The sequence below is a fragment of the Sebastes umbrosus genome, chromosome 1 (assembly GCF_015220745.1).
Source record: "Sebastes umbrosus isolate fSebUmb1 chromosome 1, fSebUmb1.pri, whole genome shotgun sequence".
In the NCBI taxonomy this organism is placed as follows: domain Eukaryota; kingdom Metazoa; phylum Chordata; class Actinopteri; order Perciformes; family Sebastidae; genus Sebastes; species Sebastes umbrosus.
In genome coordinates, this window is record NC_051269.1 from 31,633,076 (window position 1) to 31,765,986 (window position 132,911).

The following is a 132,911-nucleotide window of genomic DNA, read 5'->3' on the forward strand; positions in this document are numbered from 1 at the left end:
AGGTGTATTGGGCTCATTCAGTCTTATGAAGGGCTCATTGCATGGCTGGAAAAAAGTACAAAATGCAAGTCTCCCTCAAAAATAATCCAAGGCACACTGTAGTGTTTGAACAAAATTAAAATGCCTTTATTTTACATGGCAATAATTGTTTAAAATTACCAATGCGTTGCGACCAACATAGGTCTTCATCAGGGTCACTGTGAGCATTCAGCATTACTTTTGTCAGTAATTCGATTTTTTTTTTTATTCTGTGTTGGGTTTTTGCATTGTATCATTAGTTTATTAATGGCAGTGATGGAAAGAGTATTGTGATATTTTACTTAAGTAACAATATCCCACTATTAAAAGTCCTGTACTCATAATTTTACTTCAGTGGAAGAACAAGTGTATAATATAATATATAAGCACACACTGTATTAAAAGTATCAGAAGGAGAAGTACTTGTTAGGTGGCAGAATATATTATATTACTGGATTATTAGTACAGATGCACAAGCAGCATTTTATTGTTCAATCGTGATTAACTGCATGATGGTCCATTGCGATTAATTGCAAATTAATTGCTGTTCAAAATGTACCTCAAAGGGAGATTTGTCAAGTATTTTGTACTCTTATCATCATGGGAGTGGACAAATATGCTGCTTTATGCAAATGTATGTATGTATTTATTATTGGAAATCATTTAACACAAAACAATGACAAATATTGTCCAGAAACCCTCACAGGTACTGAATTTTGCATAAAAAACATGCTCAAATCATAACATGGCAAACTGCAGCCCAACAGTCAACAACAGCTGTCAGTGTGTCAGTGTGCTGACTTGACTATGACTTGCCCCCAACTGCAAGTGATTATCATAAAGTGGGCATGTCTGTAAAGAGGAGACTCGTGGGTATCCATAGAACCATCTTTCATTCACATATCTTGAGGTCAGAGGTCAAGGGACCCCTTTGAACATGGACATGACAGTTTTTCCTCGCCAAAATTTAGCGCAAGTTTGGAGCGTTATTTATCCTCCTACGCGACAAGCTAGTATGACATGGTTGGTACCAATCTAGCTTTAAAACTGAGCCTGCTACAATTGTAAAATCACATTTTGTGTTAAAGAAATTAGTGGCATTAAAACAAATTTGCATTATTATCTCGTTAACTTTGACAGTATTATTTACTTTAAAAGCTATTGGGTAGTTTAAAATAGAACAATGCATCATATTTTATAGGTTGATCATGTATTTTGTATATAAAATGTTGATCTTCAAAGTAACCAACAACTATATTTGTCTATAGTGGAGTAAAACATTTTAATACTTCCCTCTGAGATGCGGTGGGGTGGAGGTATAAATTAGCATAAAAATGGAAGTACGAGTAAAGTACAAGTACCTCAAAATTGTACTTGAGTAAAAGTACTTAGTTACTTTCCACCAGTGATAGAGGGTGAACGGGGATTCACAGCTGATGTCTGTGATGCGTGCAGGCTCACAACAACATTGTGAAATTATGAACATTGGTATTAATGATACCAAAAAAATGAAGCATTTGATCTAAAAAAAGAAGCGTCAGGAGGAAAAACGCTAAATGAAAAGCAAACATCTTGAATTGGTCGAGAACCAGATGGCCTCTTTGACATTAAGAAGCCGCTTTGGCATTTTAAGAAGGCAGTCCCAGGATGATTTCCGAGGAACTTCCGCAAAAACGAGGTACAAAGCCCACAGATATTTAAGCAATATCCATAGCAATTTACTGTTTTATTTACAAACTGAAACATATGTTTCTAGACCTCTGCAGCCCCCCTCTCCCTCCCGTCCCTCCTTATTACCACACTGATTTACTGCTGCAGCATTTCTCCCACACTATCTGCTTTCTCCTCTCCTCTGTTTGTCTCGGTATTATCTTTATCATATTCTCTCATCACTCATTCAAACTCTCCCTGCAGACCTGCGCGCTAACAGCACATGCCCTACCCTCTACACTCAGCTATTGTCTTTTCTTCTTGTGTTTTCTGTGCTGCAATGCTGCCTGTGCCTCTGGGACCACTGCGAGCTCGCATCTGAAACATTTTAGAGAGACACATATTTGCTGTTTTAGAGCACAAAGGGATATGCCATGGCAGAGGCCGTTTGAAGTGGCTTCACAGGGGGAACCAGAACCAGAGCGAGGGATTTGAGAAACCATAAAGAAACGTTAGCGCAATGTAACTTTTGCTGAATTTAATCTAATGGAAGTGGGGATTGATTCAATGTGAAGGCGCACCCCCTTTGAAGCTGGCCCTGTTGATGTTTCTAATGCAATAGCTCTGTTGTAGAAACGCAGCATTCCTCCCTACCTTACAGACAGTGCTTCACTGCGAGTTTGACAGGAGTGGGTGCGTGATAGTGCCTAATCCAGGAGATCCCAGGTTGACACCGCTTCCAGTAACCACTATTTGAAGTGTGAGATTGGAGACGGCAGCGGTTGACTCCCTGACGGGCTCCTTATCTGAAGACATAATGTTTCAAGACTGATTTGTGGGGTGCGTTTCTTGGTTTTTGAACAAGGAGCCGTGTTTGTAGAGAGTCCAAAAGGTGGTTCGCAGTATAAAGATATTCAGATTTACTGCAGCTGAGGATGGAGAAGAGAGAACATCGTACCCTAATGTCAAAACAAGAGAGGATCTGATCCACATTTACCTGATGGTTGTGGTTTTAATTTCCTTCTCTATCCGTGGCCTTCTTTTGCATTGGTGTGAATATACGGGTTTAACACATAGACTAAAAGTGGACGTAGTCACCGTGACGTCACCCATTGCTTTGTGGACTGCCGTTTAGAAGCCTTGAGTTCCACATTTTGGCCGTCACCATCTTGTTTTTTTTGCAACCAGAAGTGACATGAGAGGGTGGAGCTAAGTAAAACTGAACGCTGAATAAGAATAAGACTTTACGCTCGTTCGAGATGAACTGCGCCTCGCCTGAAGAGTAGATGAGATCAGGCGACAGCAGAGGAGGGTGATGACAGAAAGCTGCGGTCAAGACGGACAGTTTCCAGCCGTCTTCAAAGAATTTACAGGAAGTTTGAGAAAGTAGTTATACTGTTAGATCCGATCTATAGGCTACTTGTAGTTTGCAGACCACGTTGAGATTTATTTATATTTGTCTATAAATATATGTGGAAATGTGCGTGTATCTGGCGTTGGATTCTATCCTTTATTCTTTTTATGTCCGCCTTGTAAAGCACTTTGTAATGAGCACTCGTTTTAATAAGTGCTTTATAAATAACCTTCATTATTATTATTATTATTATTATTATTATCAACCACACAAGAGATATGTTTGTTAACAGATGAAACCTTCATTGCACAACATGAGACTAATAGTCTACAATTTAGCGTTAAATATTACAATTACACAGAAAGTTTTGATTTTCTACAACATGTGGTGTTTGTTGTCAAAACTAAGAGCCAATCAGCTCTTTGATCAGGCGACAGCCAGGCGTTTCCCATCATGCCCTGGGTCTTGCAGTCGGTGGAGAGCAACTGTGGAGCCTGACTCTAAAAGCCGCCTCGACCTCGTGAGGTTATCGTTGACGCATGACGTCCGAGCAAGTCGGGATCAAGTCTGACCGGCATGCATTGCGCGGCGACCGCCGGTGATCGATTTTACACAGGCCTGGCTCATCTTGAACGAGCCTATTTTCAGGCAACCAAATAAGTTATAATTAATTTTCATGAACTGAAAACACACTGTGAAAGGGTTAAAGTTGTAAGACGAAAACAGGACAACTCCTAGACGGCCTGTCAATCACAAGGAAGCATGGTTTTATACTGTGATTGGGTCTCATCACGTTACCTCTATATTGCTGTCAGCGTTCAGGTGCACACGTTTTACAAGAAGTTCTCCTGTATTAGCAGCAGTCTTGTGGTTTGATAACCTCATTTCTGAAGTTCCCGCTGAAACAGGATTTTCCAACCTGAGCGGCAACATGGTCAGCTCTGATCTGCTGACTCGCCGAGACACTTATTAGTGTTTACAAAGAAACTGCACCTATTATGTTGAATTTTGAATAGCTGACTCAGTCGTGTAAATGACTTTCATGTGATGGTTTGCTATATATAGTAGTGCGCAATCACGTCAGCGTCTCTCTGCACAGCTGATGAGAGTCAGCATTATTTAATTAAATACGTTTTTTTTTCTCAGTTTGTCATGTACGGTGATGATTTTAATAGAAATACAAAGACTGATTCCTTTTCATCCACATAGAAGTGACTGTCCAGCTGTTTTTTTTTTCTTTCTGTGTTGCCCCTGTGTCACATTATCACATGCACATGGAGATCATATGACCTGCTGCTTGCACATATGGACATGATGTGACGCAACATTCAAGCAAGCTTTCCCACATGCACACACACACACACACATCTAGCCTCACATCTTAAAAACATTTCATTTGATATCTACCACTTGTTTGTATGTTTGGACAAACTTCATGAACAAACTTGGATACCACTTTTTTTAACTTAGGCATCCTGTTTTCAAGGCTTTATATGTTGAAATTAATGACTTTATCAACAGTTAAATAACTTACTAATGCCTCATAGAAATGTTTTTGGGTTGCCAGGTTGTGACTGATTGGACCATATGATCACTTATGTTCTGAAAAGGGGCTTTTATTAATGATTACCTACATTTAAAACCACATTATTACCAAAGGGAAAGGTTTCTCACAACCTGGCAACCCCAAACTTGTTCTTATTAAAGCTGCAGTTGGTAACTTTGAGCAAATATGAGAATAAATGTTTATAAAACGGTCACTATATCCTGACAGTGCATGAGACAGAATCTGTGAAAAAAAGTGCTCCTAATGGCATTTGCTGTCTCTAAGGCAGCTTTCAATCACTGCTCGCAAAACGCGCAAACTCCGATCGAACCCGGTCAAACTAGGCATCGCTGATCAAATATGAATCAATATTCTGTTACTGTAATGCCTATTTCTCGCCTCAAATGTTTTCAGAAACATCTTGTAGTGTGCTGTTTAGCTGTAAAATCAGAAAGTTTGTGATCCAATACCGAGCACCGCCCACCGGCCGGAGCAAACTTTCTATCTCATGCACTTCTGTCAGGATATAGTGACAATTTTATAACAATAACTTTAAAATTTGCTCAAAGTTACCGAATTCACCTTAAATGGATTATAACTTTGTAACCTTTATAAAGAGTGCCTTGTTAGAAATGTTGATACTGAAATGTTTCTCAACTACACACAGTGGAGGTCTGCTCTTGCCCATCATGCACTGCTTTTTTCTCTGGATATCCCACACGAGGCTTCATCCAGCCCAACCTGCTGCTCGGCGTACACCAGCCCAGCATGCCGTATCTACAGCTCAGCTGGGAGCTCCACTGGGACTGTTTGCAATGTGCCATGGACGAAACCCCGGCACTTAAACACTGTAATCAGAGCCAGAGCAGGATATTGGCTAAATTACACATGAAAGCAGGGACATTTGAAGGAAGCTAGAGCACTAAATATTATGATAAATTACTCTCTAATACGAGAAGATAAGTCACAGCTAAACAAGAATAATACAGGCTTGCACGCAGCGCAGGAGGGAAGTGTTTTTAATGCACGATTGCACTTTTATACTTGAAAAACCACATATGTTAAAGGTATCTATTTAAACATCTGACATAACACCTCAAGGTCCATTTAGTTGCTGTTCTGGTGCTTTCAATCGTATCACATGATCATCAGCAGATGGAGGTTACCATTTTTTCTGAGCACTTTAAAGCCCCTTGAAACTTTATACAACTTTTACGTATTCCTCTATAACTTTAAATATTCATGAGTGAATAAGCAACAATCAACTAAACAAACTATTTAATTAAGAGTTCTGGGCTCATATGGAAAAAATGATAATACATCTGAGCACCATTCAAAGTATTTGACTCAAAATGTGACAGATGTGGGGCTGTTTGCTCGTGTTGCAAGGCCTGTCAATCAAATCTGATCAAACACAACCACATAGTCCTGATGAAGCTGTTTTGCATGCACGGACAAAAACAGTGCAGACAATAATAAATGTCTGATGTGAAATAACCAAAAAACTGCTCCAACTTTGTTAGAAAATTTAATTTCATACATAGTCAGAAGCTGATTTAGAAAATTGGTTTTCAGGGCCTTTAAGGACGTCTTGTCCATGGTAGCTTATATAAATTAGAATAGAGTGCTGCGGCGATGACGTATTTTTGTTTGCCAACCAGGAAGTTAGCATCGCCCTGGTTCCCTCGATTATTGCAGAAAATAAGCTCTGTGGCAAACACATGTTTATGATACACATTTTGTTCAGCAAGACAATCTTCACAAATGATTTTTTTTTTAAGCGTGAATGCAATCGCCAGAAGTAAAATGCTAAAGTTAGGCTCTAAACGATCTACACCACAGTTGCATGAGCGCAAGTATACACAACGAAACTATAAAGGCATGTAAGGTGTGAAGATGTTTAGTAGTCTCATTTAGCCACTTGTTAGCAACCGCCTTTTTTAAGACACAAAGGCTTCAAAATTCACGAGTGGGGTATTTATTGATGCATTTTATATTGTAGAACAAAACATTAAAATCTCTTAAGCTTGTGTTAATCACAGACCTTATTTCAGGCATCCAACTAAAAACCCATTGACTTCCAGACGAGGGAACCGGAAGTGCTAAAATACTACCTTATTTCCGGGTTTTAGGACTCATTCCTGCAGCTCTCATATAACTAATATGCTATAATCTCTATAAACAGGTTTCTGTGCCTTTGTGTGTACACAGTTTTACCAACTCAGCTTTGTAGCCTATATAATCTTTGTTAGGAGGTTCAGTATGGAAATGGACATTGCAACAAAATGCAAAAGCCAGGAATTATCATTCTGAACAGTTCATTATTTTTCTTCAAAATTCAGGTAGTTGCATTAATTAATATAAAGGGGCACAAGACACACATGGGTTGATATCTGAAAAAAAAAACAAATACAAGAGAACACAATAAATTAAACCAGCACATCTTTAAGAAATAATGCTAGACAAAGTTCTCAGTTAAACATGGATATAGGAAAGAACTGAAGAGTAAGCTAAAGAAGAAACTCCTACCCATGTCAAGGTTAGATGAGTGAGTGAAAGGGAGTGCAGTCTTTAAATAAGGAGTGAGCAGGTGAACTTAATCTGGTTAACGAGGGGGTGACAAAGGGTGGAAACAAGAGCCAATCAGCGATGAGGAAAGGAGAGGAAGGGAAGTGAGGTAGACGAGGACAGGAAGTGGGAAAAAAATAAAATAAAATAGGGATCTTTCCTGCAATAACCTTGCACATGTTGAATTTGCACATCAGTTTACAACCTCATTTAATTTCTAATTTAAAAACAAAACATTGTGACTTGCACACTTTGCTAATAGTATGTTATTCTATGTTTATATTTTATATTTGTTATGCTAGTTGTAGTAGTCTGGTATATTTATAGTGTACTCTAATGTGTGTACTCTAATATTTTCTTTATATTGTGTATTCTATTTCTCTAGTGTTGATTATGTACATTTTATTTACTGTTCCTGTGGATTACCCAATTTGGGATCTATCTATCTATCTATCTTGACTTTCTTGCCAGGAGTTAGATGAGAAGATTGATGCCTACCCACCTACCTACACAATTGGTCTTTTTTACACTTTTTGTGAGGATTAAACAAACGAGTTAACATGTGTTAATGAGCTTTAGAGGTTCTGGTAGGCTGATTCTGTACATTAGGACAGAGCCAGGCTAGCAGTTTCCCCCGTTTACAGTCTTTATGCTAAGTTAAGCTAACCAGCTGCTGACTCCAGCTTCATATTTAACGCACAGACATGCGAGTGATATCAATCTTCTCATCTAACTCTTGTCAAAAAAAAAAAAAAGTGCCCAGTCCCATCACCACCACCACCATCCCCCACATACCATGCACCTTCACCCCTTCATCCCCCCACCCCACTCCGCTCCTCCCGAACCCCTCTAAGTGGATACCCCACAGGAAGGGCTTCTCCAGGGGGGAAATGGGTCCCAGATGTCTGCCTTTGTGCCACTATAGGCTCCTCGGGAGGGATGGAGCCGTGGACGGGTGGGTTATGGGGTGGAGGAGGGTGTAGAGTGTGCGCTGTGTGCAAACATCAATAACGGCAGCCAGGAGGGTGAAGAAACTCCCGGGGTGAAGGTGAGGAGGAATTTAATGATTAGTTCCTTTTGTCGAGCCAGCGTGGATTTCCAAACACATCATTTATGATTGGTCACACTGCTGCGCTCCTACCAGCTGAGCACGTCACCGCGGCGCTTCGACCTTTTTTTTTTACTGTATGACGGTAATTGAATTGACTGCATTATAAAGAATCTGTTTTCCTTTTTTTTTCATTTTGTCCTGGAGAACTTCAAAAAAGTTTCAACATGGCCGCTCCTCAGTGCAGTATTTCAGTCAGGACCGAACCATATGTTGTAGAGGCAGAAACAGACAATACATCGGCATACTTCTTTGATATCCAAGCCTCTCCCTGTGCGTGTAAGCCAATATATACTGATATATATTGATATGCGTATGATCTATTTTCAGCTCCAGAAAGGGTTAATCACGCCCCCCGTGGAAATAAAACAAAGACAAGAGCGGGGCCTGAGTGTTTAGTGAAACATTATGTCAAGACTCTGACAAGGAAATGAAATGTGCAACATCAATCAGCCTATGAGGACAGAGATCAAACGAGCCTCCACACTCCTGCATCTGGTTCTGTTTGGACAGCCTCACTTTTTTCCCCCTTCTCCCTCTCCTTTCTTCTCCTTTTCTTTTTCCCCTTTTCTTATTCTTCTCCCATTCTCTCTCCCTCTCTTTTTCTTCTGTTCTTCTATGTGCCACGACATTCCTGTAGGCCTACTCGCTTCGTTAGCTCATTTTTTCCATCATGGTGGCACGGAGCCACGCTTTCGCTAAAAGGTAAGCGGCAGCTCCCGAGATTAGCCTCGGCAACAATGACTTTCCTGTCCCTCCACTGTCTCCACCAGAGCTCCCAATAAGCCCCAATTCTAATACCAGTTAATCCTGGAGTTGACTTGGCCTGTTATGTAAATACAACCTCATATAATTCACTGTCTCTGTCCATGGCCTCGCTTTGATGGCCAGATGAGCTTTTTTTTTTTTTTTTCTTCCGAGTTGATTGAACCCAACTGGGATCGAGCTACTTTCCGTTCGACGTCTCTCTCTCTGAATGAAATGTAAACCAGCGCAATCACGAGGCTCATCAAAAATCTTCTGAACTGCTCTCTGCACACACGGCCCTTCAAACGCCGCGGCAATCACACCCAAATTGTCGGGTAGGAGCCGTCAAGCGGCGTGTCAAGAATGAAATGAGGTTTAGATGCAACCCGGGAAACTTCTGTTAGTAAATAACACAAGTTTCTGAATGTCTTGTCCCGTGCATCTTCATGTAACATCTCAGGACAGTGACTAAATCAGTTTTGGAAACTCTTGTAAAAAGAGAACCTTTGGAGGTGTTGAAATGTTAAGGCTGCCATTAAGTATGCTGTCATCAAAAAGTACCAAATTTCTGCAGCTTAGAGCAGCGGAAAACTCCCCACAAGATTTCTCTGCAGTGATCCACTCATGAGTCACTCAAGTCGTGACGCATGAAAAGGTATAAACGGACACGATGTTGGGAAACCGAATTCGGAGGTAGGTTTGCGCAAGATAAGTAATTTGTCCAAATTACGGGTTGTACTACAAAAAACATGAGCAGTCATTTTCTCAAGAAGACCTGTCTGCTGTGTCACGACTGCCAACGTGTAGAGAACGTCTCTAAGTGGCTGCAGACCCAGATGGGTTGGCGGTGAGGAGGTGGAACATGTGTCGGCTCGGCCTCGAGGCCATGGATGGCACAATTAGGTGCTCTCTCACCTCTGCAGACTGAGGTCACTGGGCCACTGAGGTCAGGGTTTATTCAGGGTCCTTCGAAACCGAACATAGATGACTGGGAGCAGCTGACGTCACTGCTCTAAACCAAGCACTGGTTATGTGTTAGATAACGGACGTCTTGAGAGTTTTTTTAGCAGTTCAGTGTTCATCAGTGTCTACTTAACTTTTAATATTTATTTTTTACCCCCTAACCCCTTCCCTCAAGATGCTTTGCCTTTTGCAAGGCCGCCTTTGTAAATAAGAATTCTTAATTAATTTGCCTGGTTAAATAAAGGTAAAAATAAATATAAAATAAATCTACAGAGACAATTATAAGCTCTTCTCATGAAATTTTTTCCAGGATGCATTGCGTGCTTGCACAACCTCACATTTTCTCCCACAAACAGATTTCTGCAAAATCCTTTTTGTTGGGGGTTTGCATGACTTTACGGTCTGTCATGGTAAAATTTATAATGTGTACCATTTTATAAACATAAAGTCCACATCATAACGTGCATTGTTTAACCTATAAATCCAACCTTCAGTCTTTTCATCTGCAGTATTTTCTTTGATTCGGCCCGCGTTGTGACCCGTGGATTTAACGGATTTGTTTTTATAGCGCCTGGTTATCAGCGTGATAAAAACCATGTTAGTGTGAACTCTCACTCATTTTAAAGAAAAAAAATGAAGAACTTTTACATCAGTGCACATGATTTATGTCTTTTATGTTGTAGAAAAAAAAGCTTTTGAGAATGTGTGTTCATAATATAATAATATCACACTGATGACTGTAAGAAATAAAACATTTATTTCTGTCCTAATAATGAGTTGACGAACGAGAATGCAGACACGAGGGTGCATGCGGACTGATGCTCCAGCCCAAAATCTGGAACCCATAAAGCTTCAGACATCCCTGCAACATTAGACACAGCGCTTCTTATTGGCTGAGAGGTCCACTTACCCCCTTCCTCCACCGCCCGCCCCGCTAACGCACAACTTCCTGCTTCTCTGCCTGGATCTTGCCGGACCACGCCCTCTGGAAGTCCGCTCAGCCAAAGAGAACTGCCCGCAGGCCCCGAGTTAGTGTTTGGGTATAAAAGAGGCGGAGGTGGACCTGCCTGTCAGATGGTTTGTTGTTGTTCTGTCTGCCAGGTTGAGAGGGGGAATGTGAAAGTGAGAAATTTAACAAGGTGACCAGGAAACAGGAGAGCCAGAGCGACGTGCAACCCGATGGAGCTTCAGAAGCCGTGACTTTCTTTTAACGAGAGAGAAGACTTTTGTTGCACGAGCTTGTCAGAAAAGGAGCATCGCAGCACGTCTTTGCAGTGGAGGCTGAAAGGTTGTTTGTGGACAGTACAATGAGAGAAGAGGTGTCCTGCACCAACTCCCCCGAAGGAGGTCTGGGGGCCAGCGAAGAGGAACTGGAGAGAGGATCGAAGAAGAACCTCCAAGGAGGAAACCGAAAGCGTTCCCCTTTCCCTAAGAAGGATAGCCTCGGCCAGGCGGAGGAGAGCAGCACGGGCAGCCCCAACAGCCTGCTGCCGACCGGGCCGAAGAAGGTGAAGAAGAGCCCCACGACGGTGGTGTCGTTGGCCCCGACGTCGCTGGGACCCCGGCTGGACCAGCCCTTCGAGGACCTCCACTCTCAGCGGGTCATCGCCAACGTGCGGGAGCGTCAACGCACTCAGTCCCTGAACGACGCCTTCTCCTCTCTACGCAAAATCATCCCCACGCTACCTTCAGACAAGCTGAGCAAGATCCAGATCCTGAAGCTGGCCTCGCGTTACATCGACTTCCTCTACCAGGTGCTGCAGAGCGACGAGATGGACGCCAAGCTGGCCAGCTGCAACTACCTGGCCCATGAAAGACTGAGCTACGCCTTCTCCGTGTGGAGGATGGAGGGGGCCTGGGCCATGTCCGCCAGCCACTAGGACCCCATTCTCTCCTAAAACCCTCTCGTGTCCACATCTCCACCCCACCGCCTGTGTCTGTGTTTGCACCCGTTTCCTGACCTCTGACCCTCTGAATTCTTCCCCCTCTGGTCTGATCTTAACCTCTTCATCTCAAACCTTTGCATACATTCCTGCTCCATACTGGTTTCCCTCCATCTCTACACCAGTATTAACATCCAGAGTTGGATCTTTGCATGTCCCCCTTCCAATGTCTCCACTGCTCTCCCTTGTCTGTCCCTCAGTTTAGTCCAGTGCAACAAGACGCTCCACTGCAGCCCCTTCAGGTATGGACAAAATATACAAACACACACTTACACAGTCAGCATGCAGAAAACATACAACATGCACATGTGTACACTCCTCTCCACACTTCAGTATTCACCATGTCATCAGCACACATGTCCTGGTGATTCTGTCCATGTTCAAAATGAGTGTTTTAGGACATTATTTGCAGCTCAACAAATAAATACCGCAAATGCATGTCACAAACAAAATACACGTCCAGGAATAAAAAATCTGTGCTTAAAATATCCTGTTCAAATAAATGCAAAGATAAAACTTTGAATTTTATAAATAATTGTGAGACATGCAGCATATTGTGAAAAGGCTCGATCACAAATATCTTCAGACTAAACAGCTTAAAGCAAAGTTGTTCTTTAAAGCACATTTATAACTGTGCATAAACTGACGTATTTATAAATTAATATAAAATCTCAATAGAATCATAAACTGTGCAAATGACTAAATTACAACACATCAACATGAGCTGAGTGGGCCTCTGTTTAGGCCTATACTTATTAGATTATTAGTTTGTTTAACTTTGCATTCAGGTTTATAAATAGGAAATAAACTTTGTTTATTTTTTAATTCTTTTAATACAAAGATACAAAAATTGTTCTCCAAGGTTTAACAATAACATTTTGGAAAAACATGTCAGTTATATTATGATACAAATTATGGTATTTAATTCTGATGTTTTAATGTTTAGTTCAAACTTTAACTGCATCCATAATCATCAGTTTTTACAAAAAAAGATCACTGATCCCTAAAACTGCTAAACTTATTTTATTCTTGTTATGTTTTGTTTTGTTTTACGTTTTTTGTAAAGAGTAATAGGCTGTTAATTATTGGCTGACATTTAGATGTTTGTCGTAACATAAAACTGATTTCGTTAATAAATGTTACGTAGCTCAGATAACATAAAGTAAGTCATCAAAGTGTTTGTTCTGTGCAAATTATTTTTGCCATTTTGGGTGCAACTCTTGCATAAAAGATGTCAATGTCAAGAAATATTTCCTGTTATAAAAGTAATTTAAAAAAAATATAGCAAAAACAAACACAGATCTAATTTACATGTAATAAATTGCTTGTACTGAATCTTTGATGTAAGATTGCAATACAATATGCTTCACGTGAAATTATAAAAAAATAAACAAATTATAAACAAATGCATATAATCATTTTAAAATCAGATAAAGTATCAAAATGCTCAGGAAAAGAATTTAAATAAATGTCTATAAATGCTGTCCAAACACATCCAGTGTATGAACAAACCTCTCTTGAAGTCCACAACAGATAACATTAAAAATAACACAATAATTTAGGTAAAACATATCCAAGATTTTGAAGCACTTTGGTTGTTTTTACTTTATTGACTAGAGTGAACGAACAGCACGTTATCATCACCGTAATCTAAACTCTCCTGTGTTTGACAGACCTCTGATGTATTTAAGACAAATGTTTTCCTCCAGAATCTGTCGGATCGACTTCACACAGGGTCTGCTTTTTTTCAACCGGTTTAACAGACACCAGATTCCTGCACAGGTACAGCATGAAAGGAGGGAAAGAAAGAAAGAAAGAGAGCAAGAAAGAAAGAAAGGGAGAGTGGGGAGAAATAAGTGGAGGCACATCTCTCTCTCTCTCTCTCTCTCTCTCTCTCTCTCTTTCTCTCTCTCTCTCTCTCCCCTGCAGCCTTGCCCTCTCTCCTCAGGATCTTGTATCGTGCAATCAGGCCCCGCCGGGGCCCAGACAAGCAGGAACCTTTAGATTGGAAACAGTTGTGAGGTATTAGGAAGGTGTGTGTAGCAGGGTTAGGGTCAGGCACACGGGCCTGTGTGTGTGTGTGTGTGTGTCAGCGCATGTACATGTGTGTGTGTTTGTAGTGAGCTTTAATTACCTGTGCAGTGTGTGTGTGTGTGTGTGTGTGTGTGTGTGTGTGTGTGTGTGTGTGTTTATGTGAACACATCTGCAGATTAGTAAACAGGAATACACTTGCAGATGTTGTTTCGGTGATTTTATCTCACAACCTTTTAGTTTTATGAGACTTACAGTTTCATTTCTGGGAAAAAAAAAGGCAGCCAGGAAGTCCTTCAAAATAAAATGACAACATAGAAGATAAGCACTAAATGGGGGCAGAAATGTGACGAGATGCAGATGACAACAGCTAGATGACAGTTTTTCAAACACACTCACACAGTTACACACTGTGCAGGAATCAGTCCTGCAGGTACCACTACACAGGCTACATACAACACATTACACTGTCCAGACACACACACACACACATGCAGCCGCCGGCCATGTGCACACTGCAGGTGTTCCACTCAGCGTTATTATTAAACCTCCAGTGGCCTCAGCAGCAGCAGCAGCAGACGTCGAGGGCTGCACTCAGTGGAATGCCAAGGCCCCTTTCACGTGGTAGCGGAGCGTCCTTGAACGCAGCGCGGTAGTTATGATGACCCACCACTTTGCCTGCTCTGCCTGTTATCATCAGCTCTGCAGGGGCCGCCGCAAAAAGTGCTGGAGATTCAAGGCCTGAATGTCTAAGTTTAGGAAAGATGAGGAGGTTTAGGAAGAGAAACAACAGAGACAGAGTTTGCATGCATGCATCTGTGTGTGTGTGTCATTTAAAACAGTGTGTATACATGCATTAAATGACATGTGTTTCATTCTTATATGTGAATATCCACAGAACGTCAAAAATATCAAGAATGTCATCAAAATATTAAAGTTTAAGCCTCTTTTTTAAGTTTTTCTGAAAGTTTAAAAAGTCATCTCCTCTATGGTAGATGATATGTAAGGGGTGGACAAAATAATTGGGACACATAATGTTGCATGGGAAGTGATTTGAAGCTGTGATTCATGTCGATGCATTGGATTGCAGATAATTATAAAAGTTGTTTCCTGTATATTTTGTCCACTCAACATAGTTTTTTTACTAAGAAAATAACCAGATCATTGGTTTAACCAGGGTTTACACCATCTGTATACTTCACGAAAAAGTATTAGGGCTGTCAAAGTTAAAGTAATAATAACTTGTTAACGCAAATTTGTTTTTACACTACTAATTTCTTTAATGCATTAATGCATGTTTTAGGTTGTAAAGGGCTCAGTTTTGAAGCTAGAGTGAAGATACTGGCATCATATGAAACTAGAAAACATAAGAAATCTATTGGTACAAACCATGTTATACTAGCTTGTGGAACGAGGTTAAATACAACAACTGGCATGGACATTCTCAAAGGGGTCCCTTGACCTCTGACCTCAAGATATGTGAATGAAAATGGGTTCTATGGGTACCCATGAGTCTCCCCTTTACAGTCATGCCCACTTTATGATAATCACATGCAGTTTGGGGCAAGTCATAGTCAAGTCAGCACACTGACACACTGACAGCTGTTGGGCTTGAGGTTGCCATGTTATGATTTGAGCATATTGTTTTATGCTAAATGCAGTACCTGTGAGGGTTTCTGGACAATATTTGTCATTGTTTTGTGTTGTTAATTAATTTTCAATAATAGATATATACATACATTTGCATAAAGCAGCATATTTGCCTACTCCCATGTTGATAAAAGTATCAGATACTTGAAAATCTCCCTTTAAGGTACATTTTGAACAGATAAAAAAAATGTGCGATTCATTTGCTACATACAGCAAACACATACACGAACACGAACATGAACGCACAGCATTTTGTACAGTTTTGTACAGTTTTGTACATTTTGATGAGCATGATTTTAGGACGTGTGGGTGTCTGGCTCACGATGAGACTCTCAGAATGAGAGTATTGTTCTGTTTGAGTTGGAAAAAAAAACAATACTTCTGTTTATACTATAATCAAAACGCCTGTCACTGCTCTTTCCTCTACCGGAACCCCTGGCTCTGCTGCGTCCATGTGTGTGTGTGTGTGTGTGTGTGTTTTAGAGTTTGGACTGACCAGCTGTTGGATGCTCTGCTGTGCATATTAAATCTCTGGCTTTCACTCCGGACTGATCTGAGACCAGATGTAAAGTCCTTTGCGGCTCATCTGCGTTTTAAAAGTCTCATCCAGAAGTTGCGGCTTCTGATAGTCATTTTTATTTTTAGAGACCCAAACTGTGAGCCGAGCGCAGGTGGGAGGGTTGTGTGTGTGTTTTAGTGTGTGTGCATTTGACTGCTACATGCATATGTGCTTGTGCATTTGTATGCGCCTTGCTCAGACAGCTGCAGGGGTAGATGGAGGAATGACTTCTGGTTTGACACGTAGGCAACATTACGCCACATAACTGGGGTCCAAAATGCATCAGGATCTGTCAAACAATTACACGCATAATTCACAGAAACAGAATGCGTTATGTGCGATTTAAAATAAAAGTGTCAATAAATACAAAAAGAAATAAAAATGCTCCCCAAAACCACCTTTAAATGTGTTTTCTTTAACAAGTGTTTCCTGTGAATCTCTCGTGTCTAAATCCAGTGCAAAGGTGGCGGACTCCGCCACTAACACTAAAAACTACAATATAGAGAGGTGATAAATAAATGTACATTAATTGAATGGCAACTGCAAAAAAAAAATGACGACCACGATTAGCATCAAACGTGGAATCTGATTTCATGAAAATCATAAGGATTGCAACTTTAAATATTGTCAGTAGTATCTCTTTGTAAAACCAGACGGATAAATGTGAGCTTCAAAAGCAAACAGCAGATTAGAGGTCGCCCTGCACTTTGTCACATTACATGACAAAGAAAAGCTTTCAATTTACACATTCACGCTTTTATGGCGTAATGAGAGTCATGTGACGCCCACAAAAATACGTCTAACTCTTACTGACTTCTTCTTCTTCTTCTTCTTCTTCTTCTCTCTGTGTGTGTCTTTCTTGAAGCATGGAAAGCAACACTGTAATTAGGGTGAGCTGAGAGCGCTCCAGATGAAATGTTTGCTTGTTAAAACAAGAGAGGAGAAGTTAAAGGAGCTGTAGGGATTTTTCCACTTTCCACTAAACAGAAGTGTTTGTTTGTTTGTACACACGATTTATAACCTCAACGCAAAAGACTTTCAGTGGAGCTCCATTTTTTTGTTTTTGCACAAATATGTCACACGAGTAATGAAATGTCTTCTTATCTTTAAAAAGTGTTTTTTAACGTTGACTCGTCTCTGTGTTTTTTTCTCTGCAGAAAACCGACAAATGGAAAATTCACTCAAAGAAGAAAATGTGTTCCTGCCTCACCAGAAAATCCCCCATTTTTTTTAATCTTTCTTTTTCTCTTTTTCTGGACTCGACTCATGACACTGAGATGTATTCCTGCAGCTCGACTCTGACTGCGTTTCTGAAACGCTGCTTGAGAGTCGAGCGCTGAACATTTTGAATGAAGAAAACAAGGAAAAAAACAAACAAACAGCTGGCCTGCGTTGACAATGAAACAAAATGGCTGCTGGTTCGAGTGCCTTTGGGTAACACCGTGATAACCATCATCCAGCCGACTCTTCGCATCGGATGACTCACTGCCAGACAGACATTAAGATGACTAATGATAATGGCACAGTGATGGTTAGAGGGCGGTCACAGCCAATGAATGTTTACAGCTAAAATGCTAATAAGCTAATCGCTCTGGCTCTCGAAGCCCCGTCTTGTGGGAAAAAGAGGAGCACGAGGAATCTGATGCAGATCTTCTACTCTTGTGTTGTGCTGTAGGAACTGGATAGCTTTCTGTGTATTTTATATCTGTTTGTGAATTTGGTGTGTGCACACTGTATGACTTTAACTCTGCTCATGCATTATTACACTTAATGAAAAATGCCCATGGGAAAAATGTCTTAAACCACTGATCAGAGTTCAGCCACTTCTGTTGATTTCCACTTCAGCTTTTCTGTTATTAGTGAGCGTCGCAGAAAGTTGTATTTTTTTAAAAATGCAAGACAATCTGCGTGTCTTTTTTCCTGCCGCTTTACTGTAAGAAATATCTTTGCAAACCTGCTGCGAGCGTTTTCACTGAATAATAAAGTCAAAGCAGAAGGTTTCTTGTAAAAAAAAAAAAAAAAGCGCCCAAAGTGATGAAGAAGTGATTCCAGCCATAAAGTAGAGGATTCATTTGATAGTCTAATTACTGTTTGTTTCTTTTGTATTGTTTTGCATTTTGCTTTTGATATCTTTATTGTGTCAGCTCCTGTGGACAATAAAAGTTTTCTTGATGCTGTATACAAGTGTAATATTTTGGTAATCAAAAGGAATAGCGCATTACGTGTCGGACATTTATTCAGATATGAGAGGAAGAAGTGAATTTGCTAAAATAAAATGATGCAATATTTAAGTTAAAATGAGCATGCCATTAGAAATAAACAATCTTATTCAAATGTATATAATTTACCTTTATTAAGGATTTTTTTTTCTGGAAACAAAAATAGTAGAAAAGACAAAGGCAGACAAAAAAACAACACAAAGTCAATATGTACACTGTACAGAAACTAGTCAGAGAGTCAGTTAAGAGAAAACTGGACTTTGCCTGCAGTTTTCATTAAGATCCAGTTAGTTAAGGCTACCTTCACACAGGTCGGTCAGCATTCAAGGCACACAGGCTGACAATTTGGTCTCTAAGTACACACAGGGTTCATTTTTGAGATCAAATACAAAAATAAGTCATTTGCATAAGACAAAAGATAAGACATTAGATATGTCAGGTCACTGTCGTGAATGTTCTCGTAAACACTCGGACTGTCCTACATGATAAGGAGCTTGTTTTCACATTTTCATTACATTAAAGATTCGATTTCATTTTGAGTTGCGTACACAACGTAAAGAAAGAAAGAAAGAAAAAGGCAAACTTAAAAAAGAATAATCCATAGCACCGTCATAATTGTGTTAGACATGCAAAGAGCACTTCAAAGACACGGAATCTGAATGTATAAATAGTTTTTTTTCTTTGGAGAAATTTGTTTATATATCCGTCCTGTGCTTTTGGTGCTGTTCGACTGTTTGGATAAAAAAAAAAAAAAAAAGAAACATTCACAAACTCTTCAAAGTCTTTGAAGTTCTTTAAGCCATGCCAGTCCAGCGACGGCACATTGTTCTCATAAACTTTGGTTTCGCTTAACCTGTGTCCAATTGCACTGTGTGGATATTCAACTATCTCAGTATTATTGCTGCTAAAACGTCGCTGTTTGGTCCGGGGAGCCAAACGTCCCCGCGGCAGAGAGTAAACAGAACGCTGCTACGTCAATGACGAACGAAGGTCAGTTTGTCCTTATTATGAAAGAGTTTGCAATGAATTTACAAAGTACAGCAGGAATGTACGTCCACAGGTAGAAACACTGGTCCGAGCTCAGATTTTAAGTCGTTCTGATCTTCTCGTCCTGAGGGCAACGTAAGTGCACTTTAATCGTGGGATTGTCATTAAGTCTCACCCAAAATGTGATCTGCATCGTCACATATACAATCATTTCTGAGTGGTCAAGCTGCACTGAGGCATCATGGGCGATTTGTGTCTTTGCTGACGTGTAAAGAATCTCTTCCTCCCCTGATATTGATGCTCCAACGACTGGAGGTATTAGCTCTTCATTGTGACTAATGCCACCGATGCAAACTACAGCATGTCGACACTTTTAAGACGCACTTCATCAAAGGCTGCGGTGTCTTCTTTTATCTGCCGGGGAGCCATAACAATAACTGCAGACTCTCGCCGCATATGCTCGCCCGACAGGCTATGAAAGAAAAAACGATTTAAGAAAATATGTGGACATACAAAACAATATGAAACACATGCATCTGTAGCTTCACTCTTACTGGATTCTTAAAAAAACTCCTGCTCACATTCACAAAAATGTGTGCCAAAGGTCAAATGAATGAATATTCAAATAAACTAAAAAAACATGAACAAACAAGATGTTTGATTGTCAACATGGCCGCGTCTTCCTCCATCTTGTCCAGTTCACATTACGGAGCGGTGCAGTGCAAAACGATCAGAAGCTCCTGATCTTTTTTCCTTCATTGGATCTTTGTCACCTTCAGACAAATGACATCATCATCGTGGGACGCGGAGGATGTGTCTGCTCTCCTTCACCGGCACGTCCTGCGGGGACGACTCCTTCCCCGCTTGGAGTGATTGGCTTCAGTGAGCCCAGGGTGACCTTTGACCCCGCCTTCAAGGTTACAACGGTCTCTCTCGCAGCTCTTGTGGGAGTCGTTTACAAGGTGAATTTAAAGTCGCGGAGAGCTGTGCTTCGTCAAGTGTGTGTTCCTGCTACGTTATGTTGCTACAAGAGAGTGAAGATCCTTCATTAATTCGCCTCTGGTTGTCTTTCTTTTCAACTTTTTTCTCCGTTCAGAGGCCGATGTCCCCTTCAGGAGAAGCCTGTAGAGGCGTCATGAGAGCATTGAATGTTGCCCAGGTGAATGTTCAGTGTGTGTTTGAATCATCAGAGTGGTCAGACTGGAGCCAGTAGTTACGCAGGTGGAGGAGTGAATACAGTGGTCGAACTGAGGAGGACATCTGCTTCCAGTGATGGTCCAAATGCATAGCTCTCTGTGTGTGTGTGTGTGTGCGTGTGTGTGTGTGTGTGTGTGTTTCCATAGAGACTTGGTCAAAGGCAGCTGTCAGGAGACTCTTTCCTCAGAGGGAATCATCTTTCTCTGTCAGTTTTTCTGGCTGTTCACTGAATGAACGAGAGAGAAAGATTTTTATAATACATGAAAGTTCCGTATTGTAATGGTGCTAAAGCAGAAGATGTTAAAGGGAGAGTTCGGGTGTTTTAATGTGCGGTTGTATGAGGTACTTATCCATAGTCAGTGTTTTACCTACAGTAGATGATAGTTGGCATGACCCCAGTTTGGAGAAGCAGACAGGAGTTACCGCACGGGAGCAAAGTAACGTACTGCTGTGGACGGGGGCGGCAGAAAAACTTATTTTAGCCACCTAAAATAAAGGCACACCTGTTTATAGTGTACGCAACATTTAGAATATTTTCACCACTTCATCTATGCTCTAATACTCTAAATGTAGCGTACACTAAACTAATATTGTTTCTTTTGGTGATCCATCCTTTTAGGTGGCGAAAATATATTTTGCCGCTGCCCCCGTCCAGAACAGTACATTGCTTTGCCCCCGTGCCGACCATTACGCTTTGCTCGCCGGCATCTACTGTAGGTAATACACTGACTATGGATAAGTACCTCATGTAACCCCACTTCAAAACATCCAAACTATCCCTTTAAATATGACGTCGTCCCTACTTGTCAGAAGCGACAGCTCCCATCGACAGCGAGGCGATGGCGATGACGGCCTCGCTGTCCGAGTCTCGTCTCAGCCGCCGTCTCTGCGCCTGCAGGTAGGACAGATCCACGGTGGCGGCCGAATCCTTTACGCTCTGCCAGTACTCACCTGCAGGATGCAAGAAGATGAAAAAGAGGGAGAGGAGGGGGAAGAGAGGACGATTAATGACCTCAGTATTCCACTGTTGTTTTCATTCATGGTTCCTTGAGGGAAAGTGCCTGCACTGCATTATTAAAAAGCAGTACTTGGTGTTTGATCCACCAGTTGTAGCTGTTTGATCTGAATGTAAGCACTGACTGTCGTATAAACAGCCCCCGGTCTAAATATCCATGTTGATAATTTCACAAATATAAACTCAAACTCAATCTGTTCTCTCAGGGTCTCCAGGTTTCGAGTCCTGTGACACACAGTGGAAGTAAAATCAATCAGTGTTTGCAAATGTGTTCGTCTATGAGAGCGTGTGTGTGTTCTGGCCGCGCATGCAACTCACATATATTTCACCCCGGGCCTAAATTATGGGCTTAACATTCTTGTGGCTTTGCAAATATTTTTAATTAATCTAATTTGGTTGGGATAACATTTGTGTGCAATCAGGAGGGGATGTTGCGAAGGTCGTGTGCCAGAGAAGTGTTTGAAGATAATTGGAGCCAGGGCGGCCGTGTGTGTGTGTGTGTGTGTGTCTGTCTGTGTGTGGGACGGCTGGAGGGAGGGATGGGAGACAGGGATGTAAAGGAGGAGAGGTGGTCAGAGAGCAGGAGGGATGAGGAGACGGAGGGAGGAGAGTGCTAAGTGGAGAAATATAGAGACCGAAGTTATAGAGCATGGAAATAAAAAAAAAAGATGCTGAACGGTGGATTGAGAATTTAAAAATGTTCCTCTAAATTGACAGAATTAATTATAATTTTTCATCAAACTGAAAATGTTAAAATAAAATGATAGAAGCAGTAGCAAAGTTGCAAAGCAGACGTTTTCATTTCCAAGACAAAATTTTAAAAGTTTCTTTGGACGACCCTGAAATGTTGCCTGCTAAATCCTGGTAATTGTAATCGTACCAGACCTCCTCTGTTGCTCTTCTTGAGCTCTGTGTCATTTCGTGATATATTGATAAAAATTGACTCGACTTGAAATCCTCCCATGTACATAAGGCGGTGAACATGGTGGTATGACTATTATCAGGTGCAACAGTAGCAGGTGTATTTCTTTGATCTCATCTTCAAATAAAAGTATGTACTTCAGCCAACACCTAGGAAAATAAAATCAGTTGATAGTAATGTATTTACATTTACACCTCACATTTATTGTGACTTTCTAATAAAAGTATGTGACATTAACCAAAGCAGCTTATGACTGATCTTGGAGAGAGTCAGTGAGAAAGTAAAGGCAACTGAGACAGATGATGGAGGTGAGAGTGAAGGAGAAAGGTTAAACAAAGAAAGATGGCAACAACTTTAAAGGGAGAATTGAAACAGCAGATGAAGATTAAACACACTTGTTTTGTAAGTGCTTCCAACACTTGCAAACAACTAGTAGAACTACTAAAAGAATAAAGGATCAGCACCGATGTGCGAAATACTAGAAATCACTGAGCCCCTAATTAACACCACGGACGGCCAAAGACATCAAAATAAAATGTTTCCATTCATCTAGATTGTGAAAATTATTTTCTTATTTAAGAATTGAAAGGTGAGGAGCAACACAGAAAATGTGACTGACAGTGAAAACGCAGCTGGTGTTGCTGCAGTAATTCTGCAAACTGTACGGTTCATATCGGCAAAATAATACATTCTGAACGCGGTTCTGCTCCTCCTCTCCATATTATCTAGAAAAACTACTTTATGCCTCTGTGTCCGTAAAAGAACAGTTTGTAGCATTTCGAAGGATCTATTGGCAGAAAAGGAATATACTATTAATTAGTGTATAATCACCTGAAACTAAGAATTGTTGTGTTTTCGTTAGCTTATAATGAGTCCTTTATATCTACATAGGGAGCGGGTCCTCTTCACGGAGTCCGCCATGTTGCTCCGCCATGTTTCTACAGTAGCCCAGAATGGACAAACCAAACAGTGGCACTAGAGAGAGCCTTTCGTGTTTTCACGTTACCTGAAGGCCAATGTAGTTCTCTGACACGCTTGTGAAACTGCGGAAACGTGACCCGCGGAGTGTAAAACCGTGGTACCGCCAGCCGCCGTCTGATTTCCGTTGCTCCTAAGGTAGGGTTATTATGGTAATGATGGCCTCTGAGCGAGGTGAACAACGTTACCACGGTTTTGCACTCGTTGGCTCACGTTACCGAAGTCTTAGAAGGGAGGATTGAGCGGAGGGGTACTCAGTTGGTTGCAATCTAAATCCTACACACCTACACACCTTTAAACAGTCCTTAAATTTCGAGACAAAATAATAAAACACTGGGTTTGGAGATTTGATAGTCTGCTGCTATTCTACAAATAACACCAACATACAAAAACTGTGAATATTTCACAACAGCTCACCACACACAAAGTCCATTAAAAATTAAATCCCAGTGTCCTGCCGGAAGATTAAAATAATTAATGAAGGTGTCCACGCTGTGCCAGCTGTGTCTAACATTACGCCTGGTTTTGGTTTTGGGGCGGTATCAGTGTGTAACTGTGCCATCGAGTTGGTCCGCTCAGGTGGAAACACAAGTGAAAATAATTTACGGAAAACGTGGAGGGCGTTTCTGCCTGCATGCACAATCTGCAGGTGTAACATGTTTTATCATTTATTTATTATTATTTATTTAGTTCCTTGTTATGCACTCTACAGTTTTATCATATACTGCCCAGCAGCCAGCTCAGAGCATATTTAATAAGCCTACTGGTCAGGCTATGAGTCTTACACAGTATTAAGGTTTCAGGCCGGCTCAGGTCTGGAACTGATTTAGTGATAATTTGCGGGTAGCGGGTCGGTAACAACGCTGAGCTTTGCAGGTGAGCGGCAGGCTTTCAAAACTGGAAACATGTAGGACAAATTAGTTCAAATGTTTTAGTACATTTCTTATTTTTTTGCGCCATTGGCCTCCAGGATAAAAAAAGTGTGTGTCAACATGTGGCTGATTTCTTTGTTGATGCACCCAAGACTCATCACAACAGAAAAAACTCTGAAATGTGTATGTAATGTAATGTATATATTTTCCAAAGTGCTGTAAACCCTCTGAATGACGTGCTGCTGAGGGCTCCGGATGCTACAGGTTGTGTTGAGGTGTTAGTTCTCACCCTGGACCTGGATGACTCTCTGCAGTGACTTGACAGCATTTTCACAAGGTTTCTGGTCCAACACGGACTGGGACAGAGGCTCCACCTGGGACACAACAGAGCGAGTGGTTAGAGGATGGAACGTACTGTATATCTCTACAGAAACACACACATGTACTGTACTCACCTCCATGCCCAGCAAGGCGCTGACGCAGGCTTCAGAGGCGTCGCAGATGGCCTTGAGGTCATGTCCCCCCTCCAGAGCCAGGACAACCCGACCCCCGGCCAGTGACATCAGCTGACGGGTCAGGAAGCCAAAACCTGGAAGAGAGGTTGAGTTAGATAATGACGGGTCAGGGATTTGTCCCTGTGCTCATCATTTACGGATCTACATTTTATCTAAAAATAAAAAGTAGTTCCCGAAAACAAAGATTTTCTCGAATCAGTGCACAAACAAACTTTCACTTCTCTCCGAAATTGCACTTCCAAAACAGGAAGTTTTGGATTGTTTTGATCATGTGCATTACACAGTGCTTCTCACCTGATGCTAATGTCTCACATCAACACTTCTAGACCTCTAAAACTCTAAACCGGGGCTGCCCAAAGCGGGGCCTGCAGAGATACGAGTGAAGATACTGGTATCATATGAAACTAGAAAACCCTAAGGAATCCATTGGTACCAACTATGTCAGGTCGGGAGGGGGGCTAAATAACGCTCCAAATTTAGGCTAAATTTTGGCGAGGAAAAAGTGGCACGGCCATTTTCAAAGAGGTCCCTTGACCTCTGACCTCAAGATATGTGAATGTAAATGGGTTCTATGGGTACCCACGAGTCTCCCCTTTACAGACATGCCCACTTTATGATAATCACATGCAGTTTGGGGCAAAAACATGCAGTTTTTTTAATGCAGTACAAATGTGTTATTTTCGCTTACTCTAAAAATGTAGTATTTCTGCATACTGAGGTCCCTAAACAGTCTTGGAATTGCATAAATTGGGTATGACTGGAAATGAGCCCACTCGTATTCAGCAGGTGGATTTTAAGGGGTTAACTATGTAAAAGCTAAACGAATATTCAATTAGGGGAACTTGGAATCCGAGTACTATTTTGCATCTTAAAAATACAATACAATAGGTGTTTGCTTTTGGCCCGTTGCCCACCATTAAGTTCCAGTTTTGGCCCTCCAAGGTAAAAAGTTTGGGCACCCCTGCTCTAAACAGAGGTAAGAATAAAAAGAAAACAAAAGCAGGTTCATATGAGGTAGAGGTCAATGACTCACCTTCACCAACACCAGATAAATCATTATAGAAATACAGTATATAACTAAGTAAGATGGATTTCAGACTGCACTCTGTGTGATGTTAACACTGATTCATATCCATGTCTGTGAGTAAGAGCATGTTAATGTGACTGTGTGCTGTATGTGAATGAGGAGCTGATTGAGGCTTACACTTGGCTGTGACCTTGTAGCCTCCCAGCGATGACAAATGTCCTTCGACAGCATCAAAGCCAGCGGACACCAGCACCACATCAGGGGAAAACTCGTGGGCGATGGGCATCACCACGGCTCTGTAGAGGAAGAGAAGAAACAACATGCTGTGAACAAAAATTCTGCATCTTATGTTACATTCATTCAAGCCCTGTGGCCTCGCTGAAATTAGATAGCACATTTAAGAAATCATGTTTTCAACAGGTGTTCTTAGTTTGTGAAAAAATGAGAACTTGGAACGGTGTATAAAATATAATAATGTGGGAGAGGAAGTCACTGAGGGATTTAACATCAGAATAGACTGATTCAGATTAGTTATTTTAATAAATTGAATTTTAAGTTGCCTGTAAAGTTTAAAAAAAACCCATCAAAGTCAAATCACTGCATAGTTTCGGTGATTGATTTGCGACTGGAACACTTTTTTCCTGGATTGTTAACTGCAAACATTTACTTCATTGTAAACTCCGTCCATTTGAAAATGGTGAAAGATAAATTATCGGAGGCCATGTTCCAAGCGCTTGATCTCTGTTCTCGATCCGCTCCTGGTAAGTGGCCAACACTAGAAGGTGGGGTAGCTCCCAGCCAGGTGTGAATGTGTGCAACTGTTTAAATGTGAAGCAGAGCACCGCTGGAAAAAAAGGAGCATGAGCGCTCTGCAAACCTTTCCCGGATATATAAAGTTTTTTTTATTTTAAACAAAAAAAAAGCAAATTTGGGCAGGTGGCAAACACTTAAAAGATTCTGTTTTTGCAAGTGACACAAGTAGATAAAAATGAGACCCTTGACATATCTGGACTGAGACGCCCACATACTGTATGCTCCACTCAGGGGAGACCACTTTCCTCGCCTCTATGCTCTCCTCCTCACTTCCTCTCGTCTCCCGCTGCCAGTTATTTAGCAAGAGCGCACGGCCCATGCCGCGTTTGATTCTCTCTCTCTCATTCTCTCTCTCTCGCTCTCTCTCAGCGGCAGTTCAAAGGCGTTTGTGTGCGTCTGGTTCCTATTAGGAGCTCGTCCCTCTTCTCACGTCACTGACAGCCAGCCATCTGGGATCCATTGGGCCTAATTACGCCGCCTTTGGATTCCCTAACAATGCACCCCCCACTTCTTCTCCTCTCTTCTGCTCTCCTCTCTTTCATAGTTTGTCATTCGTCAGTAGCCACCTAGAAATGCACATGAAAAATATGTGCACGCACACATACATGCAATGCACGGGCCAAAATATATATGCTTTACCTTTGAAACAGGACGTTATGTGTGCGGTGCTACCGGTGATTACGCTGACCTTAAATTCTGACCACCTTAGTAATCCTCCACACATACACACACACTATGTCATGACACTTAATCTCAACGCAGCTGAGCTTTCTCTTGATTGTACTGGAGTCCCACCGCCACTCTCGACCACAATATTTCCCCTGTCACTAGCACACACGCCCAAAAACAGAGACACACATCATCAACAACCGCTAGTTTTTCTGTTCCATCCCTAAGTGAAACACACAGAGTCTGGAACATCCCGTCGTCTAAATCATGTATTCAAATTGAATTACAGAACTGGCACCGGACTAGATACTTAATTGCATAAACATGAATTCATGATGCGTTAAATTTTGTCTGCATAGCGTGTTATGCATTTATTTGCACCAGTTAGTCCAGAGAAAGGTGGTGGCAAACAAAATCCACTGTTTTTTCTTTTTACAGAAATCCCTCCTGTGCTGTTTCATACATTTTTGTCTTGCTACAGTTTTCCAAGTCCAATGACATTTTACTTTTATTGAGGAATTTGTTGCCTTAATTAGAGAGTTGACACAAGCAGTAAAACATGGGGTTGTTCCCTATCATGACAAAGGTCTTAAGCCCGGATATGCACCCCGGACATCACAGCTATATGGTATGTGCCTCAAACCACCGGACCACCAGGACGCTCCTTCTCCACAGAGCGTTGATACAGGGTAAAGTTTCTAATGCACAATAGGGTACAGTACTACATTGTGGTTAACTGAGGAAGTTTTACACATGAAAACACTTGCCATTTCCCAAACTGGATGAAAAATACCAAAACCAGACGCCTGCTCAGGAAAAGAGCAGTTGTTTCTTAATTAGCATGTAGAGCTCCAGTAAACACTGGACTTAGTGTTTCCGAGCCTGCCTATTGGCTCTATGGATTTTTACCAGTATGGGTTAGCTCATTAGCATCTTTCCTTTGACGAGGGGCCCACCCACTGAGTCTGCAGCATGCAGAACTGTGTGGAGCTCACATAATGTTTAATCATCTGGTGGCAAGCCAGTGTTGCTGACAGAGTTTGTTACAGTGTAGAGCAGAACCAAAGTATATTCATTCAGGAAAATATAGCTTGAATGAAATGAAAACTGCGGTGAGAGCAAAGGTTAGTTTCACCGACACATCCGTGTATGGTTTTGTTTCCAGCTCAATAATAAACGGAAAGTTGTGGCTTATATCACTGCAAAAACCGTAAACGTTGATTACTGCAGACCATTTTTCAGAGGAAATCAGGACTCAGATATGAAATCTGCTTGAGATACCAGAGGTAATCCATCTGCGGTGAACGAGATCCAACATTACAGTATAATTGCATAATAATACACTCAAAAGTATGTCTCACAGGTGTTGCATTCCTGTGATCTTCAACCAGGAGAACAATGATGGCTTGTTGTTTGTCCTCCTGCTGCACACACTTGTCATTCTAATTGGCAAAAAAAAACACACTTTCCTGTTCCTCTTGAATATGTTTTCTGCCTTTTCTTGACCTGGCTGTTTTCTATCATTGTGTATCTGGTGTTTTTATTAACTAAACTAGCCTACCAACATCACAGTACTTCACTGACGGCATACCTGAGGTGATGTGAATAACGACCTTGACAATTATGGAACTGACAGCAGTGTCACAAACTGAAACTCAGAACAGCCTAGAAGGTGGGGAAACATACTCACCAAAATGAAAACCATGTTATGCTTTTGTAAATGGTCAACAGACCGTAATGTATGCAAGCATATCTAATTTGTAGGAAATGGGCTTGAACATGCAGAAACACCAGTATGGACCTTTAAAGGAGCATTTCTAATGCCTCCGCACGGCTCTCAACATGGCGACGGCTGAGCCAGCGGCTCGTAGCTAAAGGTGCTAACAGCGCTAAGAGTGAAAACTATGGCAAAAGTGCTGACAGAGCTAACAGTGTTAACCGGGGGGGGGGGACCGTAGGATGGACGCTACGCTTCCGCAACGGCGTCGCTGGTCGGTTCCAATCCTCCAGGAAGAGCGCTGGGATTTGAAGCAAATTTTCGTAGTGGCCAAATGGTGGAATTACAACTTTCGTGTCCATCATGTGATGCCATTGGGCCCGAAAATACTTTTTCCCATAGACTTACATTGGGAGAGAGAGACGTCTGTAAATCAGCATATAACTCTTTTTGAGGTAAATCAACTTCCCAGTTCGAACACTTGAATATCCCTTATTTAAACCATTTGGTCCTAAAAGTTGTAAAATGTACTAACAGCCGGATCCAGAGTCATTTTCCTTCCTCCATGAATGAGCCCCAAACTGAGGCTGGATGTGGAGTTAAAGGAAACGCTATTACGCCAGCTCTATGGGCCCAATGGATGCGGAAGATCACCGGAAGATCCGGGCACTTTATCACTCGGCAGTCGAGCCATTTTGTCTTCATGCGCCACTGAGCAACTTTCATAGGAATGAAAGTGAGCCCGCCTCCAACGCTGTATCCAGTTAATACATCCATGGTCGGGATGGCGTTATCAGCTGTAACTGCTGTATGAGAGCAGTGCAGGCAGTGAGTTAGCCAGTGGGGCACGCTCATATGCACGAACATGCACTAAAAGCACGCGCAGCCGGCCCGGCGATATCAATCAAGCAGATAAAAGCTTGGATTACAACACACACAGAGGGAGACGATTTTTCTCTGCTCAGGTATAAATGCTCTGAATATCAAATAGAGTACCTTTAAGTTTAGATTATAAATTGCAGAGTACTACAGTATGAAAAGAAGTATGCTGTGGCTAATAGGGACAGGTTGAGGTCATTCTTTACCTGAATGCAGCCAGGTACTCGGCGTCACCCATGGGAGGGTTCAAACCCCCTGTCCATCCTACGTTCACATTGAAGCCCTCGCCTGCACCTGCACCCACCTGGATGGAGGGAAAAAAAGAGAGAGCGAGAGAGAGAGGGTGAGACTAAGAGTGAGAAAGAGTCTCCGTGAATGTCATGAAAGTTAATGAGTCCCAGGGAAAGTTGAGAAACTGCGTGACGATGACAGATTTGTGTCAAATGTTCAGAAAATAAGCACGGCTGTTGCAAAACCTTGCATTGCACCACACGAGGAAAAAGCGACTGAGATCCTTCAAGGCAACACCAGGGAGTGATTATGATTCCTAAATGAAGGACGGATGGCTATTAATTCAACACCTCTGTCCCTCCATTTTGATTTTGATACAATTTGTCAAATGGCCTTATAAATCACTCTGAGCCACAACACAGCTACACCCGTTTATGATTCCCAAGCTTTACGTTATAGCTATACTGGGAAATATTTCACATTTGGAAAATTGCTGCCTGATCTCGTAAAAATGTTGTATTAATATATTGAAAATATATCACATGTATGTAACTGGAATGACTGTATACTATGTGTTCTGTATATAGACATTTAGTGGGTTTAGTATATATGACAAGTCAAATAAAACACAGTGAACTACTCAACACTACTCATTTACGTTTTATGACATACTGTAAATGATTTTTTGGGGTTTTTATTAGCTGTATTGAGATTGACGTGTACTCCCAAAATGCCAGCCAGAGTCGACGGAGGTTCTCTTAGTTTGACCTCACATATTTGGGGCAGAGAGTGAACTGAGGCGCGGGTCTTGGAAAGAAGGTTTAAAGATTCCTGCCTTTCTCTTTGTAGTTCTGCTAGCAGCCATTTAGCTGCTCTCAAAGCCCTTCACCATCAGTCAATGTGTCAGTTTGAGGGCAGGATGAGGAGGTTGATTGACATACTCTTGGCAGCAAGGCGTGGTAATTTCCTTTGTGTGTGTGTGTATAAATGTGTGTGTATGGGTGTGAGAGGATGTTTGAAAGAATGCTGATGAGCATCGCAGAGCGTCTGTCTCCATTCTTCTCTCAGTGGACGGGATGTTCACAGGGCAAACTAAAAACACATGAGGCCTCCTGTCCTTTGCCAACTGGTAATGTACCCGCATGCATGCGCATGTGCACACGGAAACACACACAGAGTCGCAAACACACACACAGACACAATTCCTGCTATTGTGCCAAGTCTCTTGCACTCCTCTGTCCTCTTTCTCTCTTTCATGTTTCAAGAGTTGCTGGACTGGATTAGGCCGTCGCTGGTTTCTGTGTGGTACTCGGCACTCTGTGTTATGGCTATGACATCACACCCCTACCCCATGGTGGGTTATATACCTACACGGGGGACAGCGAGACTCCAGAGGTTTACCACACAGCTCAACAGAGGTTGAGGGGCCACTTAAGGCAAAGCCACATCCAAGCCAGCAGAGCGTTTTATGTACCGTCCCTCATCGGGGGATTTTATGGGAAAACATTGACTATTTTATCCTCATTATTGTGGGGGAGGATGGGAGAGTAAGAGGAGGGGATGTGGGGGATTGAATGGGTTGCGAATGCCACCGTGGGTTGGGGTCAATTCATCTGACTGCGGATAGTCATCACACTTGGTTTCTGGTGAGACCGCAGGCAGAATTCATAGGCATCTCAATTTCCTGTATGCAAACATAGGCATGCAATTTGACTGTACACATCCTGTTGTGAAGCTCTTACATCCAAAGCCCTGAAGTTTCATAGATAAACTAGAGCTAGGGAAAGAAACCTACGGCAGATACACAAGTGTGATATGGCGAGTTCACTGGATAAACACATTTGCAGCATTTGGAAATTCCATGTTGAATAAGTCTAAACGTTACAAGAATGACAGCGGACATATTTACGTTAAGCTGGAAAAACACTAAAACTACAACATACATTCTAAATGACGTTGAAAAGACATTTTCAGACTAAACTCGAAGACAAGCACTTTGTGTTCAGATTTATCTTGTAAGCAGCTAAAATTAGGATCATATTGCTTAGTGGTATAAGTAAAATATGTTTGATGTAACCGTGACAGCTCTGAAACCCAATCGTAGGAAAGATCTTTTAACCCTAAACCCCTGTACACTGAAAGATAACATATCCATTCTAACCTGTCCCATTTTTTCCCTGTGTAGTGCAGACTCTGATCCGTCATCATGACCAAATTGACGTTATAATTGGGTCTTTAAATCATGTAGATTATTCCGGGATTTATTGTTACAATCATTCTTCCCGTTTTGACAAGTATATGCTCAACACAAGGCTCTTGAGCTCCCTAATGTCCCACTGGAATCACATAATTACAAATATGTATATGCCAACATATCTATCTTCACATGGGTCGTATTATTATGGATTATGTATTCTCTGCTCAGATCATCTACTATACATGGAGAACCTGCGTTGTAACGTAGAAATGTTTCTCATGTGTTGTTTCTGTTGTGTTCAGAAGAATCTAGGTACACGCAAACACACACAAACAACCAGCTGACACCATGACAACGCAAACAAAGCAGAAAAACACAACACTGCTGAGGAAGCCGACCGACCTCACTGGGATGTCCACTACCGGGAAAGAAGTTGCCATCGTCATAGCGATGCAGGGAGATGTACAGCACGCTCGGGTCGTTATAGAAGGCTTCCTGGGTGCCGTTGCCATGGTGAACATCCTGGACAATGATTGGATGACAGGTTAGGAAGTTGCAGAGGACCGAAGCAGGTATTTCACACATAATTAAAACCTTGATGGATTTTTTTCAAAACAATTTAAACGATCACAAATCACAAAAGAGAACTTCTATCGTCTGAAATAAACATAAAACATATGACCCAAAATGCAGAGCAGGGTCTGTAAAAGCTGCAAGGCATTTCCCTGTCAATGGCAAATGTGTTTCAATCTTTGAAGCTTTTTGATGAAGCAGGTAGTAATTCATGTTTGATGCAGTAATTAGTCAGAGAGCACAGTGTGCAAAAGACATGGTACAGGCTCATATACAGTACACACACATGGTGAACAGAGACGACCACCTGGCTGTGTATCAATATCTGCACATGTGTGTGTGGTTGTGTGTTGATATGACTCTGTGTCTACTCTAAGCATACAGTACGTGACAGTTCAGATCTCACATGGAGACCAGAGATGACAGTGCCTTAATTAAATAAATGATAAATACAAGCGCTACTGTAGAGGGCTGCTCTGCTTCTGGGACCTTGTTTGTGCCCACGATACATTTGTGTGCCAGTGCATGTGTGTGGACCAGTGATGATGGTCAATGCGGTGGGTCCTCCTCACCCAGTCCACGATGAGGATCTTGCTGACGTTGAGTTTGTGTTGGAGCTGCTTGGCGGCGATGGCCACAGAGTTGAAGAAACAGAAGCCCCTGTGGACGAACAGACAGGAAGAGAGGCGGCCACATGTTTTTATTAGGACATCTTCAGCAAATTAATATCACAGAATCACCATATGGACCTTAGGAGCCTCGTCTAAAAGACATGTCTCCAGTTATGTGGCGTCATGTGGTGGCTATTCAGTCCAGGTTGGGACAATCACAGCACTGACTAATGTGCAAGTCGTAGAGGGAAGCTCCTGCCAGGCAAACATTAACTGCAAATATTGGAGAAATGAGGATGTTTCATTTCAAGTTGTTTTGTATTTCATCTTCCCCGTGCTGACAAACTAAAAAATGGCTTTTCACATTAGAACATTGTGCTGAGTCTAAAATCTCCCGAGAAATGCAGAACCCACACATTTTGCGACAAACAGAAAACCCCAGCTTATCGTAAAATTCACTCCACATTCCAAATGATAACAGAGTGAATTGCTGGCGGGACGTGTGAAATGATTTCAGAGAAAATGAACTCACAACTTGGCGCAGCAGTTCCCCCAACACTCGCTGTCTACAGTAAAGGTATGCGAAAAAAAAAGTGTTGATGTATGAAAAACAATGGAGGAATGTTGGAAGTGGCTGCGTCAGCACGGGTCGTAAACTGTGAGTGCTGTTGTGTGTGTGTGTGTGTGTGGACGGTATATCATATATGCTATCTAAATCTGCTCATCAAGAAAAGTCATTATCATCCCATAAATAACCAGTGACAAGCACTGCTGAGCACACACGCACAGTCCCAGCTGAATGTGGTTACTCGGCTAATGCCTCCTATCAAAGACTGACACAAATCCATGCACACGAATACACACACACACACACACACACACACACACACACACACACACACACACACGCACAGTTTCTTTTGAGGTGCTGTGCTCTGTGTCTTGAAAGTTTAAAAGAAACTGAGCGGAGGAGGTAGATTGCCTCGGGCATCAGTCAGGTAGCACACATCACACAAACACACACACACACACACACACACACACACACGCACACACACACACACACACATTAAGACAGAGAGACATAGGCTCTCTCTCTCTCTCTCTCTCTTGCTCTAGTGTAGCTGATCTGTAATAAATCCTTTGAAACACTTTGTAGAGACCTCCTGGCTCCTGGTATGTGTGTGTGTGAGCGTGTGTGTGTATGTGTGTGTATGTGTGTTGCTGTACTTACAGCGGGGAGGAGTGGTTTGCATGGTGTCCCGGAGGCCTCACCACTGCAAAGCCATTCTGTGAGAGGAAAGCAAAAATCTTTAACACCTTTCAGCTCTCAGGGGTCAACCACCACAGTTCACATCTCTAAGCTCTGTTCATCGCAGACATCAGCGATCTACAGCAGGGGAGTTACTAAAGCTACACTGTCATGTATATAATGGTTGTTTACTCCACAGCCTGTTACAAGGCAGCTCTGAAATTCCTGAGAAAACACACAGTATTTGCTGATATGGTATTTTGCAACAAAGACACACCTTCAGCTCCCCTTGTGCCACCTTCAGTGCCAGGTCTGTGACACATCCTGCAGCAATACGGGAGGCTACTGATGTGTGAAGTTCATTCCAGACTGTATCGATGTCCACCTGTCGGTACAAAAGTGATGAGATGCGTCAAGTCAGTTCAAAAGTCAGCCACAGATGTTAATAGAAGACATAATTAAAAAAAGACTTCTTTTTATTTATTTATTTTTACAATTAAGTTTCAGACTCATCAAAACTGGACTCAGACTCGACTGATTCAACAAGATTTACTGAAATCCAGTCAGACCAGTTTGCAGAATTTTACCTGACAGTCCCACTGGAAATCACCAGTCAGCAAGTTTACCACATTTCCTTTAGTCCAGCTGCTGTCGGCCAATAAATAGTTGATTATTGAAGTTGAATTTTGACTGCACTTCCTTTATTTTGAAATAATAAATGACATCTTATAGTGCTGTGTATTCTTGTAGTGTATTACATATTTTTGTTTTTAAACGAGCGACGGTGGGCCTTTAACTTCTGTGATACTAACAATTGCTGAGAGACTTCTTTTTTTCCCAACATCCACTTTCTCTTTGTTGCATCTCTTCTCTCTGTAAACCCCGTCTTGTGTTTCAACATTACTCCATGTTTCAAAACGCACATTGGTGGTGTGCCGCGGTGGAACAATGAAATCAGAGGAATTTCTTTTATCGCAGACGTTGCCATCTTGTTCCAATCACCCCTCTTCACCAGAGCAGCCAAGGTCCGGAAATCCAGGCAGATCAGTCGTCTTATCAACTAACACCCAGCCCCCTTCTTCTTCTCCTACCTCCTCTCCTCTCCTTCTCTCTTATCTGCCTCCTCTCTTCTCATTGTGCTTCACAACAATTTCTCATGTGCATTTTTATCTGTTTCGCCACATCAGATAACAAAAAACGTCTTTAGGTTCTTTCATATCCTCTTCATTGTTCCTTCTCTCATAGGCAACTGTTATGTTCTACTACCTTCACAATGTATTCTTCTGTACTCCCTGTTTGCCATTACCCATTCCCTCTAAATAAAATCCAGTTTCATTGGCACGCACCCCTCCAGTCTCAATGTGTACCCTCTTTCTTCCCTTCTTCTTCTCTCTCTCTCTTCCACATCTCACCTTTGTACAGCCTCTGATTTCTGATTGGGTTTCAAAAGTATCTTAGCCAAAAACAATAGCATTAGCAATTTGTAGTATTATTAGTTTAATTGTGTAATGAGGCCTAATCAGCCATGTAATGTTTGCTGTACGCAATTAGATAAGTGGAAAGATTCCCACATGACTTGTGTTTTTAAGGGGTTTACGGTGTGTGTGCCTGTGTGTGTGCAACTCACCCCAACTCCTCCGCATGGCAACATCACAAAAATCCGTTGAGATAAGATTCCTGCAGAAGATTTTTTTCTGTCATTCAACTGTCATGGATGTTTATATTCTTATCATTATCATCATCATATTATTACAGTATTATTATTAGTTTTTCATTAGTATATTACCAGCCAACTTGCGATTGTCCAGCTTGAGGCGGTTGAGCGGGTTGGTGCCGAACAGAAGCACGTGTTTCTCTGAATGGACCGACTGCAGCTCTTCTAGAGTGGCCTTCCTGCTGCGGATACGCTACATACACACACAGAGACACAAATATATATATATATGTATATATATATATACTGCAAGCATATAATACTGACTTTGGGGTTATGGATCTGCTAGTATGTGTGTGTCATACCTCACACTGGCTCCTGAGACCCCTTTCATGCAGTCTGGACCAGATGCTCTGGACCCTCCCAGCATGCTCAGGGTGGCGGCTGTTGTCCCCACAGGTACACTGGTGCTTCTGCATCTGAGCATCATAAACCAGACCTAGACACACACACACACACACACACACAAATGCAAACACACATCTAAGCCTCATTTTCCTTCTTCAGTATTTCATGATCCAGTCATATGTGAATTGTAATTCATGGCTTCTTTTCACATTTTCCTGATAAAAAAAAAAGCGTCCCTCACCTGTGGTGAAGCGTAGCTGGACGTCTGCAGCCGGGATGGACAGTGACAGGGAAGGTATGGTTGTGGCTGAATGTGGAGGAGGAGGATGCAGGGAAGTGGAGGCTGGGGAGGACTGTGTCCGAACCAGAGGCTGGTGAGGCCAAATTAGGGCAGGCCCACCCAGGGGGTCCAGCTGGAGACCTGATCGAAGGATCACCTGCCTCTGTGGTTCCCAGGGCAGAGGGTGAAGAGGAGAACAGGGAATGAAGGAGCATTTAACAGCAGCAGCGCCTGGCAAAGACTAACTGGAGTAAACTTCCACATACTCATAAGTTGAATGCTTCTCTCCAGTACTTCGCAACTACTCATTATTTGGTCAATTTAATACTGCTTGTCTAAAACAAGCAATTGATAAAGAGAATACAGCATTGCCAAGCATGCTTTCCCAATACTGGAACCCTCCCTCTTTTCATCTTCTATAAATAAAGCTACAGCGCCCTCTAATGTCAAAAACATACTTCAATCAAGTGAATTCATGTACATAAGCACTAGGGATGCACATTTTAAACTATTTAATTTTTACTTTGTCATTAGTCAAAGAAAAAAATAAATAGTTTAAAACTTTTCTTTTAAGGAAAAGCAAAAAATCCTCCCCCTGGAAAGCTCTGCATGTGTGTGAGTGTTATATCAGTACCTGATTGAGTGAATGTGAGATCTCGATCAAGCTGTCCCGTGAGGAGGTATTGGACTCCGTTCCGTAAACTGAGTCCGTGCTGGCAGTGCTCTGTCTCCTGCGGTAGCCGTCCTCACACACAGAGCCCGGTTCTGAATCGCACACGGACCCGGGCCCCGAACCTGATCCTGATCCAATCTCCTCCAGGTCCATGTCCTCCGATGGGATCTGTGTCAGACGAGGATTCTCAATGGACTTGCTTGTCAGCTAATATAAGGTACAGGTTTTACACTGTTATCAAGTCTTAAAAGCAGAAGTAGGATTTGTCAGTTGCGGTTTGGAAACACAACATTCAAAGTTGTTGGCCTCTCCTCCCTGGCTCAACGAGGGTTACGGTGCTCGCCAGCGGGTGAAAGCCAACCCAAGATTCACTCTCATTTTAGAACGAGCATCGTCTGCGTGACGTTTTGCCTCGCTATATTTGCATTTTTTTGGATGCATTTTCGTAGCTTCGTCTTGGACGCATGCTTACAATTTTTATAGAGGATGACGCCCAGAAATGTCCTGAACACAGCAAAAGAAAAAAGAAAAGACATAGGGCAATATCTGCAGATACAGAAACCACCACAAACACAAACTCCTAGTGGGTCTTAAGTGATGATTGAGAGGGATTACTTTTGTAGGAGTCTATACATTGTTTTTTAGGAAAATCCTTCTCATTGTGCCTTTAATGTTGCTAATGCTTTCTTTAACATGAATTTGTTTATGCCTGATAATAAGTTATTTTTTATATTTAGTCAAACATATATGTATATAAAGACTCCACAGAATAAACCTCATAAATATCTATCACTGTCAGTATTAGTTTGTTTATTTGTATGCAACATGCTTGCTTTCACGCTGCCCCCCTCTCACCTTGCTCAGGTGTGCGTTCTGCTTGAACCTCTCCAGCCCGCTCTTGTGGTATTGCTGGATCAGCTGGTGCTGGATGTGTGAGTGACGGTTGGCATGCAGAGAAATGTTTGAGTGGCTGTAGGGCGGAGGCTCGGAGCGTGTTCGCTCCAGCGGTCTGTGGGAAGACAAGGTAACTACACCTTCCCTTCTGGTGGGGGACGACAGGTGAGGCTGCTGCTGCTGCAGAGGAATGGAGCTCAAACCATGAACTGCAGAGAGGAGGAGAGAGAGGAACAGGTTAAAAGATGGGAGCAGATGGAACAAGAGGGGGTAGAGGGGTACGGGTACATGTGGAGGAGGAAAAAATAAATAAGCACAATGGATGGAGATAAACATGACAAAAACGGGCAGAAAGAAATAACTTAAAATGGAGAGGAGTAAAGTAAAATCGAAAGAGAATGACAGGGTGTAGGAGAAAGAAAAAAGAGCACAGCTGATATAATTGTGACATTATAATAATCTGGATCAATTATTCATATCTGGCTCAGAAATTGAAAGTAAAGTGCAGAGTAAAATATACTATAACTGTATTTCATGTTCAAAATAATAATACAAAAATAAAATGTGCATTGATGATAATGTTGTTTGAGCATATTTCTGTATTGTTTGAGAAACTGCATCACTGTCAAGTGCCAAGTAGAGGGCGTCCTTGTGCTTTTTATATTATAACATTCAGGCAAAAGACCTGTAGCACAACACAGAAGACATCAATGTACCTACAGACTCTGATTTAAAATGAATAGGCCATTTTTACAGCAGACGTTTTGACTTATTTCAGCAGGAAGAGCGCAGGTGTTACTTAACACCAGGACCCTGAACCTGCACGCCTAAAAGAGTATGCAGTCGTTATTTTATTAGATACGCCTGCACTTTTCCTGCAAAAACACGTAAAAGTGTCTGCTCTGGAAAAAGGTCAATTATGAGTGTTGTTATTGTTTAGTATACAGGCTTTTTGTTGTGACTGGTAGAACTTCAATGAAGGAAACAGTGAAGAGAGAATAGAAAAATAAGTACATACATTTGGAAATGCTTCTCTTACAGGTACAGGTAAGCAATTGAACATACCACCACAAATTAAAATATAGTACTGAAATAATACAGTTTCTTTTAATATATACATCAAATATCAATCAACATGTTTTTATAAACAAAATCTACTCACTGCCATTGGTACAAGAAGAGAACTGAGGAAGAATGGCTATAGATTTACCAAACTCAAAACATGTGCGACAAACAAACAAGGTGAAAAACTTCCAGCACAAATTATATAACTTCCTGATTACGGACAACAAAACAAAAGCGTATACTTCACAATAGTCTCACCCACCAGTTCCTGTGTACCTAAAACTACCGTTGACGTCAGGAAACAGGTCCGACGTAAGTGGGTTGGTGGGATTTCACCTTCCCTTACTAAACCATCCTAGTTTGAAAAAGCCTTAATTATCCTTCCCATCAACCACACACATCTTCTAGCTTGTATATCTTTTATCAACAACACGTTGCCTTCTTTAAGATTTGGCTGCTTTGAAGAGCCCTCAAATATTCTCTGTGCCACCTTTGCCAGAATGTGTTTGCTAACACTTGTACTCTCTTCCAATGATGTTACTTTGCCACCTAGTTTCCTACACATCACACATTTATAGATAAGGCTAACGATCACTCTCTTTGCACCCTCTAATCATGAACCACTTGCATGGATAGCACCTTGTGTAATGTGTCAAAGGTGCCAGTTTGGCGGTGCCAAGGACCAAACTGACCTTGATAGGACCCTCTGCAATAGTTGCTTTGAGGTACTCGAGAGCAGATATTGCCTTAATTGATCCTAAAAAGAAATAAAGCTCAATGTTTGCTGCCTTTTAAATCCTGAAGTGTAACAGCGAGGAACATTTAGCCTACTGAGTTCCTGCAGTGTGTCCTGCCATCTCTGCCATACTACGAGTTTCTCTGTGGGCAGAGGTGTGTCCCAATTAGCACCTTGAAAGACGAGCTCTCTTAAAAGCAGCCTCCCGTGAACTGTCACTAGGTCTATGAGGCTCAGGTGGTCAAACACAGTGTTAATGGCGGAGAGCACCCCTCCTCAACTGAACAGTTTCTGGGATTTAGGAATGGCGAACAGAACGTGAACATGTCAGTTGTCGTATTCAAAATCACCCAAAGGCTGCGTTGATTTAAATCATCAACAGCAAGGTACGGGGATTTGATGTTTTTCACTCTACCCTCCGTAGGTAAGGTGCTCATGACATCTGCCTTATTAGAAGCTATCAATTTAATCTACTGTGGCTTGGATAGTACCTCATTTGTACATCGCTTTAGAGTAAAGAGTGTGCCAAAAAAAAAAGAAATCAACACTTCCTGCTTTAATTTCCAAAGAAAAGCCTTCAAGCGTTTTTTTTTTTGTGGACAGAATTCCTTCATTTGTTAACACGAGGCTTTCATTCTGAAATATTTGCAGGACAGTGTTGTAGGAAATGCAGTGACTTGCAGGGTTTCATGAATGAATAAAGTACCGGGTTTTAATTGTGGATTATTACTATTATTTACAAATGAGCACATGACACTTAACCTTTTTCTGTCTAAAATAAATTTATATGACATTTATAATGAAATGAAATGGCCATTATGAAAGGCAAACTCAAGAAAGAAAGGACTGGCAGCAGCAGCCCAGCAGCAGCCAAGCAGCAGCAGCAGAAATGCTGCCAGCGTGGATGCCACACGCGTGAGACACGCAGCAGTTCAGCGAGGCTGCCGTCACGCACTGCTCATGCGGGCAGTGTGTCCCCGCCGTAGGATGACTTGCATTAACTCCAAGGAGTCATCTTTCATGGTAGATTTCAAAATAACCCCAAAGTGACATAAGCTGTTGGTATGCATACTGTTGATTGTTCAGAATTTTCTTGGCTGGCAAAAAGTAGGGGAGCCATCCAGCTACCTGTGTCCTCTCTAACAAATCCCACTATGCATTGCCTGCAGAAAGGTCAGATCTTCAATTGAAGGTGGCATGTGTTTTCACTTCCGCTTGCAAATGCAGGTCTTCTGTATATGTGCAAATTGAGATATTTCAGTTTCTGCTGTACAACACATTCTCAGTTACACAACTCACGAGAGACAAGCTGGGTGTGCACCAGTCCGGTGTGTGGTTCCAGTATAAGCACAGGCTGCAGGTGCTGACCCAGGGATGAGCTGCTTCCATCCAGAGGCAGGTAGACCTGATGCAGAGCAGATATTGCCAACGGCCTGGCTAGTCGCAGGTCAGCCTGGGGAGAGGGGTGAGGAGAGGAGACATGATGGTAAGAAACGCCGGAGATATGACTAGGAATTAGAGCCCTCGTCGTGGTTGCAGCTTACCACAAATGAACAAAATGGAGGGTTAGTGCTTAAGGCGAGGGCCTAATGGGCGGTTTGCAATGTATAGATACAGACATGTTAAAATTGTCATCAAGTGAGTAAACTACCACATGACTGATTGAAGATATGAAAGCACCACAGAGATCAAGAGGGAAGTGAAAGCCTGAATACACCACATGTTTCTATAAGTGTTCAAGTGTGCAGGCACTATTTTAGACACTCAGTCTTAGATACACATAAATTCATAGCGTGAGTGTGCATCCATGTGATCTGTCAAGTTTTCGGTTGTGAACTAAAACGTCAACAATTTACATATTGATTCTGAAGGGAGCCCCGGAGGGTATCGTTGCTCACCTGTGCAGGAAGTCCAGCAGTGATGTTGGGCATGGCAGTGGGGTTGGAGGGCAAGCTGAAATGGGCCAGCAGCCTCTGTGCCTGAATGAGACATAAATATTCATTAAGGAGATTATCTATACTGATAATGATTACATCATCCAACACAAAAACATCTGTCTGATTTTATTAAAATAGCTATTATACAAGACTTGTGTGTTAAAAACTGATGAATCCACTCTACTGTTGTAACCCAGTAAATTATGGTAGGTATAGTAGATAGAAAATGGATCTACATCAATTAGGGCCGTCAAAGTTAAAGCAATAATGATACAATTTGTTTTAATGCCACTAATTTGTTTAACGCATTAATGAAATTCGAATCCGCTGATACCAGCCATGTCATGCTAGCTTGTCGCGAAGGAGGCTTATAAAACGCTCCAAACTTGCATTAAATTTTGGCGAGGAAAAACAGCCATGGCCATTTTCAAAAGGGTTTCCTTGACCTCTGACCTCAAGACATGTGAATGAAAATGGGTTCTATGGGTACCTACGAGTCTCCCCTTTACAGACATGCCCACTTTATGATAATCGCATGCAGTTTGAGGCAAGTCATAGTCAAGTCAGCACACTGACACACTGACAGCTGTTGTTGCCTGTTGGGCTGCAGTTTGCCATGTTATGATTTGAGTATATTTTTAATGCTAAATGCAGAACCTGTGAGGGTTTCTGGACAATATTTGTCATTGTTTTGTGTTGTTAATTGATTTCTAATAATAAATATATACATACATTTGCATAGAGTAAGCATATTTGCCCACTGAGTATAAAATACTTGACAAATCTCCCTTTAAGGTACATTTTGAACAGTTACAAAATGTGTGATTAATTTGCGATTAATCGCAATTAACTATGGACAATTGTGTGATTAAACACGATTAAATATTTGAAACGATAGACAGCCCTAATATAAAACAGGACACTGATCCCTAATCACTCATCAGATGCTAATGTGTATAAGAAAGTCTGCTAAATTGCTATAATGTACTTACTTTATACTTTATACTTTATTGTCAGACAGGTCTGAAATTTGTTTTGCATAACAGCAGCTCCGTTTGCAACATCACAGAAAGGACAAAGACAATAAACAAGGATACAAACATTTAAACATTACAATCACAGAAGACAATATTCAGGGCCCTTTAACGCACATTTGATCTGGGATTAGGCTCCATATTAAGTTTAAGGATTGACTGATGCAAAAAAGAGTGCTTCAGTCTAACCTTATTAAATCGTGGAACCCTGTATCTCCGATTCGATGGTAACAGTTGGTATTCACTGTTCAAAACATGATTGGGGTTAGAGACGATGTTGTTAGCTAGCCTTAAGATGTTATTATGATAGGCTGATTCATAGAGTTTCTCAAGGGGTTGACCAACAATCTTTGAGCAGATTTTCATTTGTTGGAGCAGTTTTGACTTTAAAGTAGATGACAAATTCTTGTACCATATAGTATAACAATACTGTAGAACACTCATAATCACAGAAGTAAAAAACAATAGAAGAATTTGTTTACTCGCCCCAAAAGACCTGAGGCGGCGGAGAAAGTAAATTCTTTGTTTTGTCTTTTTACAGACAAATTCAATGTGGTCTTTCCAAGATAACAGATGATCAATCATTACTCCCAAATATTTATATGAAAATACCTGCAGGATTTTTTCGTTATGAATAACAATAGGAACTTTATGAGAATCAGATGGTGAACCAAATACAATTTCTTCCGTTTTCTTTGTGTTAATCTGAAGAGCATTACTGTCACTCCACTCGACCATTTTGTTCACGCCATGTTGGTACAGCTCAGGGTTGTCCGAGTGACTTAACAGGGATATTATAGCCGTATCATCAGAATACTTTAGGATGTATTGATTTGGTGTATTTGTACGACAGTCATCGGTGTAAAAGGTGAAAAGCATAGCTGAACTCACGCAACCCTGAGGGGCCCCGACGTTGGTCGTGATGGCAGTGGAAAGGGTTTTATTTATTTTTACAATTTGAACTCTGTTAGTGAGAAAGGAGGCATACCAGTGTATCAAATAGGGATTCAGTTCCCGCTGGACCATTTTTGACACCAATATGTCTGTCTGTATTGTATTGAAGGCTGATGAAAAGTCTAGAAAAAGGGCTCTTGCATAGGTTTTTGGTTTGTCTAAATGTTTTGTAATAATATGAACCAGAGTGGCAACAGCGTCTTCTGTACCACAACCCTACTTATATGCAAATTGATATGGATCAAGTTTGTCTTTTGTTGTACTGACAAGATATTGGAGCAGAATTCTTTCTAGAGATTTCATAATCACTGAGGTAAGGGCTATTGGTCTAAAATCCTTGTGTTCTTTAGGACATGGTATTTTGGGTAAAGGTTTTATGTGCGCAGTTTTCCATGACAGAGGTACAGTGTGCGTGTCTACAGAAGCCTGAAAGACTGGTTGCCACACTGGTGCCAGCTCGGTTGCAAAGTTCTTCAGAAGGAAAGCGCTGCATTCATCCGGTCCAGCAGCTTTCTTGGAATTTGTACACCGAAAACTTTTCCTAACATCTTCGACAGTGATGACAATTCTGTCTGAGGTAGTTGGTATAATAGTTTTAAGTATTTCAGTGCACTTATCAGAATTATCTAGTGATTCAAATCTGGTAAAGAAAGTGTTTAGGTATAATGTAAATATAGAAGCAGGGCTCACCTCATGAGCCACTGGGAGGTGCCCGTTTTCCGAATGGAGGCTGTCGTTGGGTGAGCTGCACCCTGATGCTGGGGTGCTGCTGCTGCTGGGGGACGAGTCTGGGTGACACAATTGAGACATCACGTCATGACAGCCAACACAGTCAGAACAGATGTGTTCATACAGCACCAAAAGATGCACATATCCAATTGGAAAATTAATGAAACTGTGTCAGTACAGTATGTGTTGAAATTACATAAATACACAAAGTAACAGATATAGAAATGGCATATCAAAGCAGCATTAACTTGAAATAGCTAAAAGAGCGGTGCAAATAAAACAGAAGGTCATGAGAGTGTTCCAGCTAAATGCAGATACTTTACCCAGAGTTTCAGTCCTGTGCTTGACAGCGGGAGGGGCGCTGATCTTACGCCGCAGCGGGTTTGGCCTTGTGCTGATGAACTTCTTTATCTTCCACTTCAGAGTGGGCTCAGAGACTACACACACACACACACAAATATACACAAATGAATACGTGAAGAAGCACACACACAGACATGGTCTCATTAAAGCACCAGTGGGTAGAAACGGAGCAAATATGATTACAAAAAGTCATGTTTATAAAACGGTTACTATATCCTGACAGTAGTGCATGAGACAAGTAATCTGAAAACAATCATGTGCCTCTGTTTCCTCCGGTGCTCCTAATGGCATCTGCAAGATTTCACAGCCCGGAGGAAAACAACCAATCAGAGCCTTGCCGTCTCTGAGCAGCTGTCAATCACTCGCAAACTCTGATCATATTGCCAAACTAGGCAGCGCTGATCAAATATGAATCAATATTCTGTTACTGTGATGCCTATTTCTCGCCTCAAATGTTTTCAGAAACATCTTGTAGTGTACTGTTTAGCTGTAAAACAAACAAAGTTGGTGACTCAGCAGCCATGTTGAGATCTGTTGAGGAAATACTAAGCACCGCCCACCAGCCGGAGCACAGCCAATAGGAACGCTCAGTAGGAACGCTCTCTCTGAAATAACCCGTGATTGGCCAAAGTCTCCCGTCACAGGCTAGATTCTTTAAATCCTGAAAACAGAGCCATGAGGAGGTGCAGAAGTCTCTCAGAACACTTGAATTACAATATGCTGAAAGGTTATTATGGAGTTTTTGCCCAATGATGCCAAAAACATTCTGCCTACTGAAGCTTTAAAAGACACCTTTCAAACTCACAAAACTGAATCATAAACTGACTGATGTAATACATCTTCTACATCAGCAAGAATGCTCTCAGTCAGTGATGCACATACCAGAAGGATGCACTCAATTTCCATAACAAAAGTTGAAGCAACATAGCTGAACCACGCAAATACCTCAACCCTGGTCAATAGCATAAAAAGTCCCATGTTTACATTGGTCAGGCTCCAATAAGCCCAAACAAAACAATCAATCAGTGGCTAGCTCAGAGCAGATAAAAGGCAGCTTTGTGTTGTCGCCGTGCCAAAAACAGCACTGGAGGGTGTGTGTGTGTGCTGGCATCTAAGGGTTCTAGGGCAATGCAAATAAATAATGTCTGTGTACTCGCGGAGATGTACAGGAAGACGAAACCACTCCCACTCTCATTCACACGGTGAGGGAGACCTGCTCTGGACTCTCACACGGTTCATTTTACAAATACCTTCTTTAAAGTTATGTAACTGCTTTGGTCTTTGTGTCTCGTTGTTGTTTTTATGACTGTTTGGTCTCTCTCTCTGACCCTGCAGGCCTGGTGCTTAATGAGTTTCCTCCGTCTCACTGGAAAGGACACTCCTGTGTACGTTCATTCTCTACCTCACATTCTCTAATCCAGAATATGTAACGTAATGACAGTTTGCTGAGACACTGAAAAGTATCGCACCGAAACAAAATATCCCACTGAAGCTATGCAGTCGGATGACTTTGAGTCTAACTCAAATTACACAGAGCGCACCGCAACAGAACAGACCTGAAAGGGAAAATCACCAGTGACCTTCACGACTTTAACCTCAGGGTGGGAAACCCTCATCGCAGACACAAACAACCTGAGGTGTCTCACCTGTTCTGCGCAGGGCAAGGTCTTTACGCTCCTCACAGGCTGAAGACTTTGGGGACATGTCCGGGAGCCTAGGGAACCAAAATCATATTGGATAGACTGTTTCACTCATGAACGGGTATGAAGAGATTTGTTCAATTAAAAAGAAATCTTGTTATTTTAACATTATTTTCTTACTTTTATAAAAACCAGAAGAGGAAAAGACCTTTCTTACAACAATAAAGTGCCACAGTCATATTTGTTGTGAAAACTATGCAGTGTTTGCAGTTCACACTGTCTACTTTGTACTTTGTTTGTCCGTTTGTCTCTCTCACCTGTATCCTGGTGTAGGACTGCTGTGGTTGGGAGTGACCCTGTCATGGGTGGGCTGGCTCTTCATAATTATGTGTTCCCGAAGTTTCTGCCTTACCAGAGGACTGGCTACAGCACCTAATAGTAAAAAAAAGACAGTGATTGGGATCTTGTGGAGACATATAATAGGTAGACTAAACAGCCAACAGTGGGGTCGATAATATAAAATAATGAGAAAATGTTTTAAAATGTGAATAGTTTTTCTTCACAAATAACTTCTGTAGTATCAAAAAGAAGTCAGGAGACTTCTGAAGTAAAATCCAGGATATTTGTCACTTTCCTCTGAGCTCTCTTCATTTCCTCTGCATGGTAAAAACTAAAAACAGCTCAAAGTGTTTCCTGAAACAAGTGTGTTTGTTTGATATGAGTACAAATTTCCTTGGAATCTGAGAATACATCACAGCAATGTTGGAAATCCCCGTTTTTCTCATTGAAACATACAGTGCGCTATGACTCAGATGAAGAGCACGTCAACAGCCAACCGGTCCTTCAGAGAACCTACGAAAGCACTTTACAGTAAGGAGAAAAAAATAACACGTGATACTCACTCTGCTCATTTTTGCTCTTTCGTGTCAGCTGTTGCAGCCCTTCTCTTTTCTCCTGCTCCATCTCTCTTTGCCTTTGTTCAATGTTATACTGAGAAGAAGAAAAATGAAGAGATATCAACACTGTGCATGTGAGATTTCCACAAAAAGAGATAAACATTGCTATCACCACATTTTCTGACAACCCCCCCCCAATATTTCTATGTAACTGAATATTGCCTCTAGATTTGCACATTAAATAAGACTTCATGTTACACAAAAGAAATATAACACCAGAGGTGCAGCACCAACCAGCTGATCCTTGATCAGCACTGATCAGAATCTAATGCTGACAATGTGGTCTGTTTACAGAAACCTGAGCTGCTTCTTACTCAGGGTGCAATTTGTGAAAAAAACAGGGGGTGGGGGGATGTTTTTTAAATGCTTTTGTTCATGAAAATAAATGATGAACAACAGTGCAGCTGCAGCTCTTGCAGCTGTTAAAGTAACATTTATAGCATTATTGTAAACTTTAATAAAACTATTTCAGAACTTGAACTTAACCACTGTATATGCAGGAAGGTTTTAATCCATTTTTAAAATTTAATTTATCAAATAGCGCAATATTTTCACTCTCTTGCCTTGTCCTTTCCTCATGCGGACAAAAAAAAAATGGTTAAATGCTAATTTAACATGCCAGAATCAAATCCCCCTTCCAGTGCCATGGATAGCGCCACTCGGCCAGGCGTGTGCAATACATACATACGTGTTAACATAAAAATAAATAGGCTACTGTCCAGGCTACAATCTACTTGTCAGACTAAGAAAACAGTCTGCTTTGATGACAGACTTCTGTCTTCTTTTTCTGATTTCCTGTCGAGTGGTCATCTGCAGCTTCTTGCCCCTCTTTTAGCCGCATCTCTGCAAATCTCTGGTCAGGGAAGAAGGCAACCCCTGGTCCAATTACTGATATGAGCAGCAGAATGTTCAGCGAAGACGCGGTGTCATCTCTATTGTCACACAACTGCGAGCATTGACATTTATGATTTTATTGTTGTTTTCACTATAGACTGTTCTCACGTTGCAGCGCTTTTGGGAAATCCCCCCCATACCTCACACCCTGTTCTTGCTTATTTCTGCTGAACAATCATCAACCTGTGTAAAGACCTGTGGCAAAAGCAGCTGGTCCATCTGCATCTCACCCTCATCCAAATGAAATGCTGATGTGGTGATGAACGTTGCCAGATGTGGCAAGAATTGACGAAGGTCAAACTTTCATGAGAATACTCAGTCATATTAAGTTCCTGTTTCTGTAGTGAATGCTGAAATATTAAGGTGCTTATTTGTGATTATTTAAACTGGCAAAAAAGTAAAAAAACAACATAAATTGTAGATTTAGCCAATGTTTTCACACTGCTGCTGGTTATTCTTGGTGCTGCTAAAGCTTTCCGTTGTCATCGTCCAACTACACTGACACACAAGATGGTCCTTACCTGCAAGTGCTGCGGGGAGAACTGAGAGCAATGCTGAGGTCCAAGGAAGAAGGGAGGGCGGGGGGCCAGCATGGCCGAATCTAGGCCGGGATGTAACAACCTCTGGGTCACACTTAGGTCCATGGGCTGCTCCCCATGTATGGATAATGAAGCCTGATTGCTGATGATCACATCCACTACAGAAGGAGAGAGAGGGAGAAAACAGTACATCAATTTGTTGAAGAGTATCACTATCTATGCTTATGGGTGTCAATGTAGGGGGTGAGTATTGTTTGTCTCTTTGGAGTATCTGTATTCATATGTGACTATTTTTTAAAGTCCTGCATGCTGGTTAAAGATATATCATCATTGTAGATTAAGAGGATCAAAAGTAGTACAAATATCTTAGATGTGATAACACAAAGGGAAGCATGTTTTTAACAGATAGTCACAGAAAAAGTCCAAGAACAATCCGAGTGCCATTTACTGCTTGTTCTTTACATAAACATGATCAAGAGTGCACTCAGTTTATTTGGCATAAGTGTATGCCCAGATGTGTACTTGTACTTGAACTCTGCACATTCACCAGTCACATTTCATTTCATTCAAGTCTTCCTGCCTCAAGTGAACTGGCCATTGTCCAACACTGCATTCAGGAAAGCAAAAGAGAGGGATGTTTGTGTGTGTTGGGGTTGGAGGGGGCACTAAAGAAAGAAAGAATGAAGGAAACAGGGTGGGGAGTTGGATTTGAACATTGTGTGGTCAAGGCATTTGGGTCAGGTACATCAATCTGTCATCTCCCTTCCATGTTTTACTAAAATGAAAGAAATAAAAAGCTAAGTTTAGCATGAGTGAGACAATTGAACCAAGCTTCGGTGTCCTAACGAAAGGCAGATGTCTTTTTATAGGTGTAGGGGAGTGCGAAAAGTTTTTGATCCATTTATGCAATCCAAAGGCCACTGTAAATAAGTTAGACTAGAACAACCTTACTTTTCATCTCAAATGTTTTAAAGAGGACCTACTAGGCTTATTTTCAGGTGCATAATAAAAGCAAAAAAGCATAATAGGTCCCCTTTAACTGTAGCATACATGGCATAATATGGGCCTGACGGTATGACCTATGAAACATAACACAAACAGGAAGGCTAACAATAACTGGAAACATCAGCCTTAGGATTTTCTGGACTTTTGTGATGCACTATAACAACAAGACAAAAACATATGCAAGCTCACAGATAAACTTGATACTGTTTTTTGACGTGTCAATGCGACTGACACCCGAAACCCACAAACGTGGTGAGGAATGTTTCGGTACCGATACAAAAGCTCAGACAGATACAGTATGGAAGGAGACACCTTGCTCCCTCTGGGGTAGAGGGACAGTGGGAGGGAGGGAGGGAAGGACGTGGAAATTTACTGAACCCGTATGCCTGAGTGACTCCAACCCAAAATATTACTCAACATTACTCACATATTTCCTGTAAGTGGACTTTTCTTTACTGGCATAACTCTGCTGAATAACAACACTGTAACACACTACCTCTCACATCAAAGTATCTCAGAAAAACACACTTGCATTACAATTATTCACTTGATTGGGGAGTTATCCAGGGAGTTAACAAACAGAAGATAACATTATCAAACCAACTACAGTGATAAGGCACACAAAAGATAAATCATAATGCCAAAATAGCAGATAAAGATAAGTCAAGTAGATGGTATTTCTAGAGTTAAGCGCTGCGTTTTGACGGCTTGGTCTTCAGTGTCTACTATTAGAATTAAAAATAGCTCCAGCACAAAAGGTGCATGAGCTTAAATGAAGCCCACAACACAGACAACATCATCAGATCTAACTTTGCGGCTCAAAAAAACAGCTCAAAACAAACCTCCATACAAGTCCCACTGAACTTCCCTCCTGCAGGAGCCACACAGTAAGCTGTGCGGACCCAGGCAGCGTTATTTAGCCCTCATTCCCAACAGCAACACTGACTCAGAGAGAGAGGTAATCATGTCTGTGGAGGCGTTTCGGGTTGACAGAATTCCTCTTAAGAAGAAAACACTCCCACGCTCTTATTACTGCAGGTCAAGTGAGACTTACGCACAGTATGACATGAAAAAAAACACGTGAGGAGTTAATAAGACCAGGACTATTTACAGTACAAGATAATAATGTGCAGTTTAAGCCAAGTGGTTTTTCAGTTCTGTTGTCCTGCTTGATAACCAAATACAGAGTTCATAATAACAACGCTATTTGTACGAGGCATGTGTTGTCATGTATTTCTGTATGTGTGTAACAGAGAAAAACTAAAATATTATGTGAAAACTTAAACTCTGACGCATGATTGAAGCTTCTTGTGAAAATGATGCGTGCAATAAAAGCTTCTTGCGTCACTGGAATCCTACCTTGCCAGGTAACTCAAGAAAGCCATGACACGTCATGTTAGACAGAACTTAATCTCTGAAATATTTGAACCTGTCCCAACTTTCAGCTGGTTCAACAATATGTCAGTGTTTAAGTTGAAGGCGCCGGATGCTTTTTTTTTTTTTTACTGTAATTAAAAAAAATGTTAAACGTGCAACAGGAAATACCTGTTGCAGCAGAACAGTATGTATTACCAGAAGAATGTCTGTGTGTTTTCAAAGGAAATCAAACACTGGAGCAGAAAGACTGTGGTGTTAGTGGTGGTGGGGACTCAAATAATCTGCATACACTCTCTCTCTCTCTCTCCCGCACACACACACACGTTTACAGCAAGTCAGCTCCCCTGAGAGAAAGGAAATGATCAGGAAGTCACTTCTCATCTAAACAGAAAAGAAACACCTGCGGTATATTTTTACACTGAAAATACAGCGTAGACCAGGCTGCAGCAACAATACATATCTGAACTCTACTCAGTTTCAACAATGTGACACTAAACCTCCCCCCAGAGACACACGGTCTACACTGACTGACTTGTATTTATGTTCGGTATCGTTCTGCTGTTTTAAAGAAAAAAGGTCACTCTTCCACACAAATGTGTTTGGCTGAATTTTTCGCACTGAAACTGAAGCTGTGACTTTAGGCAGTGTGACTCATTATATGACTGGACACAAAACCAGCTCAGTCACCACATGATGCATTCAAAGCGCAAACTAAACAGTCAAGGTATCTTCCACTTTGACCCTTAAAAAGCTGCTGATTGTTTCCTATTGTCTTACAAAGACTTCACTCGAAGAGGACATGCACAGTTTGCACTTGTTTCAACATCACATTACAAAAAAGTAGTGCAATGGTGCAGGTATTTTTAGCTGAGATTGCTTTCCATCAATTGTGCTCTAAAAAAATGCAAGATGCATATTTTAAAACAAGAAAGAAATTATTTTTATATGAGAAAATCTGGAACGTTTTAAAAATAAGGAGAACTGCATCTAGATAAGATCTATGTGCGTGCTTCTGTCTCTCTCTCAGTTGAGCGTTGTTGTGCTAAAAATAGGCAGGAGACAAACTTCTGGTTTCTGTAATAGCATATTCGTTTCACAACCATCATCCTCTTTCTCTGCGCCTTCTGCAGCAACACACAGAGGCACTGACATACACACACACACCCACACGCACACACCTGCGCACATACACAGACACACACAAGAAACAGTGACTTCCTGTTTCTAAAGTTAGTCTGCACCATAACATCCTCTTGGTTCATTTAGGCAAGCAGCGAGCTGCTATTTTGGTTCAATGGCTCATTTCTGCAGCTCGAGAGTTACAGATGTCTTTCGGCAGTATTTATATCCACACTGAGGCCCTAAAATGTGCTTTTGTTTATTGTTAGAGCGAACTGCATAGTGGTATTGGATGGAGTTACTTCTGGAAGTCACACATCAGGTTAAGTGCTAGCTACTATTTGTATACATAAACACTGGCAGCAGGCTTGAGGTTGATGCGCAAGTTAGATGAGCAACAAAGCAGAAAGAGCAGGAGTTCAGAGACAAAATGTAATGTGAGCTATAAACAGATACTATTAATATTGTTTCTAGTAAGCTATCACGCATGCCATCTTGTGCTGAGTGTAAATCAAGTAAGTTTACAACCAGGCTGACACTGAGCATTAACCCTTGGGCTACATGCGGGTCTGAGTAGCGAAGCCAATGCTGAAGTGCCTTAAACTTGCATTCTTTCTAACAGCCAGCAGGGGGCGACTCCTCTGGTTGCAAAAAGAAGTCTGATTGTATAGAAGTCTATGAGAAAATGACCCTACTTCTCACTTGATTTATTACCTCGGTAAACATTGTAAACATGAGTTTATGGTCTCAATCACTAGTTTCAAGTCTTCTTCAATACAGCATGATGTTCATTTAGTAAATGATGGTCCCATTTAGAGTCAAATAGACCATAAAGAAGGGGATGCTTTAGGGTGCAGCTACGTTGTGATTGACAGGTTGCTACCACGTCGTTGTCCTGCCTGGGAGTTGCTTGTGTCTTCGTCTTACAACTTTAACACTTTCACAGTGTGTTTTCAGTTCATGAAAGTTAATTATAACCTTTTTGGTCGCCTGAAAATGTCTTATTCAGCATTCTGTTGTACTTAGCTGCTTAGAGGCCAGACACACAGCCATCCGAAGTTAAAGTTAAAGATCAAAGTAAGTGCTCTACATAAATTGAGCTCCATCTTTTCTTGTACAATGTCCGGTGTAATCGGTAACACCGGTGTTGTCACAAGTTTATTAACCGGTGGGAAAATGTCCTCACTGTGACATCCCTACGTCCACTTCTTATATACAGTCTATGGTATTAACATAGCCAATCACACACACACACAGCACCATGCTGACCATCATCACCAGTTCCCCCAGCCCACCACCTATCTCTCCGTCCTTTTCTCCGTCCCTCCCCCGTCCTTACGTTTAGAGGAATCCACAGCTGTTGGGGACATTCTGTCCCTCTGCTTCCGAGCAGCTGGAGTATCAATCTCCGTATGTGTGCATCCATACAGTATGTGTGTGCTTGTGTGTGTCCATCCTATACGCGCCAAGATATTAATAGCTTGCAGTTGTTTCCTTTGAGTGTACACAGCAGGTCTTTGTGTTTGCATAAGTAGGATCTGCTTGTGCGACAGTTGAGGTTTTGGTGCGTGTACACGTGTATCAGCGCATCAGTGCTGGCGTGTGTCGATGCCAATGTATTAATAGTGCCCATTTGTTTCTTTTGAAGGAGCACTGTGGCTCTTTGTGCGAGCTGCAGTATATGTAACCGTGCTGGTTTATTTTTAGTGTCACCTGTCAGTAAACACTTGTGTTATTGTATGTAATCACGCAAGTGCACATGTGTTTCGGGACACTGAGTTGCGTTGCTGTTTCTCAACATATTAATAGCATCGCACCACTTGTTTTTATGAGTGTGCGGCATGTGTGTGTGTGCTTATAAGTGTATTAATAGCATTCCCAATTGCCCACACATGTTTCTGTATGTGTATGGCGTGTGTGCAAGTGGCTGTCAATAACTTCAGCCTCATATATATCAGCCGTACTGCAAATGGGTGTGGATAGAGAATGAGTTGCTACAGCCGACCACTATGAGTGAGTTGATGATATTGGCTTAACCCCGATATTGGCATATATATTGCTGGGAGATATGTGAACAGAAATTGCAGTACATAAATGTTTTATTGGGTGCATTTTCAAGTATGTTTGATTAATTTATCTTGATTTAAGTTTAAAGAGGACATATTATGCTTCTGTGCTTTCCCTTTCCTTTTCGTGTGTTATATAGTTTTTTGTGCATGTAATAGGTCTGTAAAGCAACAAAGCTCACGGTTCACGCCAAAGGGAGTTACTCTCCCCCACAGAAACACTGCTCCTGAACTGCCTAAAAAACACCTTGCTTGAAGTCCTGCCTTTTCTTCCGTAACGTGGTGATGTCACCAAGTAACACATTTTGCATAATACATGCCTGACGGCTACTTTGGCACGCCCTCAAACAAAGCTAGATAGAGCAGAGCTGGAGCGGAGTCCGAAGAGTTTGGCTTGGTTGACATTAAAGCATGTTAACGTGTTTTAGTAGAAACCCAAAATACAAGTATGCACCTGAAAATAAGCATAACAGGTCTTCTTTAACATTTTTGTTGTATTTGCTACTGTATTTAAAGTTATAAGTAATAAAGTAATTTTCAATGAAGTTTACTTACTGTAGTATTAAATTTACTATTGTTACTATCATGATAAGAACATTTTATTGATAAATGTAAAATATTGTATCCTGAAAAGCTTTCACTTTTTTATGGCTGTAACTAAATTAGTTTTTTTAATTATAGATTAATGTGCAAAGTAGTTTTCGTAAATTAATTGTATAATTGTTTGGTAATTATTTGCTATAAAGTGTCAGAAAATACCAACCACAACTCCCCAGAGCACAAAGTGATGACTTTAAATTGCTTGCTTTGTATGTCCAACAGCCCAAACCACAAAGTTATTCAATTTACTGTGACACAAAACGAATAAAAACAGGAAATCCTGACATTTAAGAAACTGGAACCATTCAATGTTTGGGATTTTTCGATTAAACGATTATTCAATCGTCAAAATCCAGATTAATTATCTGTCAATCAACTGATCAATGAATCAGCTAATCATTCAACACATTTTAAAAACACAATGCGAGGAATGCTCGCCAATAAACTCTATAAATCATACAGCACATCTCATTTCCTTTTTACCCCGAGGCTTATGAAGTAACAACTTGTTATGTCACGACAAAAGCCATACATTCCTGTACATTGACTGTCAACAGGATGATTGCACAAGATGCCTTCATCGTCTAATCTTTTCTTTCTCTCAGAGTCATCAGTACATTTTTGTAATAACCCTTCCACTCTCTCTTCTACCGAAAGTTCAGAGGTCAGACACTTATAAGACTTCTCTTGATGTTGTGTCCCTGAGGCGGCGCGGGAAAAAAGATGAGGGGTCGCCAGCTCACTGAACTGTTGTGTGCATATACGAGAGTGTCACAAGCTAGTATGCTCTTTTTTTTGTGATTCTCCAGCTTGATTTCTCACAGCCAAAACAGACTGACAATTGTTGAAATGGTTTCATTTTTTCTCCTGTGGGTTCCAAAGGGTCATCTTTTTCTGAGGGGGAAAACAGAGCTAAATTTGGCCCAGGGAGCTGTCATAAGGTTGGCATGAGACTAAAACTCTGTCTTGGCCAAAAACACACACACACACAATATGGGTTACTGCTAAAAGAATTGACACTGATACTTTCATGACCTGCTCATTCATAAGGGAGAGTGGCGACACAGTACAATAGTGCTAATAAAAACCCTCGTTCAGACAGACCACACACAAATTATCACCTTAAAATTGCCCTCAATTATGCAAATTATGACACAATTTGACCTGACAGGAACACCAGCTGACTTCCTTTATGTACTTCAAAAGAAACAGTGACTGATTCTGGTCACTGATCTGTGCACCTAAGATCCTGAGCGAATGTGACCTTTACGCACCCACCCACCCACACACATACATACATGCAGAGAAATACTGGCGTTTATTTGTTTTTCACATGTAACAACCCAACGCCTGGCATAAGGGTGAATTGACTGAGTGAACAGGTTCTCATGCCCATTTCCTGCAGTATATTGCGTATCACAATCTGTTATTGCACACTAGGTTAGAAGGCTATGTACACAGAAGGGCTTCTTTGTTTCAAATACACCCTGCAGTCGGTAAGAATAAAGTTACTGTCTTCTACTAGCCTGCTTTTACTGCTGGTTTTGATAAAGTTACGGTCTCTGTTTGAACTTTGCTGATTTCCCTAATACTCTCCATCTTTTGCCCTCTTTTTCTCACACACACACAAACACACACACATACTCGCATGATCCACCAGCAGAGCGATGGTCCTGTTGCTGTTGTTTTTGAGGAGCAGCTTGTATCAGTAGTCAGCTGAGTTGATCTTAAATCAGGAACAGGAAATGTGATCTGGTGCTCTGGCCGGTGCAGAACACTGTCCCTATTGTCAGGGCACTGCTGTGGCTCACACTGGGAAAACACTGGGGACTTTTAAAGGTTATCTGTCCTGGGAAAAGGTTCATATTCACATTCACAACTAGCCTGCAGCACAAAGGTATACCCAAAAGGGATATGATGGATATGAATGGCATCTCAACACCTCACCAATTAATGGTTAATCAATTAGTCTGTCGACAGAAAATTAATTTACATCTATTTTTTTTTTTTACATCTTAGTTATTTTTCAATAAAGTCATATAAAGTATGATAGTAAACTGAATATCATTGAGTTTTGGATAAAACAAGCAATTTGAATATGTCATCTTGGGCTCTGGAAAATTCTAATCCAAATTTTTGGCTATTTTCTGACATTTTATAAACAAAATGATAAATCAATGAATTGGATAAAACAGATGCATCCAATGCAGGTTAGCATTTAATTTTGGTGTCATTGCAATTCGCTGAATAAATTACATTACAAGACTTTTTCATAGTCAACTCATAAGGAAACTCAAAAAAGAAAACCAAAATAACTAGCACACCTCTCCAGCTGCTTCCCAGCAGTATGTGTTAAACCACACGGTGAACTGAATGCTCAGAAATGGCTCTAAATAAACATGTTCATCTTTCTGTTATTTAAATAAGGGTTTCCCACTAATGCAAAGTGAAATCCAGCTTCATACCTAAACAGCAAGACAAAACAACACTGACTGCTATAGCAACCACATTGCAGTGCAACTGAATTATATGAATCACAAGCGTTATCTTACAACTGTCGTGACTCGCAGCTGATGCCAGCTGTAGAAGCACAGAGGAGACTTATGTTGACATCAAAATGTCTTGGAGTACAAGAATGTCTAAAAACCCCGCCAACAGAGAGACAAACAGTATTTCCACATCTCCAGTGTAAAGTGGGAATATTGAGCCTTTTGATGATGGTGGTAAAAGTTTCACTTGAACCTTCAGCCATATGAGGCCTATTCAGTGTTTACGACTGTGACAAAGCCAAACCCAAAGGCTGTCACAACTTGTGGAGCAAACTGGCTTTTGTGATGAACAGTTTGAGTAAGATGACACCAGTCATGTAGCATAAAGGGCTGGTTATAAGTGCTGGGACGATACACCTATCTCCCGATTCGATATGTATTGCAATTTTTAAGTATTGCGATTCGATATTACGATTTGTCGTGATTTTTCTTAACTTTTATAACACTAGACCATGGGAAAAAGTTAAATCATACACTTCTAGGGACTTTTACTTTGGAAAACATCTAAATTTATACAGTAATAATGTTTGATTTTCAACATGTATGTTGTCAGAGATGTGCTGAAGTCAAATATATCAGTCATTGTCAGGCATTATACATTTTTTCCCAGCAAACCAAAGGAATAAAGACATTTCCCTCACAAATTAGTGGTATTTTCTATTTAATTTATAAAGGACATGTAATGTTTTATACTTCTAGTGAATATAATCCAATCAATCTTTTTTCCATATATGTATTTTGCATATATAGTTCCTTTTGTTAACACCTTATTTAAAAAAACGGACACACGTGTATACTTCCGCTAACTTTGCCAAGTCCGTCGCTAGTTCTCCCTGTTAGCTCTGTTCTCTTTATACATCCATGGTCAGTTCCATCTGGGCCGTTTGAATGCATTTAACATAAATGTCAGTATATGGGTGCTCTACAGTTGTAGAATCGACCGATTTGACCACAGAGATGAGAGTGATGGCTGGCTTGACTGCACGTTACTGCAATACGATAACGTTTCCTGTCCATGACAGAGTTAGCATGCAGCTGTAGTATGTTTCCATACTTTACTGTATGTGTAGTATTTACCACGTCGGATTTAAAATGTGAGGGTGCAGGTTGTATCCACGTAGAACTTCCGTGGTTTTCGACTTTTTCATTTTGGCTCGCTGCGGACGACTGCTGTTTGTTTTGGTTGACGGATACGGAACGGATATGACGTCACGTTACTCAGACTACAACAATAAAGGCGGTAACTTCCTTCTACCGCCACATAACTCGAATGAATCAAATATATAGATTCTGGCATTTCAAAATTGTTAAAAAAAATAATAATGCGATACAATAGGTAAATTGATTTTTTTTTTCACACCCCTAATTTCCACATCTCGAGTGGGATGATTTAGCCTTTTCTCTAAGATGACGGTGGTAAAGTTTCACTTGAACCTTCAGCCATATGAGGCCTATTCAGTGTTTACGACTGTGACAAAGGCAAACCCACTGGGCTGTCACAACTTGTGGAGCAAACAGGCCTTTGTGATGAACACTTTGAGTAAGATGACACCAGTCATGTAGCATAAAGGGCTGGTTATTATTATCAGAGTCTCTATGTAGTGATACGCTTTTGTAAACACACACACATGCCTTGATACAGTCACACTGCAGAGACAACCACGCATGCACACAGGTAGATACAGCATGTACCCATTCAAAGCAATAATGATCACTGCTGGTTATCTGAGATGATGAGACGAGACGGAGAGATCTAAAAGGCAAAGAGTAGGATGGTGTCGATTCCTTTGGCATGGCCCACATGAAACTAATGTAATCGTATCCCCGCAACAGCACTTGAGGCTATGACCTCATCCCGTCCAGAGAGGCAACCTGGACACATGAGAACATTATTCCACGCATGGCTGCCGTGTGTGTGTGTGTGTGTTTTCATTTTCTAGGGACTGAAGGGGCTTGGGTGGGATCTAACAATTTTTTACGACTTCTGTCATAATACAGCACACACACTCACACAACACAGCTGCCCACGCCACGGTCCATCAAACAACCAAACATTTGTTGCCTAGTAGTGAATGAGTCAAACTTTTCAATGACGTTATGGGCAGAAATACTGCAGTAGGAAATTCTACACTACAGCACTCACAATGAGGCCTTAATACTATAATGACATAATTATTTGGCCTATTTAATCACCTTTAAATAGTCATATTGTCAATTAGGATAATTATAGGGCACCTTGAGTTACACACAAGTCAATTAGTCAGGCAGGTAATGAGGTATTTACTAATTCAAGACTGCAGCATCTGACTCTGCAGGTCATGACCTCAGGACACTCTGATTTTGGAAATCATAATGGACATTTTTTTTTTTTTTTAATTGCTGTACTGCATTTCTTCAAATGAAATGAGATACTGCAAATAAAAAAATCTCAGCCAGGTGAGATTTTACACCTGTTGGGTTTGGACGCAAGCCAGAAGTAGGATGACATGGATTTTCCTTTCAAAGGTCTTTTTTTATTAATTGTCAATAATCAATAGAGCAGTCACTATACAGGGAAAGTTACTTTTGCTTTTCTGAACAACACTTACCGGTGACACAACACATCAATCAATCATACCTGACAACAACATACACACAGCCACAGCTAACTGATTTTCAATCATGGATACATCAAATTCAAATTGTAGAGAACACAACACAGGGAGAGTATCCACAAATAAGTCATGAAATAATAAGAAAAAGAAGATATAAAAAAAAAAAAAAAAATACATATATACATACCTACATACACACACACACACACACACACACACACATATATACAGGTACACACATATACATACATATACATATATATATATATATATACACACACATACATACATACACACACACACACACACATATATACAGGTACACACATATACATATATATATATATATATACACATACATACATACACACACACACACACACACACATACATATATATATATATATATATATGTATACATATATATGTATACATATATGTATATATATATAAATATATATATTTACACATATACACATACATATACATATATATATATATATATATATATATATAAATATAAAAAAATAATAATAATACAAATAATAATGATAATAATGAATAAATAAATGTAATTTAATTTAAAAAAGGAAAAGAAGATACTACTACTGGCTACTCAGATTACTGTAGTGTTTTTTTTTTTTTTTTTTAAAAAGACAAAAAAGGATAACATGGATTTTAACAGCTGATATTTAGCTAATTAACTTCACATTTTAACCACACAAGAAGCTAAACAACACTTTGTAGGTTAAGATAAAGCTGACACGCGTTCTTGTACACAAGAAAGTGGAGTTAATAGTTAGTTATAGCCCTTTAAACAACACCTTTAACTAGCTAGTTTGCTAGATGACTTCATGTTAGTAAATAACGTTAAACATCTCCTACCGTTTAGTAGTTCAACTTCAGTATTTCCTACTTCACGCGCCACCGCAGGCTCTGACAGCCGCTGCTGTCGGGGCTGTGGACAGTCAGTGTTGTCGGCTACATACATACATAAGCTCCTAAGCTCCGTACTTCAACATGTTTCGGTTCTTAAGTAAGAGAAAAGGCTGTCCACCGTCACCGAAAGCTGCTCTCCACTTGTCTGTCTGCTTCTCACTGAGTGTCGCTGGTGGTGAAACTCTGATAAAACCTGCTGGGAGTCACTTTCATCCGCCTGCCTGTGTCTGTGTCTGTGTCTGTCTGTGTGTGTGTGTGTCTGTGTGTGTGTGTCTGTGTCTGTGTGTCTGTGTGTGTGTGTGTGTGTGTGTGTGCTGCTGCTGCTGCTGCTGGTGTGATGTGATGTGATGTGATGGCTCCATCTGCTGAACTCAGCTGGGTAAGGATTATCATCTAAATGTAGTTAAAGTAGTAAATGTATGTCAGTAGTATCATCTAAATGTAGTAAAAGTATGTCAGTAGTATTATCTAAATGTAGTTAAAGTAGTAAAAGTATGTCAGTAGTATTATCTAAATGTAGTTAAAGTAGTAAAAGTATGTCAGCATTATCATCTAAATGTAGTTAAAGTAGTAAAAGTATGTCAGTAGTATTATCTAAATGTGGTTAAAGTAGTAAAAGTATGTCAGTAGTATTATCTAAATGTAGTTAAAGTAGTAAAAGTATGTCAGCATTATCATCTAAATGTAGTTAAAGTAGTAAAAGTATGTCAGCATTATCATCTAAATGTAGTTAAAGTAGTAAAAGTATGTCAGTAGTATCATCTAAATGTGGTTAAAGTAGTAAAAGTATGTCAGCATTATCACCTAAATGTAGTTAAAGTAGTAAAAGTATGTCAGCATTATCATCTAAATGTAGTTAAAGTAGTAAAAGTATGTCAGTAGTATCATCTAAATGTGGTTAAAGTAGTAAAAGTATGTCAGCATTATCACCTAAATGTAGTTAAAGTAGTAAAAGTATGTCAGCATTATCATCTAAATGTAGTTAAAGTAGTAAAAGTATGTCAGTAGTATCATCTAAATGTAGTTAAAGTAGTAAAAGTATGTCAGCATTATCATCTAAATGTAGTTAAAGTAGTAAAAGTATGTCAGCATTATCATCTAAATGTAGTTAAAGTAGTAAAAGTATGTCAGTAGTATCATCTAAATGTAGTAAAAGTATGTCAGTAGTATCATCTAAATGTGGTTAAAGTAGTAAAAGTATGTCAGTAGTATCATCTAAATGTGGTTAAAGTAGTAAAAGTATGTCAGCATTATCATCTAAATGTAGTTAAAGTAGTAAAAGTATGTCAGTAGTATCATCTAAATGTGGTTAAAGTAGTAAAAGTATGTCAGCATTATCATCTAAATGTAGTTAAAGTAGTAAAAGTATGTCAGCATTATCATCTAAATGTAGTTAAAGTAGTAAAAGTATGTCAGTAGTATCATCTAAATGTGGTTAAAGTAGTAAAAGTATGTCAGCATTATCACCTAAATGTAGTTAAAGTAGTAAAAGTATGTCAGCATTATCATCTAAATGTAGTTAAAGTAGTAAAAGTATGTCAGTAGTATCATCTAAATGTGGTTAAAGTAGTAAAAGTATGTCAGCATTATCACCTAAATGTAGTTAAAGTAGTAAAAGTATGTCAGCATTATCATCTAAATGTAGTTAAAGTAGTAAAAGTATGTCAGTAGTATCATCTAAATGTAGTAAAAGTATGTCAGTAGTATCATCTAAATGTGGTTAAAGTAGTAAAAGTATGTCAGTAGTATCATCTAAATGTGGTTAAAGTAGTAAAAGTATGTCAGCATTATCATCTAAATGTAGTTAAAGTAGTAAAAGTATGTCAGTAGTATCATCTAAATGTGGTTAAAGTAGTAAAAGTATGTCAGCATTATCACCTAAATGTAGTTAAAGTAGTAAAAGTATGTCAGCATTATCATCTAAATGTAGTTAAAGTAGTAAAAGTATGTCAGTAGTATCATCTAAATGTGGTTAAAGTAGTAAAAGTATGTCAGCATTATCACCTAAATGTAGTTAAAGTAGTAAAAGTATGTCAGCATTATCATCTAAATGTAGTTAAAGTAGTAAAAGTATGTCAGTAGTATCATCTAAATGTAGTTAAAGTAGTAAAAGTATGTCAGCATTATCATCTAAATGTAGTTAAAGTAGTAAAAGTATGTCAGCATTATCATCTAAATGTAGTTAAAGTAGTAAAAGTATGTCAGTAGTATCATCTAAATGTAGTAAAAGTATGTCAGTAGTATCATCTAAATGTGGTTAAAGTAGTAAAAGTATGTCAGTAGTATCATCTAAATGTGGTTAAAGTAGTAAAAGTATGTCAGTAGTATCATCTAAATGTAGTTAAAGTAGTAAAAGTATGCCAGTTTTATCACCTAAATTTAACGTACTGTAAGCAAGGCCACTGTGTGTGTCTTGCTTGTGCCCAGGACGACAAGTTAACAGTCCACTGTAGGTAATCTATGTATGTTAGGGGTATTTTGCTTGTGCTCTTTGTGTTTTACATTTGGATAAAACTATAAGTGGAAACAGTGACCAGCCAACAATACATCGCCATGCCATTCAAAAATGGCTTTAAATACTTAATAATCTCTCATAATCAGTTTTGGAAGAAGTGCTCAAACCTTTTGGAAGTCAATACGATACATAATGGAAAAATACTACGTGCAAAATACAGTAAAAGTAAAAAAAAAATGCTCATTAAGCACTTACTCTGAAGCTTAACAGTGCATTAATATTTGATAGTATTTTTAAGTTGTAGCTGGCTCAGATACAGCTGAGTCTGACTACTGCATTTAAACTAGGCTGTAACCACATCTCAATGAATGAATACCTAAAACCTAATACACAAATCCTTACAGGAATATCAAATATAACCACTGATTAAGGTGATGCAGCCCAAACATAAACACAATATCATTTCCAAATTGTGTTTTCAGTATATACACAAACTGAATACAGAAAATGAATTATTAATTTGGCTAATTATGTAGATATGCTGATGACATGACATTAATTGGTCTACCGCAGGAGGAATACAAATACCGGCATCATAATAATGAGGAGCATAATAAAGAGGACGGAGAGTCAAAGGGACAAGTTGATAGCACTTATGAATAGTCACTCGTGCTCCGTTGTTGATGATAAATAACTATCATGTGCAGGCAGTGGATGAATTTAACTTACATGGCATTGCTTTTGGCTGTATAGGCTGAGTTTTACAGTAAATATAAAGCAATGTGTATCTTTAGGACACTTTTATGGCATCAGACAGGATATTTTTAAGGGAAGCGGTGAGCCCAGAACAGAAACAAACTGGTCAGAAATATACATATGGCCATCAAAATGATTGGAAAACCACAGAACCAAACATGTTTGAAATACATATGCATATCAGGCCAGATAGAAAGCCTTAAATAGAATATATGTTTTACTACAAATGTACTCGTCTTCATGCAGGAAAGTGCTGCAGAGCCCTCAAAACCTGTAAGAGCATGTAAAAAGTATTTACTTTATTGAGTTCTTGATATGCTGCTAATTTAACATGCTGCTTGTTCTGTACCAATATGTTTATTTTACTGCCCTCTATATGTGCCTTTTTCCTGCTGTATTTTTATTTTGGGATCTGACCACCTTGTGCAGCCAAAGGCGAATGTTCACGTCCGTGAACAATAAAGTTCTATTCTATCTGGGATGAACACACACAGACACAAACAAACACACACAACAGATTTACTCTTAATTTAGACAGTGCTGCCCATTCTCACATGTCCTCTCCCAAACTGAACTCTCACTGTCTCACAGTTTCCGCATCCCGCTCGTGGCCAAATCCCTTCCACCCTCTGCCAAAAAAAGGTCAACATCATTCGATCTATGAAGATAAACCAATCTGGGACAAACCAGCTAGTGAAGCCGAGCCAGTCTTTTATTTAACGTGACCCAGGCCAGTCCTGTGTCTAAGAGGGAGTCAATAGCTTTGCTGTTGTTCAGTTAAATTGTGTACCTAGAGGGGAAATTATATCTTATCAATAAAACTCTAAATTCAACAACAGTAGGTCTTTTCCCTTGTGCTCTTGGCAGCACTTAACAGTCCATCCCCCAGTCACGGGGTTGACTGTGTCCTGAATCATTTCAGATACGTACGAGCAAATTGGATTTCATAGCAGATCTTCCATTCTGAGCAGCGCATGCTTGAGACAGAGTTTCTTCTGTTTGCAGATGTAGACAGTGCTTGGTGGCTACTGCTGCTTAAGTTACATTTAAAACAGTCTCTGTTTGACTCATTTATTCACTGTTTATGTTTGTTTATTCACTGTTATGGCCTTTACAAATAAGTCCATGATCCATTATCAACACGTCATTATTCATAACAGTCGTGTCAACATCGGCCTCTGAATCACCACTGTAATGTTATGATGACACATGTTAAAATTATATATACAATCTAAAATGATACATGTAGGAGCTGATAGCTGAAAGTATAAGCACCAATGTTGAGAGGTAAAATAAAGTAAGTAATAAAGTAGACTGTCAGTTTCCATCCATGGCTTTAAAGTTGAATGCTGTACTGTTACATAAGTACATTTGGAGGCAAATATTTAAAAGTGCTCTGTACGATATCCAGAGCATTAATATAGCAGCAAACTATTTGCTATGTAAAGATATACAGTAGAGGAGTAATGTCTACCTGAGCAGAGAATGAAATCGCTCTGTGTGTGCTGTAATCCGAGCTTCTCCGTGCTTTGTTGACATCACCGGGCTGGCCGCACGTGCTTTTAGTGCATGTTTGTGCCCCACTGGCTAGCTCATATCCGCTGTTCTGCACTGCTCTCATACGGCAGTTACAGCTAAAAACGCCGTTCCGACCAACAGCGTTGTCACAGAAGCGGAAATACTGTTATCTCTGTCAGCACTTTCACCATAGTTTGCACTGTTAGCATCGATAGCTGCCAGCAGCCAGCTCACCGTTGTTGAAAGCCGTTGAGAGGCAATAGAAATGCTCCCAATCCCATATTTAGCACCTTTAAAGTGCCTGATAGCTGATTATGAAATGGAATACAGCCTGGATGACATTTTCATACAAAAATGGGAAAGTTTCATAGTGAGTCATTCAGAAATGCTGAAAAACAGATGTTCATTTTGCATGAAATTTAAAACAATATCTAACAATAACAATGAGGCTACTAATAGATGTCTCTCCCTTCTTATCTTTCCCCCTCACACTATTTCTACACTGTCTCTGCCGCCATCAGAGCAGTGCCACTGTTGGGTAGCGTGCAGTGGGCAACCTGCGGAAGTGCCTTAAACTTGCATTCTTTCTAATAGCCAGCAGGGGGCGACTCCTCTGGTTGCAAAAAGAAGTCTGATTGAATAGAAGTCTATGAGAAAATGAGCCTACTTCTCACTTGATTTATTACCTCAGTAAACATCATTACCTCAGTCGCTAGTTTCAAGTCTTCTTCAATACAGCGTGATGTTCATTTAGTAAATTATGGTCCCGTTTAGAGTCAAATACACCATAAAGCAGGGTATGCTTTAGTGCGTGGCTACCTGGTGATTGACAGGTCGCTACCAGTCCGGTCTGGGAGTTGTCCGTGTTGGTCGCCTAAAAATGTCTTATTCAGCATTTGGTTGTACTTAGCTCCACCCTCTCATGTCACTTCTAGTTGCAAAAAAAACAACATGGCGACGCCCAAAAACCAAAATACTCGAGGCTTCAAACGTCCACAAACCAACGAGTGACGTCACGGCGACTACATCCACTTCTTATATACAGTCTATGGTAGTATGTGAGTGCCACTGTGTGTGGGCCATTAGATCCCCTCATTAAAAACATCCCCACCTTGCAGTACAATGAGAGTATGTGTGAGATAATATGGAAAAGTCATCCTCAAAATCTCGTCACCAGACACTCATAGAGACACACTATTATACAGAATCCCTAAGAGGATTTTAAAAACGGAAAGCCAGAACAGTGGAGAAGGGAAAAGACACATATGGCATACATGGGTAGGACTCCAAGGTGGAGTTTTGTGGCCAGTAGGGCTCTCTCCTCTTCCAGTCACAGGAAGCCAATAGGAATGAGAGGAATGCAGTCAGGCAATATGGTGATGGAGGGAGCAGCAGTTGCAGGGCAGATTGCCAAAACGAGTGAAAGAAAAGGAGGGAGTCGGGGAAAAGATATGGAGGGTGAGAAGTGATTAGAGTGTGGAAAAGGCCAGGGTGCGAATAATTAAGATGTACAATCAACATTGGGATGCCTCCAGAACCGCGGAGCCACACTCACATACCAAAACAAACGCCCAGTGGCAGCTTTTGTGGTTGCAATGCAAGTGTAATTGCTCGCTCTGATATTGACAGTTTGATGTGGATAACGTGCGTGACATTGGAGTCACTGACATTATTGCGACCTGTGGAATGTGTGGAGTTATCGGTCGACCAGATTTCCTGGTATCGGGTGGAGGCTGGGGGTCCGCAAACAAGAATTTCTTTTTTACCATCCAGGGGGTCATCCTACCGTACAGACACACACATGTACACACACACATGCATGCAGAGACATGTAGACAATACGCTCAGACATGCACACAGATACACGCAACACAGCCATACATACAGCTCTCTCTGTCTCTATCTCTTTTGCTTTTGTTAGCTCATTGTTTTGGTTTTACTGCAATTTTACTGTTTTCATTCAGTTTTGCTGCTCTCATCAACCCTGTTCCCAGCAGCCGGCAGGTTGGTTTTTTTAGCAAAAAAAACTCTAATAAATCTGCTGTACACTACCTGCCCAGCACCAAACAGCAGACAGACAAAGTTAGTGACTAGCTGGTGAACATAAAGGCATTTAGCAGAGAATAGACATAAGTATACGTATATACAGTATATATAAACGGACGTAGCCACCATGACGTCACCCACTGAAGTGTGGACTGCCGTTTTGAAGCCTCGAGTTCAGCATTTTGGCCGTCTTGGTTTTTGACTGTTGCCATGTTATTTTTTTGCAACCAAAAGTGACACGAGAGGGTGGAGCTTAGGAGAACCGAACGCTGAATAAGACATTTTCAGGCGACCGAAATGTTACAATTAACTTTCATGAACAGAAAAAAACTTGAAAGGGTTAGAGTTATAAGACGAAAACATGGACAACTTCCAGAACGGACAATGCTGTGCCAGCGACCTGTCAATCCCAATGCATCCACGCCCTAAAGGATCCCCTGCTTTATGGACTATTTGACTCTAAATGGGACCATAATTTACTAACTGAACATCATGATGTATTGAAGAAGACTTGAAACTAGCGATTGAGACCATAAACTCATGTTTACAATGTTTACTGAGGTAATAAATCAAGTGAGAAGTAGGGTCATTTTCTCCTAGACATCTATACAATCAGATTTCTTTTTGCAACCAGAGGAGTCGCCCCCTGCTGGCTGTTAGAAAGAATGCAAGTTTAAGGCACTTCAGCATTGGCTTCACTTTTCAGACCCAGGGTTATCCGCTGCTAAAGAGCCAAATCCCTCAGTAGTTGTTCGAGACCAAAACATGTTTGCCACAACAACTTTATAAGGTGATGATGATATGTCAATGTTGTTTTTTTCAGCTTAATTATTCCACTGCCCCAAAGTGACCCCAACTAAATTGGTTAATGTTGCTTTAAATCCCCAGTTAATGTAGAAAGTAGAAAAAGTTCCCACTAAACTAAGACTCTACAGATCATTGCCTTGTTGTGCACATAAAAGAAAAAAAAGCTCCATTACGTATGTAAAACAGTGGTCGTGAAGTATTTGAACTCTGCATAATAAAAACCATTGCACGTGTTCAGGTAGGCCACGCTGAGCTCCAGCTATAGCAGCTGTGCGGTAACTTTGAACCGAGAAGGCGCTGGAGGCTGCTCGCTGTGGTGCGTATAGCTTCTAAAGCCTTTCCATTCCCAACAGCAAAGCAGAGTCAACCCACAGAGGGGATGAAGAGCACTCAGCGCTCGCCTAGTTTCTCTGGAAACTGACTGTGATGCTGGCAAGTGTTGCTTTACGACGCCTTCACACTCTCGTGTGCACACTGGTGGAAAAAGGTCAAAACGTGGAGTTCAGAACAGTGTGTGCCCCTTTGAAATGGTTTGTGACATGCCTTTTACTATACATGTCAATCTCAACAAACCTGCAAGGTGGAGATGATGGACAGTTAATGCTCTCTTTGAAAAATTCTTATGTTGTTTATTAGACTACAGACAAATTAAGATCTTTTATCAAGTGAAACGTCCAAATATAATAGGAGAAACAATACATCGTTGTGCCATTTAACTCATAGCCCGGATGAAAATAAGGAATGTGGAAAAGCCAGCAACGTATCATTATCATTAACTTTATATTTCCTGCTAAAAGAGGTTTCCATCTCTGTACAGTAATTTCTGAAACTAGTTAAATGTTTCTCCATGACAAAATCTTTCTGACAGTTTTTCCCTTTACAATTATGGCAGTTACATCTCAATTAGAGCAGATTCTTGCAGTGAAAGGACTTTTCCACAAGGGGGTGGTACACAAATAAATGCCTGCATCTATTGTTTGTTATCTAAACACAAACAACAGCTTGTTCAGGTGCATGAGATGGAAGTGAACTCACTATTAGCCGCTCACCATTAGTATCATGCACATCAACCACAAATGTTGAGTTCCTTCTTCATCCCTTTACGCAGCCTCTGCTGTGATGAAGAAGACCAGAGCGGACTTAATGAAAAGTGATCTGTTTTTAATCGCCATACTTTTACAATAAAGCCAAGTTGCTCTACTGCCCTTCAGCTTTTTGGAAAATGTGATGGAACATTTACAAATCCAAGTCATTTTAGTGTCTGAAAGCAAAGGTGCATTTCAGTTTTGATTAGACTGACAGTTTCAGAGAAAACTTCTCAAAAAGTCAGTGGTGTAGTTGAGGGTATACGCAGGTTTACCGCCATTGGAATATATAGGAGAGTATACCCACTTCCTCCTCAGTAACCTATCTAGCAGTACACCCACCTCATCAACGATCACTACACCACTGCCAAAAAGGTAATTATTGATGTAAGTTTTGTGATTAAACGTTTTTAAAGACAAATAATGATTCCTTTAAGATATTAAAACTTTTAGAGGAGGCTTAAACTTACTGTACACAAGACAAATGTCCGGTCTCTGAAACACACAACATTGCTACCAATCCTTCTCTCTCCTCAGTCGACACCCACTAAGCATGACTTAAGACACTTTAGAGGGAGAGTTACGTCCCCGAGGGCCACTTCCAGCTGACTGTGACCTCTTAACCTGCTGCCCCTCGACCTTTACAAACCAAACAAACCCACAGTTTCATGATTTATCACAATGACAGAAATATAGACCAAGTTCAATGAGAAAGTTATACAGTTAGGCCGCTTAAACTGATTTCCCACTTTGCACAGGGCATTTCTTTGTTCTCCTCTAATCAAATTGAATATGGCTGTTTTTTTTCTTGGTTAAATCGATTAATCATTTGGCATATAAAATGTCAGCAAATAGTGAAGAATGGCCATCACGAGTTCCTACAAGTCCCCATGATGTTCTTTAAATGTCTTGTTTTGTCCGATCAGTCCTCCAAAATCCAAAGATATATCAGTTTACTAGGGATGCACCAATCTGACTTTTTCAGTCCCGAGACCGTTAGCTATACCTGGGCTTTGGGCATCGGCCGATACCGAGCACTGATCCAATACCAAGCTGTATGCCTCACTGTGTGAAAGTGACTGGGATCATTGTTTTATGTGTAAGGCAACATCAGGCTTGATTTAAACATTGCTTTCCTAACTTTGTAGAACTAAATGTAACAAATAAATATAAATTTACTGAATTGTTATTTATCTTAAAATAATAAATTGTACACCAGCAACTTGATAAAAAATCCTCAAAATGAACAGGAATTACATTTTTTTTTTAATGCAGCAACAAACTGGTCAAAACTTAAACAGGGAATCCAACTCCAGTATATAATGTATATAGTATATAAACATAGAATTGAAGTGAGATCGGCCTCATTACCACCCATACCCGATCCAGCTATTTGAGCCAGTATAAGCCCGATCTCTGATCCAGTATGGGTGCATCCCTACAGACATTTGAGAAGCTAGAACCAGTATAGTTTTACTTAAAAAATGCTTTACGATGAATCAATTATCAAAATGATTGCCCTTTAATTTTCTGTCAATCAACTAATCGATCAATGGACTAATCGTTGGCAGGTGATAACCTAATTTTAAACGTTTTTTAGTTCAACAGAGCATTTCTCTGATTTTAAGTGAAACTAATTTCACTTGTCGTGGATTTGCAGACATTTCAAAAGTATTAATTGGATAATCTGATAATCTGAGGTACAGCTGAGTGATCACGCTAAAACGTTGAATTCCTAGAATTTAAAAATATGTAAGTTTGGACACTGTGGACTCTGTCCAAGGTGAGTCTGGATTCCTTAAGCTTTAAGTTGTTATCAGTATTAAACTCCCTAAAACAGTAATTCATCACAGCATAAACCATGAATGTCATCATTACACCCCCATTATTGTTTTCAGAGAGAACACGAAGGACTTACAGTCTGATTTATTGCCCAACAAACCATATAGACGAGTCTCTAAAAATGGAGCAGCAATGCACGGGAGAGTAAAAATAGAGCAAAAGTTTAGTGTTTTGGGCGAGAAAGGCTGAGGCCAGCATTTCATCTTATGCTGCGAGATTTATGCACAGTGAACAAAAACAAGGAAGGAGGTCGTGAAAAGCTAAAACGTGCTATACAACGGGCTCTACTAACTTTTATACTGACTTTCTAATCATTTCCAATCGAATAAGAATATTTTAAGCATCTGGCAGTGGTGATGTGAGGTACAGATTTCTATTAAAAGATGTGTTTGTGAGAAAAAATGTGTTTGTGCACAAGCAAGATTTGACAATTCAAGCATGTCAACATATTTTGCTGTCCTTGCTTAAAAGCACAGTAATTCAGCATTGAGGACAGCCAATGCTGTGACAGCAATTTACTTAACTCTCTCTGTGTCAACCCAATTTCAATCCTTTTTCTGAACGCTCTCATCTCCGTCCGTCTGTGATCGCCTCCCTCAGCATTGCAGTGAGGGACTGTTGTTGTGCGTCTCCGTCATTCTTTGCACTTTAATACTTTTCCTGGACAGACTAGCACTCCAGGGTGGGTGGGTCTGTTTCCAATTTTCTCCCCTTCCCCGTCCAGAGAAACCACACTTCCAAAACCAAACAAATAAAACCCCAAAAAATAGTTTGTTTTTGTTGCTGTTGCTTAACACAATGTTCTTGTGCATTTTATATATGATTTTGTAAAGAGTAAAGCTGCTACACTGAATCCAGAACATACCCAAGCTTCTCACAGCTGAAGCCAAACAAAGCTTGACCATCTGCCGGTATAGTAACAGTGAACACTCTTCTAAAATACATGAAATACTGCCATATTCCTGGTGATATACAGTCACTGAAAGGACACATTTTTACACAGCTGTTTCCCAGATAGATATATTATGTGCAAATGTGCAACATCACCTACCGGCTTTGGGTGCTGACATCCAGTGAGAGGCCCCTCCGAGCTTCCACAGCGGTCCAGTCAATCACAGAGGCAGCGGTCAGACGGGCGTGGAGGCACGGGGAGAAGATAGATCCTGCTTTGACAGGGGAGTGGTGGTGCTGCAGCGCTGGAGCCCGGCTGTGCACTGACAGACAGAGGGAGTCACACTCAACTGCCTGACACAACCCTCTGACTTTACTGTGTCTGTGCACTTCCTCTCATGTGAGTTCTCTCTCTTTCTCTCTCTCTCTCTCTTTTTTCTCTCTCTCTCTTCCAGAGAAGACACAGTTGCTCTGCCCTATCAGCCCCCTGTAACTTTTTGTCAGTGCTGCCCCGGCACCAGAAGCTCCGGGGATGTAGGGAGGGAGGGGGGGTTGTGTGTGTGTGTGCATGTGTTTGTGTCGGAGAGAAAGAGAAAGAGAGAGAGACAGATTGTGTAGTCACTCGTCTGACAGACAATAGCAGGAAGTGTAGCTTTAGGATGCACAAAGTACACAGGACCAAAATAAGAAAAGCTGCATCGAGCATTGAAAGTGTTATAAGACATATTCACCGCAAAAATGCAAAATATATTTGTCTAAATTACTAGTCAAAATATCTCATAACACTTAATATAAGACACAGTCACCTAACAAGTAACATTCAGTGAGACATAGGGACTTGGTGTTAGGCAATACATCGTGAATAAGTGAAACAAATACTTTTGAGCAATACAGGCTTATTATGACACACTTCCTAATACTAGTGAAATATAGCTCAAAATGAGTTTTCCCAGTTAATTTCAACTTCTCTTTTTAGTTTGAAAGGCCTTAATATGACATGTTATTTCAGGAAATCTTACCAAGCTAAATTTCACTTGTTCATTGGAAGATTCTGTTTCTTAATACAAGCAAAACCCCCTTTCATATTTTTGAAGTGAGCCCAGTAACTTCGTGAACTAAAATCAGCAAAGCAAGTTTGACTTTGGTGTGTCTCACTGTCGTCTCTGATTTGACACCATATAGCATAATTTATATAGTTTTGTAGATAGAAATGTGTGATGAAAATGGCTCTAATGCAGCTTTTAAAAAGGCAGAAAACAAATCATTAAAAACAAACCAAAACTATTTAATAAGAGTTTCTTCTTCAAATATAATTAATCACCTTAATTATGTGTTAATTTATAAGTTTATTTGTAAGTTGTTTCAGCAGGAGGGATAAATGTGAGAAAAATGGGTAACTTCTATTTTCTTTCCTGAACTTGTGAGATAAACTTCTGTCCTACAATTCAAACCCCGAGCGTAAATGGCATGCAGCGTGTATAAAACATTTATTTTCTTTACTAGTTACGGTATTTGAAGGCAGCCGTTGGCTCATGGTGCTTATCAAATGCAAATGGTAGCACTGACCCAGTCAAGCTCTTACTTCTGTGTAAACACACAAATTGAGCATTCAGTGTGATTACTTACACACTTACACTACTAACACTTATTTCACCCGGCAATTACATTTCAGCCTCAGTGACATTAACAAGGGAGAAAACAGCCCGGATGTTGGTGATTTAAGAGAGTAAACAATTCTATTGCAGATTTTATCTCTGCGAACATACAGTGATAACCGGCCTTTATCATTCTCGGTTGTATATTGTTGTGAGAAACAAACCAAAAAACAAACAACAAACAGAGAACAGATTGTAACTCTCTGATATAAATGGACGTGTTTTCTAAGACACAGTGATTCGAGTAAATGTACATTTCCCCGGAAATACGGGCGGAAGAGACGAGTTACAGCGTGTGGTTTTCTCACCACTGAGATCTGTGAAGGAGCCGGAGATTCATTCATATAAAACTACAACGTCAGAGAGCTCAAACAGGTTGAATCTGTGTTTGGATGCAACATTACTATAAGTCATGAGGGAGCGCACGTATTCAACATGTGTTGAGCCATTAAATGCATACACGATTTTGTATTGTAGTCCAACAGCTTTTATTTAGAGGAAACATCTTTGTCTCTAAACTACTATAAAACCTTTAAGAATTTTGAAAACATAACCCAATGAATACATGATGGTCAATATCCTAATCTGATTAAAATTTTTTTTTTTTTAAAGATTGTCGCAAAAGGGATGCAACTAAGAATTATTTTCATTATCAATTCATCTACCGATTATTGTTTCAATTAATCCTTTTTTTTAAAACTTTAAAATGTCAAAAAATAGTGAAAAAAAGTCCATTAACTCCCTAGAGTATATGGTCAAATGTCTTGTTTTGTCCAACCAACAGTCAAAAACCCCAACATATTCATAGTCAACATATTCATATATAGTTATCTATCATATATGACAAAGAATAGCAGCAAATCCTCATATTTGAGCAGCTGGAACCAGTGAAAGTTGGGCATTTTTGTTTAAAAAAATAAATAAAAAATGACTGAAACAATGATTTGATTATCAAAATAGTCGACGTTTGACTTATCACTTCAGCTCTACTCAAAAGCACTATCATCACATTACATATATGTGATCAACAGGATGAAAAAGTAATTTTGACTTTGGATTTTCAACTCAATGTCAGTCAAAACACCAGTAAAGTTTGTGTGTCCATGTAACACAGTAAGCTGGTGCAGCGCCACGCCAGCCTTGTACAACATAATCCTGGTGTTTGGTAGTAACATGATTGCACTGTGAGAATAGAAAACCAGCAGCTTTTACCCCTGCATGCTTACAGGTACCTAAAACCATGGTTAAAATGAGGCTTTAGTAAATTTGCTTAATTTTCTTTTGTACATTTGATTAAAACGTGGCCATAAGATCTAAATCTGATAAAATAATTAGTCAGATCTTCAAACTGTTTTTTTGCAAATAGTTCAAATAGCTAAGTTTCTGTTTTTTATACAAAAAAAGTGAAAGCATGGTGATGGGAACACACTATTTTGAATACATGTAACTCAATGACTGTCTTTCTATATGATGTCAAGATCTGTGCATGTTGGAGTCGCCTAAATGTACAATGATCAGTATCATAATCATGTTTTATTATCTTTCATCTGACCCACCACAAACCTTTCAGCAGACATAACAATGCCACAGAGACATAACACAACACACATTTAGTCCTGTTAAGTTGAATTAACCTGCAGTTAGTAATAGGGAGTGCATGCTCCGTGTTTTTCTCCGTCTGTGGAAGAGAAATGAAGCTAAAAAAGGTCAACAACCCTCCTGACCTCAACTGCTGTGTGGTCTGGCTGCCTCCGCCACTGCACTAGCAGCTATGGATTAGCTTTCTGCTTCAAATGTAACTTCATCCTTTGGGAAAACATACTGACCAAAGGAAACTCATGTTTGGGGGTTATGACCCTTTGTCCCCGTGGCAAGTGAGAGGGATTGTGAGGTTAGCTTGCCTCGGTCTCAGTTTCTCCTCAAACAAACTTTCTGTGTGGAGGATTGTGAATTTCAAATCTATAAACAAAAGATTAAAAGTAAAAAATCATGGTTGCTTTTATTGTATTTTTGCAAAAGTGGATGCATGTTCTACCTCATTAGCGCATGAATTTTAAGAAAATAAGCTATTTTCCGTATTTCAACATTTTCAGTATTTCCACTCAGCCACCATCAAAGCATGTGGGTTTTAATATGCATAAAAGGAACAATCTGCATTAGATGAATCCACCTTTCAAGCCCTGTGCACTCAAATTCCTCACAATCTAGTGTAATCAATGGGAGTTCACAAGGCTGGGAGTTGAGTTGATACAAATAGCGAACCTGTTCCTTTTGGAGCCCAGAGAGGAAAAGGAGACAAAAAAAAGACGTCAAAGCTGATAAGAAGCAGGTTAGGAGTCCTTGAGGAATACAATGGGATCTGCATCATCTGGAAACGTGAGGTGCACGCAGGCCGTTAAAAGTCCCGAAAGATTAGCGTGAGGAGGAGCAGTAGGAAAGGGGGGGGCTCCTTTATCTGCCAGAGCAGTCGAGACAGATCACAAGAAGAGGAAAATACTGGAAATGTCTTATCAGCATGCGAATGACCATCTTTTTTTCCATTATGCGTTTCAGCTTATCTGCTTTATGAGTGCCCCTCGTCTCATTCGCGAGAAAATGTTCTGCTCTGTGAAGTGAACAGTGTTACAAAACAACTTGTTTCCCTCATGTTCACCTGGGTATCATTTGAATTGTTTGATGATTTGGTAATAGTGCAGATGCAACCAAAACAATACTTTTTTTGATGCCAAAAGCTCTTAAACTTTGTCTAAACACAAGCAGGTGTGCAAGAGCGTTGCCTAAAAGTAGTCTAAAATTGGAACTTTTTGAAAATGTAAATATGGAACTGTCAAAAGAATAAGGCTGTAGATATTTCTTATTTTTTGTTATGGTCAACAAGGGGTGTTGCGATATATCGGTATTGACGATAACCGTGATATTTACATATAATAATAATAATAATACATATGATAATATTGTGTAAATAAACCAGCACCTCTTAAATCATTTTATATGTACAGTTATGGTTACAGACTCTCTCAATATTTGTTTTTTTTTTAAATTTTCTAGATGAATGCTTTTACCCACACTAACCATGTAGTGAAAATCTGACATCTTGACCGCCCTATTGTCAACAAATCTCATGAAAAGGCCAGAATCAGCAATGTGATAATCCTCTCAATACTTTCTGACTTCACTTCCCTGTCTGTGGTTCTCAGTGCATTGGTTTCTACAGAAGACGTACATTTTTAAAACAGGTCACAGATATAAATTATTATTTCCTTAAACAACTGGGCACTGTAGTTTTACAACAAACCTCACTAAAACAAGAGTGAATAGTGCATTTGTTGGGGACTATTTTCACCAGCGGATTAATACGCATTAGATGGTCTTGTGAGTATTTACGGCAGCAGGTTGGAACAGTCATCCAGTGTTTTTAATAGTCTTTGGGAAACAATGGACGTCTGTGACTAAGAGGATGCTATATCAGGACATGGCTACACAAAAAAATCTTGTTAGTAGTTAATCTTCCATGGTATTCGTTGACAATAAGAAAAATACAGAATTAGGGTTGTCAATCGATAAAATATTTAATCGTGATTAATCACACATTTTGTATCTGTTCAAAATGTACCTTAAAGGGAGATTTGTCAAGTATTTAATACTCTTATCAACATTGGAGTGGGCAAATATGCTGCTTTATGCAAATGTATGTATATATTTATTATTGGAAATGAATTAATAACACAAAACAATGACAAATATTGTCCAGAAACCCTCACAGGTACTGCATTTACCGTGGCAAACTCCAGCCCATCAGGCAACAACAGCTGTCAGTGTGTCAGTGTGCTGACTTGACTATGACTTGCCCCAAACTGCATGTGATTATCATAAAGTGGGCATGTCTGTAAAGGGGAGACTCGTGGGTACCCATAGAACCCATTTTCATTCACATATCTTGAGGTCAGAAGTCATGGGACCCAGTTTGGAGCGTTATTTAGTCTCCTTTGCGAAAAGCTAGTATGACATGGTTGGTACCGATGGATTCGTTAGGTTTTCTAGTTTCATATGATGCCAGTCACTCAAGCTTTAAAACTGAGCCCGCTACAACCTAAAAATCACAAGTGGCATTAATGCGTTAAAGAAATTAATGCCGTTAAAACGATTGGCATTAATGTGTTATTATCGCGTGGACCTATACAGCTTACAACCAGACCCTTACTTTTAGTAAATAAGATTACGAATCTGGCAAGAATTTCAACTTTTTCACTTTTTGACACTTGGTTAAATACCACAACAACAAAATAACTAACATACACTGTTGCTTTCCAGACCACAAAAGTGGACAACTGATACGAAGGTTGTGATGATCTCTTGAAGAAACGCACCCACAAACACACTGTGTCACACACTTCCGAGAATGCTGAGCGGCGAGCCGACCCGTCTCTGGTGGGAGGAAGGGGGAGTTTCCTGAAAGGTCACGGTTGTTCCAGCAGACCAAACACTGGCTAATTGCTTTGTTGTTTGTCGCAGTCGTCGGTGCCTGTTTTTGTGTTCTCCTTTGTTTAGCATTCCCAAGTATATTACCTGAGCCTGTGGCCAAAAGAGATGTGGAGGACGGAGAGGGAAGTTTGAGGTGGGGGGAGGTTGAAAGTATGAAGGCAGCGGTTGCACGGTGGATGCCGTGATTAGGCCGTGAAGGAGCCCCCCCGTCTCTCAAGCTAAAAATAGCAGGAGTAAGAAGGTGGTTATGGGACCCGTGGGGGGAGGACCGGAGGGGACAGGACGAGCAGGGACCGCAGTAATTGGCGAGAGGCAAACAGCTGGGGGAGTGGGGGGGCTCGACTCCATGCAGCTGTACTCTGTCTTTCAGCCGCTATATCCCTCTCAAACTGTTACTTTGCCTCTTTCTCTCTCACACACACACATAGCAGGAAGGAGAGTAATGGGTCCCTGACAGCCCTAAAGAATGGAAGAATGTGCAACATGAGGCAAGGCAACAGCTGTATAGAGGGGGGGACATGAGGGTGGTGGTGGTGGGGGGGGGGCTGGTTGATTCACAGAATAGGGGCGAGGTACAGCCGCAGAAGAGATGATGAAAAAAAAGGGGGGAAAAATGAGAGTTACAGTATGTGGAGAGGGTGGACGTTTCTGGAAGTGGAATCAACAAATTTATCGGTTTATGTCAAACGTTGGTCTAAATCAACCCCAGACCGTCCTGGCTGGGGCTGAGGGCCACGGCAGATGTTTTGCTCAGCTGTTGCAGAAACGCTCCGCTGTTGGGTGGATGTGCCTCCGATTAAGTGGGGCTCTCTGTAATGAAACAGCCTTGGGAACTTGAGGCTGAATGAGCAAGGACGACAAACTGCAGATCCCTTATGTGTATGTGTGTGTGTGTGGGAGGTAGTGGAAATAACATGAAGTCACCCTGGCTAAGAGGGTATACTGGCCATTCAGTTTTTGGCTCTGTGCTACATCTTCATTATGTTAAAGCTGGCAAAAATTATGTTCTTTTACGTATTTATCCACATGAATTTACACCTCGACACTTATACGAGCTGTTAACCACCTATTTGAGGCGAGGCCTTGCCAAGATATACATCTGTACGTTATGTTTTCTGTGTCTTTGTCACTGTATTTTTATGCTAGAAAGCATCTGCATGTGGTTTATCGTGCCACTCCCATTTTTTTTCCAGAAGACAAGCTACATTTTTGTTCAGTGTACGCACATCGAGGAGAGAGAAAATAGCATGAAAAACAAAAAAAAAAAACAGAACGGCAAAACCACAAACTAGCATGAGATACAGCCAGAAGACCACAGCGCCACACATGTAGAGACACATGTAGAGACACATGTAGAGACACATGCAAACACACGACGCAGATATGTGCAGAAGTACTTCGCTCAGATTTAGACATCATTCGACATTAATTTTTATGTCCTTTCTTTATGTTTTGATACACGCTATCAACACACACACCTGGATCACACTCACACACTGTTTAGAGAGGGTTTTTTTTTACTTCTGAGGCTTCAGTTCTTGTGAAATCCCCTCCTCCTCCTCGTATCTCTACCGAAAATACCACGCCGCCGTGGTTGTAGACGACACTTATCTACTCATCTCATCGAAAGTGCGTTTGTTGGTGTGTGTGTATGAGATCAAGTTGTGCAAGGGCTACATGTCACGATGCACCTGTGTGCTGGCGGAAATGTAGCCCCCCCTCACCCTCCCTCCTCCATCACCACAATACACACACACACAATTACACATTGGCCACCTGTACTGTCTCTTGTAACCTTAATACTTGAGTTGTTGAACACGTTCTCACTGCAATTGTGTCATTTATAAATTTTCTTTTATTATGTGAAAGTCAGTAAAATTAAATATTAGACTTTTAAAATCAAAAAATGTAGTATGCGCCTTAAAGGTGGTTTTATTTAAGAATGGGATATCTTTTAGAAATACTACAGATATTTGAAGTTTGAAGTACAGACATAAAAAAAATATTGTATACAATATTATTAACATAATTTCTACAATTATACAAGGCACCCTTTAGCACCAGTACGAAACTCACCAAGCGTTCCATTAACTGCAATGTAAGCCCATCCGCGTCAATATTAAACGCTCATAGAGAGTGCGCCGGGAGTGTCGTGACGTAGGTTTAAGAGCGAAAGACACACACCGGGCGGACGGGCGAGAGGTGGATGGGTCCAACAAACACAAGGTTTTCATCCAGGAGACCGCTATTCGTGTCCCGTGTTCACAACGTTCAGTGTCATTTTAACCGTACAAACGTAGTCATATTAAGCCCGACCATGTTGTTCTTTCCGAATTTAGTTCTGAAAACAAAGTGGCCCCAAGGAGCGTGATAAAGCGGTGGTATGTGACGAGTTGGGATGAGAACGTGTTGCATTGTTACATAATTAATTTGAAATATGACAGGATACTATCAGAGTATTTCAGGGGAGTGTACTTTACAACTACACAGTGTACATTTGTGCAAAATGAATGAGTAGTAATTTTGTTTAAAGCGGCTATAATCAATATTCTTTTAATCAACAAAGGATCAAATGACCATGTGTATGTGAAAGGTGTCACTCATAGTGATGAACCCAGTAATTTAAAAAGCGAAAAGACACACTAAGGGTGGGAGGGACGAGAGGTAGATGGGTCGAAGGCTTTCATCTAGGAGACCGCTGCTCGTGTCCTGTGCGTTAAGTTTCACTTTGACGTTACAATCAGATTATTGTTTGTGTCCCGTGTTCACAACGTTCAGTTTCATTTTCACTTACAAACGTAGTAGTTTTAAGCCCAGCCATGTGTTTTTTTTCCTAAACTTATCTAAGTGGTTTTGATTCCAAAAAGAAAGCGATGCCAAGGGGCGTGACAAAGCGGCCATATTTGACAATTTGGCATGAAAACGTGTTGATTTGGCTTCAGCAGGCAGCTGTTTTCAGTGGAAAAAGCTAAAAAAGAAACACCACTGTTCACTACCTGTCAAACACCAAACAGCAGATGGACAATGTTAGTGACTAGCTGGTCAACATTGTGGAGCATTTAGCAGCTAAAGAGCAGATATTTCCCTCAGGAGTTAGTGGAGACTAAAATGGCGCTGAAAAGAAAGTGAATATTGGCCTTAGGTGCTCCAAATGAATGCTCATGTTGCTCTGTTGAATGTGTAAATCAAGTTCACAACTTGAGTTTATAACTTGTTTCTACTGCCTGCAATCTAAAACATCAGTTATAACAGGTTTAGGAATTTCGAAGAAAAGTTTATTTGAAGATAAAGTGTTCGTCTGATTAGACAAATTTTGCATGCGCCTGCAATGCATCTCCTATCCCCCAAATTATTATTTTTTCTTAATATAAAAATTACCCAATCAGATTCTGTCTATAATAATGACTTTTACAGCCAATATTTTCTTCCTTCTCTGTTGTCATCCCTGCGTGAGATGTGTTTTCTGTTGTCTGTCTCTGTGTTGTACTTTAAGTAGGCCAGGGTGACCACAGGGCCGGTGAGGAGGTCGACAGGTGTCCCCCTGCCTCCTCCAGCTGTGATCAGAAACACTTTCTGTGGTTTTTACTGAGAAAATGCCTCGCTGTCGCTGCAGAGGCGTGAATACGCAGCTTCAAGAGCTGCTCACTTTACACACGTTCAAATTATATATCTGACACGACAATGAGCATATTACACAATGTAATATATATACAGTACAGTCATCAGCATCACATTATACCACACTCACATGATACATATCCACCCCACAGATGCATACAACCATCATAAACCACACACACACACACACACACGCACGCACGCACAACCACACACACAGGGCAACATTACCACTTTTGACCTGGTTTGCACGGCCACCGTCCCACAGCAGAAAAACCCAGAACAGACAAACTCGTACACCAAGTAGCACACACGACATGAAACTTGTACTTTGGTTTTATCCACATCACACACGTGGCTCGTTTTACAGCATTGTTCTCTGTGCTCACACATGTCTGTGTGTCTCAGTCAAGCCCGAGAAGTTAAATGTTCAGGAAACCACAGAGACACTCGGCTCAAACGCCACACAATGACATTTAAGATCATATTCTTTCACACACACATAATGAGCACATACTAGTCAGGTGGCTAAACCTTTTCTCCTCCATGCCAACATGCTGACAATGACAATGTGAACACACTGATGTTCAGCAGGCATAATGATTTATCATGTTCACCATCTTAGTTTAGCATGTTTGAATGCTAACATTTGCTAATTAATTAAAGACTAGGGATGTCATGATGCCAGAAATTTAGTAGTCAATACTAATACCAGTGAAATTCCACAACACTCGACACCCAATTCGATACCACGGTAACAAAACAAAACAATAAATCTATTTCAACATACACTCCTTTATGACCGTTTATATACTGTTTTTTTGCAAATGTATTATTAATCCCTGATGATCCGCCTCAGTTTTATCGTCAAAAACAAAATTTTACATTTTTCATACATCGATTACATTTCAACACATTATGATAACCTTATAATTTACCTTAACCCAATATTAATTTTTACTGAATAAAGCTTGAACACATCACAATGCAGCCACTGTACTTTAGCTATTGGCTCCTTTACTTAGCTGCACACCGGCTGCTAACAGCTAATGTTACTAGCTCTCTTCCTGCCGATTTCAACACGGATTTGTTGTTCACGATGTAGAATAATCAGGGAAAGTTACTATCGTCCCCGGGACGATGGGGCACGGTTAGTCTCGAGCCCTGATCCCCGGTACGTATGTAAAAACTCTCGCAAGATGGTTAAGGTTAGGCATTGACCTCGAATGGTTAAGGTTAGGAGAGGTCATCGAGCAGCGAGTCTCAAGAGAGTTTTTGCAGGTTTTTTGCAATTTGGGGGTTACCTTCTCGACACGACCCATGAATCCAATTACGAAATTTTAAGTATGGACCAAAGTGGCGGACCGACTGACAATGCCATCCCTTGAGCCATGCCACTTTGCAGCTAAAAATGTACACAATCAATGTAAACAGTGATCAAGAAAAGACCAGTATTTATATACCAAATTCACAAATTTGCCTCAAAGGTGCTTTACAACATTTACAACATATACAGCACCATCTATTCTTAGACTCGTGGTTTGGATAAGGAGAAACTCCTCGACAGAGCAGGCAGAAAAAAACAAGAGTAAAGCTGAGTGATTGGTTCTTGTTGTAGATTTGGATGACGTCTGTACAGTTTACATACAGGGTTTCACTCTCAGACAACAGACCATCTTCATACACTCACTGTATGGTGAGATCTGTGTTAAATATCATGTGGTAAATCAGCGGTGGAAACCATGTGAATCAGGTGAACTTTACTGCAATCAACTCGTTCTCAGTTTCATGATCCAACACTGAAAACTTTCACTTCTTTTCTAAACATCAAGGTGCAAGACTTAAAGTAACAACTCATTTTGGTACTACAGGGACTATTATCAAACCTTTGGCTACATGGAGTGACAGTAAACAAACAGCAGAAGATGCTGAGAAGATTATTCTGTCCCCCCGTTTCCATTAATGTCGTGAGAAAAATCACCTGAAACCTTCAGTGTGTCACTACAAGATGTTTTTAACTCAGGTAGGATTTTACCTAAACTCACAAATCAGGTTGCTGACTTTGTTCTGATTAGAGTAGATCCCTTTTCCAACCATTATTCATGTAGAAATGTTCTGCTGTGCATGCAGGAAGACTTTTTTTACGGCAACGTCCTACTTCTGATTCTCACAGATACACACATTTAGGTCTGGTGCAGCCAGTCTAATGCTGTTCCAATGGATTATCTCAGGCCTTAAATGCCTCGCTCAAGGGCACACTGGTAGGAGTTCACTCCGTAGTTCTTCTGTAGAATGAATCTAGTGACTTTTAATTTGTATGCTACTATTCAGTTTTAGGACCTGAGCTGGAAAACACAATGAAATGAAGTCCAACCCGCCCAAAAAATAGCATGTGATGTGACGTTTTCATCCCAACTCTCGCTTTGTCACACCCCTTGGTGTCACTTTGGTTTAGGGCAACAAAACCACTAATAGTTAGGTTTAGGGAAGAACTACATGGTTGGACTTATTACATTTGTACAGTGAAAATGATACGAACAAACAGCTGATTGTATCGTGACGCACTGGACACAATCAGCTGTCTCCTGGATGAAAGACTTGTTTGTTGGACTCATCCACCTCCCCTCCCGTCCACCCGGTGTGTCTCTTTTTGCTCACTAAACTACGTCAGCACACTCTTGGCGCACTTTCTTAGAGCGTTTACTGGTTAACATTATAGTTAATCGAACATCCGTTGCGTTTCATAGCGGTGCTAAAGGGTGCTGTGTGCATCAGTACTGAGCGCCGACGGCCGTGACAAAGCCTCGGTATGTGACTCCCTGGGAATGATAACGGACTGAAGCAGATAGATAGATAGAGAGATAGACTGACTTTTCTCCCGATTTATGACACATTTTCACACTTTTCACACAGTTTCTGGCACTGTACAGCATGTATAAGCTCTACTGAACGACAATAGAGCTACAACAAATGTTGTTTCCCGGTGGAAGAGATGCTTGCGACACAGCGTGTCTTTGCTCAACGCAGAGAAGAGCCGTCTTGGCGCGGCGCAAAACGTGGAAATAACGGGTTTCAGAGCGCAGCCGTGTCGTTGTCACGTTGCGTCAGAAAGGACCTTCAGTGAGTGAGAGACGGAGAGAGAAATGGAGAGTACGAAGACAAAGAAATACTTGAGCAGGGGCAAAAAATAAATGAATGAATAAAAATTGAGCCCCCACACACTTTTGTTTTGAAATCCTCCCTATTGTTTTGGGGTCTTAAGGTTGGCAAGTATGTTAAAGAGTTAAGAATAATCAACACAAAGCAACAATAGTGTTCAGACAAATAGCTCATACAAGAACACAATTGTGAAAAGTGTGTGCTTTTGGGGGGTTATGTGTTCTGGGCACAGTTAATCAGTAGATTTGGACTTATACACAAATATATATATTTAACTTATAAATATCTCAATGAACGTAAAACTGCAGTTTAAGTTAAATCTGTGTTTTTTTTTTAGCTCACCTTCGAAATAAATCAGCATTTCTTCCAACTTTCCACCTTAACTCCATGTATAATGAAATCAGGGCTGTTATGGGAACCACATGACTAAAGTGGCTAGAAAGTGAATAAACACTGTGGCATGCTGCATATGAATGTGTGTGTGTGTGTGTGTGCTGTACTGAGAGTATAAATATAGGGCACGGGAAAACACGGAGGAAATGTTTGGCTGTTAATGTGACTTTGCAGCCATTATTTTCCAAGGAGAACACTTCCTTACTCACACACACACACACACACTGTCCCCTTCCTTTTGCCTGGAAAGTAAGAACGGCATGAGAACAACAGAAATTTAAAAAAGCTGAGATGTTTTTCTTTCCTCTTTGGAACAATGTCCAGCTCAGAAAAGAGGATGAAAAAAGCTTTTTTTTCTAAGTGCAATTAACATCTTTCAAAAATGTATAAAAAGGGGATGTTTCTTTTTTTCCACATAAATCAGCCAGCTTTGTAACAATAAACAAAACGATTATTCACACTGCGGCCCCCTTGCTCTGAGTCAATCCTTGCATGCAACGCTACCGTTAACAGTGCAGGAGTGACTTACGCCTCCCTGAGTGCTATACATCTCAGGATCTCTCATAAAACGCAGGTTTATTGATGTTCTGTATGTATGTATTTTCTCTCTGTCTCCACCTTTCAGCTCCGTGAGAGCAGAGAATGTTATTTTGCCCCATGGAGGGCCGGAGAGTAGAGAAACATCCACGGGCCATGCGGGCGTTCCTCACATACTGAACCGAAACCACATGGCGGGTTCAACCCTAATGATATTTGGATGACTCTCATAAAGGGCATCCAACATCCAATCTAGATAAGTGGGCACAGAATCAATAGAAACGAGGGAAAAAAGGCTCCTCTCTCTTTCGCCCTGCAGGCTCACACACACGCACACACATGGACACTCAGTGCACATAGCATGAGCTTCACATTACTGATCCGACTGCGTCGCTCTTTTGCTTTGTCTTCTGGTCGTGACTGACTGTTTAGTTTGAAATAAAACTCTCTCTCTGTCTCCGTCTCACACACACACACACAGACACAGACGTACGAGAGATATGCACACAGAAAACAACACGCCCTTGTTATTACTGGAAAGTCACAACTGACATCCCCCTGCAGGCCAACTGTGCCAACTCAACAGTCGGACCCCAAGCTGGGGCGCGAAAATAAAACACCTCTTACTGTGCCAGGGGCATTCTTAGCAAAAACATACAGTTACATTTCATACAGAGGCCGCGGCAGTGGTGGAATGTAACTAAGTACATTTACTCAAGTACTGTAAGTAAACTTCTGAGGTACTTTACTTGAGTATTTCCTTTTTATGCTTCTTTATACTTCTGATCCATTATGTTTTGGAGGCAAATGCTTGTACTTTTTACTCCACTACTGTACTCTGCAGATTTATTAATACAAAATATAAATCAACTAATAAATTATGATATATTATTATAGGTTAAACTGTTGTTTCAAATGTTTATTTTATTGTGAAGCATATTTTTTTCCAAGATAGCAAAACATACTATTGCTATGCTTCTTTTCCGCATACACATATAAACAATCATAATGTCAAAGGACACAAAAAGAACACTATTCAATAAATAAATAAATAAATAAATAAATAATAAAAACAACAACAACAACAACAACAATAATAATAATAATGATAAAAATGATAATCAGTAATAATAATCATGACTATTATAGGTTCAGTTAACCAGCAGTATATAACGTAATTAAAATTAGCTCCACGTTTACCAGCTGCAACATTAAAGTGATGAACACATTTATGCATCAATAATTATAATCCAATAATATATGTATTATATTATTCTGAAATGGGCCATTCTGCACAAGGAGTACTTATATTTATTAAAAATATTACTTTTGGTGCTAATACTTTTGTACTTGATTGCAGGACTTTTACTTGTAACAGAGTATTTTTACACTTTGGTATTACTACTTTTACCTCCTTAAAAGGTCTGAATAATTCTTCCACCGCTGGGCAACAGCCTATCAGTGTGCACATGTGCTGCAGTATCGGCCTCTGATAATATGAGGGCACCATCCATCAGTATTTATACCCCCATTGACAGAAATAAATGCATCTGAGGAGAGGGTAGTGCTTGTACACTAGTGCCACTCCACAGAGTGTGTGTGTGTGTGTGTGTGTGTGTGGACGTCTTTATCTCATGACTAGACTCTGCCTCACCCAAAAAACCAAACTGCTATTCCAAAAAAACTGACCTGGTGCGACCCCGGTCACTGAGTGCACAGTTTGGTTTACAAAGAGCAGCCAGAGGTGACATTATATTTTGAATTTGTGCATTAGTTTTAATCACACCTTTTGTCGCATTATGAATGTAAAAAAATGGACGACCGTGACATGTTTTTTTTACATTTTAGCATCTGGAATCAGATTCTTATTGTGTATTTATTGAAAAAGAACTTTAAAGCTGCACTTGGGAGTGGCCAAACATTGTTGTGGCAAATGTGTTTAAAGCTAAACTGCTTTGTAGAGCTGAGGGGCACTGCAGACCTCTTTATGAGTTTGTCACTACGACGAGCAACCTACAAGTGCAGCTTCAAAGGACATATGGAATTAAAGAGGACCTATTATGATTATTTTCAAGTGCATACATGTTAATGTTCAAAAAACGCTTTGAGCTCCTACTCTCTGTTGTGATTGGTCAAACGAAAAAAACGTTTTGGACTCTGCTCCAGCTTCACTCGTGACCAAAGGGGCGTTTTTTATCGCGAGGGATCGCCTCGCTTCCCAGCGTTGGGACACTTGATTGGCTGCCACTAAACACAAGGCACCTGATTGTACGAACGCTTTCCCTCGTGGGCTGCTCTCAGCTTTCTAACCGGAAACAATATGATGGCTCGTTTGGAAACTTTCTTCTCTTATTTCACGAAAGTAGTTCACCGAAATGTGTTTCTGAAAACATGTTATGCGAGAAATTGGCCACGCAGTTGCTGAATCTGTCTTTATTTTGGAGTTTCCAGGAGTTTCCAGAGGCGGCGAATCGCGTCGGACGCCCGTGATTTGCATAAAGTAGCCTAGACCTCAACTTTATGCAAATGAGGAGCGGGCAACGTAAATTGTCCGTATCTCGAATCGCGCCACCACACTACCAGAATGCATTGCACGGCTGCTTACATAGACAATGAATGGGAAGCGTGGAAAGGACGGAGCAGGTGGACACTCATCTTAACTAGCTTTGTTTGAAGGCGTGTCAAACTAGCTGCTAGGCAGATATTATGCAAATGTGTTACTTGGTGACATCACTACGTTACGGAATAAAAAGCCGGACTTCAAGCAGGGTGTTTTAGGCAGTTCAGGGGCAGTGTTTTCTGTGGGGGAGAGTAACTCCCTTCTGGCTTTGTAACTTTGCAGACTTTTTACATGCACAAAAAACTATATAACACACTAAAGGAAAGCACAAAAGCATAATTGGTCCTCTTTAAGTACATTCCCTCAGCAATAAGCCAACATCCGAAGGAACTGATTTCTGTCAGCAGAAAGAAAACTGTGAGATTTTGAATGAATGTACAGCATGGTTTTAAAAATCACTGTACGAGACAACCTGTATAAGTGTACTAAATGTACTAAATTGGTTGGGGCTTATAAAGAGTGCAAATCAGTGTCATTTGATTGAAAAATAGAATGACATGAATTCAATTTGGCCTGTTTCTTAATAGAACTATTTCATACAGTATATGGACACCCTGAAATTCGCTTGTTCACCTTTACACACCTGAATGATGCCTGCTACTTGTCAGTAATGCGTATTATCTACGGAAGGTAATGTACAGCCAGAAATACATCCCCTGTGGAAAAGTACATAGTGTACAGTTTCTCGTTGCCCTGTTTTAAGATAAAGCAGCCAGAAAAACCCTCACCTAAGGGATTTTGCTGCAACCAGAGCCCCTCTTTTCCTTCATCTAACCTCGTGCACAGACGCAACGGCTCAGCAGAGCGCAACCTTATCAGCAGGCAAAAGAAGTGCCTCTGCTTCGTACCAGGGCTGACAATAAACTGTCACGCAATGACTGGATTTCTCTGATAACCTTTTATTTGCTCCTTCTGCACATCACCACTCGTGCAATCTCGCTCCGTACATGACCAGCCGGAGAGACGTGAGCTGAGGTGAGCTCAAATCTCTTCCGACATATTGTAGATATGTCAGATATATCTTCATACAAGCCTGCTGCGTGTGTGTGTTCACCAGCAAAGTTGTGTTTCCCTAAACAAAAACACACACCACAACTTTGTGGTGAGGTTGTCCAGTATGATCTTAACTGGTTCTGGCTGTGCAGTGTTGAATCAGAGAGGTCATTGGGTCAATAGGGGAAGGTGTGGGGGGGCGTACAGGCACATGTAATGAGACGCTGCCCTCTGGTGGTCAAATGACAGAATGGAAATATTTAGAGTTGATCAAATGAGACCAACGTGGAAAACTTTAAAAGGAGAAAATTCAAAGGAAAAACAATTGTATTTGTGAGTAAAAAGGGAGACAGAAAGGATTTACTAGTCATGTGTCCAAAAACAAGAAGAATGTGCAACAAATATCTTAAGAACTATGTTTAGTGGTGTCCTGGTGACCTGTAGGAACCGACCATAAACTGCAATGATCTCCTGTCCTGTGGGGACATGTCTCCCCCACTTTTTCAGAAGGCAGTATTGGACCCTTTCACTTTTTACAATCTGAAAAACTAAAGTTATAATAAAGAAAAACAGGAGCTACTGCACGGCACTAGGACCACACTCCCCTCTCCTCATGCTGTCATTCAAACTGATACAAACAACCAGCCAGCAGCTCAGCAGAAACATTACGTTAGCAATGTCCAAACTACAGAAGACGTAGGACATCAGACATTTAACACGAGGTCTCTACAGCCCAACCCAGCTAGGAGCAGAAACCGTAAAAATGTCATGAAAAAGTTTTTTTTTTTTATTGCATACTACATTATGACATTTTTTATGACTTTCATAAATATTTTTGCACTCTTTTGTACTTTGCACCACCATTTAAATGTTTCCACTTTTACTTTGTTATTTTTTAGAAAGTATATATATTTCAGATTTTACGATGCATACCTGTATATTTATACTACAGTACAGCATATCAAGCATCTTGTACAAAACAATTCACTTTGGGACAAATTAAGTTCTACCTTTACTTAAATTGTGTTGCTTTGAAAACATAGTGCTCACATTGGTCTAGTGGGAGTCAAACCTTTTCTCCCATTTCATCACAGTAAGTACATATTTCATATTAAAGAGGTGCAGCTAATATACGAAACACAAATCACACAGAAGCCCACTGCTATGTACAACTGTTTATTTTTGATTTGCAAAACATCTGACAAAAATAACATTACATAAACACCAATTTATAATAGAAAAAAGAAGATCTTTGAAAAAAAAAAAAAAAGAGACAAAAGATAAATTGCAATTACATTAGAATTTAGGTGACTTTTTTTTGATAATTGGAGCCATATCATGCTGACCTACACAGGCAGTTCATGGCAAATATATATTCATCAGTATGCAATGTGTTACAAACATTACATTAAGTGCTTTTTGTTGGTTCAGGCATTTTAATTGAATGTGGCATGATTTGGGTTCACAATGCAGGGGGAGAATTCAATGCCAAATTCAAATTTTACTCCATATAGAAGGTCAATACACATGGCTGACTAAGTACTAAGTTAAGTGGCCAATCTCACAGTCAGGCAACCTTCTCGTTCGAATTAAGCTGGGGAACACGTGAAGCCAGCTTCATTAACACCCTCCCTGCATTAAAAGGGACATATTATGGCACACAGCTCAGGCTAGATGTGACCATTGGCGACATTGTTCCTCAGTATTCACTGATCAATACAAATTCTCTTATTTCATTCAGTGTTTACCTGAAGCAGTTTGACATGAATACAAAATAAACTTGGTTTAAAATTCACCAAAGTGAGTAGTTGCTCCGTTAATGATACTACGATCTGAAAGGATTTTTTTTCTTCCAATAAGCACCACTAAGTTGCGTTGTGAGACTCTCAATGAGGCTTGTCGCGCCGCTGGGGGGGGCTGACATTTTGGACGATGCCTGCATTTACATGGTGTTGTTAACACAACTTGGTGATGCTCGAGATAAAAAGCAGCATTGCATGGATACTGAGGGTTTCACTTCTCCTAATTCCCCTAGTTAGACCAAACATCGGCAGGGAATGATGAAGGTGTGGGAGCAGACTTTAGGACAGAAGGAGTTGTGAAGACACGGAGAGGGTAATGACGGGGCAAATAAGAGGGACAAGGGAAAGGATGGCGTACTACAGAGCAAAGACCATGCCAAACAGTACCAAGTGGAGCGCAAACACACCTCCCGCTTCTCCTACTGTCACAAAGTCTTTCAGGTTGTTCCTTCTTTACAACTGCATTCACTCCACAAAGATCTCCTCTTCAATTTGCCCTTAAGAACTATAAAGATAAGGTAGATATTAAGAGGTCGACCGATAGCGATAGTTTGGAGCAGGAAAAAGCCGGTAGCTGATTATTTGGCCAATATATTCTTTACTTCTGCAGCAGCTTAGTCGGCTACTTTTGCTTACGCCGTTTTTAATAAATCATTTTTTTTCACACTCTGAATTTAATCATTCGTAAGAGAACATCCTGCAGGGTGATTTGATGGATTAAATCGTTGGAATATGTTCTATTTATTTAAAATGGGCGAAGCGCCGTTTTGTGGCTTACGACGGGCCAGAATTACTTCTCGTAGGGTGTTAAATGCCACTCTTAGAAACATTAATGTTCGAGCATATTACCGGCGGTAAGGAGGATCTTAAAGTGTGCAATTTCATTTCATGAATGGATGGTTACGTGGATGGATTATTTGGAAGAGAGAACGGAAAATTGGTAAGTAAGTTAAAGTAACAGAATGATTCCCTTTCCTCGCTGTCTGGGGACAAAGAGCTGATAAGTGTTGAATTATAATCAAGAGACTTATTTTCCTCCCCCTCTACCATGACTTTGTGTATGGAGCTTCCTTTCATACTTGCCAACCTTGAGAACTCAAAAATAGAGAGGCTTTCTAACCCAAAGCAGAGGAGTCTGGGGGTCAACCACCAGAAGAATTTGAGTTTCAGGGACTTTGTTTCCTCCATTCTGGTGACTTTTATAGAATGGAAATAACAAAGTACACTGCAACAGAATTTTTAATCTGAAATACTTCTCAAGAAAGAAAACTGAATAATTTGCCACTTTGTGCGAATCTCTGGTATTTTATTCTTTTGCCCCTGCTTGAGCATTTCTTTCTTTCCATTTCTCTCTTCTGTCACTCACTGAAGGTCCTTTCAGGCACAACGTGACAATAGCACCACTGGCCTCTGAAACTCGTTATTTCTAATGCTCACGACGGCTTTTTGCCGTAGCAAAAGCAAAGCACCACTTCGGGCGCCGAGCGTTGTGATGTGGCAGTGGCGGGCGCAGTTCAAACTGAGTTGCGTCGCGAGCATCTCTCTTCTGCCAGAGAACGACATTTGGTGTAGCTGTATTGTCGTCCGGGTGTAAACTGTAGGCTTTATACACGCTGTACAGTGACAGAAACGGGTTGAGATTACGAAAAGGAAAAATAAAAGGTGTGATAATTTGCCATAAATCGGGTGAAATACTGGAGACGTGTGACCCCGGGAGGAAACCGGGAGAGGACAGTGAAAACTGGTGGAAGCTGCGCCGCTATCGGAGCCCATTTCCGCCAATAACGATAGTTCGTAAAACGTTCCATCGGCGCACATTAATCAGCCAAACCGATTAATCGGTCTTCCTCTAGTAGATATCAGCAAGGGCAACCAGATTAATTGCATCTGTTGCTGAAAATTACCAAGATATCCAAAAGGACAAAGATTGCAGAGTGGGATGTCTTTGTTGGAGTAAATGCAGTTTCACCCTAGCCAGTCTGAGCCCTGTTGGTCAGAGTGCAGGCACTATATTAAAAACACTCCTGGTATTTTGTGCGTAAAAAAAAAAAGGCAATGCTAAGTCTGAGAAGAAAAAACTGTACAAAAACAAAACAAAACTATGACTTCATTAGCTGGACTCTCCCAAATCTGTGAGATATCTCTGAGGTAATCATTGAAGTATGACTCATTAGACAGCAATAAATACCAACATGAATACAAATATTACAAAAGTAAAAACAGAGGCAAATGCTTAATGCTAAAGCAAAATCTGAGCTAAAAGAGGTAGGTTTTTTAGGTAGATTATGGTGTACATCCATTGTGGACACTCCTTTTTGTAAGAACTAAATTAAGTTGATTCCATTACAATCCCTGTCCTAATGGGAGGAATAAAAAACAAACAAAAAAAAAAGGACTTGAAAGCCTTTGCATGGGAGATGGCCAACTGTTTTCTATGAATGGTGTCATACTTGTTTTTACAGACAGGATTTGTAATGGCAACAGTTATACAAAAAACTTCAAAAATGTCTACTAACATGATAAACTGTAAAGCTTGCTGGTGATAGTGTACCATGAGTTGTATATTGCAGGCGTTGTTACTGTGTTATGTTGCCAATCTCGAGGAAATCTCCCCAAAGATGAGCCCATCGAATTTGCGGCAGATTTCCATTGACGTATGGTTTTCAAATTCCAGTATTTTCAACAAGAAGAACTTATGGATTCTGAGCAGCCTACCATAGTAAAACCAATCAAGAAAATCTGGGGATGAACCATATTTAGATTTAACTGTATTTGCGTGGTATGTACAGTATGTTGGGTGGGGAATTGAATGGGGGGAAAAGGTCCCCAAAACAACATTTAATCAGTCATAAAGGGAAAAAGGGGGTTCCCTTCTTATGATAAAGCCTAATAATTCCCCTGGCGGCATGCGGAAATCTACTTGTTCAATTATGATACTATATGATACATCCACAAGACTCTTCCTGTTCGGTTTTCAAAGCACTAAGAGCAACTCCCCTTTTACCCTGTTCTAGTGTGGAGGGAACTCTCCCTGTGGCACTTACAATGTTCACCAAACCTCCCGCTGTATTTAACATACACAAATCAACACTGCATCTCTATCTGAAAAACAATATAGAACTAAATCAAACCCATATCTACATACCAGAAGTATGTATTCAGAGAAAATCAACATGGAGACTTTTCAAAAACTTCAAAAGTCAGTGTTCAGTAACCAAGCACATCATACCCCTCATCAAACTGACATACTATACATATGAGTGGTACTGCCTAAAGACACTCGATCCTCAACTCCTTTAAAGTTCAATCACGGTAGGGAGATTTGTGGGGCAACGTGGAATTACACACTACATAATCCAAACGATTTTCACGAAGGAAATCAAACTCATTATTGATTACGTGAATATTCAAACATCCAAAAGCTATTTAACTACCTCTGCTATGCAGATCATCTCCGTGTCCAGCCCCGACTGTCAGCTGGCAGAGTGTCACAGTGACTGATGAACAGTTGGAATAAAGCCACAGTGACGGAGAATGGACTTTAAAATCCTATAGTGAGGCCAAGTCCCTTCCCATTCAGGTGGACCACCATGGGACCTTATTCGTAAAAATATAAACGTAGTCAACGGCAAATATATTTTTTTCTCCGTTCGATATGTGCAATGAATCACACATATGATGTTTGTCAAGTTTGTCAAAGATGGCAGAGCCGGATATGTCATGTGAGCACGTTCAATATGCCGAGTAAAATAACTCTGGATTTGGCTATTAGTGAATGTTACAACTTTTAGGACATACTGATTTAAATGAGGGTTATTTAAGTGTTCATATTGGGAAGTTGATTTACCTCGAAAAAGATTATTCTCTGCACCAGAGTTTCGGCTCTTTGCCTCTATACTCTGATTTTATTGTGCGACACAAGAGATGTAGTTCACTGCGCGGTTTCACACAAAACTATATAATACTACAACAAATTGAGACTTTCTCTCGCCGTTGACTACTGTACATATTTTTTCCGAAATAAGGTCCCATGGTGGTCCACCAGAAGGGGGAGAGACTTCGCCTCTCTATAATAGGTTAAAAACCCACGTGGGCTGAACAAATTAAAGCAACAACTGTCAAAACTTCTCACAAAGCAGTTGTGAGAACACATCCAGCTCAACAACAAACACATGCTCTCTCTCCCATCATCTTCCTCTAAGATCACAGAGTAATCCTCGTCTGCTCTCGGTCTGACACAAGAGGCCCGTACGGCCAATCACAGGAACCGTTTTAACTGATGTCTTCTGTTACACAGCAAATAGAAGACAAAAAAAAAAAAGTTTGAGACTTGTGTCATCTCTGTAAATGACTTCTTTTAAGATGCTTAAAAGAGACTGAACTTGGCAAGAAGTTGACTTAACACTTCTTTGGGGAATTGTCTTGATATATAAAAAAAACAACATGTCATTTCATATAATTTTTACCATAATCCCACATGCAGCAAGCCATACATTACTGGCCTCTAAACCTAAGCATTTAAATTCTCTTGGCAGTTTGGTTTATAAGCCATTAGATGCTGTCTGATGAAGCATAAGCCAAAGATGACGGACAGCACTTTGACAGCAGAGAGAAGGCATATGAGTTCCTATCATATACAAGCTTATCTTCCAAGAGCCATGGATAAATAGCATATGAGTTTAGAAGATTATACAATGAGGATATCCAAGGCTCTGGAGTCATCACTTTGATGCACTGTAATGTATCAGGTGTTTAACTAGCTTAGTGATCTATATGGCTTATATTAGAGAGCAGCACGGTAAAGTTTAGCTTGTCCTCTTTCTGAGAATAAACCTTGGAAATTAGGCAAATACATCAACCCACCACTAAACAAATAATAATTTGACTGAGTCAAATACACAAGCAATCCCTGTTTAAGCCATTTCTAACTCATTCTTACCAAAAAAAAGAAAAAACATGATCAAAGTCAAAAGAGCATAGTGTTTCAGAACGTAGTGATAATGAAAAACAAAAAAGGGTCAATATTGTATTTGCATATATATATATATTTCTGAAAAAAATTTGCCTTGAGAAATATCTATGTAGCCCTATGTACAGCGGCGGACATATTATTTATTTATATATTTATATACCTGGTATTTACACAATGCAGCCACTAGAGGGCTGCGCAGCATACATCATCAAACAGGAGGGCCTGGGTGTCGAGGTGCGCACCACCACCTCCGCCAGGCCCTCCGACATTCTAGAAAATCCACTTCCCTGTCAGAAACGAAAGGGGTGTGTGATATCTGGGGAGGTCTGAAGCAGCTTCCCAAGCTCTCCGCCCACTGAGCTCACTGTGTACTAAAGGAGGAACAATTCATGGAATTGTTTTTAAAGGTGAAATGACGTATAAAAAAAAAAAAAAAAATGCAATTACATCAGTATATATGCCAATTCCAAGTATGGTATGCAGCTATATATTAACAAGACAGGCCCCTTGCTTTGGCCTCGATTTACTATTCCAGTTAGATTTGGCATCTTAGCCCTTTAAAATCTGTGATAATATAGGTACTGTATATCAATACATAGGCTTGAGTAAAAGGTGGTATAACAGTGCTTAGGATACATGTGGTAGTAATTAACTATTTACAGGGAAACAAACAAACAAGAGAAGGATAATGGAAAACAATTTCAAAAGAGAGCCATAATGCAGGCTTGTTTTTTGATTGACAGTTAGCAGTGTAAAAGTAGCTAACACATTTAGTGGCTAATTCTCACCTCAAAACCAGGCACCCCAAAGTCCTATCAAAACCTCACTAAATGACAGATTATGTTCTGTACTCTGCAGTATAATAAACCTCAGCAATAAATGACAGTTTCCTTCGTAGGCTAGTCGGACAACTTGCTCGCATGTCGAGTGGCCGCATGCGTGAAACGAGCCATGAAGCAGCGAGGTTATTTTTAGGTACTGGAAGCTTTTTTGAGAAAGTAGTAGACCATACCTTTGGTGAAAGGCGAGAAAAAAAAAAGGCATGTGTGTTTGAATTGTATACACAAGTCATATACGTAACGCTGCTTCTTCGGAGAGAAGCAGATGGAAAACAAAAAAGTTTTGAAACATCATAAAAAATGAATGTGCAGGCACTGCTTTTGCACTGATAAACTGAAATGTCATCCGTACTGAGTTTATACTGTTCCGTGTGAAAAAAAAAAAGTTGCTGTTTCACGTAGTGATGTAAAACAATCCCTGGTAAAACAAAGAGGTAGCTCAACTGAATGGCTAAATGAATAACTGAGTATGTTTGTTGCGTTGGTGTGTGCACGTCACCGTACACACACAAAATGTCCAGACATTTGAAGCAGCGGTTTGTTGATTTAAATACAGACAAAAATACTGTATAAAGGCAGAAATTGTATGTATGCATGTATGTATGTACAATTGAATTTGTATTATATGACGTTTCCTTGTTTACTACGTCTCTTACTATATGCTTGCTCTCCATACAACCTTGGTCTTTATACCAAGATAGACTTCTTTAGACAAGACACACATGAAACCACACATCCAACACATGCACACACATCCAACACATGCACACACATACACACACCACTTTCTCTCTCTTCCACTAGCTTCATACTCCCCACCTCCATTTAGTCCATCCAGCACATCCTCAGCTCCCTCCCTCCATTTTTTTACCCCTAGAGGGATCTCGTCTCCAGCTTCCTCTCCACCATTGAGGTTTAAAGATTCTAGGAGACCTCGCTGCCAAACACCTCCAACACCAGCGGGGTGAGCTGCATGCTGTGCTCCGGCTGGAAGGACAGCGAGCGGTACTGTTTGGAGTGCTCCTCGTTGAGGCTGCGCAGGTCGGCCAGCTTCTGGATCATCTTGGCATAGAGCAGCCGTCCTCCCGGGTGGTGGAGCTGGATGTAGGCCTGCAGGGTCTCGGACAGGCGGTCTTGGAGGGCTTCGATCCGTGCGTGATCCTGCACACCTGGGCGGTCTGCGGGAGGGGAGAGGACAGTCTTAAGGCCCAGACACACCAAACTGGCATCAAAGAACTAGCGGCAATGAAGGCCACCAGTTGAGTCACCTCACGTCACCTTTTTCTTGGCCAAACGTTACACTCGAACACACCGCAAAGACTTGTCTATGGCCAACTACCACGTACGTTCTGCGCCTGCGTGAGATGAAATAACTCTCCCCACCAGCAGGCAGCGGTAGTTTTGTCATTCAAAAAGGGAAACTGGAAGGCCGAGGACTGCGGAAATACGAGCCGTTGTTATGATACTTACATGAAACAAAGTGTATATTGTGTATAGTGTGGATATTTTCACAACAAAATGGCCATCTGGAATGAAGCAGTGTATTGGAATGATCAGGTGAGACGAAGATGAAAATGAGAAGAACACTGTTTTTCCGCTTGACTTTACTCATTGGTTTGCTCTCCTCACGTCCGTTTCTCTTCTCTTGCACTGATTTTGTTTAAGCTGAACCGCCAATCAGAGTGATTTCTCTCACTGGCAGGCTCCACCGCCGATTCAACATGCTGATCCGGCCGAAAAAACTCGGGCAGACTAGAGCCGACAGTGCGAGACACACCGAAAAAACTAGGCCAACAAACGCTCACCAGATAAAGTCGGTCTTTCGTACATGCCTAATTTTTTTCATTTGGTCTGCTTTAACTTGTTCACTGTGAAACCAAACAAACCAAAAGTATAAATTTCACTGTGATTCGGACTAGCCAAACGGACTATGGCTTGTGAAAGCGCTGTTGAGACATTTGTTACACAAACTAAAAAGCAACCAAAATGAACTGTTAATTTATCCACAAAAACAATCTCCAATTGTTAATTAACATAAAAATGTATCTTCTTTGTGTTTGTATATTTACCGTTGTGGTCAGGTGGCCGGCTAATTTTAGATCAGGGAGAGCACATCTACTGAATAATGAGGTACCTCATATACACATACAGGAATTTAAATATCCACTTAGTTACACATGCTTGCTCGCTTGCATAACTATACATGTATAATATATGCACTGCATCATCAGCAAATGCATGCATGCCGTACCAAATAAAGGGCAATGCTCACAGGAGACACAAAACGCCTTCAAATAGCTTAGACATACACCTTAAATGTGATTTATATTGACTGACAGATGGAAACAATGCTTCAAATAATATCTAATCAAAATATTTAAGTTGCTCAAATAAAAGCTATAATGAATATATTCTCTATTGGAAAGAAAAAGAGGCAAACAAGATCACTCATAAACAATTCATCATGACCCCTCTACATGTTCCCTCCTCCACACAGTCAGACCCGCGGTACCTGGAGAAAGCAAGCAGATGGCCATCAGCATCACGTGTTCCTCCTCCTGCAGGTTGAGCTTCTTCAAGCCCACCTGGAACTTCACCAGCGGCTCGAGCAGCTCCAGAGTGTGGCCCGCTGCAGAGGACGCAACACATCATTAATGTCTGTGCAGCACATAGAATCAGCTTCATACGCCATCATAGAAGGAAGGTCCCTCTAGGGAATATCCCCATCACGCTAACTCATTAATATTTCATTTTGTCTGTTGGAATCATCTCTGGTGAGGATTTTTTTTTTCTTGCATGCTGATCATTCTACAGGTTTGTTTTCTAGAAGAACTACCAGCTGAGAATTTCTTTTAATCAGCGAATTTGAATCGCTGTATATGCCATTTCTTAGGGGTTTTGTTTTTTTATGTAGATGCAGAAATGAGAAGCAGAAATACAAATACTGATCAAAAGTTTTCATTGATTATCCCAACTGTCCCTCCATTCCCTCTTTTTAATGGCTGGTGCTGTGTATTGAACCTCAATGCTTTTCTGAGCACTGACTAAATTGTGCCTGTGGCAGTGAATATGTTAGCACCAAATGCTTTTTCAGATGAATTAATCTTTGTAATTAATAAATTAACTCTAATGAATTATTCTTCTTTTTCTTCTACAACCGTTTGTGTTAAGATAATATTAAAGGGTAACTTTGGTCTTTTTCAACCTGGACCCTATTTTCCCATGTTTTTGTGTTTAACTGACTAATAGGGACAACAGTTTCTGAGCACTGTCAATGTACGTCCACTAAAAGTGCTTGTTTTTGCTGCTGACAGGCTCAGATTGTTATTATAAGTGTCTGACATCATGGAGAGAGTCTCGCTCAAGGAGAAGTCTTGTTCTGAAATCCCGCAAGGTGACGTGTGCCTGAAGACTGCTGGGCTGAGTGTGTTGTGTTGCAGTACAGAAAGCGTAGCTTACTGTTATCTAAAATATTTTCAGTGTCAGGGCTGAATATTTAGATGATTTTAACAATGTGAATGAGGTCATTGAATTCGATTGCAGCTCCCGTGTCCGGGATATTTTGGCTTCACTTTTGTACAGTAGGAGGAAGTGGAGACACGTCGTCCATCTTCATATACAGTCGATAGCTGTGACCCTACGCCCACAGAGGAGGAATGCTGTAAAGAGTGGGAACTGTTGTTGCCTGATATTCAGATTTCACAACGGGACTTAGATACAATAACAAACAGAACGAATGAAGCTTACGTTTTATTTCTCTGTAGGGTCATTTCCATAATGTTGTCAAACACTTATAATAACAATCTGAGCCTGTCAGTGGCAAAACAAGCAAAAACGACGCTGATGGTTACAGCGTTCTCCCTCAATTTTGGACCAATTTAAAAATGTTGTCCTCATTAGTCACTTAAGACACAAAAACATGGAAAATAGGATCCAAGTTGAAAAATACCAAAGTTACCCTTTAAAGATTGACACATTTTAAAGATTTAGTTTTTTAAAAGTTGAGTTTTAAAAAGTTTTTCTGGAAAAACTGTTTTACTAAACAAAATGAATAATTGAAAAGTATCACTTTGATCAGTATAGAAACTAAGATATTGTATTGGACTTTTTAAAGGTTACAGCAGTAACCATGACTGCCATGTTACATAAAAACTTACTAATGAACTGCAACTGTGAAACATGGGCTAGAATTAATTTGAAATCCCTGGTGGAAGAGAGTTTAACTTTTATACTTGTATACTATTGATTACTGCATGAGAAAAACACATCAGCATTCCAGTCATGTTCATGTCAACTATTCAGTGATATTTTAAGAAGAGCTGCTTCTGCTGGTCCAGACAGTGGATGTTTTGTGTGGTGAGCAGGTCAGGAGAGACATTCTTTGGTTGATCCTAGAGAGAGGGGTCTTGTTTGAAAGGCAAATGAAAGCCGTACCCACAGGGGCCTCTGCGGATATGTAAGACTGGTTTTGCAGGAAAAAAAAACGTGCATTAGCATCCGTTTCCTATGTGCGTGTGTACACAGGCAACTGCCAGTAACCTCTTCTTTACTCCCACCCTATCTTAAGGCCGGTCTCCTTCCTTCAAGCTCTGAATAGCAGTGTTAATGTGTAACATGTGCGTCTTTTCTTCAGCTATCAGCAGAGCAAAATGAGTTGACGAGCATGGTCCTAAACACTAGCTTGTGCTCACAGCAGTCAGACTGTACACGTGGCAGAGTTTACACCGACCTTTGGTGACATCGCTGATCTGGTATTTAAAGTCGGGCCCACCACAACTCCAGGACATGTCTTCCAGGTTGAAGCTCTGATTTGAGCGCAGCATGATCACCTCGATGGCGCTGGACTTCAGCAGGGCAATCTGGTCCTCTGCAGTCAGCTCCCTGCAGGGAAAGATATCACTTACTAAGTTGGCAAACCACAAATAATAAATTATTAAACAAATAGTCCTCAAATGATCTGAATCCTGTAGTGCTGGTTGTGTTTAATTAGACAGGAAAGTGGTACAGCAGCAGATAAACACTCCTTGCCCATTCTGCATGTTTATGTCTGGAATATGTCAGTTCATAATAGGAGTGTCGCAATATACCGGTATTGACAAAAACCGTTATATTTAAAAATGAAATATTGATATCATGTTAATAATAATGTGATAATAATGCAATCGATCTTTCGGGGGTTGTAGCAGGTCAGTTTTAAAGCTAGAGTGAAGATACTGGCATCATATTAAACTAGAAATAAGGAATCCATTGGCACCAACCATGTCATAATAGCTTGTCGCGAAGGAGGTTAAATAATGCTCCAAATATGCACTAAATCTTGGCGAGGAAAAACTGTAATGGTCATTTTCAAAGGGGTCCCTTGACCTCTGACCTCAAGATATGTGAATGAAAATGGGTTCTATGTGTACCCACGAGTCTCCCCTTTACAGACATGCCCACTTTATGATAATCACATGCAGTTTCGGGCAAGTCATAGTCAAGTCAGCACACTGACACACTGACAGCTGTTGTTGCCTGTTGGGCTGCAGTTTGCCAGTTTATGATTTGAGCATATTTATTTATGCTAAATGCAGTACCTGTGAGGGTTTCTAAAATATGTGCCATTGTTTTGTGTTGTTAATTGATTTCCAGTAATAAATATATACATACATTTGCATAAAGCATAATATTTACCCACTCCCATCTTGTAGTATTAAATACTTGACTAATCTCTCTTTAAAGGTACATTTTGAACGGATTAAAAAATGTATGATTAATTTGCGATTTACTATGGACAATTATGCGATTAATCGCGATTAAATATTTCAATCGATTGAAAGCCGTAATGATAATATTGTATAAATAATCCAGCACCTCTTAAATCACGCTTTTGTAGAGTTATGTTTACAGGCTTTCTCTCCACCTCCCTACACTCGTATTTTGGGTACAATTCCTTTGCCAAAAAAGAGTCAAAACACACAGTAAACAAAGCTAAAGATAAATTTGAATGGAGGCATTTCTTTTTTGATCCAAATTTTCTCGAGATACCATGATACTATCGTTTTCTTTTGGCCACAATAATCGTGTAGTGATAATCTGATATGGTGACAGCACTAGTTAATAAGTTGTTGTTTAATTCATTTCAATGGAATTTTGCTTATCAATGGTTTACTGGGTCCAAGGTCAGTCGTCAGGGTTTATCAGATACATGAAAGAAACATCCAAAATATTTATTTCTGTTTACTTCCTCCTGCTGTGATGGGTCCCTGTGCACGGAAAGGTCACTTGATAAATCAAGCTGATGCTGTTTTATGCGTCATCACTGTCACGGTGAAAACTTGCATCTGGTAATGTTATGAAATGTTTAGAAAATGAAACTACTGAAGTAGCAGGAGACATGAGCTGAAACCTGCGAGTCTTCAGGGGAGGTCTGGGGTGTTTTTCAGGGCTTAGGGTGCAGATCATAAGTGGACAAACATTCCAGAGGTAATCCGACCACGTCCATCACTTGCTGCCGGTGGGAACGATAACTTTCAGAAAATACAGGCCCCGACTCGTTTTTAGCCTCGACTTAGGGGTGACCCCCTAGAGACACTGAGCGTTTGTCAACACACTGAGAGACAAACACGCTGAAAGGCAGCAGTTGCCATGTGTGGAAGAAACAAGGAGAAAAAAAAGGTCTTGGCAGGCCATTGTTATTTTGCTTTTACAGTCACAAAGAATGTGCTGGCTCGTGTCTTCCACGGTTATATCATTCTATTCTGTTTACTCTGTTCTATTTTCAAGGTTAGTCAAGGTTAAGATATCATATCTCTTAAGAATAAGAATCAAAATTGGGCCATTCAAACTATTAAACAAAAGATAGTCTTTCCTGTAAATAGGCCTCTCACCTGCTCTTAAAATATGTTCATCATGTGATCATCAGATAGAAGACCTGAGGGTGTACATGCAAGACAGACAGGCGACTGCTGAGCACTAGAGGAGTGTCTTCCTCTAAACAGGTCAGACAATCACTCACTAACATACTTAAAGGACTGAACTTCACACTAACGACATGACCGTGACAAATGTATAACCTCTTCCAGTGAAGGAACAACAAGATTAAAGATTTTCCACAATGTGTTAGCTATCTGTAATATACAGTCTATCAGTAATCTATGGCCTTTAGACCACGGCCATCGCTGTGGCACAATATCGACTAATCAGGCAGAAAAACAAGTAGGTGGACAAAGTCTTCGACGCACATTTAGGTAAAAAGTCACTCGGGAGACATGTAAATAAAAAATACATGAGTTTGAAAAACTCTGTCCGTACATCTTTGTTTAGGAGAAGGTTTTATTTTGCCAGACATCGACATTTGTTTACTTGAGCCGGTCTATTCTATATGCAAACAGAAAACCAACAAAGAAAATCCACAGAAAGTTCTCTGTAAATACTGAAATACAGAGAAGCTCAGGAAGGATGTACCCTCTCCTCTAGCCATATGTCACAGTGGTATGGTTGGCAACATGCCATTATTATTAAAGCGGCAGTAGGCAGAATATTTGTGACATCATCGGGCAAAAATTTCATAATAACCTTTCAGCATATTGTAATTCAAGTGTTCTGAGAGATAACTAGACCTCTGCACCTCATCATGGCTCTATTTTCAGACTTTAAAAAATCTAGCCTGTGACGGGAGACTTTGGCCAATCACAGGTCATTTCAGAGAGAGAGAGCGTTCCTATTGGCTCTTCATTCAACAATTTTACAGCTGAACAGTACACTAAAATATGTTTCTGAAAACATTTTATACGAGAAATAGGCATTACAGTAACAGAATATACTGATTCATATTTGATCAGCGTTGCCTAGTTTGACCGTTTGATTGGAGTTTGCGAGTGATTGACAGCCGGCTCAGAGACGGCAGGCTCCAGCTCGGCTCTGATTGGTTGTTTTCCTCCGGTCTGTGAAATCTTGAGGATGCCATTAGGAGCATCGGAGGACACAGAGGCACATGATTTGTCGATTACCTGTTTCATGCACTACTACTTTATAAAAACTGTTTTTTTTTATTAAATCATATTTGCGCCAATCTGCCTACTCAAGCTTTAAGTAATTATTTCTGCTAACTAACATGTTTTCTTGCCATCATATATTGGTGATTGTGAATATGGAAAGAATCTTTTTTGACAGCCTTGGAGTCAAATTCTCTAGATAAGGCATGTTTTCTTCTGGCTAACATCAGTTGTTAACAACTAATTCAGAGTGACAGAGTAAAAACTCTGACAGACAGATGGAACATGGGCTGCAGTCAAAAAGTCAAAAAATGACATTGAATGTCTTTTCCTAACCACTTTTCCTTGACCTCGATAGAAAACGTCATGAGGTCAAGGAAAGATGTGATAGAGAATCCATAAGGACTCAGGAAAAGACAACCGTGGTGCTCAGAGATTCGACTGCACTTCACTAGGCTCCGTAATTATGACGTGACGGCAGCGGATGTTATTGAAACAGGTCTGCTGTGGTGAAACTGCAATGTTCCGAAGATGGACTACAAAAAGCGCATCTTCGCCGCGTGTGTTCTTACCATGTGGATTCATGCAGGCTGTAAACAGCTTTCCATGACAGGCTGCTTCACCCACAGTGTGTGAAAGAGATACCGCAGATCCTTCCTTCCTGCAGCTCTCACACTTTACCATCAACATATATAATAAAGGATTATCTTAAACATGGACAACCCGGTGAAAAATATTACTTCATTACCAAGGTTGGAATTGAAATAAAAAAAGACTATAGGCTACCAGTCACACAAGTTTATATGATATATGAGTAAATGTTTGAGTCATGGAGAAGTGGTTGGACATACAGTTTAAGTGAATACTTCTACTTCTTTTCGGACATGTAATATTTATCCAAGTTGATTATTTGTTTATTGACAGTTTGTTAGGCCAGTGGTTCCCAACCTGGGGACTGGGCCCCCCCTTGGGTGGGCGCCAAAGATCCCAGGGGGTGTACCAGGATTTGTCTGCTCTGAGGTTGTCAAAATTTGATTTGCTCATGTATAACTAAAATCATAATAACACACTTACTGGATAATTTATAAAAACTCTATGAATACAACTATTTAAAAATATATATTTTTCCTACTTAGTAGCAAAATCTAACAAAATATTCCACTTCAATCCATAGTTGTTGGCATTTAGCCTTTCAAAAACAGCATTTTCACTGCGGTCAAAAACCTATATGCTATATGTTTATGTGTATTGACTATTTTATTTGTTTTTTACTTATTTGTTAAATGTTCAAAATAAATAACTATGAATAAAGTTAAACAAAACGGTTGTCACTGTCAACAACATAACATGAATGCAAGATGGGCAGCTCGTTTGTTTTCATGAACGGCCAAATGGTGCGTCGCTTTAAATTTGTAAAATATGGTCCAGTGTATCCTACGCTAGAGGAGAAAATAAAGGAAGCATTGAAGCACCTTTCCTTAGCATTTAGAGAGTTTAAACAGCTTTTATCATGGCTGCCACATCGATACTTCCGGGTCATTTCACTCAGTTAGGAACCTTCCTAAGCAAAAAAAAGACCTTTTAACCGCAGCCATGCTCTCCACTCACATACCTGAACCCAGGGATCATCTTGGCAAAGCCAATGACCTTCTGGATGCTGTAGGAGACCAGGTCAGCCAGGTGGGGCAGCATGGAGAAGCTGGAGGCCTCCTCCTCGCTGGAGTCGGGGCTGCTGCCCTGCTCGTGGTACATCATCAGCAGGTTGTTGAAGTTCATTTTGGTGTCTACCGACTCTGCAGTGATTGAGATGAAGACAGCGGAGCAGAGCAGAGAGGAGGCAAGAGGGGAAAAGAGGAGAAAAAGTAGAAATCCATGACAATGTCACACTATTCCTTCATGAATAGACGCAGTCTGTGCTGAGAGGATCGAGAGAAATCACGAAACAGAGGGGGCTTGTTGATGGAAAGGATCATCTGAAAATACACGAGTGTCAGGTCAGTAGGAGTGAGATGAAAGCTTAGATGACAGCTACGACAACATGTGAAGCATGTAGAGCTTGCTGCTGGGGTTGTTTTGAGTCATTGGTTTCCGCTGAGTGTTGGCGGTGGGCCACGGGACCGTGTCCCTCGCTGTGTTTGCTCCATTAGTGACGGATGCATTAATGAACTGATGTTTACTAGTGGGAGTCAGGTGTCTGGGGGGGGCAGGCCATTCACAGAATTTCCACTGATTTCTCAGTAAAGCAGCGTGACAGATTATACACGCCAACATGCAAACGGCTGAAGCGCCTCAAGTCCAGTATTAACTCTTTCGATAATATTTCAATTGTGTACGATAGTTTCACTTCCTATTGAAATTTCAGTCATTTTTCTGTAATACATCATAATTTCAGTGAGATGACACATCTTATTCTTCCTTGTATTAATATTAGATTTATTTCTAGAGGATTCCTACAAAAGGGTGAGTGTGCAGGACATACTAGTTTCATTGTAACCCTAAACCAGGGGTAGGCAACCTTAGGTAGCTTAAGTGCACACTAGCAGTAAGTGTGCAAGAGAGTTTTTTTGGAAATATTGAAGTGCCCTCTTATCCTGATGCCGAATCAACACTTTCGCAGCCTGTTATTTACGGTAGTTTAATTGATTTTTTTCCCTTTGCCCTACTCTTCCTGTGATTGGTTAGTACTTGCTGCCTTCTTCGCAGAATTTGATACGTTTATTGCTGATGAACAAGATTGGTGGAAGGTCGGTAGGGTTCATGATTTCAACTCAGATGTGGATGTTATCATAAGGAAGGCAGCCTTCTTGTATAGAGTCCTCAAATATAACTATAATGTCCTTATTACTGGAGATTCTTTTTTTTTTCTTAAATGTTAATATGCACGTTGCCTATGTGGTTGGAATAAAATACAGATCTTTTGGGGATTTAAATTTTGATGTAGTGTCTTAATTAAACTTAATGTTTATCTTTATGTTAATATGGCACACTAAGGGGGTCAGTTAAGCATAACAATTGTGCATTTTGTAATAAAAGCAACACATTTGGCACATACGTAGGTTTATATGTTATGAAAAGATATAGATATCAGGGAGCTGCAAATTTGGCCCCAGAGGGCCAAGGCAGCCATTTTTCAAAATGGCCACCAAATATTCCAAACTGTTGCAGAAAACTGATTTTATGACTCTTTACGATATCCAAGGTGTGTTCAAGCAGATTAGATCAGATGTCAGAAGATCACCGACATGTTTTTATTACTTTTTAAGGGTGCTTTTAAAAGCCTTTAACCTGAGAAAAACACGAAAACCAAATAAAAGGAGCATGGTCACTTCAGGGTCACACTACACCCCCTTGCCTTCATGATAGAATGACAACCTCCTCCTCAGTTCTTGGATCATGCCGTAAACCGGCCAACCTTTTTTATATATTTATACAACTATATAAATTGTTTTAACAGCCATGACCATGTTCCTTTTATTTGGTTCTCACATTTTTCTCAGGTTAAAGGCTTTTAAAAAAGCGCCCTTAAAAAATAAAGAGGTCAAAAACACGTCTGTGATCTTGTGACATCTGATCTAATCGGCTTGAACACGTGCAACATTTTGGAATATTAAACGCCTATATAAAAAATTATATCTTTTCATAACATATAAACCTACATCTGTGCCAAATGTGTTGCTTTTAATATTATATGAATATTTCAGCTTAGCTGCCCCACTAACTGATTAAGAAGAAAATTGAAAAAAATGGCACTTCATATCAAAAAGGTTGCCGACCCCTAACCTAGACAGTCACTGCTTTCACTTGATTGTGGGTGAAATCTCAATAGTGTGTGTCTCTTACCTGGAGAGTGACTGAAGGAGTCAGAGGAGGCATCTGACAGAGAGTGGAGAGAGGCAGCTCTGCTGGCGCTACGCGTCACTGGGCCCTCGCGCACAGGAGGCTAGAAAAGGGCACGTAGAAATACAGCAGAGGATTTTTATATAATATAAAAGACAGCAGAGGATTTTTAAACAAGTCTAGTCACCAAATTTTGGATCATTATATATCGATGCAGTACAAGAAAATGAACCTTATTAACTAAATAATATCATATCACCATGAAACTTCCCCAGTTGATCACTTACATTTATTACAAGTTTTCTGAAAATGTATGATTAAATATGCAAATGAGGCATTATCTTATCAAATATGTGCTAATTTGCACAGACTTCTGAAAATTGGATAAAGCCATGTTCAACATCCTTGTTTCATTTTGTTGACATATTAGAGTCAAATGTTTTTGGGATCTCTTTTCATCACTCCATAAAGCCATAAAAAATGAATTTTCGCCATACTTTTCAGTATAAACTGTTCTATAAATCAGGCTATGAATGATATATGAACAAACCCCTCCATAAAAACATTCAGACAGTACAATCATTTTTCTTTTGAGAAAATGGCCTTTAAAGATATGTGTTGTAAAAATCCATACATTTTGAAGACACAACAGGTGCAGGGAAAAACATGTTAACTAATAGATATCATCATGAAACTTCCGCAGTTTATTACTTACATTAAGACAATATTTTTTTGTATTACAAGTTTTTTTAAATGTCAGTTTAAATATACAAATGAGGCATTATCAAATGCTGACTTTTGGTGAATTTAGGAGAACTCTACAGACACAAATAGACAAAGTAGTAAAATAAACACCTAAATGTGCATTTTGGATGTTTTCTTTCCACTAGTCTGAAAGTAGACATGTTATGGAAGCAAAATAGCCCAAAATCTCAAAATTGACCAGACCAGTGCGAGCCGACCAATTTGTATACATAATTCAGATTCTCATTCAAAAATATAGAATGTGCAGTTTTGTTGACTATCTGCTAAAAAAAATGGGATTGAATTGCTGGACTTGAGTATGGCTGTACTAAGGTTAAATGTCTAAACGGACAGAGGTGTTTGATGGTGATTCAACACGAGAGTTTTGTAGGAGAAATGGACCACCGAGTGTGAGATTTGTGTGTAAACAATACAAGACATGACTGTTGTTGACAGGCAGTGGAGTAAAGCTGAAGCAGAAAGAAATTCTGATGTGAGGAAGCAAATAAACAAACACTGAAATTCTGAGTATGCAGTTAATGCAGGTAATGTTAAGATCCCTGTGGAAGTGAAAAACTGTCAATCTAACAGAGCTGGAACAGTTCGTCAATCTTAACACTATCAGAACAATATCTGGTGTATGCATTTTTGTGAATTGAAATAAATCTGACTGCAAAATGTTGATAAGATGATGATGAGTATAACTGTATTAAAAGACACAAACCCTGAAGCGGCAGAAGTCAGAGTAGGAGTCGTCATATGTTTTGTGGTGCGCCTCCACCAGCGTGGCGATGACCTGACTCTGTTCGTCACTGAGCCGGGGCCGCCGCGCCTCCTTCTCCGCTTCGCGCTGTGCTTCATCATCCTTCCTGCGTTGAATCAGGTCCTTCTTCCTCTGCACTTCCTCGTCTGTCAGGATGACTGTGGGGGGGGGCGACAAGTATAAAGACACAAAGAGGGACAGTGTTACGATTGCACACGCACACGCACACGCACACGCACACGCACACTAAACTTTAGAATAGGGGTGGCTGATATATATTGGATACACTCGATGTATTGCGGCTTGTTTCTACATGGGATGTGGTAAATTACTATATCGGCAACATCGAGTACAAATATTAACGGTCAGGTTATCTTTTTAAGCCGGTGGCATGAGGCTCGCTTTGGCGTTTCGTTTCTCCCGCAGCTCTCTCCCTCTCACACAGACACACTCTCCTGGGCAAGTGTTTGTGGCGTATGAGCGAGGATGTGCGTATGGGGCGTGTGTTTTTGGATCTGTAGAGAGGCAGGAAATAGGGTCGTGTGTAGAAGGGAAACAGCAAATTGGGGAAACTCTCACGAGATGGTTAAGGTTAGGCACTGACCTTGAATGGTTAAGGTTAGGCATTGACCCTGAAGGGTTAAAATTAGGCACTGACCTCGAATGGTTAAGGTTTGTCATTGACCTTGAATGGTTAAGGTAAGGCATTGACCTTGAAATGGTTACATTTAGGCATTGACCTTGAATGATTAAAATTAGGCACTGACCTCGAATGGTTAAGGTTAGGATAGGTCGTCAGGCAGCGAGTATCGCGATTGTTTTGGCAAGTTTTTGTAGATCTCAGATTAGATTTTGCAAGTTGCCTTCTAGACACAGCCAGAAAACAGGAAAAGAGCCCAGAGAGCGCGAAAGAAGTGAAGCGCCAAAGTGAGTTTATACGTCTGGAGGTCAGAAACGCTGATGGAAGATGCCAGCGTCCTCTTTGAAAAAGACGGTCAAACTAGCCCCCACGATGTTTTGCGGTATGTGTATATAGTAGGCATTACGGTAAGAGCGTGTAAGAACTGGCTTCAAAATAAAAGCGACCAAGAACTGACTTCAAAATAAAATCTTCCGATGAATGTGATTTTACATAAATTTAATAAGTCAGTCATTCTGTAAATAATAAAGTAATAAAACAAAATGAATCAATATGAAATAACAAATAAAATGAATGATCATTTTAAAAACTACTGCCTGCAAACTTAATTTCTGAGAAAAATGTAATTTCAATTGTGTGAATAATTTGTCAGTCTTAATAAGATTACATTTCAAATGACCAATCTGACTTCAATAAGACAGCACACCACATAAGTGTTCGATTACTACAGTTTACTTCAGTTTGTATGTATGTATGTATGTATATATATATATATATATATATATATATATATATATATATATATATATATATATATATATATATATATATATATATATATATATATATATATATATATATATAGAGCCTAAAAATATCAAGATATTCTTTATAAGCCATATCGCCCAGCCCTACCTTACAATACAGTTTTTTTTTCTTTTCAGTATGCGCCTATGTTTTACATTGTGATGACAGCTATGTCAATGTGGTGTTGTTATTCTCTGGAGGAAGAGAATGGGAGGGGACGGGTCCATATGGAGACCCCTGCTGCAATGAACAAGTGAATGCTTTGTCTTTGTTCTGTTCGCTCCTTGTTGTTCTAACCACTGAATTAGCTCACAGAGACAGAGAGGGAGAGAGACAGACAGAGACAGAGAGAGAGAGAGAGCTGGATCTCAACAACATGCTGCTGTTTTTGCAACAGCAATGCCACTGGCTCCTCTCCGCGTACAGTAAATCGCAGTGTCAGTGCCACCACCCTTGTGGTATTCCCAGAAACACTCAAAGGGAAAGTAATGTTGAGCTGGATGTGAGAGGCCTTTGCTTAAAAGGAGGCCTGGGGACAATATCCGGATATATCAGGAGAAAACAAGAAAAAAAAAAGTACCTGCTATTTACAGATCATGAAAATAAACAAGACTGTTTGGAAAGAAGAGGCCTCGCTAGATTGTACATAACAGCAGGTGTTTAAACTTCAGATGGAGTATACTCACACTATACAATGTGGGGAGGTTCCTCCAGTTCAAGTAGAACATGTCAACACTCTAATGGGGGCAAAGACCCAGAGATGCTTGACCCCAGTCCAAATATTACATAATATACACAAGAGGGACAGTAGGCCCCCAAAACTGCAAACAGCAGTTGTGTAAATTTTACTATCCATCCACAAACAGAAACAAGAAAAATAGATTGAATGTAATTTATATACAGCAGGTTATATTAATGTCTTATTAGGGTGGTCTTGGATGAGTCCAGGACATCATTTTGATCCACATTCAACAGTGTCCAACAAAAACTACCTTAATACTAATTAATATAATCATTATAAGTAGAGCTGCAATAATGAATCAATTAGTTTTCAGCTATTAAATGAAATGAACAACTATTTTGATTATCGATTAATCGGTTTGAGTAATTTCTTAGGGGAAAAAAGTAAAAAATTCTCTGATTCCAGCTTCTTAAATGTGAATATCTTCTGGTTTCTTTAGTCCTTTATGACAGTAAACTAAATATATTTGAGTTGTGGACAAAACAAGACATTTGAGGACATCATCTTGTGCTTTGGGAAACACTGATCAACATTATTCACCATGTTATGAACGATATATGAACAAACCCCTCTGTAGAAACATTCAGAATATAGATGGGGATGAAACTGGAAAGTCTGGTGTATGTAAGTGCTACTGAAGTGGAGATTTCTGGCTTAGATTATGAGGGGAAAAAATCATTTTGAGAAAACGGCCTTTGAGATAATATTCCATACATGTTGCAAGACACTACAGATGAATAGGGTTAAAAAAAAAAAAAAAAAGATAGATATCACCACGAACGTTTCAAGTTTTACAAGTTTTCTTAAATTTTATGTTTAAATATACAAAGGAGACATTATCTAATGCTAACTTTTGGTGAATTTCTGAGAAATCCACAGACACAAATGTAGACAAAGTGTAGTAAAATAAACACTTAAATTAGTATTTTGGATAGTTTCCTTCCACTAGTCTGAAAGAAGACATGTTATCGAAGAAAAAAACAACCAAACAACTAATCGATTAATAGAGAAAATAATTGACAGATTAGCCAACAATGAAAATAATCCTTAGTTGTTGCCCTAATTATAAGCACCATGCCTTTAACCCAATAGGGTTACTCCCTACTTAATTGCATGCAGTAAATCACACGGTGTAATGTTGGCATATTGCCCTGAAGACATGTGGGTCACCTGTCATACTTACACTCTTTCATCATGCCAATGTCCACACAGCGCTTGAGCCGGCATGCCTGGCAGTGGCGCCTGTTGTCCTTGGTGATGGTGCAACTGCCGTTAAAGGGACACGTGAAGGCGGCCTTACGCTTCATACTGCGCCTAAATAAATTGTATACATTTTACAGTCTATTAAAATACACACACACGTATCAGTTTATGAACACACAAAGTAAAATTTCAAAGAGTTCACTGAAGCTGTTAAGAAGTCAGTTAAAGCTCTATATGTGTGTGCCTGAACATGTTTGTAATTATGATATGAGCGCAAAGAATTGGAATTTAACAAATATAGCACCGTGGCGCCTTCGACAGCGGTGTGCACAAATAATAATCATGAGTAGAACTGAATAAATATTTTTGCACTTCAAGCCTGGGACTGAGCGAAACGGCACAAATATGGATGAGTGCCAAGGAATCCAGGGGTAAAAGATGAGCCTTGCCAAACAGTGACGCAAAGCATAGTGATTTAGTCAGTGACGAACAGCATGTATGATCGTATATACACAGATGTGAGCAAAACAGCACACAGATAAGCATGCTTGGTGAGGGTTCAAACAAGGGCCAGCTGCGAGACAAGGAAGGCGATTATTAAACATCCTTCTTTTTCATCCTCTCCCTTTAAACATCAACAGGAGGAACAGGCATAAACGGGCGGATACATCAAACACACACAAGCTCACACAATCATGACTTGCTCTAGCTTTGTCTTGAGTTAAATTGGAAACTCATGTGTGTTTGTATCAATGAGCAGGCAGCAGCCAAGGCGTTAACTATAGGACTGAGCTCATCTGTATTCTCTACCTGCTGCCGGGCATTAGTGTGAACTCGATGTTGTCGGTGGTTTTGTGTGTGTTCTTATGTAACTGTGGGTGGTAATTACATTTAATGTGTGTGTGCGTGTGTGGGTGGACATTATATATGCAAGTTCAGACCCGTGTTTATATGCTAATGTGTACATGTGTCAATAACTTGTTAGTCGATATGCATCTCTCTTTGTTTTCATCAGGGTGATATGAGCAGTTGTGCTGTACTGCGTGTACATCCAATATGTCAATTTGTGTCCGCTTTACAGCGGAACGGTGACCTCGCATGAGCATTTGTGTACCTGAAAAAACCCTTGCAGCCCTCACAGGTCATGGCGTTGAAGTGGAAGCCGGTGGCTTTGTCACCGCACACGCCGCAGATGCGCGGCACGTTCCTATCGAACTCATCGGGGGCCAGAGTGGACGTACTCACAACTGTGGACTCCATCACTAAGCAAAGAGAGGGCAAATGGAGAAAGACAAATATGAGAAATGGGGAAAAAAAAGAAAAACTCCTGGTTATACAAACTGTTCACTTGTTCAATAACTTAATAAGGAAAAAAAGAGGAAGAACATGAATTAGGCCCTGATCCGACAGAGCACGTTTAGCAGTCTGGAGCGGCTTTTTGTAATTGTTTTTAATGAGATTGAAACGTTTTGCAAGCTGCTTTTGCGTTGCTGAGCACCTTGCATTTATCCGCTCTGTGTTATGTCCCACTTTTACAGGAGCATCCTGAACGTTTCGAGTTGAAAAAAAAATCAATTCAGAGTGGAAAAGCGCCCGACGTCATTAGCATTTTTTCTCATTGTGGTGATTTTTTTGCTGGATTTTGCTTTATGACTTTACCAACCCTAGTTACCATGACCTGAACAGAAAACAGCATGAGGCAAATTAGTGCCCTACTTGAAATTTTGTGTAAGTTGTTTTCATTAATTTAAACTGTACCATTAACTAAATTATTTGGGTCGCGTACAGTTCATGGTTTGTAATAAGGTAAAATTAGCACTGATTTGGTGGTTGCCCGTAGAGTTAATCCAATATCGATACCAATATCGGAAATGCGTCCGATACCGCCCAAAATTCGGTATCGGCGAGTACGCCAGTCTATACACTGATCTGATCCAATGACTTTTAGAAACAAAATCAACTTGTTTAACCAGAAATCAATTCTTCTTCTTCACTCTAAAACAGTAGCCTTCCCTGTGCGGTCGTCCTTGATGCATCATCGCTGCCACTGGCAATTACTGTTTTAGAGCAGCGAAGAAGAACTGATTGCAGGTAGTTTGTCATGTGACGATAGCAAACAACAACAGTGAAGCGCTAGTGGAGAGTGTAATGTTAACAGAAGTAAGAGCAAGGAAAATGTCAGCCATTTGGCAATATTTCACCAAAAACCCAACAAGCTGTTAAATAATAATAACTATATATTTTTGATCGCGCTGGTATTGGATCGGTACTCAGCATCGGACAATACTGCATGTTCAGGTATTGGAAAGTAAAAAATGGTATCGGAACATCTCTACTTGCTAGCAACATATAAAATAAAACAATGCAGTAAACTGTAAAACATGCCCTGTCTGATCAGGGCCTTTTTAATTCAATTAATTCATTTTAATTTAAGAATATTTTCTTAAATTATAATCTGTTCAGTGCTGCAGTTCGCAAGACATATGACAACAAAATAATATAAGTCATTTAAAATAGTGATAATAAATAAGTGATAATGTTTCAAGTTACTATAAAAACTCCACTTTTTATTTCTTAGAAAAATACTCAAACTGATAAACTAATTAATTATCAAAATACTTGGCGATTAATTTAATAGTTGACAACTAATCGATTAATTGTTGCAGCTCTAGAAGGGACATGGTTGACATGAAGACAAGTGAAAAGAGACGTGTGTTACTTGGTGAAAATTATCAAATTTCAGCTTCTTAAATGGGAATATTTTCTGCCTGCTCTACTCCTCTATGACAGAAAACAAGACATTTGAGGACGTCATCTTGGGCTTTGGGGAACACCGATTGACTTTTTTTTTTCTTTTTACCATTTTCTGACATTTTATAGAACAAACAACTAATCGAGAAAATAATCGACAATCGACAATGAGAATAATTGTTAGTTGCAGCCTTGTCCCTTCCTTCAGGACACATTGAAGTTCTCAGTCTCCCCCCTTTGGAGGTGAACTCAACTCCAGTGTTTTTGTCCAGGGGCGAGGAACTGGAGCCGTATGAATCAAGTGGAAAAAACTCCAAAAAGCTGGATCTGTGTTACATTTGATTACATAGTGCTTTGAGTATTTATTTCACTTAACGACCATGTGAGAGGGAGGGGAAAAAGTCATGTCACCGCAAGGCTAGCATCCTCATAAACAAACAATCACTGTCCTTTTCACAAAGCTCCTTTCTTATTCTCTTCTTTGCTTCCGCTGCAGAGTGAAAGCGAAGCAAATGATGGAAGGAGGGCCAAGGGACGGGAGGGGAGGGTTACTAATCCGATACAAACCTCAACAAACTCACAAATCAACAGCCAATGAAGTACGGGCCCAGCTGAATAATTTAAAATGTTTTGACAGATCACTCCATCACTCATGTCTAATTAAAAACCAGTGATCCTGCTAAAAGTCTCACATACTCCTATAAATGCAACAACTGTATTCGTATTCATGACTGTGAACATATGAACAGTATGCCTTTAAACCAAATTCAGTCCATGGCCAATTCTATTAACAGGACATGTCCTTATTTTTTAAACCAAAGGTCAAAAGTAGAAAGGAAACAGAGGATCTTTTCAATTCCTCCCTGCTGCAGGCGTCATGGACAGCAGTGAGTCAAGCCTCTACAGTATGTTGATATCTTGTATCTCAGCACCACATGTTTCAACCAAGAACATCGGATACAACGACTCGTCACGGTACATTGACACAGTAAACATGCACACGACTGGAAGGACCAGAAACTGACAGCAAATATTTGTGGAGGGAATTCAGCAGACAAGTTGAACTGAACTCCCGATAAACAACGGACAACAGAGAAACTCATAAGTTAATGGGGAATCCCTTCAGACTATTAATTCTCATCACTGAGCCCCTGAAACAGTGAGCTATGGCCAGCTGATGTAAAGAAAACTCAAAGCAGAGAGGTGAGTTCTCAAATTGTACAGAAAAAGAAGAAAACACATGTAGTGACTTAAATCTACATTGTCATTTTATTTGCTCTCAGTGGAACATTTACTGTCACTCTGCACAACACAGTTTTGTTACGATATCCAACTAGCCTGCAGTGACAGAATAGGCAAGGGAGTGTCCTAAACTCTCCTGTTTTCCCCACTTGACCAATCCTAAGTCCCGCACCCTTAGTTACTGTTGCTAGGTCGGACAGGCTCGACAAAAAGAAAAACGCCAGTCCTGTTTAGCCGGGCGCCGTAGTGTGTGTTATTATTAGATAGTTTCTGGGTGCCAGGAAATGTAGCTTCAAGAAGCCGACAGCAAGGACTACAGTAGGCGATGGAAGGATATATTCACAATGATAATCTTTACTTGGGTAATTTTTCCCATTGGGATGCTAGACGTCGTATATATCTAAATAAATAACACCAAAAGCTACTTCGGGGCGGCACGAAGCAGAGATAATATAAATGTTTCTTTCTCCCACTCACCATCGCACACAACCCCCCTGTGCAAAGGTAAGGTAAGGTACACATGTTGCGTCAAAGGTCCTTCAGAGGGACATACCAGGTGATGAAGGGCTGCAGTAATCAATCACCAATCATATTACACAAATCTGTCTTCATGACAGTGTTACAAAAGGTTTATCCATGGACACATCAAGATAAGGCCTACAGACTGTTTACAATGCGATAACACTTGCCATCCTGGTGATGTGATATGAATAGACGCAGGTTTTACATTTTCAAACACTCAAACTCCAGTTGTGAGCAGAGTTTGTATGAAAGAAAGCACCAAAAACGAACAGGCTATTTCCAAAAAGTCCCATAAAAATACTGTTTTCTGCAATTGAGGTTTACCAAACTTCTTGGGTAGAAGTTTCATGGTTCTGTCTTAAAAACTAATTTCATTGGAAAACACAACTTCTATGTAAGGCCAGTCACTCACTCGATGACATGATTACCAATTTGTCCAAGATGATATATGGACATGACCTTGATCATTTTTACGTTATCGACTTATCGTACGAAATATGGACATGAACTCGATCATTTTTATGTTATCGACTTAACGTATGATATATGGACATGACCTTGATCATTTTATCGTTATCACCTTATCGTATGATATGTGGACATGACCTTGATTATTTTTGTCAGCAAGAATACTAATATTACCCGTTTACACAAGTGTTTGTTTACATAAGAATGTCCCCAACATTTAAGTCAACATGACGCCAGAAAAAACAGCATTGGCAGCACAGGCTTGGGCATTGCGAAGGCATTGCGCATTTTTGTTAACAAGAGTCCATTTTATTTATTGTTTTGGTTGTGTGGTTTTATTTAATTTGTTTTATTTATTTACAATATTTCTAAATTTTCTTTGTAATTTTAATGTCCAAATCTTAAGAATTAAAAGTGCATTGCTGTTTGAAAGGGTGTACTTTCATTATCATGCTAGTATATTATAATTATATCAGTGTCATAAAATGTTCTTAAAATGACAAAAAAATTGTTTATCGCAATTATTTCTGGGACAATATATCTTCGAACAAAAGTCTAGTCTAGTGGTCATTCTCACTTTAAAAAAAACAAAAAAACAAGACCTTCTGGAGTCCTTCTGACATTTGGAGAGGTGACACATCATCAACATACAGAGAACATCTATGACCCAACAGAAAAAGTGCAGCATCTACAGCTGGTTTAAATATATAACTAGTGTAGTGACATACTGTAGCTACAAAATCGTTATTGACATCATTGTAATGTTACACAATAGTGACCAGTATAAATGGCACAGCCCTTAGCAAAACATAAAAATCTGTTCTACTGCATGTAGGCAAACTAATCCCAGGGGGCATTCACACTCATCACTCACTGTGAACCAACAGGGAAAACACCCATTTACCTTACCATATCATCAACTGATCAGTGAAGCCAGTCCTCTGTGATTGCATTCAGCCTTGACAGGCCATTACACTAAATGCACAGTAGTATTGAGAGAGCGCTAAATAATGCATGAGGTTATTAGACCAGATCTGTACTCATTCCTGTCTCGGGGCCGGCAAAGCAAAGGAACAGGTTTTTGAGCTTTAGGCTCAAACTGAACATCTCACTCTTGAAGGATATACATATTGTGTGTACGTCGTTCGGCAGCATCAATCAAATCTGTCATTGCAGTAATAATGCGCGACATCACTCATGTATCATGTGTTACACTGACATAAAGCCTAAGGATAAAACAGTAACACTGTGATTTCTGATTAGCTTACAGGGTCTAGTCCTGCTCCATGACGGGCAACTAAGCATTTTTTTTTACCGTTTCGTATAATTAGTGTGCTTGTAGATTGGAACTAGACTATTTTACCAATAAGAGAACCACTGTCATGTGTTTTGAATAGTGCATTATTATGAATTGCCACTGACTGTATTACTTTAAACAACTTGGAGTCCAGCAACTGTTGGAGCAACTGTTGAAGTCTAACCTGCCTTCTCAGGTGGTAAACAGATTTGTTGCTCCCTGCAAAAAGGAAGCAGCATATGTTTTGGAAGAAATATGATGTTAAGAACACACTGAGCTTAGAGAGAGACACACACACTCTGCTGCAGAAGGGTTTTGAGACGTTTCTATGGATGTTTTTTTTTTACTATTAATCTGAAAAATGGCAACAACAAAAGAAAAGTATTCCACAATTCAATTCATGCGCTCTAGTCAGTAATAATGAGGAACAGTAAATAATAACGTTATCATGATGTGTTCAAATTGAATCTTGTAAAATGTTGTTTTTGGCATGTAAATTATTTTTCAATGAGCGTTCACTTGTGATTTAATTACATTAAAAATGGATATGTATGTAACTTAAACAGGGGGCAAAAAGCTTACATAAAAGAAGATAAAACATGGACAATCATAGTCTGTGAATGACAGTGAGAAGTTGCATGTATTCCATGTGAAGTGGAGAGCTACTGAGGGTAATTAAGAAAAGCTCATCTCAACCACATGACTAGTATGAGTAGGAATGAGCTTTAACCAGCTGAAGGAGACAAATCTCTTAAACGTGAACAACTTCTACCTAAGCGCTGTGGCTGCTACATAAGTTTATGTGAAACACTTTCAATCTCTTACGTTGCCTGGGGTGTTTATTGAATGTGCTCTCTCTCCCTCAAAGCCATGGTAACAGTGTACACAAGTGATTTCATAGCTTACTTAGTTAAACAACTACATACTTAATAGTAAGTACAAAAATGCTGGCTTAAGGCCTTTACACACCGGGAGAGTGATGAATGAAACAACACGAAAATGCGAATTACTCGCCTGTGAAAATTACACAGCAAAACTATTCATACCGGCAGTGATGCAAATTTGCAATAGCTGCAACACTTTTTCAATGATAGATTTGAATAGATTCACGCAGGCAGAGGACCAACTACCGGGAGAGCACCCAGAAAGAGACCCAGAACAGCATCTGACATGGTGCGGAGCAATTTTAACTGATATTGCAATTGCGATATTTATTGCGATATTAGAGGATATTACATAATTATTCTCATTTTAATTGAAAAACATTTAAATGATTATGGTGTGATTTTTTGCAGGGATCTGTACCAAATAAAGCTGTTTTCTTAAGTCTGTAGAATATGATATGTAGGCCAGGACATCTCTGCAGCATGACAATATTTAATTTTAAATGTTTTTTTGACACACATTTCTCCTTTAAAAAAATATACCTCAATTATTTTTTATTGAAAAACAAAACACTGTAACTTGCACACTTTGCTAATGTATATAGTGGGTAATTCTAGGTTTATAATTTAGATTTTGTTATGCTAGTTGTAGTAGTTATGTATATTTATAGTGTATTCCAATATTTTAGTGTTGACATGTACATTTTATGTACTGTTCCTGTGCATTGCTTGGATAATCTGCTGCTGTGACAGAATAATTTCCCAATTTGGGATCAATAAAGTACATCTACCTATTTATCTATCTATATATCTATTGTGCCTCCTACCATTCGAAAATTGCAGTAGGCCATATTGCGATTTCGATAAAATTTTGATTAATTGTGCTGCCCTAGTCTGTCAGTCTGCCTGAGGTAAATTGTGGTACAGCCTAAACTACTGCAAGTTTTTTTATTGTGTGACCTTTAAAGAAAAGCGCCATGTGAATTGCGCTGCCTTTGTGATAAATAAAGTTTGCCATCTTGGTTCAGATTACGGAGCCTCCGTGTTGTTCTCACAATGTGATTGGTTGATGCATTTATTCGCGGTGCAAAAGCTCAGAAAAATAAACCTTGTTCTGAAAAAAATTATGTTGCTTTTTCGCCGTGTTCTGTGTGAAAGTGTTCATGACAAAAACAACAGTACAAATAAATACAAATGAGTCACACACCAAAAAAAAACCCGTCCCCAGTGTGTAACAGCTTTTATCATGGTAACATTGAATTTTGTTTCCATTGAACATCTACCAAATATACTGCAGCACAATTTCCTCTGGATTCTACAATCTTCTCACCATGTTATTGCATGTGTCACATGGTGGGCATGCTTTTACTCTGCTTATGTGTCCATTACACCTCACTACACATATAGCTCAGATGAGCTCTCATCTATTGCCCTCTGCATGGCCGTTTGCAGTCAGAGAGAGGAAGTGCCGGCCCACATGAGAGAGCAGTGACAGTAGCGCAGGAGGGAGGGATGCACGGGAGAAGCAGGCCAGAGAGGGGTGGGGTGGACGGCATGATGGAGGGATGGAATAAAAACAGATATGGATATATACATAGATACAGCGAGGAGGGGAGGGGGTGACCTCTTTGTCACAGTGACTTTCTGTGTCACAAGGCATACCCTGGCTGGCTGGCTGTTGTGGATGTGAGAGACAAATAGTGAGAGTTAGAGAAATAGCGGGCCCTCAGCAGCGGCCCGGAGAGAAGCATAATCAACACAAACAGCCTGGTTTTGTTATCTAAAAAGAGTGCTAAAAATACAGTCATAAGCCACTTCAATTACTGGCTAAATATAAATAAATGTCTCATCTCTGGCAGCTTCTCATCTTGAGAAGTATCAGGGGAAAAAGCTATTTGCTATTCACGTAGGAAGCACATTTTTAGTATGATTTATCTCAACTGGTGTTGCTTTACTCCCATTTTTTAAAACAAAGGAGCTGATTTTGGTGGTACGTGTTGTTTGTGTGTGTACACTGAAAAATCTGTTCGCAGGCCAACTCATTTGTATGTATGATAAAGCCTGGTATTGATACATTTAATCTTAATGCAAGTCTATTTTAGCCATAAGGACTTTTAGATTCAAGGCACAGGATGGATCTGATAACTCCTCATGTGACAACCACCACACCCCCCTGCTCATCCAATCAGAAACGACAATGAAGACCAGGACAGTTAATCCGTTTTTGCGGTTTATATGGGACGTTGGATTAAACTGATGTTTACTTCCTCAGTTGACCCTTTAAATGGCAGAAAAATAGAGGGAAATTACTATTTCCCGAAGCCCACATGTTTTGTTTCATACGACCAACAGTCCAAAACCCAAAGATATTCAATACAAAACTGAAAAAGGCAGCAAATCCGCCCAAAAGTGAGAAGTTGGAACTAGGAAATGTTTGGCATGTTTGACTTTCACTGTTCTTTTCTTTTGGCTAATAAATTAACTGACTAATCATTTCAGCTTTAGTAAACGTAATGACAATATGACAATTCTTTAAAGATACTGTATAAGTTGTGGGAAGAATTGATCACACAGTGTAAAATAAGCACCTAAATAACCCTTACGTAAGAAGTAAGTGATGGACTCTATCTGATAAACCGAGGGATAAAAAGAAGGAAAAACGATGTGTACTGGAAGCCTGGGGTTTGGGAGTCTGAGTGACACAGCGGCAGTGGTTGATGAGCAAGAGATGAGGCCTGCTGTAATTATGCGCGGTACCGCAAACTGACTCTAGCTTGTCATTTTAACTGGGTGGTGAAAGCTGCAAAATAAAGACGTTACCCTTATTTTGGTGCCGTAGCTGGAGGAGAGGCTAGGGAGTTTCCTTTTCTTTTTACCCAACAAACTAGCGGAGGGAGAACAAGTGCTACTTAGCATGCAGCGGAGCAGTGACTCATCTTTTCCTCCTTTGATTTATTCACATCATGGCTGAAGTGACACGCATGTGTCTCATAATCTAGGGACTGGCGTTAAAACCGGTCCCAAGTTGGATTTAAAGACATGACATTGTGTGCAGAAGCCTTAATGCTAAACATGTGATAAGATTAATGGTCTAGTGCTCTGGGTGGGCTGGACTAAATTAAGATCAACATGTCTGAAATAACTGTCATATAACAGAATCTCTTTATTAACCCGAGCCTAACCTACACTACATGAAAACTCCAGTGATTCAATATTTATTAATGAACATCTGGCTATTTTGTAACTCATGTGGAGTAGAAGGAATATCCCACCAAAGTTTGCATAAAGTGACACAACCTGTGTCACATTTCTCAGTGTAAATTGTTTGCACCATCTGCATCCCGGTGTCCCAAATGGATACCTCTAACTTGCACCTTCTAATTAGTTGACATCGGATGTCAATCAGTGCAAAATTAAGTCTCGACTACAGATGGTGTGAACCTGAGGGACAGAGAGTAGAAACGTGTTAAGTGCTAATATGAGAAATGGAAACACTTCCTGCCGATGATGTCGCACAATGAGCGTAGAATATGGTAATTCTGTGTATTACTGCTGCAGTTTGAGCTGCTGTGAGATATTCATACAGGGATAAGTGCCAAGGTAGACCGTGGCAGGAGGCCAATACCACTCATAAGGTAGCTTATTTCCTTCTGTTCTACTTTCATTTCATTTCAAGCTGGACCATTGTCCAAGTATGTGATTACCAAACAGGAAAGTGGCCATTGGTTTTCTTCGTCAGGTGCTCTGCTACTTACAGAAAAGACATAAGTGAGACCTCAGCTATAAAAAAAAAAAAAGATTTGGACCGCAGCCCAGATGTTAGATTAACTTTCATCAAAGTCAATATTAAGTGATTATAAAACCCAGCCTCCACCAACGCCCACCATCTAACAAAACTAATTAAGTGGGGACATTAGTGCCTGGGCGTTGAAACGAAATGTGATTGAGGACGGGGCAAGATGTAACAAAGTGGGTAAAGAGGAGGATCCAGGAGGGATCATTTTAACTGCGCACAGGCGTGCAGAAGAGAAATGGGAAAGCGGGAAATAAAAAACCTCTGGCATCACGTCCCAAGAATGTCAGCAATGAGTTTACAGACCACATCCCAACACATAAGAGTCAGTCGGAATCACATCCAGACCTATAACAGCACTGGAGGAAAGAGAGGGATCGCTGTGGAACGCCTGAGTGGGAGAAGGGGGCCCTGTCTGACAGTCCAATGAGCATCCTCCGTATACATCACATGACGCAATCCCGCAAATGGTTCTGAAATTGTTCCATGCTGCCAAATGTTTCTCTTAAAAAAGGGGAAAAAAAGGGAGAGAGAGAGAGAGAAAGAGAGAGCGAGAGAGCGAAAAGACGAGGAGAAGTTGTGGAGAGGGTTGGAGGGAGAGGGGAGAAAACATAAGGCGATGTGTTTTACTGCATACCTCTGGCTGGGTCACTACGAGTACAGAAGAGACATAAAACAAATCAGATCTGGAATGACCCCGGCTGCAGAGAGAGCTGGGCTACAATGGAAATACAGGGGCTTGTGATTCACACAAAGAAGTGCATCTAACCCCACAATAGAGGCCGAAAAAGAGGGTGTAAATGGAAATTTAAAAGGAGGAGAAAGGTGAGGGCTGAAAAAAAAACAACATTAAATGAAAACATGATCTGGGATTTGTGACAGAACACTCAAATATAATTGGTGTTTAGAAATTGCCTAAAAAAAAAAAAAAACAATACATGAGGATAACAGAGAACAATGGACAAAAAGAGACAATGTGGACCAACAAAGTAGACAAACTGAGTCTGTAATGCTGCTAAACAACTGGCTGAGCAGACTAGTCCAGTCCTGTCCCTTCGCTTCCCTCTCTCGCTCGCTCTCCCTCCCGCAGCCTCCACGGGTCTATCGCATGCTCTTTTCCTACGATCACAGGCAGCATGTTACAGCAGCCGTAATAGCACATGACAAGGTGACCTGTGCCCCACACAGGATGGGCTAAACTGGGGTGGAAGGGGTGGGGGGTCACATGTCCCGTGTCCACCCCTATGGTCTCTGCACCACTACCACACCACCGCCCCCCCTGCACAGGCCCCAGCACTGGCCTGCAAGGCGCGAGAGAGAGAGAGAGAGAGAGAGAGAGAGAGAGAGAGAGAGAGAGAGAGAGAGAGGCAGTGACGGCAGCCTGCCCCCTTATGCTGGGCCCCTTGCTGGACTCTGGAGAGGGGAAAGAGACGAGGCAGGGAGAGGCCCACTCAAACACACACCGAAAGTCCTGTTTATGTCTATGGCGAATTTGACAGAGAATGCACATTCTCGAAGTCGTGCGCGGAGAGCCAACTGGACAGAACCGGACAGGCAACAGACATGTGGGTGAGGTGGGCGCAAATGCACGTAGCCCACAAGTCAAAGTTATATAACCTCCATAAAATGCCGTCTCTCTTTCAGGAAATACTCTTTAAAGAACTAAAGAGAAAACTTTAGAAAGGTGAAAAAAAAATACAAAAATTCCATCCATGATCCAGCTATACACACAATGAAATTATATAAAATCTGGATATACATCCCCTGCCCTAGATATCAAACAGTGACTTATACTTTGCTTCCCTGGTAGATACTTTTCTGCATGACTTGCGCTCCATATACAACAAATATTACCTGTGTTTGGCCTAGAAACCATTAACCGCAGGAGGTAATTGAGGACCTAAAGACATTAGGGGGAACTTAACACTTCATTAGTCTCAAAGGCAACTGAACATATGTGGCAAACAGCACGCATGTACAGGTACATACAAGCGGGCCTTTACAGTTAAGTACAGCAGCCTCTTTCTTTCTATAGGGTTACATGTGAGAGGAAGCGACCAATTACCGTAGTCACGAAAGGGGGGTGGGGGTGGGGTATTTCACTGTACAGGAGACCTAATGGACTGTACCATCACCACAGCACACCGCTCCGTAAACAACCTGCTGCAGTTACAGTCAATAAAACGCACAAACTGAGCACATTTCGTATCTTCTCATTCTACTGACAATTAATTGAAAAGCTGAAGCATACGTAGTCCTCATTTGGGTTGAGTCTCCCATTCTGTCCCAAACAAATAATACAGGTCGTCTCGTAAGTTTCCACATCACATAAATTCAGAACATGTGTGACCGTTGATCTCAAGTTGTTGAGAAGAGACACCGCAGTCGTTTTTTTTTTCCCTGAAACAGGCGATGAAGCAGCTGACCTAAAAACAACATCCTACCTGCTACTTTTGAAGTGTCAAACTGTTTCATAAACAGAAATGGATAGGTATGAGAATTATAGCGCTAAGATCGCTGGGAAAATAGGCAGGAATATATACATATGCAAGCTTCCTCTTGCGTTAGCCGTATTTGGTCCCCTTCAGATTTACTTTGAAGTGATGAGCAACAAAGAGAGAAGAGCTGGAGACTGTTTAAATGTTCAGATGCAAGAAAGACAAGACGCTCGTAGTAATTAATGGTGTCATTCATTATCAGCCAGGGGCTCAGTTCTCCGTGACAATGAAGTGAGTGGTTAAGGTGTGTAAATGTAAATAATTCTACCGAGCAACTATGTGTGTGTTTGTGAAAGCAACAGAGAACTCCTTCCATGCTCAGATAAATTGTTGGACGTGGTGTATGTATGTTACATGACCAGAGGGCTGAAATAGTTCAGATCTGCTTATCACTTTATCAACACAATAAAAATGTGAGTTGATATTACACTGGGTTATTGAAGGCGCCCAACTGACCTATTAATAACTTTTTATGTGGGGGAATTTTCACTCTGTAGCTGTAGGAAATGTTCTCATTAGGTCAGAAAAACACCCTATAATTAAATGGACTGTATTGACAAATTTCTTCAGTTGTGCAGATTTCATTTCAAGTCGGGCCTTTGGTTTATAGAAAGGGTCAAGGATTTAAGTCACATTAAATTAACCAAAGTTTTAAAAGTACTGATATTTAGGGCTGCAACTAAGGATTATTTTCATTGTCAGTTAATCTGTCGATTAATCAATTGGTTGTTTTGTCTACAGAAATGTCAGAAAATGGTGAAAAAAGTTGTCCTCAAATGTCTTGTTTGGTCCAAAACTCAAACATATTCAGTTGACTGTCATAGAAGAGTAAAGAAACCAGAAAATATTCACATTTAAGAAGCTGGAATCATTTGGACTTTTTTTTTTTTTTTTTCAATTTCTCAAACCTATTAATCGATTATCAAAACACTTGGCATTTAATTTAATAGGTGACCTTTGGTTTTAGAAAGGGTCACTGATTTAGGTCACATTAAATTAACCAAAGTTTTAAAAGTACAGACATTTAGGGCTGCAACTAAGGATTATTTTCATTGTCAGTTAATCAATTAGTTGTTTGGTCTATAAAATGTCAGAAAATGGTTGAAAAATTGATTTCCTCAAATGTCTTGTTTTGTCCACAACTCAAACATATTCAGTTGACTGTCATAAGGGGGCAAAGAAACCAGAAAATATTCACATTTAAGAAGCTGGAATCATTTGGACTTTTTTTTTTCTTTCTCACACTGATTATCAAAACAGTTGGCAATTAATTTAATGACAACTTATTAAGTTAATCAACTAATTGTGGCAGCTCTACAGTCATTTTCAAAACACTGATATTACAATCTTATTGATGTCAATATTGGTCACAGTTCATACATCACTTATCTACCTTATTCTTAACAGATGTCTTGTGTGTACGATGAGAGAGTCAATGTGATTTCACAACTATGATAAGTTGTGAAACCACAAGAGGAAATCTGTGCAAACATGTGTAACTTATTGTTGTTATTATATATATATATCTTGTCCTAATTGTTTTATCACTATTATGTAGTCCTATTATTTCTTTATATTAATCTTGTCTCTAGGTGGAAGCTTCAGATAAGCCCAGTGTTTGTTTTTTTTACCTCTTCCTGCACTGTATATTATTCATTTATTATTTTGTTATGTTGTATAGTCTTAAATTGTGCAAAACAAATAAACAACAAACTTGAAAGCAACACAGTTAGGACTCAATTGAACATGTGAACAGACAATGTCAGTATTCTCTTTTTTTTTCTCACACTGATTATCAAAACAGTTGCAAATTAATTTAATAGTTGACAACTTATAAGTTAATCAACTAATTGTGGCAGCTCTACTGTCATTTTCAAAACACTGATATTACTAGTCTTATTAATGTCAATATTGGTCACAGTTCATACATTACTTACTACCTTATTTTTAATAGATGTCTTGTGTGTACAATGAGTAAATGTGATTTCACAACTATGATAAGTTGTGAAATCACAAGAGGAGATCACAGTGCAAACATGTGTAACTTATTGTTATTATTATATATATATATATATATATATATATATATATATATATAGAGAGAGAGAGAGAGAGAGAGAGAGAGAGAGAGAGAGAGAGAGAGAGAGATCTTGTCCTAATTGTTTTGTTATCACTATTTTGTAGTCATATTATTTATTTATATTAATCTTGTCTCTAGGTGGAGGCTTCAGATAAGCCCAATGGGTTTTTGCCTCTTCCTGCACTGTATATTATTCATTTATTTTTTTGTTATGTTGTATAGTCTTAAATTGTGCAAAACAAATAAACAACAAACTTGAAAGCAACACATAGTTGGGACACAATTCAACATGTGAACAGGCAATGTCAGTATTCTCTAACATGGCAATTAATTTAATAGTTGACAACTTATCAGTTAATCAACTAATTGTTGCAGCTCTACTATCATTTTCAAAACACTGATATTAAAGTCTTATTAATGGCAATGTCATTTACTACCTTATTCTTGTGTACGATGAGAGTAAATGTATTTCACAATTATGATAAGTTGTGAAATCACAAGAGGAAATCACAATACAAACATGTGTAACTATGAAAGCAATTCAACATGTGAACAGACAATCTCAGTAGTCTCTTTTTTCTTTTTTTTATCTCACAATGATTATCAAAACAGTTGGCAATTAATTTAATAGTTGACAACTTAATCAGTTAAACAACTATATGTGGCACCACTACTGTCATTTTTCAAAACACTGATTTTACGGTCTTATTAATGGCAATATTGAGAGTACGATGAGAGTAAATGTATTTCACAACTATGATAAGTTGTGAAATCACAAGAGGAAATCAGTGTAAACATGTGTAACTTGAAAAGTAACACATAGGACACAATTCAACATGTGAACAGACAATATCAGTATTCTCAGGTATGACTTCAAAGCAAAAAAAGAGAAAAAATGGCTCACCTGAGGTTTTAGCATGCCCTTTGTACAATAGGTAAGACTTGAAACCTTTTCTTCTGTTTCCCCCAAGTTGTTAATCCTGTTCAATACAAAGGCAAAATGGTATGTCGCAAGTCAGTCACAGAGTGAGTGGGGCCTCTCTATACCCTCAGTACCTGACCTGCAGTTGCTCTGTTTATGTAACACAGCATTACTTTCAACAACACTCACTTGTTAATAAGCATAATAGCAGTTAAATAAGCAAAACACACAACAGCACTTTTGACAACATGTTTCTTATGTTGGTCTTGAGCAACATAAATTACTTTAGCATTCAGAGTTTCATACCTCAGCTCAACTTTTTCCCCATCAAGACTGGAAGCTGCTTTTTTAATAATCCTCTTCTGGTGGCTGTTTGCGTCGTCGTGTTCATGCTCTTGTAAAGAAGTGTGTCTCCTCCATGTTTTGACTTATAGCTTAGAGGATATAAAGAGGACCACGCGTTTTGCTAAACTCTCAAACTAAAAAAAAATGTGAGGAGACTTGAGAGAGAGAGAGAGAGAGAGAGAAAACGTCAAAGTAGTACGCCCTTCTAGACACGCAGCAGCAGCGTAGTAGCAGCAGCTAGCCGTTAGCGCTGCTAGCTTTTAACCCTATAACGCGGCACCACCACAAGTTCAGTTATTAACCGTTTCTGCGTCCGCTGCGTTCGAACGTTTCAACGGCAAAAAAAAAGAATACGGTCGTGGTTGCGGCGCAACTGGGTGTCACTCCTTGGAAAACGTAAGCACTAACATGAAGAAAAACTACACACACGGCGAAAATACCCCTCCTTCTTCTCCTTCTTCTTCTTCTTCAGGGATCCAAATAGATGGCCATTACTTTTTGTTATGCACCGCCCCCCTCCATTCCCTTCTTCAGGACCTCTACGGGGGTAAAAAAGAGGGATTTCCCCCCCAGCCCTCTCTGCTAAGCCAATCACAGTTGAGCTCTGCGTGTCACTCGCGTTGCTATTGGTGACATTTCACTCCCAGCTCGATTCTGATTGGTCCGCTCCGCTGCTCATAACTTAAAGAAGCCCCGCCCCTAAAACAGGGGTGTGTCGTGACGTCAGAGGTAACGGGGAGGTAAACAACTTTGACCGCGTGAGGTTTAAAGCAACATCGGTTTTTTTTTGCTCTCTAATCTCTGAATCAATGCACACACATACACCACCAGTGTGGGGGGGATTACCGCGCTAACATTAGACGTGCTGCGATGTCTCAATAGGAGGAAACATGTCCCCGTTGAGGTCGTGTATTCTCTCTCTCTGTGTGTCTCTTTGTTTTGCTGCTGCAGGCTTTTTGAGCTCCCTATATATGATTATTATTCAAATAAAACCACAACACCATCACTATCAGCCATCACCATCGATATCACGCAGTTGGAATAATAACACGAGCTCTGCCTCGTCATAAATATGCAATTTGAGGCATTTTGCACCATTATTTCTTTGACT

At 40.2% G+C, this 132,911-nt stretch overlaps 3 protein-coding genes across 5 annotated transcripts; 1 reads left to right on the plus strand and 2 right to left on the minus strand.

The window, feature by feature from the left end:
- Positions 1–11,001: 11,001 nt before the first annotated feature.
- Positions 11,002–18,316, plus strand: LOC119484794 (twist-related protein 2-like). The gene is made up of 2 exons (XM_037763875.1): positions 11,002–12,139; positions 17,295–18,316. The coding sequence occupies exon 1, from the start codon at positions 11,262–11,264 to the stop codon at positions 11,832–11,834; it is 573 nt and encodes a 190-aa protein (XP_037619803.1). The 5' UTR covers positions 11,002–11,261; the 3' UTR covers positions 11,835–12,139; positions 17,295–18,316.
- Positions 18,317–18,471: 155 nt separating this feature from the next.
- Positions 18,472–73,702, minus strand: LOC119484712 (histone deacetylase 7-like). 3 transcript variants are annotated; one of them, XM_037763759.1, is made up of 25 exons: positions 73,377–73,702; positions 49,550–49,725; positions 48,081–48,168; positions 47,496–47,610; positions 47,185–47,252; positions 45,499–45,612; positions 45,137–45,234; positions 42,420–42,500; positions 41,821–41,974; positions 38,682–38,929; positions 37,788–37,994; positions 37,115–37,316; positions 36,831–36,964; positions 36,598–36,718; positions 36,439–36,488; positions 35,089–35,196; positions 34,794–34,849; positions 33,521–33,608; positions 32,778–32,897; positions 30,154–30,251; positions 26,047–26,165; positions 24,783–24,916; positions 24,617–24,701; positions 21,344–21,491; positions 18,472–20,766 (listed from the first exon to the last, which is right to left on the minus strand). In XM_037763759.1, the coding sequence occupies exons 1-25, from the start codon at positions 73,393–73,395 to the stop codon at positions 20,724–20,726; spliced, it is 2,874 nt and encodes a 957-aa protein (XP_037619687.1). In that variant the 5' UTR covers positions 73,396–73,702; the 3' UTR covers positions 18,472–20,723. The 3 variants fall into 3 exon arrangements, with proteins under 3 accessions (XP_037619687.1, XP_037619677.1, XP_037619695.1); XM_037763749.1 differs by lacking the exon at positions 73,377–73,702 and adding an exon at positions 61,763–62,000; XM_037763767.1 differs by lacking the exon at positions 73,377–73,702 and adding an exon at positions 51,415–51,537.
- Positions 73,703–92,089: 18,387 nt separating this feature from the next.
- LOC119484767 (vitamin D3 receptor B) lies at positions 92,090–132,512 on the minus strand. Its single transcript, XM_037763843.1, has 10 exons — positions 131,762–132,512; positions 131,438–131,513; positions 116,113–116,260; positions 114,979–115,109; positions 111,568–111,764; positions 110,103–110,202; positions 107,875–108,055; positions 103,016–103,167; positions 100,799–100,915; positions 92,090–99,464 (listed from the first exon to the last, which is right to left on the minus strand). Exons 3-10 carry the CDS (start codon positions 116,256–116,258, stop codon positions 99,211–99,213), a joined length of 1,278 nt encoding a protein of 425 aa, XP_037619771.1. The 5' UTR covers positions 116,259–116,260; positions 131,438–131,513; positions 131,762–132,512; the 3' UTR covers positions 92,090–99,210.
- Between the last annotated feature and the right edge of the window lie 399 nt (positions 132,513–132,911).

Bases quoted from the DNA above. Each gene is read 5' to 3' on its own strand.
- LOC119484712 (XM_037763749.1), bottom strand. From the start codon at position 61,868: ATGTATGTAGCCGACAACACTGACTGTCCACAGCCCCGACAGCAGCGG. The intron at 32,898-33,520 runs GTGAGGAGGACC...ATCATTGTCCAG, and splicing joins AGATCCTCATCGTGGACTGG to GATGTTCACCATGGCAACGG. The intron at 20,767-21,343 runs GTAGGGACGACG...TCGTTCATTCAG, and splicing joins GGAGCTGTCGCTTCTGACAA to TGAACAGCCAGAAAAACTGA.
- LOC119484767 (XM_037763843.1), bottom strand. From the start codon at position 116,258: ATGGAGTCCACAGTTGTGAGTACGTCCACTCTGGCCCCCGATGAGTTC. The intron at 110,203-111,567 runs GTTTGTGTCTTT...GCCCTTTTCTAG, and splicing joins CTGACTTCTGCCGCTTCAGG to CCTCCTGTGCGCGAGGGCCC. The intron at 100,916-103,015 runs GTCGGTGTAAAC...CGTCCTCTGCAG, and splicing joins GATCAGCGATGTCACCAAAG to CGGGCCACACTCTGGAGCTG.
- LOC119484794 (XM_037763875.1), top strand. From the start codon at position 11,262: ATGAGAGAAGAGGTGTCCTGCACCAACTCCCCCGAAGGAGGTCTGGGG.